This window comes from Pongo pygmaeus, chromosome 1, assembly GCF_028885625.2.
Source record: "Pongo pygmaeus isolate AG05252 chromosome 1, NHGRI_mPonPyg2-v2.0_pri, whole genome shotgun sequence".
Lineage (NCBI taxonomy): Eukaryota > Metazoa > Chordata > Mammalia > Primates > Hominidae > Pongo > Pongo pygmaeus.
In genome coordinates, this window is record NC_072373.2 from 219,473,435 (window position 1) to 219,610,957 (window position 137,523).

Here is a 137,523-nt window from a genome sequence, read left to right on the forward strand (position 1 = left end):
TTGAATAAACCATCTTATCTTTTGCTTTTAAGAAAGCAGGTGCCTGGGTCCCAGCCCAGAATCACCAACTCAGAATCTTGGGGAAGTGTGACTAAGAAATCTGTATTTTGGCCCTGCTTCTCAAGGTCGTGAACCATGATGGTTACGGTTCACATTACTCACAGCTGTTGCCCTGTGCGCTGCACTTCAAAGTTTGCAAAGCGCACAGGTGAGCTCAATGGTTTCCAATCTTGGTTTGGCAAAGAAATGTCTCCAGAAGCTCAACAGATTAAAAGAGATGGTAAAGGTGAACATCAAGCTGCAGTGCTGAGGCCTCACTGTGGGGCAGGCCCTGGGGAGCTCTGATGAGCACTTCCACGTCTCCCTCCCAGCTCCTGCAGGGTGTGCAATCCTTATGCCTATTGTACAGATGGAAATCAAGACCCGGAAAGGCCGAGCTGTCTGGCCCAAAGTGACCTGGCTAAAACATGGCAGAACCAGGACCTGACCCGGCTGACACAGACCATGAGACCGCAGGAGACACACACATACCCACAGAGTCACTTACCAGGTTGTCAGCAGCCAGTGACCTAGGAGAATCACCTGTGGCACAACAAGGGGGAGAGAAGACGTCTGTGAACATGATAACCACGGGGGCAGGAAAGCGTCGGGTGCAGAAAACACAGGAGGCCCCCGCGCCCGGCACCTCTGAGGGCCTCAGTAATGTCTGTTGAAAAGGCACACCAGCAAGTGCAGGTGGCCCAGGAGTGAAGGAGGAGGAAGAAAGCAGGCCAGGCCAGGGAGGGGCCGCTTCATGCCTTCACCCCTCTCCCATGGGGCATCTGACACCCACACCCCTTCCAAGTATCAGAGGCGTATGAACCAGAGCAACTCCATCTTGAATAGCAGCTGGGTAAAATAAGGCTGAAACCTAGTGGGCTGCATTCCCAGATGGTTAAGGCATTCTAAGTTACAGGATGAGATAGGAGGTCAGCACAAGACACAGGTCATAAAGACCCTGCTGACAAAACGGGTTACAGTAAAGAAGCCGGCTAAAACCCACCCAAATCAAGATGGCCATGAGAGTAACCTCTGGTCGTCCTCACTGCTACACTCCCACCAGCACCGTGACAGTTTACAAATGCCATGGCAACGTCAGAAAGTTCCCCTATATTGTCTAAAAAGGGGATGTATTAATCATCCACCCCTTGGTTAGCATATTATCAAGTAATAACTATAAAAATGGGCAATCAGGCTGGGCGCGGTGGCTCACGCCTGTAATCCCAGCACTTTGGGAGGCTGAGGTGGGTGGATCACCTGAGGTCAGGAGTTCAGGACCAGCCTGGCCAACATGGTGAAACCCTGTCTCTACTAAAAAATACAAATATTAGCCGGGCATGGTGGCACATGCCTGTAATCCCAGCTACTCAGGAGGCTGAGACAGGAGAATTGCTTGAACCTGGGAGGTGGAGGTTGCAGTGAGCCGAGATCGTGCCATTGCACTCCAGCCTGGCTGACAAGAGAGAAACTCCATCTCAAAAATAAGTAAATAAATAAATTAATTAATTTTAAAAAAAAGGGCAACCAGCAGCCCTCAGGGATGCTCTGCCTATGGAGTAGCCATTCTTTTATTCCTTTACTTTCTTAATAAACTTGCTTTCACTTTACTCTATGGACTCGCCCTGAATTCTTTCTTGTGCGAGATCCAAGAACCCTCTCTTGGGGTCTGGATCGAGACCCCTTTCCTGTAACACAAGGATGGAAGGCTCCTTTGTGGAATGCAGGGAATCTGCTCTGAAATCAGAAGAGGGCTGGATGGGAAGCGGAGCAGTGGGGGCTCACGTGAGGGTGATTTCTTGGGACACTGGAGCTGGCGCGCTGTGGGGGGCAGAGGGGAAAGCAGCTGTTATGGCTGGAGAGAGCGGGCAAAGGGAGGGTGGCTGGGGACAGGTAGGGGGGCCTGAGGGCCTCAGGAAGGAGCGTGGGCTTCATGCCAAGTGCAATGAAGGACACCACTGAGACTTTTCTACAGGGAGACAGCTTGGTATGCCTTATGGTAAAGAAAAACAACAACAAAATCCCCCTGGCTATTTTTCTGGATTTCTGCAATATTCTACTTTTTTCTTTTTAAATTTTGAGACAGGGTCTTGCTCTGTGGGTCAGGCTGGAGTTCAGTGGCGCCATCACAGCTCACTGCAGCCTCGAACTCCTGGGCTTAAGTGATCCTCCTGCTTCAGCCTCCCCAGTAGCTGGGACTACAGGTGTGTACCACCACGCCCAGCTAATTTTTGTTTTTTTTGTAGAGACAAAGTCTCCCTATGTTAACCAGGCTAGTCTCAAATTCCTGGGCTCAAGCAATCTACCCACCTTGGTCTCCCAAAGTGCTGGGATTACAGGCAGGAGCCACTGCACCTGGCTACAATATTTTACCCTTTTTAATGTCCTCTGTGTCCTTAAAATAACAGCCTCCTCTCCTGGAACTGGTCTCTACTCCGGGACATCAACAAGGCCCTGACTGGAAAGCACATAGAAAAAGGGCAGATGGAGGCTGGGCGCAGTGGCTCACGCCTGTAATCCCAGCACTTTGGGAGGCTGAGGTGGGCAGATCACCTGAGGTCGGGAGTTCGAGATCAGCCTGACCAACACGGAGAAACCCCGTTTCTACTACAAATACAAAATTAGCCGGGCATGGTGGCCCATGCCTGTAATCCCAGCTACTCAGGAGGCTGAGGCAGGAGAATCGCTTGAACCCAGGAGGCAGAGGTTGCAGTGAGCCGAGATCGTGCCATTGTACTCCAGCCTGGGCAACAAGAACAAAACTCCGTCTCAACAAAAAAAAGAAAAAGAAAAAGAAAAAGGGCAGATGGGCTGGGCGCAGTGGCTCACGCCTGTAATCCTAGCACTTTGCGAGGCCAAGGCAGGTGGATCACTTGAGGTCAGGAGTTCGAGACCAGCCTGGCTAACATGGTGAAACCCTGTCTCTACTAAAAAGACAAAAATTAGCTGGGCATGGTGGTGGGCACCTGTAATCCCAGCTACTCCAGAAGTTGAGGCACGAAAATTGCTTGAACCTGGGAGGCAGAGGTTGCAGTGAGCCCAGATTGGGCCACAGCACTCCAGCTTGGGTGACAGAGTGAGACTCCATCTCAAAAAAAAAAAAAAAAAAAAAAAGACAGATGCCTCGGGAGGGCAGGCAGCTGCAGCAAGAGCTTCCAAAGGGAAGGGACCCAGGCTGAGCACAATGTATGAGTGGGGCTCGGCCAAGCAAAGGTGGGGCCAAGCCCCAGGCCCTGCATGGGTGGCAGTGGGCATGGAGATAACTGAGGTCAGGGTGGGGTGGCACAGAGACTTTGGGAGGCCGGGAGCCCCAAATTGGAGCTTCAATGGGCCTGGTGGTCAATGAGGGCCCTAGAAGAAGTTTACTCAAGGGATTGAGGGGTCAGGCTGGAAGGGAGAGATGCCACATGCCTGGGGCAGAGGCAGCGTCCTGGCGCAGACACAGGCAAGGTTTGCAAAGAAGGCCGGGGTTTCTGGCCTGGGTGGAAGGGCAGAAGGAGCCCTCACCACCTGCAAAAAAGAACTCTGGGCCAGATCTGGTGACTCACGCCTGTAATCCCAACACTTTAGGAGGTGGAGGGAGAAGACTGCTTGAGCCCAGGAGTTCGAGAACACCTGGCCAACAAAGTAAGACCCTATCTCTACAAAAAATCAAAAAATTAGCCAGGCATGGTGGAGTACACCTATAGCCCCAGCTACTTGAGGGGCTGAGGTGGGAGAATCACTTGAGCCAGTGAGGTCAAGTGTGCAGTGAGCCACGATCGCGCCACTGCACTACAGCCTGGGGGACAGAGCAAGATCCTGCCAGAAAGAGAAAGGAAGGAAAGAAAAAAGAAAGAGAGAAAGAGAAGGAAGAAAGAGAGAAAGAAGAAAGAGAGAAAGAAAAGGAAGGAAGGAAGGAACGAAGGAAGGAAGGAATGAAGGAAGGGAAAGAAGGGAAAGAAAGGAAAGAAAGAAAAGACAGAAAGACAAACTCACTCTGGCAGAGGAGGAAAAAGCATTTCTAGAAGAGTTACTCTTGACCACACACCAACTATGTGCCAGGCCCTATGCCAACCGTTTCACATGACTTTATCTGGACCTCACAGCAGCTTCTGGAACAGATACTATTATTCCCATTTCACAGATGAGAAAACAAGACTCAGAGATAAATTATGTTGATCAAGACTCCACAGGTAGCAAGTGGCAAAACTGGAATTAAATTTCAAACTCGCCTCCAAAACCAGTGCACCCAACCTCCCCGCTGGGGGTGCAGGCCTTCAGCTGGGAACTGTTTGGGCTTGTGAGAAAGGTCCACACATGGGGGCAGATGGAATCCAGAGCTGGTGGCTGAGATACTTCACCTTCACCTCCAGGGCCCAGGGCCAGAGTGAACCACAAGGGGCCTGGCTCTGTGGCCCAAAAGAAATTCCTTTCCCAGCTCCAAGAGACTAGGAAAATAATTCTGTAAGGACCGATGCACCCAGCTTTAAGATCTCGAGACTCTGACCAGGCTGAGTAGTGTGTTACAGAAGTCTAGCTCTACAAGGAATCTTCGCCATCACCTCACCTACCTTCGTCTACTATTGAGTGCTTCCTACGTGCTAGGTGCCATTCTAAGTGCTTTCTGTATATAAATGCACTAAATCCTTACAATCCTCTGAGGTCTTATTATCCCCATTTTACAGCTGAGAAAACTGAGGCTCAGAAGGAAGTAACTTGCCCAAGGTCACAGAGCAGGCCAGTAGCAGAGCCAGGACTCAGACCCAGGCTGTGCTGTCCAGCCATTAGGCCTCTCCCCGTTACAAAGATGGGGAAACTGAAGCAGGAGAGGTGTAGTCTTCCATGGATTCCAATCCCCAGGGGCTTGAAGTGATAAATGGTGTTAAGTTTCTTTAACATTTAGTGTCACCCAGCATCACTGGCACCTGCTTTTCATCCATCCTGGGGAGTCAGAGGTGTGCAGAGCAGATTCGGAGCTGCGCTCTCAGTACTGACATCGCTAACCAGGTACTCTGCCCTAGGAATGGAGGTGCAGTGAACCCTCATCCTGAAGGAAAGCTATAGCAAGGGAAAGGGCACCTGATTGAACAGCAGGGAGGCTGGGAGGGTGGAGTGGTCAGGGGCTTCTCTGAGGAAGGGATGGGGGAGGCAGAGGGGGAAGAAGAGTATTTTGAGCAGGAGGGGCGGCACTCACAACGGCTCTGTGGCAGAAGGGGGGCATGGAACTTTCTGGAAACTGAACAGAAGCCAGTGTGGCTGGAGTGGAAGGTGAGGGGAGTGGAGGAGGGAGGGACAGGAAGTTGGGGGCAGGTAGGGATGGGCATGAGGATGATTCTGATCTTTATCTTCAGAGCTAACCACTGTCCCCTCCATCTGATAGTAAACCCCAGACCACAGACAGGAATGAACTCGCTCAGGGCCACACCGCACAGTCAGCCACAGTGGTCCCAACATCCAGCTTTTAAAGAAGACACTGAGGAAAGAGACAGAGGGGAGGTAGCTCCCATCACCCCTTTCCTCCCCAAAATCGACACCTAACTCTTCCCACTCTGGGCTTGTTTTGGAAATGATCTTCATTTTTAATGCTCTGGCTCCTATGCCTAGACTGTACACAGAGTAGGTCTTTAATAAATGGGCCCTGCAGAGCCCTGGATTATTCCGGAAAGAATGACAGTTAGCATGAAAGGCTGAGTCCCGGGGGGGGCCTCTGATCCGCAGGGTACCCTAAGAGTCATGCTTACAACCTATGAGATAAACACTTTTCCTAGCACTGGAAGGGCCTGTAATACGGAGTGAACACCCAGCTGGGTCCACACCTCTGCCATCTCTGTTAGGGAAGAAAACAACGTAACCTGGAAATACTGCAGATCCTTAGAACACACACAATCTCCTCTGCGTGACGTCACTTTGGTTTGATAAATATGAAGAAAGCACCATTTGCTCCTTTAAACCCCTGGGAAAAGAAATGTCCGGAAGCCTAAGCCTCCCCTGCCTCAGTTTCTTCATCTGTGTAACAGGAGGACACCCAGAGAGGCCTTAATGTGCAGGAAGGCTCCAGGGAGAAACTGAGCCAAACGGGCCCTGCACTTCCTGGCAGCCCAGGGAAAGAGGGGCCAGTAACTGTCGGGACAAAACCACTGTCTGCTGGCCCTGGGGGAGCTTCCTGGTAGCCAAAGAGACACAGGATTCTCAGGTACTGCCTGAAAGAGGAGCTGGAAGCAGAGGAAGGACCTGAGCTAAATGGGTGGCAGGGCCAGGACCTTTCCCAGCTGGGCAGGAAGAAAGGACCTGAGCCCCTGGACTCTCACTACAGTGCTCAGCCCAGGGGAGGCTGCCCAGCTCTTTCCCAGACAGGGGTCAATGGGCCAAGGCAGCAGAGGGTCCCAGGATGCTATGTTGGAACAGGAGACCTGGGTGCTGGTCCAGGCGCCAAGGCCTCAGGCTCCTTTCTGCAAAACGGACGCAGTACCCATTTGTCCCACGGGGTGCCTCAACTGCCAGAGACAAGCATCTATCTGGACGGTCACTGTAAGTATCCGTTTACTGACTGTTAAATACCTATGTGGGGCAGGGATCCTATATTGTCAACGACAGCAGCAATTCCTGCTACTGACAAGCACCTGCCTGCCCTGCATCCGCACTGCACTGCACCTAACTCATGTCATCCGTGTAACTGTATGGGGTAGAACTGAGGCTCTGAGAGATTAAGTAAATTGGCCCAATTCATAAAGCTTACAAACAACAGAGCCCAGACACAAATGTCAGAATCGATCTATCCAGCCAGAGTTTTTGTTTGTTTTTTGAGACAGAGTCTTGCTCTGTCGCCCAGGCTGGAGTGCAGTGGTGCGATCTCGGCTCACTGCAACCTCTGCCTCCCGTGTTCAAGTGATCCTCGGTGCCTCAACCTCCTGAGTAGCTGGGACTACAGGCGAGCACCACCACACCCGGATAATTTTTGTATTTTTAGTAGAGGTGGGGTTACATCACGTTGGCCAGGCTGGTCTCGAACTCCTGACCCCAAATGATCCACCTGCCTGGGTCTCCCAAAGTGCTAGGATTACAGGTGTGAGCCACCATGCCTGGCCCAGCCTGAATTTGTAACCCTAATTCTAGACTACGTCCTGGACCATGGATCCATCATCCTAGGAGGTAGGGACTGTATTTATCTTCTTTTTACAGTGAAGAAATAGATACTGAGAGAGTTCAGAAACCTACTCAAGGTCACACAGAAACATACTCAAGACCTTGAATGCAGACCTGCCTGCCCCCAAAGCTTGTGCTCTGTCTACTGTGCTACACCGTCAGGATCTCGAAGAGCCGTAGAGGGCGGGTGGAAATGAAGAAGTCTAACCTGGAGAAGGAAAGGCTGAAGAGAAACCAGCAGGGCATGCAGACCAAGACTTAAACCCTTTGTTTGCCACTAGAGGACCCATGGTGGGGTAGGACTTCCCAGAAATGGAATATACTCCTACCAGTCCTGTGCAAACACTTGGTGGCCCGTTACATGTGCTAGTGAGATCTCCAAGGGTGGCCGGGGCCCAGGGACACCAGTCAGGGCTGCCAAGGATGGGAGGCAGAGTTGTGCAGCGGTTAACTTAGTGGGTACTGGAGGCGAACAGGTGGATCTGATCCTGGCTCCATGATTTTAGAACCTAGTGACCTTAGGCAAGTCACCTGACCTCTCAGAACAGCTGTTGGCTCTTCTGCAAAGCAGGGCAATAATGCCTAATTCAGTTTTGTTGTGTGGATCCAGTGGTACAGGGAGGTGGGGAGGTGTGGGAAGCGCTCCACACAGTGCCTGTCAGGAATTCAGCCCTCCATCCCAGCAGTCCTCATTACTGAGTTCTTCACCCTAATGCTACACGACTACCTCCTAGACCACCAGATCCTCCTCCCAAGGGCTTCTTCCCACAAGACCTCTGTACCCATAGTCCAGCCCTTTCTAAGCTCATCACAATGTCATTCTTGCAGCTCAGGACCTGGCTTCAAGAGACATGGACGGGGCTTGGTCAGGAGCTTCCCTTTGTGCAAAGGGCCTGGGGCAGCTGTTTCTTCTCACCTGGCACCACTGCCCACTCTGGCTGAGCTGGGCAGAAGCAGGCACTCAGCCCTTGCCCAAGGAATATACAAAATGAGGGAGTGGGGAGGGAGTGCAGGCCACAGGGAGCAGTTCCCCACCTCCTGAAGGGCTCTGAACTCAGAACATCCCCTAAGTGCCTGCAAGCAAGGAGTCAACAGCTGCCCTCCACAGGGTGGCCAGATTCAGCAAACAGAAATACAGAACACCCAGTTAATTTCCAATATCAGATAATGAATAATTTGTTAATATGTCCCACATATTGCCTGAGACTTAATCATACTAAAAAACTGTTCGTTGTTGATCTGAAATTCAAATTCACCTGGATCTCCTGTACGTGACCTGGCAACCCTGACCCCTCAGGGCCTCCCAGCACTTTGTTGTCTCTGACTGGTAGCAGCTAACACCCTTGGAGACTGGGGTCTTGTTTGCCAAGTCAAGGGGAGGACCAGCCTTTTCATCTTGGGTACCGAGAGCCGGCATAGCTCATACCTGTGGATGCTCTTAGCCTGTCAGGCCCAAAAAGTTGCTCAAAAAAAGCCCCAAAGAGACTAAGCCCTCCCAAAGGACAGAAACAGCCAACGTTAAAGTCAGCCCTAAGCTGGTACCCCAGAAAGGACCTGGCCCTGGAGTCTGATCCCCATGGGTTCAAATCCTGATACTGCCACTTACTCCCTGTGGGACCTTGGCAATTTACCCAGTCTAAGCTTCTGCTTAGATATGTAAAAAGATGACCATATCAGCTTTCTCATAAGCCTGCCTTGATTAAATAACCTGGCACACCACAGAAGCCCATAAATTAGAGCTCTGTCCCTCCCACTGCCCTCACCTGATCCTCTGTCAGCAATTATTTTAAGCAAATCCCTCATCAGAGAAAAGGCAGTTGGTGTTAACCCCACATTGTCTGGAATAGAGTTGGAATATTGATACCAACAAACCTCGGTTGCTGTCACATAAATTTCTTCCCAGCTGAACGTTCCATCCAAGCCCATTCCCTTGCTCCAGCCATGTCTCCCCACCACCTTTGACTGGAAGCTTCAGGAAGGTTTGCTGAAGCAAGTATGATTAAGAAGGGAAACATGCCCATGGCAAATCATAGCACAGATGTTGTGTAATAATAAAGTGTATTAAGCCATTGTTTTGTAACCATCTATTTCTCAGGTTCCTTTAGACCCAGACACCAACAGGGAGCTAAATGCTTTGTCATTCATGAGTAAGAGGACATTCCTGGATATTGCCTCAAAGGAGGCTGCACTAAGACCCAAAATGGCCGGTTTGGTCCAAGGTCCACACCTTCCGGACCAAAGCTAAAGCCCCTAGCCCCTCTAATGCAAATGGAACCCAGACACGTGGGCGGCGGGGCTGGGCGGGGCTGGGCGGGGCTGGGCGGGGCTGCGCGGGGAGAAAAAGAACAGCCGCTGGCACCCAGACCCGGACTGAGCTCACCGCTCGGGAAATGAAGACACCACAGGAAGCCCTGCAGCATTTTCCCCAGTGCACAAAGTTGGGGTTTTCTGCTTTTAAGTAATTTCTGTTGGAGTTCGTGCTTCTTGATTATGAAATAAGGGCGCTGGATGTGTAAACTTTATAAAACCAACTGCTTGGGAACATCTGATTTCCTTAACCCGACTTAGCAAACAAGGAGGCCCCTGGAACGGTGCTGGGACCCGGGGGGCAAGCCCAGTCCCTGACCCCCGCGCGGGGGAGGTGAGCCTCCTACAAGCCCCTCCCGCGCACCTTCCTCCTCCTCCAGGGGAATACTGGGCGTGCAGGCAACAGCAATGCTGGGACCGGCGCTGCCCGCTGGAGGGTCTGAGTCCGGGAGGGGGCGGCCCTTGCCCTCCGCTGCCACCTCCAACGGCCCCTCTGCGTCGCCCTGCTGGCCTGTGCCTGGATCACTCTCCCTGCTGTGGCCTGCCTGCCCACCTCCTTCTCGCGTGGGGTCTGTACCTTCCCTTCCTCGCTACCATCCCTCTTTACCCAAAACTCCCGGTCCTTCCTCCCACCTTCCGGGAAAATGCAAATGTCCCACCTCCTCCCGCAAAGGGGACCCTCCCCCCAGCCCGTCGCCACCTTCAGGTTCACAGCAGGCAGCTCCATCCCGACTCAGGCCGAGGGCACCTACGCGGCAGCCGCGGGGGCTCCTGGGCTCCGAACTCGGGGAACAAACTTGCTCGGCCCCGCCCCGCCCCGCCCCGCCCCGCCCCGCCCGTTGCGGCGACTCCAACCCCAGCGCAGCTCAAGACCACGTGAAGCGGGCTGGAGCGGGCTGGAGCGGGTCACGTGACCGCCGCCCGGTTGCTAGGAGACGGCGTCGACCGCTCGCGCCTTCAGCCATGCTCCAGACTCCCGCCACCGCCCAGGCAGTACCTGGGGGCCGCTGGCAAAAGTTGGAGTTTCTGTCGCCCAGGGCGTATCCTGCCTGGCTAATATTCCAGGAAGCGGGCTGTTTGGGACTGCCTGCAGCCAGGACAACTGGGGGACCGTCCAGGCGCAAAGTGTTGATGTGGCAACAGCTCGTGTCTCATCCTTGGGGGCACCCTCTCTCCTTCCCACTTCCTGTGTAAATGGGCTATTTAGGATACCTACGTTATTGGGACTGTTGTTAAACCAGTACTGTTCAAGACTTGCTGTAGGGTTATTGCCATGGAGTGAGAGTTTGGGCTCAACACCGAATACAACAAGGACCAAGGAGGGATTTATAGCCAGAGCAGAATGAGGGAGCCAGGAATGGAAGATTCCTAGGAGGAGACATCAAGGATGGGGGAGTTCTTGCTAACTTAGCAGGACTTGCTGAAATTGGTTTATGCAGGCTCAGGCCCAGCAAGGACAGGAAGACACAGAGGTCCAAGGTCGAGGCCTAGTCAAGATGAGGACTCAGAGGAGCCTAACTACGGTTTGGTCTAGTAGAGAACAGTGCCTGGCACTTAGTAAATGGGCAGGACACACAAGCTATTGTTATTACCAACACAAGATGAGGCTGGGCGCAGTGGCTCACCCCTGTTATCCCAGCACTTTGGGAGGCCAAGGAGGGTGGATCACCTGAACTCAGGAGTTCGAGACCAGCCTGGCCAACATGGTGAAACCCCATCTCTACTAAAAATACCAAAATTAGCAGGGCATGGTGGTGCGCACCTGTAGTCCCAGCTACTCAGGAGGCTGAGGCACGAGAATTGCTTGAACCAGGGAGGATGCAGTGAGCCGAGATCATGCCACTGCACTCCAGCCTAGACGACAGAGTGAGACCTTGTCTGGGAAAAACAAACAAACAAAAAACAACACCTGAGGAGCCAAATTGGTGGGAGCCCACTTTAATCAGCACACCAAAAGTTTTAGAAAACTCTAGCTGAAAAACCATAAGAAATTCCTCCCCTAATTGTGCATGAGGAAAGAAAGGGCTGTTTCCTGCCTCGCCTGGCACCTCTCTTAAAGATCATTGACCACCACATCCCCCAACCACAACAAGAACATTAATCCGCTCTACCTCCAGGTCCCTTCCTAACATCAACTTTCCTTTAAGAGAACACCAGCTTTTGTTTAGTGTCACCTAGGTATGGAAACCTTCAGGGTACACCTGAGCACTTGGTCTTGTTCCTAGGATGGGGGAAACCAGGTGGGAACCTACAAAACTGCCTGGGTAAGTCCTTAGATAATATCAAGACCCATAGTCTCTCCAGATGCAAAGAAAGGGTTTCTCTGGATGGATAAGGAGAGTTTTGCAGGGCTGCAGGGCCCATAGGCCTAACTTAATGCCCTCTTAGGAGGCACAGATCCCCCCAGTCTAGGGGTAAATTAGAGACCAGCCAAATGGCTACATCCAGTTTGATTTAGGACTGGTTGCTATTATTATTATTAGTTCATTATTGGTAATTGATTATTGTTATTAGTAAAGTACTTAGAAGAGAGTAGTTTCTCAGTAAGCAGTCAATGTTAGAATATTAAGTTATTATTATCTTTTTTTTTTTTGAGATGGAATCTGGCTCTGTCACCCAGGCTGGAGTGCAGTGGCGCGATCTCAGCTCACTACAACCTCCATCTCCCGGGTTCAAGCGATTCTCCTGCCTCAGCCTCCTGAGTAGCTGAGATTACAGGCGGGTGCCAACATGCCTGGCTGATTTTTGTATTTTTAGTAGCGATGGGGTTTTGCCATGTTGGCCAGGCTGGTCTCAAACTCCTGACCTCAGGTGATCTGCCCGCCTCGGCCTCCCGAAGTGCTGGGATTTCAGGCGTGAGCCACAGTGCGCAGCCTGATCAATTTCCTTCTAAAAAATATTTCCCATACACTCCAGATTCTAGAGGGATTTAATCCAAGCCTTTAGGTATGTAATAAAGTTGTGATCACTTTGTAAGGAGAAAATGAAAAACAGGCCGGGCACGGTGGCTCAAGCCTGTAATCCTAACACTTTGGGAGGCTGAGGCCGGTGGATCACTTGAGGTCAGGAGTTCAAGATCATTTTGGCCAACATCATGAAACCCTGTCTCTACTAAAAATACAAAAATTAGCCAGGCATGGGGGTGCGCACCTGTGGTCCCAGCTACTTGGGAGGCTGAGGCAGGAGAATTGTTTGAACCTGGGAGGTGGAGGTTGGAGTGAGCCGAGATCCTGCCACTGCACTCTAGCCTGGGCAACAGAGTGAGATTCCATGTCAAAAAAAAAAAAAAAAGGCAAAACAACTCCTAGGATTAGAGCTGACATTTACTAAGTACTGTAGGGGCGGAAGGGTGTGATACCTTTCCTCACCCATCATAAAGTTCACAGCTGACACTCCTGTAAAAAAAAGACTGCTTAACAAGAGAAAAGCATACCAAGCTGAGTTAAGCAAAGCTTTATGTGACATGGAAGGCTTCAGAGATGAAGATTCAAAGGCCCTGGGAAATCTGTCCATTTTTGTGCTTAGTTTCAAGGAAGAATGAACAGCCCTGTAGCAATGCAATTGGATAAAAAGAAAATGAACAAGTCTTGTCCAGATTCTTCTTGGGCTCTCCATGCAGCATTCCTTCCTCCTGGGTATGGGGTAGAACCCCTCTGTAATGAGGTCTTCATAGAGAGAAGGGAGAGAGCCACCTTTCTAGGTTTTATGGCTACTTTGGAGACACGGGTTCTAGTTTCTGTGACCCACCTTGGAGGAGGATTTTTTTTTTTTCTCTTGAGACAAGGTATTGCTCTGTTACCCAGGCTGGAGTGCAATGGTGTGATCATGGCTCACTGCAGCCTCAACCTCCTGGGCTCAGATGATCCTCCCACTTCAGCCTCCTGAATAGCTGGGATTAGAAGCACCTACCACCATGACTGGCTAATTTTTGTAATTTTTTTTTATAGAGACAGGGCTTGCCGTGTTGCCCAGGCTGATCTCAAACTCCTGGGCTCAAGTGATCCACCTGCCTCAGCCTCCCAAAGTGCTGGGATTACAGACTTGAGTCTCCTCACCCCCTGCCAAAGGAGGAATTCTTGTTCTGTGACTGCCTCAGGGGAGAAGCAGGGGCTGGAGACAGAAGGTCAGGAGGGGGTCACAGAGACCTTGCTTTTGAGGCCTCCAGTCTTCTGGAGTTCATAGTACTTAGCATGCCAAAGCACCAGATATTGGGGTGACATTTTCTGAGCCCCAACAGTAGTTGTCGTGTGGCAGACAGTGTGAAAGGGCTTCATAGTGGGCCGGGCACGGTGGCTCACACCTATAATCCCAGCACTTTGGGAGGCCAAGGCGGGTGGAACACCTGAGGTCAGGAGTTCGAGACCAGCCTGGCCAACATGGTGAAACCCTGTCTCTATTAAAAATACAAAAATTAGCCGGGCATGATGGCACATGCCTATAATCCCAGCTACTCGGGAGGCTGAGGCATGAGAATTGCTTGAACCCAGGAGGAGGAGATTGCAGTGAGCCGAGATCGCGCCACTGCACTCTAGCCTGAGAGACGGAGCGAGACCCTGTCTCAAAAAAAAAAAAAGTTCTTCATAGTAAATGCTCACAACAACACTATAGCACGCGCTCTTCTTATTCCTGTTTACACTGAGGCAACTGAAATCAACAGAAGTTAAGCAGCTTGCCACAGGTACAGCACTAATTGCTGCTGGAACTGGGGTGGGACCCAGGAAGCCTGGCTCCAGCACCCTGACGTGTAACCCACACAGCAGAAAAATCCAGCCAGGGCTGAAATGAGAAGGATAGAGCAAAGCAAGGAGGGGAAGACAAGGATCGGAAGACAGCACAAGGCTGGGCCTGTGGAATGTCCCTGTGGCTCAGACACTGACACTGTATTCATCTCGACCAGCTGGGGCCAAAGGCAGAGGGAGGAGGGCGCGAGAAGACCCAGCTGGCTGGGCGGGCTTGGCAGGCTGGTGGGGTTGGGGGGATGGAGGGAGGTGGGAAGCACGGAGAAACAAAAGAAAGTGAAACTGTCGGTATCCTCAAAGGAACCGGACGGAGTTCCTGCCACGACCTATTCTTGGCTATGGAAGGACATAATAGACCCCCACATGGCATCCCACAAGGCTTGGGGTCATGTATTGAGTGAGTACAGACACTCCCTAACTTACAATGGTCTGACATGATTTTTCTACTTTCCAACCGTGTGAAAGCGATCTGCGTTCAGTAGAAACATATTTCTAGTCCCCAGTATAACCGTTCTGTTTTTCACTTGCGGTATAGTGTTCAATAAATTCCATAGGGTTTTGGGCACTTTATTATGAAATAGTCTTGTTTTTCATGATTTTGCACAACTGTAGGCTAATGTAAGTGTTCTCAGCATGTTTAAAGTAGGCTAGACTAAGCTATGATGTTCAATAGGTTAGGTGTATTAAATGCATTTTATTTTCTTTTTTTGAGACAGGGTCATGCTCTGTCACCCAGACTGGAGTACAGTGGTGCAACCTTCGCTCACTGCAGCCTCCAACTCCTGGGCTCAAGTGATCCTCCCATCTCAGCCTCCCAAGTAGCTGGTATTACAGGCTCACACCACCATGCCCAGCTAATTTTGCTTTTTTTTTTTTTTTCTTGAGATGAACTCTCACACTGTCGCCCGGGCTAGTGTGCAGTGGGGCGATCTCGGCTCGCTGCAGCCTCCACCTCCCGGGTTCAAGCAATTCTCCTGCCTCAACCTCCCAAGTAGCTGGGACTACAGCCGCATGCCACCAAACCTGGCTAATTTTTGTATTTTTAGTAGAGTCGGGGTTTTACTGTGTTGGCCAAGCTGGTCTCGAACTCCTGACCTCGTGATCTGCCCGCCTCGGCCTCCCAAAGTGCTGGATTACAGGCGTAAGCCACTACGCCCGGCCTAATTTTGCTTTTTTAGAAAGTTTTTTTGTGGAGATGAGTTCTCACTCTGTTGCCCAGGCTGGTCTCAAACATCTGGGCTCAAGCTATACCCCCTCCTCCTCGGCCTCCCAAAGTGCTGGGATTACAGGCATGAGCTATCTCACCTGACCTAAGTGCATTTTGGATTTATGATATTTTCAATAGGATGGGTTTGTGAGGATGCAACCCCACTGTAAGTTGGGGAGTACCTCTACACTTTTGGAATTCAAGTTTAAATTTTTCATGTTCCTTTGCCAACCTGTCTGTCTCAGTCAAGGTTGATATTTGTACCTTCAATAAAGAAACTGACATGTAGGATAGATTCATTCATTCATTCATTCATTCATCCATTCAGCAAATAGTTATTGAACACCTACCTGGGCAAATACCTAGAAGCGAAAAAGCCACACACACCTGCTAGAAAGCAGAGCCCTCAGGCCCGGTGTAGTGGCTCACGCCTATAATCCCAGCACTTTGGGCGGCTGAGGTGGGTGGATCACCTGAGGTCAGGATTTCGAGACTAGCTTGGCCAACATAGTGAAACCCTGTCTCTACTAATAATACAAAAAGTAGCCAGCCGTGGTGGCACACGCCTGTAATCCCAGCTACTCGGGAGGCTGAGGCAGGAGAATTGCTTGAACCCGGGAGGCAGAGGTTGCAGTGAACCAAGATCGTGCCATTGCACTCCAGCCTGGGCGACAAGAGTGAAACTCCATCTCAAAAAAAAATAAATAAAAAATAAAAATAAGAGAGCAGAACCCTCCACAAGAAGCACATCAGAGAAAGCCCCTTTAGTGGCATAGGAATTGTCAATGGGATTCTATCTAGAGCCCCTTCCTGTGATGTTTCCATTCAGCTCGTCACAGACACACTGGCTGTGTGTTTCTGGCCTGAGGTCTGGCAGGACTGGGGAAGGCCTGTGTGTTTTGCTGGGCAGTGTTGTTCTTTGTGTCTGTGGACACGTTCTCTCGTGCACTGAGAGCCAGCTACCATGAGCAGCGAGGCAGGAGAAAAACGGAGGCAGGAGAAGGGGAGGGAAGCCAATGGAACCCTGTAGGATTGGAGTCGGGTGGCTTGGTGGCTCTGCTGACCTCCCAGACCTCATCTCCTGCCCTTCTGCCCAATCTCTGGTTGATGCCAAGATTCTCAAAGCATCAAACACCATTGTGACTTGTTAGCACCATCGGCCATGTCCACACCCCATTCGCTGACAGCCAGGAGGGAAGCATCCTGGCAGGAGTGGGCACAGAGGGAGTCAGCATGGTTGGTTCTTCTATTTCCTTCTTCCTGTGTTTTCCGGAGGAGCCTGGACACTGCTGGGAGGTGTGAGACCCCCCACTTCCCGCTTCAGAGGAGACATGTGTTTATTTATTTATTTATTTTTGAGACAGAGTCTCTCTCTGTCGCCCAGGCTGGAGTGCAGTGGCGTGATCTCGGCTCACTGCAAGCTCCGCCTCCTGGGTTCACGCCCTTATTCTGCCTCAGCCTCTCGGCGTAGCTGGGACTACAGGCGCCCGCCACCACGCCCGGCTAATTTTTTTTTTTTTTTGTATTTTTAGTAGAGATGGGGGTTTCACCGTGGTCTCGATCTCCTGACCTCGTGATCCGCCCGCCTTGGCCTCCCAAAGTGCTGGGATTACAAGCGTGAGCCACCGTGCCCGGCCAGAGGAGACATTTGTTTCTGTGACTACTTAAAACTAATGAGGGCTGACTCTGAACGATTTGTCCCAATGGCACAGAATTCAATCTTACGGCGGCATCCCTTGCTGACACTTATGGACCCCAGCCAGCCTCCATAAATACTCCTCCTTGAGCTTTAAAACACAGGAAATCATGCCTAATGTTCCGGCTGCTCTGCCACCTCATCAGGGTCCTATGAAAATTACTGCCGGTTAAGAATGATTCCCAAACATGTGGCAATAGTGCCCTGTCCCTCCAGAGACCCTCGTGCTCAGAGAACCCATCAGAATGCCCTATGGAACCCTTGGTGATTGTGGAAAAGGCAGAAAAGGAAATTGCCTGTGCCCTGTTGGAGTCCAGGAAGCTGTGGGTGTGTTAGAAACCACCCAGAACACAAGCGGAAGTAAGAGGCTATTGCCCAAGAGGAAGGAGAGGGCACTTCAGCTACTCTCGAATTATCTGACCTATGGTATTTCCTTCAACCCCTGCTGCATACAGCAGCAATCCTCTTGTGTGTGTGTGCACATGTGCGTGTGCGTGTGTGTGCGTGTGTGTGCATGCGTGTGTGCATGTATGTGTGCACGCGCATGTGTGCATGTATGTGTGCACGCGCATGTGTGCGTGTATGTGTGTGTGCATGTATGTGTGCGCGCGCACGTGTGCATGTGTGTGTGCGTGTATGTGTGTGTGCATGTATGTGTGTGTGCGCGCGTGTGTGTGCATGTGTGTGTGTGCGTGTGTGTGTGCATGTGTATGTGTGTGTGTGCATGTGTGTGTGTGTGTGTGTGTGCATGCTCACGTGCTTTCCTCAACTCTGAGCATCTTGTTCAGAGCTCAACTCCAGCCCCTGGCCCAGGCCCTGCACGGAGCAAGCCTCAATGTGTGCTGCCCGCCTCAGGCCTCCCATGGCCTGTCCTGGTTGTGTCATAACTTCAGGCTGCTTCCTCCTTCTCTCTTCGTTCTCCCATCTTTCCACGTGGATGCTGCTGGAATTCCAAGGGAGGCATTGGAGGGCTCTGGCTGCATCTGAGTGATGGCTCAGATACACACATGAGGCCTGTTGTGGCTGCTGAGCCCGACTGCCCGAGACGCCTATCTGCTGCGGGTTTATTTTTGGTGTTTGCTTCCACTGCGTTCAGGCTTCACTGGCGGTGGCTTTCACGTCTGACTCTGCTGCAGGCTCTTCGAGGTCTCATCTTCCTTGCAGGGGGCCAGTGGCCACAGGGGGAGAGAAGAGAAGAACGAGGAAGTGGGTGGGGGAGGGGAGGGTGCTTCCACTGGCTCTCTGGAAGGAATCCAGCCCTCTTCCTCTCTGGGGAGCCAGCCCGAAGGTGAATCCAACTTCGGTCGTGGCAGGCCCCTGCCTGACAGCAGCCTCGGTGGGTCCTAAATGAGTGGCACAGTGCCTGTGAGGTGGGAGTAGGGGTGAGATCAGTGATCAGCTCCTAGTAGGTGCTCAGTAAACTTGAGGTAGTTGAGCGGCAACATGGGGTCATGGACATGATCAGGTTTTGGAGTCAGGCAGACCTGGGTGGGGGGCCTCTCCAGCACCACTTTGGGCAAGTGGCCTTAATTCCTTTGTGCTTCCATTTTCATGCTTGGCAAAAGAAGGTCTAACAATTCCCAGTTATGCAAGAGGAGGGGCGCCTCATGCTGTCAATGGAGGCCAGGGCTGTGTCTGGAGGAAGGCGTTCCCTCTGTACGCAGGTATTCTGCTCTGTGCCAGGTGCTGACACAGGTCAAGGTCGGGATGCACAGCGCCAGTTCAGGACCACAGCATGTAGCGCCGTCCAAAGTGCCCTTGCCACAGTGCCTAATTGCCAGCAGGGACAGAGCCCAGGCTCCTGACTGTGGTTCCCCAGTGCAAATGTGTGAGTTTCAGGATATGCCATTGTGTGTTGGGGGAGGTGTGATGAAGGGACAGGGGCAGCTCTGTTTAGTCATTTGCTGACCCAGTCAGGCATCCATTCATATCCCTCCTCACCCAATCCCTCCCCACCCCATCCCACCCCGAATTGCAATTTCATGTCCTGACACTGGGTAGACACTGGTCTGGGCTCACCACAGCATGTGTGTCTATGTTCATGACCACAGTTGGCCACTGCTACACCGAGGCTCAAGCTGCCAAACAGAATGAGGAAGCCCAGAGCTTCATGACCTGCCACGGTCAACTCTGTCGCACGTCCAGTCACCGGGATCTGAGCTGGGGAGCTGAGCTCCAGAAAGCTCCATGATGGTCAATTTCGTGTGTCAGCTTGGGCAAGTTCTAGTACCCAAGGTTTCAGTCAAAAAAGAATGTAGGTGTGTGTGAGGGCATCTGCAGTCAGTTGGCTTGAAGGAAAGGAGGGCACCCCTGAGAATGTGGTGGGCCTCATCCTATCAGTTGAAGGCCTTAAGAACAAAAACCGAGGTCTTGGGAGAAGAAATTCAGCCTCAAGACTGCAGCATTAACTCCTGCCTGAGTTTCTGGCCTGCCTGCCTGTCCTACTAATTACAGACTTGCCAGCCCCTACAATCATGGGAACCAATTCCATAAAATAAATCTCTTTATAAACAGTCACGCATTGCTTAACAGCAGGAATGCATTCTGAGAAATATATCATTAGATAATTTCATTGATGGGCAAACATCATAGCATTACACACTGCAAACATCATAGTGTGTACTCACACAAACCTAGATGGTGAAGCCTCCCACACACCTAGGCTCTCTGAGATAGCCTGTTGCTCCTGGGCCACAAACTTGCACAGTATGTTGCTGTATTGAATACTGCAGACAACTGTGACACAATGATGAGTATTTGTGTATCTAAACATATCTAGACATAGAAAAGGTACAGTAAAAGTATGAAGGCTGGGCATGGTGGCTTATGCCTGTAATCCCAGCACTTTGGGAGACTGAGGCAGAGGATCACTGAGGCCAGGAGTTTGAGACCAGCCTGGGCAACATAGCGAGACCCCGTCTCTACAAAAAATACACTAATTAACCAGGCTAATTACTGTATTTATAATACAATAATTATTATTGTATTAATAATACAAAACTTCAGAGGCTGAGGCAGGAGGATCATTTGAGCCCAGGAGTTTGAGGCTGCAATGAACTATGATTGTGCCACTAGACATAGTATCATGATTGTGCACAACCTAGACATAAAGCCAGATTCTGTCTCAAGAATAAAACAAAACAATCTTATGAGACCACTGTTTTATGTGTGGTCTGTCGTTGACTGAAATGTTTATATGACACGACTCTGTATATATATATACACACACACACACACATATATATGAGATATATAAATACATAGATATTTTAAGATATATAAATGTAAATATCCAATTGTTTCTGTTTCTCTGAAGAACCCTGACTGATCCGCCCCAGTGCAGCCACCTGCCCCCCACCAAGGGCTACACCCAGGCTGCTGGCACTGATAGCTGACATCCTGTGGCCTTGGGCTTGACTGACCCTAGCCCCTTATCTCGGCACTGTTCTGACCTTTATTAGTAGAAATGGGTTCCAGTGGACATCCCAGGACAGAGGGGTTGGCTTTTAGATGGCCAGCATGCCCTTCTGTAACCTTTGACCCAGGGGTCAGTAGTACAGACTGGGGTCAGCAAGCTACAGCTCCTGGACCAAATCTGGCCTGCTGCCCTTTTGTGTAAATAAAGTTTTATTGGAACGCGGCTGTGCTCACTCATTTGCATGCATCTGTTTCTGTGTGGTCCATGGCTGCTTTCATACCACGATGGCAGAGTTGAGTAGTGGGCAGAGAGGGTATGACTTGCAAAGCCTCTTGGAGGGGGACAGGCCTTCTGGGCTCAGCTCCTCAGAACCATCCCCCGTGGGAGCTCCTCCAGCCACCTGGGGCTATGTGGGGAGGACTGTGAGTTCTCAGAAGATTTGGTGCAGCAGCTCTCAGACTTGAGTTTCGGTTGTGCAGATTCCCAAGCCCATGCCTGGAATTCTGAGTCAGAGGCCCAGGTGGGGCTCAGAAACCTGGGCTTGCTGTCCACAGGATTCTGATGCTGGGGGTCCGAGGACCCATGTTTTAGGAAACCCTGGATTTGGGAAGCCTGGTTTTCCCTGTCCTGGCTAGGCAGAGACATCTCTGCAGGTATGGACACCAGGCTCTCAGGGCGCCCCACCTCTGTGGTCACCACGGCCCCCAGGGGTGTCTGGGCCACACCTTGGCTTTAGGATCAAGGTCACAGGGAGACATAACAGCCTGCCCGAGGAAGCCCTAGTCAGCAGAGCTGGGCGGCACTGGCTGGAACTGCCACCATGATAAGAGATGTCCTTCCTAGTGCCAAGCCAGGCCACCCCCTCACCAGTTCACGCCCTTTCCCAAGACGGCAACTGACCCTGCCCCAGCCCTGGCTTCCGTTGAGCTGCCTTGTCCTTTCTTATCTTTCAGGAGTCCCACGTCTGCTCTTCTCTGCACTCGGCCACCTTGGCTCGGACGGAAGCTGCTGGGGACCAGCCTGCTGCAACCAGCCTCAGAATCTCTTTGGGACCTCAGCTGCCCCAACCCTAAAATGGGTAGGGAGATAAAAATCTGGGACTCTGGCCAGGTGCGGTGGCTCACACCTGTAATCCCAGCATTTTGGGAGGCTGAGGTGGGTGGATCACTTGAGGTCAGGAGTTTGAGACCAGCCTAGCCAACATGGTGAAATCCCGTCTCTACTAAAAATACAAAAAGTAGCCTGGCGTGGTGGCGCACGTTTGTAATCCCAGCTACTCGGGAGGCTGAGGCACGAGAATTGCTTGAACCTGAGGGGCAGAGGTTGCAGTGAGCCGAGACCATGCCACTGTACTCCAGCGTAGGTGACAGAGCAAGACTCTGTCTAAAAAAAAAAAGAAAAAAAATCTGAGACTCGCAGTCAAGAGGTCTGGCTGAGGGATTATGATGAGGACCAGGCGAGGGCAGGGGTCCTGTCTGCCTTGTTTGCTGCTTAGCTCGGGGCAAAAGCTCAATCCAGTGTGTTGAGAAGTCATAGGTGGAACACCAGGCTTAGGATCCCTTCCAAATGCCCCTGTAGAGCTCACTACCAGCACAGACAGACCATCTCCTGGAGGAACAAAGAGAGACACCAGGTGGGCTTTTTAACCATCGTCTCTTTATTTACAGCTCAAGAGCACATGCAACATGACATCATGAAACTACAAGGGTGTGGCACTTTCCCCTCCCCCTGCCGCTCCCCAACTTTAAAGAGGAACTACAGCACCCTAGGAAATTGCCTAAGAGTCAGAAAACCCTACACTGAGGGTCCCAGGCCGAGGTGCTCCATTCACTTCCTCCAAAAATAAAGACCAGTTGCAGCCCAGGAGGCTGGGCTTCAGAGCCTGGGAGTTTGTCATTGCTGGTAATTAGCTAGGCAAAATGGGTCTCGGATTTGCCAGCTCACACCTGAATACAAATACCCCGAATTATCCGAATGTCTCTGACCACCCCACATTTCTGTTTTCCCCGTCGTATCCTAGACCTGTGATTCTCAAATTTGATATTTCCCAAGAATGACCTGGAGAACTTGTGAAAAGCCAAATGGCTGGGCCCCACCCCCAGAGATTCTGGCTCAGTAGGCATGGGGTGGTGGGGCCCAAGAATCTGCATTTCTTTTTGTTTTTTGTCTTTTTTTGAGACAGGGTCTTGCTCTATCGCCCAAGCTGGAGTGCAGTGGCACGATCATGGCTCACTGCAGCCTCGACCTCTTGGGCTCAAGCAATCCTCCCACCTCAGCCTGGAGAATAGCTGGGACTACAGGTGTGCACCACCATGCCCGGCTAATTTTGTTATTTTTTTGCAGAGACAAGGTCTCCCTATGTTGCCCAGGCTAAGATTCTGCGTTTCTACCAAGCTCCTAGGTGCTGTTACTGGCCCAGGACCGTAATCTGAGTGTCTGAGGTCTAGAAAGCCTCTTGCACCCAGAAGTGACCCAGCCATGGATCCTGTATCAGACCGCTTGTTCTGACTTAGAATTCAGAAAATACACTCCCTGCAATATAAACCCCTGGTTCTGCAAACCGCCCTTCCCAGGAAAGGCGACCGTCCCTGCTAACCTCCTCCCCAGGAAACACACACAGTCACCATTGCCTGTCAGAGTGAAGACTATCACAGAGATGACAGGGCTCAGTCCAACCCCGTGAAACCCCCAGTGAGGAGCCACAATGGTTTGCTTCTCTGGCCTCTCCACTGTCTGTCCCAGCACCATTTTCCTGGCTGTTCTGTTGTTTTATAAACCTGTTCCTTGCAGGTTTCAAGTATGCTGTCTCTCCAGCTGCAGAGTGAACCCCACCGCAGGGGCCGTGTGCCCACCACCTCAATGTTAGGTTTTGTTGGGTGGGTTGAATGTGGCTTGAAATAAGGACCCACCTCCAGCAGCTCAGTGGTAGAAGGGGTTGTGGCTTTAGGATTTACTTTGTGGCTTGGTCACTCCTCAAGGGGCTGTGAAGCTGTCATTTTCCCACAAGCCTTGGCCCTCATGTCATTGCATGCTCAGCCTATTCCCAGCAGGCATGGAAACCACTCTTGGTGTCTCCAGGCAAATCACGGAAAGGCAGCCCTGTGGGAACGGCAGGTATTCCTGGGAGTCCCGGTGACTCCAGCTGGAGGAGTGCAGGAGAGCTCAGCCCACAGGCCAGGTAGCTACTGGTTGCCACCTGGCCTCCTGCTCAGCTCCCCCACTCCACCCAGGGTATCTTTTTCGACTGCAGCACCCATTTTATTGCAAAGCCACTTACTCCTCCAGCCCTGCCTCGGTGCCTGGAATCTGACATGCTGCCAAGGACTGAGGCCAGCACAGTTTTCCAAACCTCTCTGACCACAGGAACCGTACCCTGACCCTTCCTAATGGAGCATCGCATGGTCCCAGTGTTCTATGTAACACACTTTGGGGAAGGAGCTTGAATAGTGACTTAGAAATGATCTCAGAGTATGTAATGGGTCATTGTCAAAGAACTGACATCTCCTAAAATTCTCCTAGAATAACGAATTAGCTAATACTGGAGGTTTATTAGGTGCTAGGCACTGTTCTAAACACCTTATAAGAATTCTGCATTCACAGTCAGGCATGCTGGCTCACGCCTGTAATCCCAGCACTTTGGGAGGCTGAGACAGGTGGATCACCTGAGGTCAGGAGTTTGAGACCAGCCTGGCCAACATGGTAAAATCCCATCTCTACTAAAAATACAAAAATCAACTGGGCGTGGTGGTGCTTGCCTGTAATCCCAGGTACTTGAGAGGCTGAGGCAGGAGAATCACTTGTACCCAGGAGGCAGAGGTCGCAGTGAGCCGAGTTTGTGCCACTGCACTCCAGCCTGGGCAACAAGAGTGAAACTCTGTCTCAAAAAAAAAAAGAAGTATGCATTCACTCCTCACAACAACCCTATGAAGGAAGAGTTATTATCCCCATTTTACAGATGAAAAAATCAAGGCACAGAGACCTTAAGAAACTTTCCTAAGGTTGCCAAGGCGGTGAGAGGTGGAATAGGTGGATTTATCACCAGCTGCACTGCTACAGATGGAAGGGGAGAGCAGAGACTCTCAGCCCCAGCTGCACCTGAAGTTACCTGGGGGAAAACTATGAAGCCCAGACCAAACAAAACAGAAGCCTTGTGGGTGGGCCCCAGGCCTGTGAATGTTCCCCGATTATTGCAACGTGCAGCCCAGGTTGAGAGTGAGCAGGCTTGAGCAGGGGTTGGCAAACCGTGGCCCTCAGGCCAAATCTGCCCCACTGCCTGTTTTTGCGCAGTTGGCAAGCTAAGAGCAGTTTTTGCACTTTTAAATGGTTTTAGAAAATTAAACTAATAATATTTTGTGGCCAGGTGTGGTGGCTCACACCTGTAATCCCAGCATTTTGGGAGGCTGAGGTGGGCAGATCACCTGAGGTCAGAAGTTTGAGACCAGCCTGGCCAACATGGTAAAACCTTATCTCTACTAAAAATACAAAAATTAACCAGGTGTGGTGGTGCATGCCTGTAATCACAGCTACTTTGGAGGCTGAGGCAGGAGAATTGCTTGAACCTGGGACGCAGAGGTTGCAGTGAGCTGAGACTGAGCCACTGCATTCCAGCCTGGGCAGCAGAGCAAAACTCCATCTCCAAAAAAAAAAAAAAAAAAAAAAAGAGAGAATAATATTTTGTGACATATGAAAAGTATATGGAATTCACATGTGTGTCCATAAATAGTTTTCCTGGAGCATGCCATGAATTCATTTACACACTGTCTGTGGCTGCTTCGAGCTATGGCAGAGCTGAGTAGCTGGTGGAGATCGGATGGCTTGCAAAGCCTAAAATATTTATTTGGCCCCTCACAGTAAAAGTTTGCTAAACCCTGGATTGGAGGAAATTGGCTTCTGTATGAGCAAAATAAATTTAAGATAGACCTAAGGAAGAACTTCCTGGCAGAGAGGTTGGTTAGACACTTGAGTGGGCTTTGGGATTCCCAGCTCTGGAGTTAAGAGGGTTCCATCTACCCAACCCTCTTTGGAAATGTCAAATAGAGATAGCTAGGGCAGAGATGGGCCTTGGATTTCCAACCATGGAACTACCCTGGCAACCAGTGGCAGTTCTATGGGCCTTTTAGCTTTGTCCTGACTCTCTGTGTTCTCCATGGCTGATGTCCTAGGACCATCTAACAGCTGTCCTCCAGCCATAGTAATGCTGGGCTTTCTTCCTGTGGTACTTCTTGGAGTTCTAGCCCCACAGAGCCAGCACAGTCCTGAGTCACCACTTAATGTAAGGCACACACAGCATATGGGTTGTCTGGTCTCAAGTATGAAGCTGCTGGCAGATCTGCCTTTTTAAATTTTTAAGTGTTTTATATTTTTGGAGTCTCACTCTGTCGCCCACGCTGGAGTGCAATGGTGTGATCTTGGCTCACCTCAACCTCTGCCTCCTGGGTTCAAGTGATTCTCCTGCCTCAGCCTCCTGAGTAGCTGGGATTACAGGCACCTGCCATCATGCCTGGCTAATTTTTGTATTTTTAGTAGAGATGGGGTTTCATCACGTTGGTCAGGCTGGTCTCGAACTCCTTACTTCAAGTGATCTGCCCACCTCCGCCTCCCAGAGTGCTGGGATGTCAGGCATGAGCCCTCGTGCCCAACCTTAATTTTTATATTTTTGGTAGAGACAGGGTTTTGCCATGTTGGCCAGGCTGGTCTCGAACTCCTGACCTGAAGTGGTCCGCCCACCTCGGCCTCCCAAAGTGCTGGGATTACAGGCATGAGCCATTGCGTCTAGCCTTCAGCCTCCCAAAGTGCTGGGATTACAGGCATGAGCCATTGCGTCTAGCCTTATCTGCCTTTCAGCTAGCCTGCTTTGATCTACCAGTTCCCCTGCCCTCCCTGCTCCCTCCCCACAAGGTTCCCATGCCCATCAAAGTTGGATAGGGAGAGAACAAGCATATTTAGTTTCTTCTAGATCTGCCTGCTTTCCTTGGTGCCTGACCCCTGACCCCGACTGATTTTTCCAACGCAGTAAACATCTCTGGCATCTTATGGGCGTGATCCAGGCCAGTGAGGAATTTGGCCAGGAAAGTCTTTTGTCATTTGCAACCTGGTTCGCCCTGGAACAGAGGGTTGGCCAGGAGTGAGATGCCAAGTGGGGGGATTTAAATGGTTCTCCTGAAGTGACTCCTGAAGCCCGATCTGCTGGGACAGATGTTCTGGGTGGGCATTGTGAGTCTGGCCTGTTAGGGGCAGTTAGCTTCAGATAGCACCTCAATTTCAGGGGAGCCTCAACTTCCCAGTGGGCTCTGCTGCAAAAATGTGGCGTGGGGTCCAGGGATGGTTTTGTGGTCCTGGAAATCACTAAACAGTATGCAAAGTGGGTAAACATGGGCAATATGTGTGGTTTTTTTTTGGATTCCATGCTTGCATCAGAACCCCTGGGGTGGAAGCTCTCCAGAAAACTGTAAAGTGCCTGTCCAGGACTGGATGAGCAGGACCACAGGGACATAAAGGCCAACATGATTCTTTTCCCCAAACACTTCTTATCCCAGGATATCAGCTACCAGACCACAGGGATCAACCTGCCCAACTTATTGCCGCAAGCAAGTGTGTGCTTAAGTTGTATTTTGTTTTGTTTTTAAATAGGATACACCTTTGTCCAGGGAAGGCGGACAACAGTCAAGTTATTGCAGCCACAGAGGAAGGGAATACCAGGGTGTGAGCCTCTCTTGCCAAAAGCCTTGGAGAATCTGGAAGAAATTCTTGGCTGTGGAGCAGCAAGAATGTGAGCCTTGGAGCTGGACAGCCTTGGCCCAGGTTCATGTCCTTGCTCTGCCATGTACTTCCCAGGACCTCTCAGTGGGTCCCTGGGCCATCAGCCTCGCGTTCCCTGGGAGCTTGTTAGAGCACAGAGCCCACTGAGTCAGATGTGCTTTTTTTTTTTTTTTTTTTTTTTGAGATGGAGTTTCACTCTTGTCCCCCAGGCTGGAGTGCAGTGGCACGATCTCTGCTCACTGCAACCTCTGCCTCCCAAGTTCAAGTGATTCTGGTGCCTCAGCCTCCGAGTAGCTGGGATTACAGGTGTGTACCACCACGCCTGGCCTAATTTTTGTATTTTTAATAGAGACAGGGTTTCCTCATGTTGGCCGGGCTGGTCTTGAACTCCTGACCTCAGGTGAGCCACCCGCCTTGGCCTCCCAAAGTGCTGGGATTGCAAGCGTGAGCCGCCGCGCCCGGCCAGATGTACATTTTTAACCGGACCTCCAGGTGACTCTTAGCATGTTCAGGTTTGAGGAGCACTGACCTGGGACCCTGGGCAAGTCGAGTCAAATAACTCCAGCGTGCCTCACGGTCCTCAACCTGTCGCATGGTGATAATGCCTACTTGAAAAGGTCGTTGTGATAATTCAATGAGATAATGTATTCCAGCACTTAGCACAGTGCCTGGTACATAGGAGATGTTCCATATTCATCTACTGCCGGTGGACCTTCTTTCGGGAAGTTTAAATTTCTTTTCCACTCTCAAAAACGTCTCTTGGTTTTGAACTTGAAGCTGTTGCAGTGCTGGAGTCGGACAGTAGAGGGCACTCTCGGCATTGCCATCGCGGAGAGCAAGACACGCGGGATGGAGGCTGCATGGGTCTGGACTTCGGGTGTGCAGGTGCTGCGGGCCGGCTCCTGGGTACCCACCCAGCTCATTCTCCGAGCGGCTCCCCTCCTGGGGTTGAGTGTCCTGGGCCTGAGTCTGCAGCCTCAGCCATCTGTTCCCCGACTTGATCTCCCACTGCTAGTTACAAACAAATCGCCCGGCTTGTGCAAACCTCCCGGGCTTAGTCCCCAGTCCCGCGGGGCCGCTAGACGTTGATGAAGGATCCCTGGTCGCCGTTGGCCGTCTCGGGCTCCACACAGCGCCCTTTCCTCCGTGTAACCCTGCGGTTCCGGTGGAATTTGGCATAGCAGCGCAGCCCTGGGCGAGTGGAGGCAAGGGGTCAGAGGCGCGAAGGGCCCGTGCCCTCCCCTTCCTTCCCCTGCATGCTCGGGGCCAGCCAGCTGTCTCCTGCCTTCTTTACTCTGCCCTGCAACCCAACTTCCTCACGGCAGCCCCAGTGAGCTTAAAAGACACGAACCCGGGAGAGGGGAGGAGTGAACACGGAAGGAGCACGGAGAAGACTCAGGGCGGTCGGGGCGGTGAAAATATTGTGTGTGACACGTAATGGTTGGGACATGGCATGCATTTGTCAAAACCCACAGAATGTACCGCACAGTGAACTATAACTTACACTATGACTTCAGTTAGTAATAATAATACATCACTATTGGTTTGTCAAGCAACAAATGTACCAAGAGAGGCCGGGCACGGTGGCTCACGCCTATAATCCCAGCGCTTTGTAAGGCCGAGGCGGGTGGATCACTTGAGGTCAGGAGTTTGAGACCAGCCTGGCCAACATGGTGAAACCCCGTCTCTACTTAAAAAAATACAAAAACTACCCGGGCATGGTGGTGGGTGCCTGTAATCCCCACTACCTGGGAGGCTGAGGCAGGAGAATCACGTGAACCCAGGAGGCGGAGCTTGCAGTGAGCCAAGATCATGCCACTGCACTCCAGCTGGGGCGACAGAGCTAGACTTCCTCTCAGAAAACAAACAAATAAACAAACAAATCTACCACATGATTGAAAGATGTTATTAATAGGAGAAACTGCATGCGGGGGCAAAGGAGGTATATGAGAACCACATTCTGTGCAATTTTTCTAGAAAACTGCTCTAAAAATAAAGTCCTCAGGGTACGGTGGCTCACACCCGTTAATCCCAGCATTTTGGGAGGCTGAGGTGGGAGGATCGCTTGAGCCCAGTAGTTCCAGACCAGCCTAAGCAACATAGGGAGACCCTATCTCTACAAAAAAATGTAAAAATTAGCCAGGCATTGTGGCATACACCTGTAGTCCCAACTACAGGAGGGGCTAACATGGGAGGATCCCTTGAGCCCAGGAGTTCCAGGCTGCAGTGAGTCTTGGTTGCGCCACTGTACTTCAGCCTGGGTAACAGAGTGAGACTCTGTCTCAAAAAAATTAAAAAATAAAATACACAGATAAATTCAGTTAAAAAGTCTATAATCTTGAAAATTGGAAAGGAAAAAGGTTATTAAATTTTTCTTTTAAGTGGCTCAAATTCTGCCCTTCCCTGTAAAACATCCTATGGAGAGCCATTGCTTTTTTTTTTTTTTTTTTTTTTGAGATGGAGTTTTGCTCTTGTCACCCAGGCTGGAGTGCAGCGGCACCATCTTGGCTCATGCAACCTCTGCCTCCTGGGTTCAAGTGATTCTCCTGCCTCAGCCTCCTGAGTAGCTGGGATTACAGGCATGCACCACCACACCCAGCTAATTTTGTATTTTTTTTTTTTTTAGCAGAGATGGGGTTTCACCATGTTGGCCAGGCTGGTCTTGAACTCCTGGCCTCAGTGATCTGCCCGCCTTGGCTTCCCAAAGTGACGGGATTACAGGCATGAGCCACCATGCCAAGCCTCCCTTTTTTTTTTTTTTTTTTTTTTTGAGACAGGGTCTTGCTCTGTTGCCTGGACTGGAGTGCAGTGGCGTGGCAAGATCTCGGCTCACTGCAATCTCTGCCTCCTGGGCTCAAGTGATCCTCCCTGCTTCAGCCTCCCAAGTAGCTGGTACTATGAGTGTGCACCACCACACCTGGCTAATTTTTTTTTTTTTTTTTTTGTATTTTTGGTAGAGACAGTGTCTCTCTACCTTGCCAAGGCTGGTCTCCAACTCCTGGGCTCAAGGATCCACCTGCCTTGGCCTCCCAAAATGCTGGGATTACAGGCATGAACCACCCCACCTGGCCTCCAATGCCCACTTCTGTCTACCCTTTCTTTTTTTTTTTGAGATGCAGTCTCTCTCTGTCGCCCAGGCTGGAGTGCAGAGGCACGATCTCAGCTCACTGCAAACTCTGCCTCCCGGTTTCAAGAGATTCTCTTGCCCTAGCCTCCTGAGTAGCTGGGATTACAGGTGCGTGTCACCACACCCGGCTAATTTTTGTATTTTTAGTGGAGATGGGATTTTACCATGTTGGTCAGGCTGGTCTCAAACTCCTGACCTCATGATCTGCCCGCCTCCGGCCTCCCAAAGTGCTGGGATTACAAACATGAACCACCCCCCTGGCCTCCAATGCCCACTTCTGTCTACCCTTTCTAAAACAACTGTAGGACTCATTATCATATTATTATCTTTATAGCCCTTATTCCTTACTTTTATTTTCTTTTTGAAACAGAGTCTCACTCAGTCACCCAGGCTGGAGTGCAATGGCACGATCTTGGCTCACTGCAATCTCCGCCTCCTGGGTTCAAGCAATTCTCATGCCTCAGGCTCCCGAGTAGCTGGAATTACAGGCAAGTGCCACCATGCCCGTCTAATTTTTGTATTTTTAGTAGAAACAGGGTTTCACCATGTTGGCCAGGCTGGTCTCAAACTCCTGACCTCAAGTGATCCTCCTGCCTTGGCCTCCCAAAGTGCTTGGGATTACAGGCGTGAGCCACCATGCTCGGCCATAGCCCTTATTATTTTCTAAAGACATCCTATCTATGTATTTGATTGTTGTCTGCTCATATCAATAGAATGTAATTCATGGGCACAGAACTTGATGGTTCTTTTCACTACTGAACCCCCCAGTGTCCAGAACAATGTCTGATACAGAGTAGGTGCTCCCTAAATATTTAACTGATTAGATGAGTGAATAATCAGAACTACATAGCTTTATTGCCAAGGCGGGAGGATCCCTTGAGCCTGGGAGTTAAAGCTACAGTGAGCTGGGATTGCGCCACTGCACTCCAGCCTGGGTGACAGAGTGAAACCCTGTCTCAAAAAAAATAATTAAATTAAATTTAAAAGTCTACAATTTTAAAAATTGGGAAGAAAACGATTTATTATTATCATTTTTAAGACAGGGTCTCTCTCCATCATCCAGGCTGGAGTGCAGTGGCACGATCACGGTAGATAATCTCTGAGGCTAATATGAGCAAAACGGGGCATGTATCTCAGGTCCACAGAGGGGCTGAGCCCCAATTCCCCCATCCAGGAGATGTGTGAATGCTGATTTGATATTGGATGGAACTGATTAATTATCGTTCATGTTTGGCATTTTGTTTTTAAAAGAGTACTTGTCTTTCAGAGGTACACACTAAAATATTCGCAGATGATATACCCGTAAGCTCCCAGGAGTTGCTTAGAAATCATGTCGGAATAAGGAAAGCATGTGAGAGATGACAGACACAGATTGGCCATGAGTTGGTATTTACTGAAGCAGAGTGATGAGAAATGGGTGTTCATTAGACTATTCTAACTACTTTAGTATATATTTGAAATTTTGCAAAATACAAAATTGAAACTGGCTGGGTGTGGTGGCTCATGCCTGTAATCCCAGAACTTTGGGAGGCCAAGGCAGGTGGATCGCTTGAGGACAGGAGTTTGAGACCAGCCTAGGGAACATGGCAAAACTCTGCCTCTACCAGAAATACAAAAATTAGCTGGGCTGGTGGCATGGGCCTGTAGTCAGAGTTACCTGCGGGGCTGGGATGGGAGGATCACCTAAGCCTGGGAAGCAGAGGTTGCAGTGAGCCAAAATTGCACCGCTGCACTCCAGCCTGGGTGACAGAGTAAAACCCTGTCTCAAAACAAAACAAAAACCTGAAACTATTCCCCCCACTTTCCTGGCTGTGTAAGTTTGGGCATCATTAAGCTTTCTGTGCCCCAGTTTGCTTATTTGTATAGTAGGGATCATCATAGCCCCTTTCTAGGGGTGCTCATGGGGCTTTCAGTAGAAAAGTGCTCAGCACAGAGCCCAGCACACCTAGGCGAGGTGGGGGCACGGAGGAGTTAAAGAGGCAGCTGGCCAAGTGCATCCTTCCCTGGGACATGCTGGGAAACCCACCCCCACCCCATTATCACACTTCAGTGCCTCCGCTGGGATAGAATTCTGGTGTGAAAGCGGCAGCCTTCTGAGGCTGGATCTAATTTAAAGAGATGTACTCCTGTCTCCTCCCTTCTCCCTCCTCCAGATAGTGGGAGATTGCGCCAGCTTGTATTTCAAAAGTTGAGAAAAGCAAATCTCAGAAATGATGCCAAGAATCAGGACTAAATGAGTTCACAGATTGGGAAGGCACTGATAAAGCTGTTCTTGCTCACGTCTTCGGCTCCCGAGGGATTCTCCCACCTACACCCCCGCCGCAGGCCCCTGATCCACCCTCTGCCAGGAAAGCTTGTCCCCCACTCAGTGCAGAAGCAGCTTCGAGAAAGGGAGGCTTTGTGGTTCTCAGAGCATGGGGAGCCCCCCGCAAAGGAGTCTGGACCCACCTTCCACACACATGCAGTCATCGAAGCATTTGTTGTTGAGGCCTCGGTTGTGGGGTGTGCAGAGATGCTCCCGCAGGTCGCAGCAAGTCCCTGCCAACACAGAGAGCACATGCAGTCAGCCAAGCTGAGCTGTCCCTCCCCGCAGCCCTGCACTCGGTCCCACTGGACAAGAGATCCATCATCTCTGTGGCAGGCCGTGCCCTGGCGGGGTGGGCCATCTGGTGTGCAAGGCTCCTGGGTGGAACCACAGAGGGATGTCACGGCCGAGGCCCCCAAGGGTCGGTGGCAGAGACCCCAGCTGCCTCAGATAGGCAACTGATTGATCATGGGAAGAGCGAAGGTTGTGTGAGGTCTCCTCCCAGACACAGCCAGTAGAACAGCTGGGGGCTGCCAGGTGTGGAGTCAGCTCAGAGCTGGGAGGGGCCTCAGGATCCCCAACACCAATGTACTCTTGACAGATGGGGAAACTGAAGCCCTGGGCACCTGCCGTGGAGCCGGCTCCCAGAGCGACCGTCCAGTCGGCCCAAACACGGGTCTTTTCTTTGCGCCCAGGGTGAAAACAATCGTTTGGGAATGAAGCAGCCTGTCAGGGAGCTGGTGGTTTGCCTTATATGATGCTAATTGCTGGTTTGGTTGCTGTTTTGTAGAATATTCTGGTCACTGATCTAACAATCGTGGTGCCGTGGAGGTGTGCCGCTCGGATCTCTCTTGGGGAAAGCGCTTGCTGGCGGCCTCCAGCTGGTACAGCTTCGGGGCCACCTTGGCCCATGGCAGGCTGTTCCCAGCAGCCCCTGCCAATGACGGGCATGGGGGTTCTGGGGCCCAGCCATTTCTGCCCAGCATGGGCCTTGTCTAACAGGCCACCTCTGCACCGGAGCGCCCATCTGGTGCGTGATGTCTGAAGCTTCCTCCATCCAATCCGGCTTCCTCCCCCTTTCATCATTCACTAGTGTTTCCCACCCCTAGCCCATCGCAAAATAAATCTGTTGCACTTTTTGTTTTGTTTTGTTGAGACAGGGTCTTGCTCTGTCACCCAAGCTGGAGTACAGTGGTGCGATCATATCTCGCTGCAGCCTTGACCCCCGAGGCTCAAGTGATCCTCCTGCCTTAGCCTCCTGAATAGCTGGAACCACAGGCGCACACCACCAAGCCTGGTTGGTTAATTTTTAATTTTTTAATTTTTAATTTTTATTTTGAGACAGAGTCTCGCTCTGTCAGAGTGCAGTGGTGCGATCTCGGGTCATTGCAACCTCCGCCTCCCAGGTTCAAGCAATTCTTTGCCTCAGCCTCCTGAGTAGCTGGGATTACAGGCACCTGCCACCATGCCCGGCTAATTTTTGTATTTTTAGTAGAGATGGGGTTTCACCTTCTTGGACAGGCTGGTCTTGAACTCCTGACCTTGTGATCCACCCGCCTCGGCCTCCCAAAGGGCTGGGATTACAGGCGTGAGACACCACACCCAGCCAAGCCTGGTTATTTTTTAAAATTATTACTACTTTTGGAGATGGAGTCTTCCCGTGTTGCCCAGGCTGGTCCTGAACTCCCGGGCTCATGGAATCCTCCCACCTCGGCCTCCCATAGTGCTGGGATTACAGGTGTGAGCCACCGCGCCTGGCCGTGAATAATGTATTAAATGAATGGATGTCTGACAGCAACTCTCAGGAAAGTGGCAGCTGTTGTTATTATTTATCATCCATGAAGGGTCAAGGATTCTCAGGTCCTGCACACGTGGGAACCCCCACTCCCACCCAGGTTCCCTCCCAGCACCCAGCCTGGTGCCTTGAATGTGGGTGCTGGCTGGTACCTGGCAGGCAGTCTTGGTGATGGTCGCATGGTTCCCCTTCGGCTGGTGATGTTTCGTTACCATCACTGGAGAGTTTACTGCGGTGTTTCTCTGGGGACAAGAAGATCTGTGGTCAGAAGCTGGGGCCCAGCAGAGCAGAGGTTAAGCACAGGGACTCAGGTGTTGGAGTGCCCATACCACCACCCTACAGCATGGCTTGGACAAGGCACTGTACCCCTCTGTCTCTGCCTCAGTTTTCTCTTCTCTAAAATGGGATCAACAGTACTATGGACCTAACAGGTATTTTCCCTCAGGGTAACATGAGTGGAAACATGGAAGCGTGTGGCATGTGATAAGCATTTGACAGCATTCTCCATTCCAAGTGGTGTTTCCAGGTTAGGCTCCATGCTCCCCGTCTCCCCGCATCCCACCTTTGGACATCTGAAGATCAGACAGGGCTCACTGGGGCCCCCACCTCAACAGATGGTGCGGGAGGGCAGGGCGCCCAGGCATGGAAGGTGGTGGGGTAGGTGGGCATACCTTTCTTCTTTGCAGAGGGCCAACCATCAGGTTTTAAGTCTTCATAATCGGTCCAGTCGAACAAGGCCATGTCCAGCGTGGGCATCACCTCCCCGTCAGACCTGGGCTGTGCCTGCTGGAGACAGTGGAGAAGGGGGATGTTGGAACCTTCAAATCCATGGAAGCAGGAGTGTGGAGTCCCAAGGCCAGAGGGCAAAAAAGAGGCTTCTCAGAGGCCACCTCATCCTCTGCTGGGCAGCCTGGAGTCTCAGCCCCAGGACATAAAGACGGCTGCCGGAGGCTCCTGTTCCAGTGGCCACTAGGTAATTTCCTTCCTGTGCAGCCATTACTCAAGAAGGACCATGCAGACACACACAGGTGAGTTACCCACCAGGCCCTCTGAGGAGGGGCAGAGACCACCTGCAGGCTGGGAAGGCAACCTTGCTTGCCCAGGGTCTTTAAGCCCACAAGGAGGGAGTTGGAAGTAGCCCAGCCACTCACTGGACTTTCCCATCCCTTCCTCTCTCTGCAGAGGTTACCAGCTCTCCGCTGCACCATTGAGGCCACAACCAGGGCTCAGTTCCACTCACAGCCTGGGCCAGTGGCCCCAGGAATGCAGAGGGCTAGAGGTCCTCAGCAATAGCTGAATCTATACACGGGCATGTGCGCGTACTAGGGCATGGGCAGGAACCGCACCTTCTAGGCTGGGCTGCAGGGGGCCTTGGATGATGAGACGGATAACCATGTATTCCTGGGAAACGGTCCGCAGCTTTCATCACAATCTCAAGGGGGTGCAAGACCCCAAAAAAGGATAAGAAAGATCTGCTGCTAAAAAAGCTTTATTTCTTTTGTATTTTTGTAGAGATGGGGTTTCACCATGTTGGCCAGGCTGGTCTCGAACTCCTGACCTCAGGTGATCCACCTGCATCGGTCTCCCAAAGTGCTGGGATTACAGGCATGAGCCACCCACTGCACCTGGCCTATTTTTTTTTATGTATTATTTTTTATACATATATATTATTGATCCCTTTAAATAATTTTAGTTTGGAAACCTTTTTTTTTTTTTGAGACGGAGTCTCACTCTGTCACCCAGGCTGGAGTGCAGTGGCGTGATCTTGGCATCGGTCTCCCAAAGTGCTGGGATTACAGGCATGAGCCACCCACTGCACCTGGCCTATTTTTTTTTTATGTATTATTTTTTATACGTATATATTATTGATCCCTTTAAATAATTTTAGTTTGGAAACCTTTTTTTTTTTTTGAGACGGAGTCTCACTCTGTCACCCAGGCTGGAGTGCAGTGGCGTGATCTTGGCTCACTGCAAGCTCTGCCTCCCGGGTTCAAGCAATTCTCTGCCTCAGCCTCCCAAGTAGCTGGAACTACAGGTGCCTGCCACTACGCCCGGCTATTTTTTTTTTTTTTTTTTTTGTATTTTTAATAGAGATGGGGTTTCACCGTGTTAGCCAGGATGGTCTTGATCTCCTGACCTTGTGATCTGCCCGCCTTGGCCTCCCTAAGTGCTGGGATTACAGGCGTGAGCCACCGCGCCCAGCCCACATATCTTTTTTAAAGATCTGATGCAGATGCGTCCAAGTGTTAGCTAATGCTTATTAATTCTGGGTCTTGACAACATAGTTTTAAAAATCACCATTATTATGCTTCATGCTCCTCTGTACACAGAAAGCTCCTCCCCAGGCCTTGCTGCTCTCCATGCAGACACCAGCGTGCTGAGCTGCCGCTTGCCTCCTTGGCTGTCCCCAGAGTGGGCCCCTGAGAGCACTTTGCCCTGGACAGTGGCAGCCCCTTGTCAGGATGGAGCACCCACCATGGCTGGAGCTAGACTGGATGGGCAGCAGGAGATCTGGTTTCAATCTAAGCTCTGTGGCCTCCTGTCCCCCTGCCTCAGTCTCCCTACATGTACTAAGAGGGCTTTCCATGAGATGGGCTCAAGGACCCTTCCAGATCCGAGGCTGTTTGGGGACCCCTTACCTGGGGCCGCAGGGAGGTGACGGGCAGGATCAGGGACTCTTCTGTGGCAGGTGCTGCCTCAAAGGTGGTGAGGAAGAACATGGTGGGCGCCAGGCTGGTGGAGGATTCCTCCATGGCCGCATCCAGCACCTGGGCTTCGGAGAACTCTGCCTTCTTCATCAGGGAGCTGGGACCTCGGACCAGGGCTCGGCCTGAGACACAGAGTGCGGAGCACAGGGGCTGTATCTGCTTGCCACCTTGTGGCAGTCTGCAGTAGAACCCACGTTTTATGCTGCAAACTAGGAAGCAGCAGGGACCGTATGACAAGCCCTTGGTTCAGCCCCCATTCCTGCTTCCTATCCTTCTTGGGAGGTGGGGGGAGGGGAACTCAGAGGAAAATGTCTTGGAAGAACTTGCAGTGTCGCTGGGGAGACAGTCCAAGGATTCTCCCTGTAAAGCAACATTCCAGCAAGTCCAAGTCCAGGTTGGCTGGGCACAGCCAGATATGTAAGTGTAACAAATAGGAACTAGTAGGATTAACCATGGAAGGCTTCCTGGAGGAGGTGAAGTTTGAGTAGGGAGAAATGTCATGAGGCTGAGAATCATTGCAGTGGCCTTTGAGGAAGCTGGGAGGTGGGAATCACTGCTTATCACACACAAGTGAGTGCATCCTGTGTGGTGACAATTAGTCATCACCCCATTAACGGAGCACCTGCTGTGTGCTGGGTCCCAGAGGAGCTGTGTCACAAGCGTTATTTCATCTAACTACTGCAAGAGCTCTGGGAAGTGGGCACTCCTTCAGTCTCATCTACAGGGAAGGAAACTGAAGCACAGAGAGGTTAGGTGACTCGCCCAAGGATGCACAGCTCATGAGTAGCAGGGCCTGGATTCAGCTCCAGCAGGGCTGGAGTGCAGGGGCTCAATCTTGGCTCACTGCAACCTCTGCCTCCAGGGTTCAAGTGATTCTCCCACCTCAGCCTCCTGAGTAACTGGGATTACAGGCATGCGCCACCACACCTGGCTAATTTTTGTATTTTTGGTAGAGATGAGGTTTCTCCATGTTGCCCAGGTTAGTCTCCAACTCCTGATCTCAAGTGATCTGCCTGCCCAGCCTCCCAAAGTGCTGGGATTACAGGTGTGAGCCACCACGCCCAGCCTGGCCTGAGGTTTCACAGCCAGTCATTAGCAGAGCAGGGCCTAGCCCGCAAACCTTCTCCGTTCCCCACCTCCTCCTCACCATATCAACTCTCCCAGGAGGCCTGGCTGCAGCCCTGGAGCTGGGGGAGCGGGAGCCCAGCAGGATGGGTCCACACCCCACGTGTGCCCTCTAGCTGACCTCAAAGGTGCCAGCATCCTCCCCTGAAAGCTGACACAGGTGACCCCAGGAGTGGGAGGCTGAAAGTCAAAGCCGGATGACCCTGACTGGCCTCTGCCCTCTTGGGGGGTTCTCAGGCCTCACAGGGAAGCCAGCCTCAGCTGTTTGCACGAGAAGGGGCATTGAGGCTCCATTGCCTTCCTGCCAAAGAACCCCACTGTCACCACTGCGTTTGTGGCACTCGGCATGTCCCTAGAGGCAGTCGGGTCACATGGAGAGCTTAGAAGCCAAGTTCCCTGGCTTAGGGCCAGGCAAGGCTGGGAGGAGCCACCTGACTGGAGCTGCGGGACATGTCTGCTCCGAGACTGAATGGGCACGGGGAGGGGGATGCACAGGCCAGGAGGGGGCTAGCTAGCTCCCAGGGGATGTGGGGGAAACGTTAAGGAAGGGGGAAAGGGCTAGGGGAGCACCGAGACAAACAGGGCAGAGGCAGGAGCAGTAGGCAAGTGATGCCTCTCCTGGAGTCACCTGCGTCCAGGTTGGAGGACACTGATTTGGCCTCAGCAGGGGGCTGAGATTAACCAGAACAATCACTGCTCATGGCCCTGCCAGCTGAGCTCCAAGCGCCCCACTAACAAAGTCTCTGCAACGACACTGAGGGTAGATGGGATGGGACCAGTCTCCTTGCTTTACAGAGGGGAAAACTGAGGCACAGAAAGAGAACTTGCCCAGGGCCACACCTGAGTGGTGGAGGCAGGACCTGATCTCGGGCAGACCTGGCTTCAGAGTCTAGGCTCTTAGCCCCTACCCAATGCATCAGAGTCAAGTAAAAAATGTGCTTGCAGGGCGCTGAACTGTTCCATTTCCACTCAGAACTTAAAGTAGGAGAAATTTAGGTCAGATACAAAGTAGAACTTCCTGATTCAGGAGGATGATCTGTTGATAAGACAGATTATTATTATTTTTTTGAGACGGAGTCTCACTCTGTTACCCAGGCTGGAGTGCAGTGGCGCGATCTCAGCTCACTGCAAGCTCCCCCTCCTGGGTTCACGCCATTCTCCTGCCTCAGCCTCCCAAGTAGCTGGGACTACAGGTGCCCACCACTGCGCCCGGCTAATTTTTTGTGTTTTTAGTAGAGACGGGGTTTCACCGTGGTCTCGATCTCCTGATCTCGTGATCTGCCCGCCTCGGCCTCCCAGAGTGCTGGGATTACAAGCGTGAGCCACTGCATCCGGCCACGATAAGACAGATTCTATTGCAACACATCCCTCTCCTCTTCCCATGCCCCAACCCCAGGCCTCTCCCAGCCTCCTCCCCTTACCAGGTCCCTCTGGCTTCAGTGAGACCCCTCCTCTTCTCTGGACCTCACGCCCCTGACCCTTCCCTGCATCCTCTCCTGCTCCCCTCAGTCCATGGCAGGAATCACCCCTATCCCCACCCCTCGCAGCCCTCCAGCTACCTCGGTGCAGCCTCAACCTGTCCCTGCGTCTCTTGTGCTCCCTGCTGCGTTTCCTGGTCCTCTCCCAACCTGGAGGTCGGTTCTCCTTCTCGGGGTAGGGCAATGCCAGCCCCAGGAGCAGGTCCTTGTCCTGCAGCAGGCCTGCAGGACTCTGCTCAGGCAGCAGCCCCTCAGCCTCTGGCAGCCTGGAGGCCTGCCTGGTGGTGGTGGCCACAGCCCCATCCTGGGCCTGGCTGGGCAGGCCTGGGCCCCACTCCTTCTTGCCCGGGCCCCGCCGGCGGTGATGGCTGGCCTGAGGCGTCCACAGCGCTGGGCCTGGGAGGTCGATGTGATTCTCAGGGAGGTTCCAGGCAGGGGTCCCAAGTGCAAGGGCGTCTGCCAGGCTCAGCTCCAGGGGCAACAGGAGGACAAAGAACAGCATGGGGGCGGTGTGGATGGCAGGCCCAGCCATTGGCTCCTCCCTGCAAGAGAAGCAACACCATGAATGCGCGGCCCCAGGCCTCTCTCTGCTGCCCCTCACTCAAATGATTAAAGCCCAGTTTTTCTCAACAGCCATAGAGGGGGATTTTGCTCCCGGTGACATTTGGCAATGCCTGGAGACATATTTTAGTTGTCAAAACTGGGGAGTGCTACGGGCAGGTAGAGGCTGCAGCCCGGGGATGCTGCCAAACGCCCAACAATGCACAGGACAGCCCCCCAAACCAAGAATCATCCGGCCCAGAAAAACAACAGTGCCGAGGCTGAGAACCCCCGGCTTAAATCATTTCAGCAGCATCCAAGTTCCAGATTAGTCCAGAATTCCTTTCTCTGCACAAACCTCTACCCCTCACCAAGTCCCCTAGAAGGGAACTGAGTCCCTCAGAACTCAGAAATATGCCTCTGGCCCCTGAGACTTGACTCAGAGCCTAATTCCATACAAATGGAATAATAGCGTTTGAGTGCACGCTGTAGGCAGGATCCACGTTAAGTGCTTTGTGTGAATTCATGTCACTTCGCCCTTTCAACAGCTCTCTGAAATGGCTCCTGTTATTTTCCCCATTTTTCTGAAGTGGCAATTAAGGCTCAGAGAGGTTAAGTCACACCTAGTAAGTGGCACTGTGTCATTCCTGTCCCTGAGCCCTGAACTCCGTGTGGCTGTCCCAGGATGGCCCAGCTCTGCCTTTCTCTTCTCTCACGATGAACTCTGAGGCCCCAGAATGTTCTGACACTGTCCCTTCCCCTGATGGAGGGGCTTTGGCAATAGCTTTGCAGACTTGGCTCTGACCCCTGCAGGGTAGACTGAGCCAACCCGACCTAGCCTCAGGACAGCCCCCTCAGGGCACCCAGTGCCCTCCCTCCACACTGGAGGGAGAAGCTGCAGCTCAGGGGATGGTGGGGGCGTCTGTCAGACTCTGGAGACCTCCTGCCCCCGTGCACCACCTGCAGCTGCTCCTCCACGCACCCCCTTCCATTGCACCAGCCTCACTGTATCCTGGAGCTGGGCACTAGGTTAGCCAGGCTAATTAAATTTTTATGGCCTCCCGAGTATTCCACTAGGCTGGCAAGGGTGCTTACGCCACCGTTTCTTTGTGATTTGTGGCCATATAATTGTCCAGGGCTGAGAAAAGGTTGGCGGGCCTGTGATGTTTTCCTGCTTCCCAGCGCCTCTCCCTGCGGCCCCCATGCTGGCTGGCCCACCCCAGTGTCACCTTAGCCGACCCTGAGCGAGGGTGGTAGGGCAGGGAAACTGCTGTGCCCTCGAAGCCCTGACCACCCACTCGGGGAGGGGAGGGGGGAAACACCTTCTCCAGCCTCGCAGGGTCTGTGGTGGCTTCACCCAGTTCTGCCTCCATCCCAGCCTGGCATGTCCTGGTCCCCTGGGATCCTGGGCCCTGGCCTCCACTGCCCACTGCTCGGCTCTTCCTAGAACTGTGGGTGGAGACAAGGAGGTGGCCGTCACTTTCCATCTTGTCTCCTATCCCGGGGATCCGGCTGAAGATTCTAGGTGAGCCTTGGTGACGTGCGTGGGACCCTGGGACAGGCTTGTTGTGACAACTCTGTCTCCCGTCACACCTGCATCCATTCCTAAGGCCACAGACCCTGCACCACAGTCCCTGCTACTGTCCTGGTCACCTCACCAGCAACGGAAGGCTCTGTCCCACTGGCCTTGCCTCCAGCCCTTCCCTAACAAGTGCTCTTGAGGCCAGAGCTCAGCAAGCGGGACCTGTGTCCCTGGTTCCTGAGGCAGCCCAGGGGGAGGAGGGGCCCATTTTAAAGGCCTGTCACTCAAGCATTGTTCGGCGCAGAGGGAACCTCAATCCTGCTTCGGGGCCAGTGGATCGGGGCTGCTCTCTGGGCTGGCATTTAGCCTGACCACTGCCAGACTTCGTCCCCTGCTCTCCTTGTGACTGGAAAGGCCAAGCGCATATGGGATCCCGTCCATGTCCGAGACCCAGCCCTGCCTTTCTGTCCTGCAGGGACATGACAGACTGGGAGAAGCCCAACGAGCATCCTAGGGACAGGGAAACCTCGGGACATTGGCCAATGAAAGGAATCACCACCTCCTCTTTGTCCTGGGGGTTGAGGGGAATGAGGTAGAAAACCCAGACAGTGCGGGCAAGAGAGCAGAGGAGGCTCAGTAGAGAGGTGGGCAGCTTCTCAGCTAGTCTGCTGTCCCCGGTGACACACAAGGCTGTCAGTAAACCTCAGAGCCAGCCTCTGAGCCTGTTGAGCAGCCTAGGTGCTGGTCTTGGAGGACAGCTCCTCCCCTGCAGAGCCAGGAGATGAACTCCCACTCCTGCCCCACTCCAACATCCCCAAGCAGCATGGTCCCACCCAGACTGCCACCTTCCCAAGCTCCGTTGCCAAGACCCTACTTGGCTGTGGGTCCGTTCACAGTACCCATCCTGCTTCAGGGCCAGTGGAACCCCAGTCTGAATGCCATCTTTGTTCTGTCCCACCTTTCAAGCACCACATAGCACCCACGCAGCCAGCCTGGGACAGAGGAAGTGGGATTTCAGTGCACAGTGCCAGAGCACCCATGGGGGTGCATCCAAGGGGGCTCCATCCTCTCCCCAGACCCAGTATATACTGGTGGCATGGCTACTCGGGTTGTGACCCTTATCTGCTCAAAACTGTCTATGGCTCCCTATTGACTTCCCATGTAACCACAGACTCCTTACTTTGGCACTGAAGACCTTGTGTAACGTGGCCCCAACCAAGCTTTGCAGCTCCAACTTCTACTTTCTCCCCTTCACAGGCAACAGAGACTGCTCCCTGGGCCCCAAACACACCCCTGCTTTCTGGCTCTCCGTTCTCACTTTGCCTGTCCCCTCTGCCTGGAACCTCTCCCCTCCTCCCTCATCTCTCTCCGTCCACGTCCTGCTCATCCTTTGGGACTGAACCCAAATGTCTCTTCCTCCAGGAAGCCTTGTTTAGTCCCCTGACTCCATGTGCTCTCCTCTTGGTACTCCCACATGCCTTTGTCCTGCTCTTGAAGACCTCGTGTGTCATTTAATGCTGGGACCGTCAGGTTTTTTAAAGCCCCTGGCTAGACTGGAAGCTCATAACGGACTCTGCCCAGTCTCCCTTCTGCTCTGCGGCACCTCCAGGGCCCTGCACATAATAGGCGCCGGTAGCCATGGATCAGAACAGAAGTGAATTGAGCACAATCCAATTTATGTATCAGGCCGGGCACATTTGCTCATGCCTGTAATCCCAGCCCTTTGGGAGGCCAAGGTGGGCGGATCACCTGAGGTCAGGAGTTCGAGGCCAGCCTGGCCAACATGGTGAAGCCTCGCGTCTACTAAAAATACAAAAATTAGACGCGCATGATGGCATGCGCCTGTAATCCCAGCTATTCAGGAGGCTGAGGCAGGAGAATTGCTTGAAACTTGGAGGCGGAAGTTGCAGTGAGCCAAGATTGTGCCTCTGCGCTCCGACCTGGGCGACAGAGAGAGACTCAAGAGAAAAAAAAATTCATACCTCGGCAGAAGATCATAAATAAATCCCCAGGATGTGTGAGTGTGTGTGTGAGCATCTGGCATGTATGTGTGAGCATGATGTGTGTGTGGAGCATGTGTGAGCATGTGTGTGTGTGTACTATGATCATATGTAAGCGTGAATGTGTATGGGTGTGTAGGTGTGTATGTGTGTTGTGTGTGGGAGTGTTAGCATGTGTGTGTGAACATGTGTGAGCATGCGTGTGTGTGGAGCATGTGTGAGCATATGTGTGTGTATACTATGATCATGTATGAGCATGAATATGTGTGGGTGTGTAGGTGTGTATGTGTGTTGTGAGTGTGTAGGAGTGTTAGCATGTGTGTGAACATGTGTGAGTGTGTGTGTTGTGATCATGTGTAAGCGTGAATGTGTGGGTGTGTGTGTTGTGAGTGTATGTGTGGGAGTGTTAGCATGTGTGTGAGCGTGTGTGTGTGCTGTGAGCATGTGAGTGTGAATATGTATGGGTGTGTATGTGCACGTGTGTGTGTGAGCATGTGTGAGTGCGTGTATGTGTTGTGAGCATATGTATGGGTGTGTGTGAGCATGTGTGTATGTGTGAGCATGTGTGTTGTCAGCATGTGTGAGCGTGAATGTGTGTGGGCGTGTACGTATGTGTGAGCATGTGTGTGTGAACTCGTGTGTGTGAGAGCATGTGTGTTGTGAGCATGTGTGAGCGTATGTGTGTGCACAAGCATGTTTGTGAGCATGGGTGTGGAGTGTGTGCAACAGTGTGTGTCAGCTGGAGGAGGGGCTGGGGGAAGACTACACGGGCCCCTCTCTCCAAGCCCAAAGATTTGTACACAGCTCTTGGCACAGCCCAGCAACTGAGATGCCAGCCTGGCAGGGAGCTCCCGAGGAAACGTGGGCTGCTACAGAAGTCGTGCCAAGGATCCACAGCGACCGAGGGCTCCAATCCATTTCTGTCACTCTGAAAGCCAGTTGGAGGCTGTGTCACAAAGCACCAGGCAACCAGGCGGAAGGAGGAGGCAGCCCCCTCCGCCTCCCCGCAGCCCCAGGCGGTTCTGCCCGGCCCGGGTTGCTCACAAAGCCTGCGCTTCTGGCCCTGGGTCTGCTCCTCCCAGCCGGGCACAGTCAGCAGCCCGGAGTAGCCCTGGACCAGAGTTGCTGAGGGATGGCAGGAACATCCACAACCCAGAGCCGGCCCCTTTCACAACTGAGGTCTGATAGCGAATCATTAAAAACAAAACAAATTAAAACAAAAGCAATCGTAATTGTAGGAGCTGCTGTCCCCGAGCAGCTGTGAAGCCCAGGCCTTTCCGCGTTTCTTTCTTTCATCCACATCTCATTTTTCCTCTCAACTGTGCTGTACATCAGGGAGACTTTTCCATGGTTTTAAAATGACGAAATCGAGGCTCTGGGGGTGAGGGGGTCGTAAGCCACAAATCCAGGATGGCACAACTGGCAAGTGGCAAAGCCCATCTCAAGGCCGGGGTTCTCCTGGCACCTGGCGCACACAGGACATGGTTCTTGTCCCCATTGCCCGTGGGGCCACCTGCCTCCCCCACGCAGCCGCTCATCCTCGCGGTAAGAGGCATCTTCCTCCTTGAGTGCAGTCAGGGCCCAGGAGCCACCAGCAGCTGGGAAACAGACACTAACCAGGGAGGGGAAGGGGCTTATCTCAAGCCCCCATCCTGTCCCCCATCCTGTCCCCCATCCTAGGGGAGAGTTGGAGAGCTGTCAGCATCGTCGTATGCAAACGAAGGCGATGAATCGAGCCTGGAGTCAGCTTTGATTCCTGAGCCCCTCCCCCACAACAGCCTTGCCTTTGGGGGCCAGGAGACTCGCGGGATCCTGCCCCGCCTGCCTGAGGGACAACTGTGGAGCTCGGCCACCAGGCTTCTCGGGACAGCTGTCGGACCAGCATTCCTGCGGCGCTGATCGGCCTTCCTGTTGCATAGTGGGTTGGGGGGAGCAAGTCATGGCTGGCCAAGGCGGGTCCCATGGGAATCCTGGGTCAGGGATATCAGTGATGCTCAGATGGTGCGGAAGGATTATGATGTGAAGCAGACAACCCCTCACTGGGAGAACCGGAGCCCATCAGCCTCCCTCCCTTACCCCGAATCTACTCATGTGCCAAAGCGACAAATTCGTGCGACTGTATTTGGCAGGAATGTTTCAGGGGTTCTGTAAGCATCTGATTCTAGCTTCACTTTAAAAATATATTTTTAAAATTATTTTGAAAACTGTGGTAAAAATAACAGACACTCTCGAATACATTCTCTACCCAATTTGAACATGGGCACGGCCCCATCATAACTTGGGCTTCTGGTTCACTGAAGAGTATTCCAGGGATATAAGGTGAGCAGTTTCAAAGACTCGCTGCCATTTGCAGTTACTTAATTGCATGCTCCAGGATTTTCTGAACATGAACAATCAAAGCCAGTTAGAAGCGCAGCCTCATATCCATGAGGGTAATGGATATCCATTACATTATTTTATATCATGGAGAACAGCTTCTTTTTTCTCATTGGTTTACTTTATTTATATTTATTTATTTATTTTGAAACAGAGTCTCACTCTGTCACCCAGGCTGGAGTGCAGTGGCACAATCTCAGCTCACTGCAACCTCCATCTCCCGTGTTCAAGCAATTCTCCTGTCTCAGTCTCCTGAGGGATTACAGGCGCTGCCACCACGCCCAGCTAATTTTTGTGTTTTTAGTAGAGACAGGATTTTACCATGTTGGCCAGGCTGGTCTTGAACTCCTGACCTCGTGATCCACCTGCCTTGGCCTCCCAGAGTGCTGGGATTACAGGTGTGAGCCACCACACCTAGATTTACTTTATTTATTTATTTACTTATTGAGAGTGAGTCTTGCTGTGTCACCCGGGCTGGAGTGCAGTGGCGCCATCTCGGCTCACTTCAATCTCCACCTTCTAGGTTCAAACGATTCTCCTGCCTCAGCCTCCTGAGTAGCTGGGATTACAGGCACGCACCACCACGCCCAGCTAATTCTTGTATTTTTAGTAAAGACGGGGTTTCACTATGTTGGCCAGGCTGGTCTCGAACTCCTGACCTCAGGTGATCCACCCACCTTGACCTCCCAAAGTGCTGGGATTACAGGTGTGAGCACCATGCCTGGCTTGAGCCACCGCGCCCAGCAGTTGACTTTAAAATAAGTAAATATTAGTCCTGGCTACTTGGGAGGCTGAGGCAGGAGGATCCCTTGAGCCCAGGAGTTTGAATTCAGTCTGGACAACATAGTAAGTCCCTGTCTCTAAAAAAAAAAGTTTTTTTTAACAAAAATTAAAATAAGTAATTATTATAAACTGGGGCAAAGCAGTGGTCGCACAGAATCTAGGTGGGAGAGGCCAAAGAGAGTTAGTCTGATCGTAAGTAGGGCTTAAAGTCGTGTTGTGTCTGCATAAAACAGAGACATTTTTGATCTGGGGAAAGGAATTCTTGGTGGTGGTGGGGTGCTACACTGCTTATAAAACACTGTTTTGTTGATTGTATGTATTGGGATTATCGGTCGAATTTCATTTGGGAAAAGATTTGCACTACTCAAAACATTGCTTTTCGGCAGGGAGTAAGGGAGGAGGACCACTGGGCCATTGGATTAGGTGGTCTCAAAGGCCCTGTCTGCCAAGGGAGCCTGAGAATTTATGATCCATGACGACAAGACTCCTCCATCTGTCTGTCTGTTCAACTGCCAGACCCCTATGGGGAGGGGTGACAGACAATATCCAGTAGGGTGTGGACTGAGCCTCCAGGAGCTAGGGACAAAATATTCTTCCCTTCCAGATACTGCCAACCTAGGAGCTCTGTGGGGAGGAATTGTATCCTCAGATTCAGGAGATTTTGTGGAATGCAGGAATCATCTCAGGTTTTATGTCTCTGTAGTTCCAGGAAGATTTTAAGATTGCTTTTTTGTTTGTTTGTAGACAGAGTCTTGCTCTCCCCTACAGGCTGGAGTACAGTTGTACCATCATAGCTCACTGTAGCCTCAACCTCTCCGGCTCAAGCGATCTTCCTGCCTCAGCCTCCTAAGTAGCTGGGACAACAGCCAGAAACCATCATGCCAGGCTAATTTTTTCTTATTTTTAGTTGAGATGAGGTCTCTCCCTATGTTGCCCAGGTTGGTCTTGAACTTCTGGCCTCAAGTGATCCTCCCACCTTGGCCTCCCAAAGTTGTGGAATTACAGGCGTGAGCCCCGGGCCCAGCAATTGCTTTAACTTGAGATTGATCTGCCCAACTTTTCCCTCTGGCTACTCCTCATCACTCACATGGACACTTCCTGAAATGGCAGGAATTGGAGATGGGCAGTGCAGTCCCCAAGCCCCATCTGCTCTTAGCAGAGTGTGGCCACTCTGCAGTCAGCCCCAGATCTAGTTAGGGCTTCCTGGAGCCCCGGCACCCTAGGAGCAGACTTCTGTCTTGTTTAGGTGGAGCTGACACCCCTAGGGCTAGAAAGTGGGTAATTTTCTTGTTCAGTCAAAACAGTCATATCCTACCTGAGAGTTGGGGAACAACTGTGTGGATTCTAAATTAATTCCTGGGCTGAGCTCTTCCCAAGGTAATTTGGGATGAGAGTGTTCTAACCCCCCTCCTGATCCTTCCCAACATCTCCTCCCTTCATGAGTCTATTCCCTTGTCTGTGAAATGGGATTATTAGGCTGCCATGAGACTTGACTACTTAGGAAGTCAGTGCTTCTATGTGGTTTGTGTGTGGGTGGGTGGTGGTGGTGTTCCGGGTATGGATGGAGCCCGACAGTGCAGGTGGCGTAGAGGATGGGGCGGGTGAGACTCACAGCAGCTGCCCTGCTGGGTGTTCACTGGCATACTGGTGTGTTGATCATCCTGGACTAGTCCCTACCCATCTCCCTGCCTCCCTGTGGCTCTGTATCCCCCAAAGTGCCACTTGGCCAATAGGAAGGGGCCTCTCAGCAACCCCTAGGCCTCAGAGCAGCCGGAACCCCAGCTACCCCTCCACGGGTCTTTCTCAGGCACAGAGCTCTGCCTCTTGCTCTGCTGGGGACTGCTGCCTCCTTGCGATGGAGATCGCAGGGGAGAGTGAAACCCGGTGGTCAGCCACTAGCTGAGCCCCTCTGTGTGCGGAACCAAGATGCCAGACAAGGACACCTGCTCCAGTCTGAAGGGAGAGACCTGGCTTCTGCTCCTGGAAACCACCAGTCTGAGGGGGGACACATAGTCCTGGCTCTTTGGGATAGGAGGGAGCCAGGTCATGCCTTAGAGGACTCTATGACCATTAGGGGACCCAGCCCATGGCTGCAGAGTGCTTTCAATCTAAGCCAGAAGTAGCCCCTGCCCTGGGGAAGCCTCCCATCTAGCAGGGTAGATACAGTTGCTGTCCTCAGGAATTTGCCAATCTGATAGGAGAGGCACAGCTCTGGCCTTGGGAGGGTCCTAGAACATGGAGCTGCTGATCTGCCATCAAAGACACAGTGCTTGCCTCCAAGTGTCCCCACTGATAAGGGAGACACAGTCCGGGTGAGAGGCCACAGGTCTAATGAGAGGTGGAGGCCCAGACATCACTACTACTGACTCCAGCTCACAGATGTCAGCCCAAAACCAATAAGCTGACCCATGGGAGGGCCCTCACTCAGCAAAGCAGAACGAGCTAGACAACCTGGGCAAGTTTCTTAACCTCTCTGGGCCCCAGTTTCCTCTCTTGTAAAATGTTAGCTGTCATGAGGATTGGGGAGTAAAAGTTGTTGTTGTTTTTTTTTAATTATTGAGACGGAATCTCGTTCTGTTGCCCAGGCTGGAGTGCAATGGCACGATCTCGGCTCACTGCAACCTCTGCCTCCCAGGTTCAAGTGATTCTTGTGCCTCAGCCTCCCAAGTAGCTGGGATTACAGGCATGCACCACCATGCCTGGTTATTTTTATTTGTTTTGTTTTTGTTTTTTGAGATGGAGTCTTGCTCTGTCGCCAGGCTGGAATGCAGTGGCGCTATCTCGGCTCACTGAAACCTCCGCCTCCTGGGTTCAAGCGATTCTCCTGCCTCAGCCTCCCGAGTAGCTGGGACTACAGGTGCACACCACCACACCCAGCTAATTTTTGTATTTTTAGTAGAGACGGAGTTTCACCGTGTTGACTAGGATGTTCTCGATCTCTTGACCTCGTGACCCGCTCGCCTTGGCCTCCCAAAGTGTTTTTTGTTTTTGTTTTTTTTGAGACGGAGTTTTGCTCTTGTTGCCCAGGCTGGAGTGTGATGGCGCGATCTCAGCTAACTGCAACCTCCGCCTCCCAGGTTCAAGCGATGCTCCTGCCTCAGCCTTCCAAGAAGTAACTGGGATTACAGGCTCCGGCTACCATGCCTGGCTAATTTTTCTATTTTTAGTAGAGATGGGGTTTCACCATCTTGGCCAGGCTGGTCTCGAACTCCTGACCTCATGATCCGCCCGCCTCTGTCTCCCAAAGCGCTGGGATTACAGGTGTGAGTCACCGCGCCCGGCTGGGGAGTAAAGGTTTATAAAGTAAATGGGACACAGAGAGGGTGAAATAAACAGTAGTTGTTACTATGGGAAGGGGAGACAGAAGGAGCAAGGTGGCGGGAGTGGGTGTGGTGGGGGCAGGGGAGTTTCCTGGAAGCATTTGTGCATCTGTGCCTGGGTGTGCAAAGGGGCAGGCGCAGGTGGCTGCGTCCTCTGTCCTCGGTGGGGTGATCGATGGCAGGGCAGGACCGTCCTAGGCCAGCCTGGAGGGGACTATTGTCCTGGCAAATGAGGTTTGGCTTCCCCGCAGGGGCAACTCCATCTGCTTTTATTGTTTCCGACAGCAGCCTTGGGATTTTTCAACGCACCCCAGGCCTCACACCTTAAAAAACCTGTACAGGGGCTTTGCGGGAGTTCATCGGAGGCCCCACCCATCCAAAGGCCTCCAGCTTTCTGCTTCCCTCACCCAGCATTCCCCGCTCACCCGCTGAACTCGAGTCCTACCTCCTGCTAGATTATAGGTACTTGTGGCCCCTCTTCCTCCTCTCCTAGGCAATTTGTGGGTAGGGGAAGCAACCCTCAGCCTCCATATTCCTCAAACTTCATTATCTTGGTACCTAGACCATTTAGCTCTGTATGTTTGTTTGGGTATCATCTACTGTTCTAGGTTCTAGGCCCAGAGCTTTATAGGCATTATTTAACTTGACTCTTTGAAGTATATATATATATATATATTTTTTTTTTTTTTTTTTTTTGAGACAGAGTCTCACTCTGTTGCCCAGGCTGGAGTGCAGTGGTGCAATCTCGGCTCACTGCAGCCTCTGCCTCCTGGGTTCAAGCGATTCTCCTACCTCAGCCTCCCAAGTAGCTGGGATTATAGGTGTGCACCACACTTCCCAGCTAATTTTTGTATATTTTGTTTTAGTAGAGATGGGGTTGCACCATGTTGGCCAGGCTGGTCTCGAACCCCTGGCCTCAAGTGAGCTAACTGCCTCGGCCTCCCAAAGTGCTGGGATTATAGGCATAAACCACTGCATCTGGCCTGAAATGGATAATATTTTTCAGATGGTAATAGCAACAATGGCTGTGTAGGAACATTAAGACAATGACCAAGGAACTTGCCCAAGGTTGCCTAGTAGAGCAAGTGATAGAGCTGGGATTCGAACCCACAGCCGTCTGACTCCTCAGACTCATCATCCCTGCTCCATCACATTCCTGGCTGAGACTGCTCCTCATGCTGCCATTCAGTAACCAACACCAGTGCAGCTGCTGTGAGTCCCAGGAAAGGTGGCATGAGCTGGGGCCTGACCCAGAGCCTGGTACACCTGAAAACCATTAAGTCCTGCAATAAGCTCCTTCCAGTTGCTCTGGGTTCTAGCAGGAGCCTCATCCCTCATAACCGCCCCTTCAACCCCATCCCATCAAGGGAAGTCTTGGTGCTGGGGCATGAGGGGGTCATGGTGTTGGGGCATGGGGCGTTGTCAAGCTGGAACCTGGGGTGGCAGAGCCTCTACTGGCAAGGATTCAGCCATCCTCCCACAACCTTCTTCTTCTTGGGGACCATTGGCCACAGCGACTCACCCCTGAGAGGGAAGGCTGGAGTAAGGCAAGCAGAGAGGGCCAGCAGAGCAAGAGAGAGGCAGCTTCAACCCACTGGGCCAGAACAGGGGTGCTCCTATGACCTGCCCCCCAGGAACATGCCCATGCCTCTGACGGAAGTTTGGGGAGGCCAGGATGCAAGTCCCTGCTCCATCACATTCCTGGCCGACACACGTGAAGGAACTCCCTCTGGGTTCCATAGCTGCTAAGTGATCAGCTGGGCTTCAAACCCAATCTGCACGGCTGGGGTGAGCCACTTCCTTCTCTGGTCTCAGTTTCTACCCCTATAACAGGCACAGAGACCACCCTCATTTTCCAGAGTGATGCAGGGCCTCAGTATCACAGGGGTTTCCGGGCAGCCTGCTCCCCCTCCAACCTCCCCAGCCAGAGGGCCAGCTCCATCCTGGCCCCGCCAGTGGGACCCAGCAGAACTCAGCAAGACACTGGGGCTTGCAGTTTTCAGTTCATTCCTGTGCCTTTGACCCGGAATCACATTCAATATAACAGGTGTGCCCAGAGCCCCTACTGCGTGCCAGGCACTGGGACCACAAGCAGAAGGAGACCCAGCCCCCACCCAGAGAGGAGCAGACCCCTCCCAGATAGGGATTATGCCATGCAGTTCACAAGAGACAGGGAAGCAAGGGAGTGCCGGGGTGCTTCCCACAGGAGAGGACATCAGACCTCCTTGGTCAGCAAAGACGGAGGGCTGAGATCAAACACAGGGCAGGGCAGAAAGAGCCCTAGCAAAAGCTCAGAGGATGGCAGGCTGTGGAGATGGTCAGCTCTCCATCGTGGCTGCAACCTGGGACGCAGAGGGGACAATGCTGGGAGGCAGGCAGTACAGGGCTATGCTGGGCTGAGGTCTCTGTAGTTAACTGAGTGGCCACAGGGAGCCACTGAGGACTATGGATTGGGGAGGGCGATGAATTGAATAGTGGGGAGGAAAGCAGCGGAGGGAGCAGAGAGGAGCTGAGCAAGGTTCCCGAGCCTCTGAGCTGGCTTTGCTGCAGAAGGCAGGGGGTAGAGATGGTGTGAAGGGCCGGGTTCACCAAAGTAGGGCCTGTCTGCCAGGTAGGATTTCGAGCAGGAGCCTGGATGGGGGATGTCGCGGGGATATCCGGCCGTTCTTTCCTCTAAAGAGAAAGGTTCCAGTTGCCAGCCCTGGCTGTGGCTGAAACAAGAACTCAGCCAGGGGAGCCTGGAACCTGCCAGCTGGGAGGTTTCCCTCTTCTGAAGTTGCCCTCATTAAGACACTCAGGCCACGTCACTGCCAGACTCCTGGAGTGGTGTGTCACCTGTTATGACAACCTAGACAGTGGTCAAGGGGCTTGGGCAAGCACACAGCAGGTCCAGGAGCCAGCAAGACAATCCCCTCAGAGGAAAGGAAGTGGCCGGTGAGCTGGTGCCGCTATAAAAGACATCAAGCCAAGATCGAGGTTCAGAAATGGGGATGAGTCACCGGACGCCTTCTGATGGGCGACCAGCTGTTGGCAACACCAGCACAGCCACATTGATCTCATTTTGAAAAAAAGTGACCCATTGGCCCTGATTGTTTTAGCTGATTTTAGGACAAGCAAAGAGGAGGAGAGAGAGAAAGAGAACAGTGCTTGCAAGGGTGTGGACGCCTGTATGGGCATGAGGAGGTGAAGGTGACAGGAAGTGTGATGGGGGAAGGGGCTGTGGTGGGAGGGTTACTCTGAAGTGTCTCTAAGCCTTGACTTTGAGATCCATTTCTGTGGAGCCCCCTGTCCCCACCCCATCCCAGGTCTGTAGACTCCCCTCCCTTCCCCTCCCTTCCTCCATTGGGTGTGTGAACCAGCACCAAGCAGCACCCCACAATTTCCACACACATCCCTATAGGTAGGGACTAGCACCATCCCTGTTTTGTGACAGGAACACTGAGGCTCAGAGAGGTGCATTCCTTTGTCCAAGATCACTCCCAGAGCCCCAGTGTGCCCGACCCCAGACGCATGGTACTGAAACGGTTCCAGACACCGGTGTGTCACTGGGCTGGGAGGTGGGCAGCGTGGAGGGAGCATATAGAGCAGGGGAGACCACCGGGCGGAGAGGATGGCCCAGGGAGCACCCAGCTGAGGAAAGCAAGAAAGACTTGGCGGGAAACCCCAGCCCTCTCTCATCTCATACCCCGGCCCCGAAGGCGGCTGAGACCCTTGGCGAGCGGACGGAAAAAAGCCAAAAGCCGGCGGTGGGGAGGGAGCAGGAGGGACAGAGCGGGAGACCACAGGCGGGAGACCACAGGCGAAAGACCAGCGCCGTCGGGTGAGCCAGGCTGAGTACCGTCCTGGGCACAGATGGGACGGCGTGGGGCCACCGGCGGTGCTGGTTCTGGGCGCACTCAGCGACCCCGGCCACACACCCCGGCCTCCTGGGCGGCCTCGAAAGGGGCAGGAGGGCACACCCGCCAGCTCTGCTCGGGGCTCAGGGAGTCTTCGAAGGCTTCTTCCAACGGTGGCGGACTGGGGCCCCCCGCCTGAGAGACCACCCAGAGACTCAGAGACAGAGAGACAAAGGGAGACTGGGTCCGGGAGAGAGAAGGCTAGTGCCGAGGAGAGTAGGCGCGAGCCGGGACCCCAGAGGGCGGCGAGGGCGCGCGCGAGGCCGAGTGTCAGAGCGTGGAAAAGTGGGCGTCCAGCGGCAGGTGGACGGATGGGGAGCCCGGGAGCAGAGCCAGGGGCCGTGGGGAGACGCAGCGAGGAGAGGAGGCGGCGGAAGGACTGGCGGATAGACGGGTCCGAGGGCTGGGAAGGAGGCAGCATCCTCACTTCCAGCCTCGGGACCCCGCGCACCCCGCCCCTGGGCGCGCCAGGTAGCCCACCTTTGTCCGGGCTCGCAGCCAGGTGCGGCGGGAGGGGCGGAGCCAGGGGCGGGCCGAGGCCGTGCCTTACCTGTCCGGCCGGCGGGGAGGGGGCGGAGGGGCTCGGGGCCGAGCGCCCGCGGCAGCCGAGCGCAGCCGAGGGCGAGCCGCGGAACGGGGACGGCGTGGAGAGGTGCGCGGGCAGCCGGAGGATGTGCCCAGGCTGAGCGGGACTGGAAGGAAGGGGGAGTGGGCGGGCAGGAGGGAAGGGGGCGGGAGCGCGGGGAGGGGACAGAGGAGGGGCGGCGGGTGGCGGGCTCGACTGCCCCCAGCCGAGGGGCAGCCCCGGGGCCGGGCCCCGCGCGCTCCCGGCCAGCGCGCCCTCGCCAGCTGCGCTCTGAGTTCTGGGCCAGCTCCCCAGAGGCCTAGGCGCCGCCGCCTCCAGGGCGCGGGGCAGACAAAGGAGGCAGACAAAGGCAGGCGCAGCCCAGCAGCCGTGCGGGCACCGGGCGAGGCAGGCCCACTCCTCCCGGTGCGTAGGAGCCGCCTCGGCGCGGCCCAGGGCGCGTGGGACGGGAGGGGCTCCGGCAGCGGTGGCGCATCTGGAGCGGCCCCGCGGAGGGCGGGCGACAAAGGGCCGCGGCGGGGGGTCCTCGGTGGACCCCAACAATGGAGCGAGGCTGCGCGCTCAGCTGCGGCCGCGTCTGGCCGGGCAGGGGCCCGAGGCCGCAAAAGGATTATTCCGCCTAGACTGTCAAAAGGGACGGAAGAAATGCCCAGGGCGGGGGAGGCGAGACGGGGAACGGCGGGGCCTTTGTAGTCTCAGAAAGTGCGCAGAGTGGGCGGGCGGGGTTCTCCGAGAGGTCGCTCCTGGATGTGGGGGTACAAAGGGTCTTCAAAGTGCTACCAGCTCACCTGGGGCGCTGACGGCGCACCTGTGCCCTCTTTCCCGGTAGGGAAGGGAGAAAGACAATCGCCCCAACACACACACACACACACACACACACACGCGGCGCGGCTCTCGCCACGCCCCGTCCAAAGCCGGCCTGAAGCTTCTCAGACCGGCCCAACCTGGACAAAGCCAGCGCTGGGGCCGACTCATCCATCACCGCGCGGGGCGCCGTGTCCTGACGACCCTGGGAGTCTGGGAATGCTGGGTTATGGGTCCCGTGCCTCCCAAAACTCACGACGGGGTCGGTGGGGCCACGGACGCTGCAAAGATCAAAGAGCGATGGGGCCGGACTCCCATATGTGGGAAGCAGTGCTCCCACCTGGCGCCCTGAGCTCGCCAGGTGGCTTCCATTTCGACTGTTTTCTTTCTCTAGCGTGTGGCAAATTATGACTTTGAGGTTTTAGAACACAGTTCTGCCGTCAGGCTAAATGTCTGTGTTCCTCTTCTGATGCTGTCCCCTATGACCTCCCCTATGACCTCGGGCAAGTCGCCTGACCTCTGAGCTCATGATTATACCTAAATTTCAGTGTTCTAGGCTTGAATGCAGTGCCCTGTGTAAGGAGATAACGTTTCTAAGGTCTGGCCCATAGGAAATGCTCCTGAAAAATTAGCTGCCATCGTTACTGTGATATTATTAGCTTGGTGGGCACCAGGATGGATTGATGAGAACACTGGACTGTTTATTCACCGAAAGGTTTGAGTCATCCATCCCATAAATACCTATTGAACACCTACTATGTGCCGGCACCGGAGGTACAGTAGTAAACAACATGGACAAGAATCCCTGCCCCCATGGAGCTCAGATTCTAGGGAAGGAGACAGAAGATAAGTGAACAAATAAATATAAATGATGTCAGGTGGTGATTAGTGCTATGAAGAAAAGTAAAGCACATTACAGACAAAGCATGAAGGGACAAGGTGTTGTTTTACATAAAGTTGTTAGGAAAGGCCTCTTTGCTGGGGCAGTTCTTTTGGCAAAGAAAAGGAGGTAATGAGCCACGTGGCTGTGGGGAGAAGACTTGCAAGCAGAAGAGCCAGTGCAAAGGTCCTGGAGCGGGAGTGTGCTTGGTGTGTTTGGGGAAGAAGAGTCAGGCTGGAACAGAGTGAGGTGACATCAGACAGGGAGCTGGGATAGGACCATGTTGTTACAGGAAAGGGGTCCCGACCCAGACCTCAGGAGAGGGTTCTTGGATCTCGCACAAGAAATAATTCAGGGCGAGTCCATCGAGTAAAAAGTTTATTAAGACAGTAGAGGAATAAAAAGAATGACTACTCCATAGACAGCACAGCACCAAGGGCTGCTGGTTGCCCATTTTTATGGTTATTTCTTGATGATGTGCTAAACAAAGGGTGGATTATTCATGCTTCCCACCCCCCCACCCCGCTTTTGTTTTTCTTTTTGAGAGGGAGTCTTGCTCTCACCCAGGCTAGAGGGCAGTGGCACAATCTCAGCTCACTGCAACCTCCACCTCCCAGGTTCAAGCAATTCTCCTGCCTCAGCCTCCCAAGTAGCTGGGATTACAGGTGTGCACCACCATGCCAGGCTAACTTTGTGTTTTTAGTAGAGATGGGGTTTCACCATGTTGGCCAGGCTGGTCTTGAACTCCTGACCTCAGGTGATCTACCTGTCTCAGCCTCCCAAAGTGCTGGGATTACAGGCTCGAGCTACAGCACCCAGCCTTTTTTTTTTTTTCTTGAGACAGAGTCTCACTTTGTTGCCCAGGCTGGTATAGTGGCGCAATCTCAGCTCACTGCAACCTCTGCCTCCCAGGTTCAAGTGATTCTCATGCCTCAGCCTCCCAATTAGCTGAGGTTACAGGCACACACCGCCACGCCCAGCTAATTTTTTGTATTTTTAGTAGAGACAGGGTTTCGCCATGTTGCCCAGGCCGGTCTCGAACTCCTGACCTCAGGCAATCTGCCTGCCTTGGCCTCCCAAAGTGCTAGGGTTACAGGGGTAAGCCAGTGTACCTGGCCTTTGCTTCCCCTTTTTAGACCATATAGGATCTAAAACATCCTGATGTTGCCATGGCATTTGTAAACTGTCATGGCGCTGGTGGGAGTGGAGCAGTGAAGACGACCAGAGGTTGCTCTCGTGGCCATCTTGGTTTTGGTGGGTTTTGACAGACTTCCTTACTGCAAACTGTTTTATCAGCAAGGTCTTTATGACCTGTATCTTGTGCTGATCTCCTGTCTCATACTGTGACTTAGAATGCCTTAGCCATCTGGGAATATGGCCCAGTAAGTCTCAACCTCATTTTACCCAGCCCCTACTCAAGATGGGGTTGCTCTGGTTCAGACACCTCTAACAATGTGAGCCTGCAAAGGCCACAGGGAAGACTTGGGATGTTTAGAGGGACCATGAGCAGAGCACAGACATGATCCGACTTAGGTTTTTAGCAGGTTTGCTGATTCCTTTTTCTTTTTTTTTTTTTGAGATAGAGTCTTGCTCTGTTGCCCAGGCTGGAGTGCAGTGGCGCGATCTTGGCTCACTGCAACCTCTGCCTCCCGAGTTCAAGCGATTCGCCTGCCTCAGCTTCCTGAGTAGCTGTGACTACAGGCGCGTGCCACCACATCTGGCTAATTTTTTGTATTTTTAGTAGAGACAGGGTTTCCCCACGTTAGCCAGGATGGTCTCGATATCCTGACCTCAGGTGATTCGCCAGCCTCGGCCTCCCAAAGTGCTGGGATTACAGGCGTGAGCCACTGTGCCCGGCCACGTGTGCTGATTCCTAAGGTTGGGAGTAGTTTGCAGTGGGACAAGGGTGAAAGCAAGAGACCAGCTAAGGACCATGGCAGAGAAGAGATGATGGTCACCTGGACCTGGGAGAGGGGGCAGTGTGCAGCAGGCATGATTTGTGTCGCCAAGGATAGAGCTGTGGCCTGGCATTCATGAGCCAGGAGAAAAACCTTGGAGTCTCTGGTTCAAATGCTGCTGCTGTGGCTGTCCCCTGGCTGGGTGATCTTCCGATGTGATTGGAGCTGGGGTGACACAATATGAAAAGGTGTATTTTAGGAGAGGCCTGGACTTGTATCCCATCCAGGTTATGACTTTAGGGCCTCAGTTTCCTTGTCTGTAAAATGAGGTACTTGAGGGGCCAAAGTAGGCGCCAATATTCATCAACTGATGACTGGATAAGCAGATGTGGTCTATCCATACACGGGAGTATTTTGGTTCTACGAAGGAATGAAGTATCAATATATGATTCGACCTGGATGAATCTTGAAAACATTATGCTAAGTGGAACAAGCCAGTCATAAAAGACCATATTTTGTACAATTACATTTATATGAAATGTTCCATATTGGCAAGTCCAGGTCAGGCGCAGTGGCTCATGCCTGTAATCCTAGCACTTTGAGAGGGTGAGGCAGGAGGACCTCTTGAAGCCAGGAGTTGGAGACCAGCCTGGCAACATAGTGAGACCCCTTCTCTACAGAAAATTTTAAAAATTAGTCTGGGTGTGGTGGCTCATGCCTGTCATCCCAACACTTTGGGAGGCCAAGGTGGGTGGGTCACCTGAGGTCAGGAGTTCGAGACCAGCCTGGCCAATATGGCAAAACCTCATCTCTACTAAAAATTTAAAAATTAGCCAAGCATGATAGAGGTCGCCTGTAGTCCCAGCTACTCGGGAGGCTGAGGCAGGAGAATTGCTTGAACTGAGGAGGCGGAGATTTCATTGAGCCGAGATTGCACCACCGCACTCCAACCTGGGTGGCAGAGAGACTCCGTCTCAAAAAATAAATAAATGAAATAAAAATTAGCTGGGTGTGATGGTGCACACCTGTAGCCCCAGCTATTGGGGAGGCTGAGGTGGGAGGATCGCTTGAGCCCAGGAGGTTGAGGCTTCAGTGAGCTGTGATTGCATCACTGCACTCCAGCCTAGATGACAGAGTGAGACCCTGTCTCCAAAAAATAAAATTAAAAAATAAAAAAAATCGACAATCCATAGAACAGAAAGTAGATTAGTGGTTTCAGAAGTGATGTACCTGGCAGCACACTTTGGGCATGAACAACGCTTCTCAAGACATCAGGAGTGATGAAAATGTTCCGAATTAGAGAGTAGCGATGTACAACATTGTGACTATACTAAAAACCACTGAATTGCACCCAGTGAAAAGGTGAACTTTATGGTTTGTGAATTATATCTCCACAGAGAAGTTTTTTTTTTTTTTAAAGTGGCAGTCGAGCTGGATCAAAAGTTCTTACCTTGTGGCCCAGGATGGCTTCAGAATATATCTGGACACTCCTGATGTTGTGTAAGACATTTAGTGTCTCTGGGCCGGGCGCAGTGGCTCAAGCCTATAATCCCAACACTTTGGCAGGCAGAGGCGGGCACATCACTTGGGGTCAGGAGTTCGAGGCCAGCCTGGCCAACGTGGCGAAACCCCATCTGTACTAAAAGTACAAAAAAATTAGCTAGGCGTGGTGGCGCGTGCCTGTAGTCCCAGGTACTCGGGAGGCCGAGGCAGGAGAATCACTTGAACCAAGGAAGTGGAGGTTGCAGTGAGCCAAGATCATGCCAATGCACTCCAGCCTGGGCGACAAGAGTGAGACTCCATCTCAAAAAAAAAAAAAAAAAAAAGAAAAAGACATTTTGTGTCTCTGGATAGAAGCCCAAAGTTTAAGAACATATGACCAGGCTAGGCGCGGTGGCTCATGCCAGTAATCCCAGAGCTTTGGGAGGCTGAGGCAGGAACTCTGGAGGCCAAGTGTTCAAGACCAGCCTGGGTAACACAGCGAGACCCTGTCTCTATGAAAAAAGAGCAGATGATCAATAAGGTCCCCCTGACCACTGAGGGGTCAGCAACACTGGGAATCAGTAGAACCCCACAGAGGGAATGGTGGGTGAGGGCTTTGCTCTGGCTGAAGTGTTGGAAGCCATCTCAGGTCAGCAGTGAACCCCGGGATCTGGGACAGCTGTCCAGGTCAGGCCTCACACTAGAAGGCAGATGAGAGCAGAGAGGAGCTGTCAGCAGGAAGTCCTTGTCTTTAGGCATCTCGTTCCGTGATGATGCATGTCCTCCCTAGGGCACCTTGGGAGTTGCCTGCTGCCTTGGGAAATGGAAATGGAGCTATGGGGATGCCGCTAAGGATGGTTTGAATGGGGTTTTGAAAAGTGTGACAGCTTGTCCAGTGTTTGTTCTGGGGGCTTAAATAGTGTATAAAGACCTTAATATCATTGTCGTAACAGTCATTAATTGAGCATTTATGTGCCAGGCATTGTACACTTTATTTGTTTATTTTGTGAGACAGGGTCTCACTTTATCACCCAGGTTGGAGTGCAGTGGTACAAACATGGCTCACTGTAGCCTTGATTTCCTGGGCTCAAGTGATCCTCCCACCTCAGCCCCCTAAGTAGCTGGGACTACAGGTGCACGCCACCATGCTCAGCTAATTTTTATATTTTTTGTAGAGTTTTTGCCATGTTGCCCAGGCTGGTCTCGAACTCCTAAGCTCAAGTGGTCCATCCACCTTGGCCTCCCAAAAAGCTGGGATTATAGGCGTGAGCCACCATGCCTGGCATTGTGCACTTTATATTTTTTATAAACATGAACATGGACATAAACATTTGCTCTTTGCTCAATCCTATGAAATTGGAACTACCATTATACCATTTTACAGATGAGCACACTGAGGTTCAGAGAAAGAAGGGCCTCACAGCTGGTTAAGGGGCAGTGTTTGGGAGAGAAGCAGCAGGTTGGACACATGAGCAGGCCCAGTGGGTGCTGGGGACACCATAGGGAACATGCCACAGCCCTTGCTTTTGTTTTTGAAAATAGCTTTTCTCTGCATAGCGCCACTCATAGTCCAGGCACTGAAGTCGATGTGTTTTGCTCCTCATCCAGACTCAGTTGGGATTCAAGTCAGGCAAGTGGTAATGAGCCACTGTCCACCATCATTTTATTCCTCTGTCATTCATTCTTTCATTCACTCATTTGACACACATTCGCTGAGAACCTGAATTCAGGCTGGGCATGGTGGCTCAAGCCTGTAATCTCAGCATTTTGGGAGGCTGAGGCAGGAGAATCACTTGAGCCCAGGAGTTCAAGACCAGCCTAGGCAACATGGTGAGACCCTGCCTCTGCAAAAAATTTGAAAAATCAGCCAGGTGTGGTGGTGCACACCTGTAATCCTAGCTACTCAGGAGGCTGAGGTAGGAGGATCCCTTGAGCCCAGGAGTTTCAGGCTGCAGTGAGCTCTGATTGCCCCATTGCACTCTAGCCTGAGTGACAAGGAGAGACCCTGTCTCTGGAAAAAAAAAAAAAAAGAGAGAGGGAATCTGAATTTGGCCAGGCACTGTACTGAAATAATGAATGAGGCTGGGTCCCTGCCCAGGAGCATTGCAATTGGATGGGCCCCTAAGCAACAGGATATCAGGAGATTGTCACCAGGCTATGTGTGGCTCACTCTGTATATCCCCCGTACCCCACGTGATTGGTGTCCTGGGAACCTTAAGCAGGGTGGGAGAGATGATTCATTCTGCCATCAGCCTGGTGGGGATGGAAGGGGTCTTGGAATCATCTTAGGGGTCTGGGAATCTCATTGCCTGGTTCACTCACTGTGTGTTTGTTCCATAAACCCCAGCAGTCCTCCTCTGCCCGTGCAGGTCTTCCTCTTTGCTGGGCTGGTGCTCACACTCACCTTCTCAGTTTCCATTTCAATGTCTCTTGGGAGTGATTTTCCCTCCGTCCCCATCACAGATCCTCAGGGACCTGCTCTAGTTGGCAAATAAGCTCTTGCTCCCCCTAAACACCCATCCTTCCTTCCCAGCCGCCCTCCTACATATTGTCATTATGGTAAAAAATATGCAAATAACTTTGAACAACAGTCTCCCAGCAGACGGATGTTCAAAAATGTAATAAATTAACCCCATAATGTAATCTGGATCCCGCGACCATCCATCATGCTGATGCGATTAAGATATGCAAAACCAGATGCTGAAGAGTGCATGGATGGAGTGTTGGCAGAGCTCCCCGGATGGGCCCATGCTGACTCGGCCCCCTGCTCCTGCCCCTGCCCCCATGGAACCTGAGGCCATCAGAGGTTTAGGGAACATCTGTCTGGCCTGTTCATTTCACTAATGAGATTGAAGCCTTTTGGGGGTTTGGGGTCAGATCGGTTTGAATCCCTCCCCATCTGCTTCCTAACCCACCTTCCTTCTGTTTGTGATTGGATCTGAACCCAAGGCCCCAAACCCAGACTTTTTTTTTTTTTTTTTTTTTTGAGATGGAGTTTTCGCTCTTGTTGCCCAGGCTGGAGTGCAATGGTGCGATCTCGGCTCACCACAACCTCCGCCTCCCAGGTTCAAGCGACTGTCCTGCCTCAGCCTCCTGAGTAGCTGAGATTACAGGCATGTGCCACCACACCTGGCTAATTTTGTATTTTTAGTAGAGATGGGGTTTCTCCATGTTGGTCAGGTTGATCTCGAACTCCTGACCTCAGGTGATCCAGCAGCCTCAGCCTCCCAAAGTGCTGGGATTACAGGCATAAGCCACCCACCGCGCCCAGCTGACATTTTTTTTTTTAATTGCAATAATTTTTGGTTACATGGGTAAGTTATTTAGTGGTGACTGCTGAGATTTTGGTGCATCTGTCACCTGGCAGTGTACACTGTACCCAGTATGTAGTCTTTTGTCCCTCACCTTCCCACCCTTCCCCCAGAGTCCCCAAAGTCCAATATATCATTCCTATGCCTTTGCATCCTCATAGGTTAACTCCCACTTACAAGTGAGAACATACGATATTTGCAAACCCAGATATTTTTATCCACAGGTTTCTAGTTGACAGGGTAGGTACTCCAATGTCAAAAGCTGTTGGGACCTCAGTTTCCCCAAGGAAAAATGAGGGTTGAGTTTATGTCCTCCAAGGTTTCTCTGACGTTCTTAGCTCCGTGTGTCAGGAGTTCTATGGGTGGCTTGTATTGTGTCTTCTCAGGGCAGAGGGCTGGGGCTGGGAGCCCATGGAGGGAGGGCCTGACTTGAGCCCCAATGCCCCTCACACTGTGTCCTGAAGGCCATCCCACAGGAGTCACTTGGCTCTCAAGTTTCCCCACCCCAGGCCCCAGTCTGAAGGGCTCCTTTGCAAGGAGTTGCCCCCTATGACCGCCACTGCCTGTCACCAATGCAAAAGCTGCTTAAGCAGCCTCCAGAGAGGGAAAGGAAAGAACCTTGCTTTTCCCAAGTTCTGCAATGAGTCAGTCTCAAGGAGCCATGGGACTCTGTCTATAAGTCAGTGAGCTGCTTGGCCAGCTCTGTGTGGAAATGGCATGATGTGGGCAGGATCCCCATGTCTTGAGAAGGGTTGCTGTGCCCAGAATGTCCTGCCAAGTGCACCAGTTCCTAAAACAAAATAATCCATCTCTTTGGATGGATGATTTTACATCACAATTTTACAATATGCATCGCAGTTTTACAAAATGCAGATATTCTCTGGGAACAGTCCAAACCTCTGTGGCGATTCCCACACTTTGCTGGGCATCCGGGCCCCTGGGGAGCTTGTTAAAGGGCCAGTGCCCTGCTGTGCACCCCACCTCGATCAGGTTGCTGTGGGCAGCAGGGCAGCTGTGATTAATGGGCTCCTGGGGGATTCTGATGCAGATTTCCTAGGACTGCATTTGAAGAAATGTTTTGCTGACATTCCTAGCTTAATGGGTTACTTACAGGTTACTTTTTCTCTCCCCATTAGAAGTCTGGAAATGCAGGTTTGAAGGCATCAGGGGGCGGGGAGAGGGATCCAGGTCTTCTATAATGAGCTGTAAACGATAAACAAGTCTGGCTAGATCTGTGTCCAAACAGACGGATGGGACTAACAAGCTCTTACGTCCCTGGAGATCACAGACAAAGTCCTCTTGGCTTCTGGTCCTGACTTGTTGCCCACTAACTCCGTAGCTGCTTCTCAGATCTTAGTTTTCTCACTTGTAAAATAAGGGGGCTGTAAATAAGTGGAAGCCCTGGTGTCAGAAGAGGCATCAGAGCCGGTTTGTATTCCCACTGTGTGATTTTGGCGAATTAGAGAACGTTTCTGGCTGGGCCTGTTTAACCATCTGTAAAGTGGGGCTATAAAATGGAGACTTAGCTGCTAGGGTTAATGAGGGAATTAACGGAATCAGTGTTTGACACCTAAGAAGTGCTCTATGTTAGTCATTATTTTTTATTATTTTAATAATATCATCTCTGAGGGCCTTTTTAGGACTTCCAGACCGAGTCCACGCCCCTGGGGGACTTCGGAGCAGTAAAATGTAGTGGCAGGAGGCACCTCGGCCATCGCCCACCCCACCAGCTGGGAGACTCGGGCAGGTTATTCACCCTTCTGCATCTCGCTTGACTCACCTGTATAAAGGGAACAGTCACAGTAACTGCCTCATGGAGTTACACTCCGAGGACTTAGATAATCCACGGACACATTTAGCCCAGTGCCCAGCACTCGGCTGGAGCTCCAGAAAGGTCAGCTATTGTTATGAAGCGTAGGGCGGGGAGGGTTCATCCTCTTGAGCGGTCAGGCCAGCCTGCATTTAGGTACCCGGTGCGGGCGGAGCAGGGGCGGCGCCGGTGCACGCACTCTTTTTTTTATTTTTAAAATTTCACCCGGGTCTTGACAACCGGTACAACCCTGTTCTCCCCTGTTCCGGCCCCCGAGCCAGAGGATTCGCTTTTGGGTGAGCAGCTGCAGGGATGGTGACTCGGGCTAGCTCAGATGTGGCTGCCCTTAGTCCCCAGCTGCGCCCTCCCCCGGCCCTCCCCAGCCCTCTTCCGGCGCCTGCTAAAGCGAGAGAAATGCCCTCGGGGGAAGATATGTAGCAATCCAACGGAACGTGGAGATCAACGTTGTGTTTTCTTCGCGCCCACCCGAAGTTAAAGGGAGGTGGCGCAGCGGGTCTCAGCCCCTCCCGGACGCCAAGGCCCGGCCCCCGCCCCTCGGAGCCCCGCCCCCGCAAGCGGAACCGCGCTGGGCGAGGCCCGGTTTGGGCCGTGCGAGAATGGGCGTGGCCTGGCCTGGGCGGGGCGGGCGCTAAGTCCCGCCGGAGCGCCGTGAACGTCACCGAGCGGCGCCGAGGTCCCGGGTTGAGCGGGAGGCGCGATCGGTCCGGTCGGTGGCTCCCCGCGGCGGGGCCGGGCCCGATCTCGGGCGGGAACCGAGCCCAGAGCCGGTACTGGGGGAGGGGAGAGGGGGCGTGATTCCCGCCGGGAGGGATTCCCGCTGGGAGGGATCCGGCGTAGCAGGGGGCGGAGTCTTATTCCAACCCAGCTTCGCTTTCCGCCTGTCCGGTTTTGCGCTCTCGGCCCTGGGCATCCAGCTGTTTCCCTCTGCGTCCGCGGCCCTGCCCTTTTCGGGGGTACCGCTGTGGTCTTTCCACCCCCCGAGACAGCGGGGCGAGGGGGCGCGGGCGGCCAGTGGATAGAGGCTGATTCCCCCAAGCACGGACGCCAGCGTGGGGGTGGAGGTTCTTCCAGCTGCCCTGAGCCTGTGCGAAGCTGGAAGTCCTGCTCCAGTTCCCAAAGACTGTGGGGAGGGAAGAGACGGTGGAAGCGAGCGGGTTCTGGGCTCCTGGGTCTCTGGAACTACCCTCTGCCCTTGCCCCAACACTCAGGTAGCGGGAAGGATGACCACGCTCACACGACAAGACCTCAACTTTGGCCAAGGTAGGGAGGCTGGACCTGCGGGCCCGGGGGCGGGGGCGTCTGGGCTGGCGGGCTTCCTCGAGCGCACCACCGGCTTGTGCCCCCCTGCAGTGGTGGCCGATGTGCTCTGCGAGTTCCTGGAGGTGGCTGTGCATCTCATCCTCTACGTGCGCGAGGTCTACCCCGTGGGCATCTTCCAGAAACGCAAGAAGTACAACGTGCCAGTCCAGGTGAGGCACGTCCCAGACCACAGAGTAGTTACAGGGTGGACTTTTAAAAACTCTTTGGTCAGGCGCGGTGGCTCACGCCTGTAATCCCAGCACTTTGGGAGGCCGAGGCGGGCGGATCACCTGAAGTCAGGAGTTCGAGACCAGCCTGACAAACATGATGAAACCCTGTTTCTACTAAAAATACAAAAATTAGCCGGGTGTGGTGGCCAACGCCTGTAATCCCAGCTACTCAGGAGGCTGAGGCAGGAGAATCCCTGGAACCCGGGAGGCGGAGGTTGCAGTGAGCCGAAATGGTGCCACTGCATTCCAGCCTGGGTGACAAGAGCGAAACTCCGTCTCAAAAAAAAAAACGTCTTCCACTTCAGGCCACGCCACCTCATTCCGCAGGGCCCTGCCCATGCCTTCCAGTTCCAAAGTGGTGTTGCCTACCCACCCCTCAGAAGGGAGTTCCCCTTGCCAGAAGTTAGGGACCAGGCCTGATAAGAGTTACCCCGGGAGTGGCCGGGCATGGTGGCTCACACCTGTAATCCCAGCACTTTGGGAGGCTGAGGTGGGCAAATCAGGAGGTCAGGAGTTCAAGAAACCAGCCTGACCAACGTGGTGAAATCCTCTCTACTAAAAATTAGCCGGGTGTGGTGGTACGTGCCTGTAATCCCAGTTACTAGGGAGGCTAAGGCAGGAGAATCGCTTGAACCCGGAAGGCAGAGGTTGCAGTGAGCCCAGATCGTGCCACTGCACTCCAGCCTGGGCGACAGAGCGAGACTACGTCTCAGAAAAAAAAAAAGAGTTACCCTGGGGGCATGGTGGCACTTTGAAGGAGCTCCTGAAGCTGGTGAACCTTGGTGTGAGGAGGGTATTTCCAAAAACCTCCACACCTTCTCCCTGCCATTTATCCTAAACTCAATAGGTTAAAGTTAAAAGGTAGACAAAGCAGTGTGCATCGCACTGTAGCTCCAGTCCCTAGAAGTGCCTGTCTCTGGAAGGCACTCAGGAAACATGACAATAAGTGGTGGAAGCTTAAAGGACATCCAGGTGGTCCCCGCTTCAAGTCCCCACACCACCATTGTTTTCTCACTTCCAGTACGGTATTCAAGACATTACATGAGGTGGTCAGCACTTTATTTTATATTTTATATTTTATTTTATTTTATTTTTTGAGACTGAGTCTCTCTCTGTCGCCCTGGCTGGAGTGCAGTGGTGTGATCTTGGCTCACTGCAACCTCCACCTCCCGGGTTCAAGTGATTCTCCTGCTTCAGCCTCCCGAGTAGCTGGGATTACAGGCGTGTGCCACCACACCTGGCTAATTTTTGTATTTTTAGTAGAGACAAGGTTTCGCCGTGTTGGCCAGGTTGGTCTCGAACTCCTGACCTCCGGTGATCCACCTGCCTTGGCCTCCCAAAGTGCTGGGATTACAGGCGTGAGCACTTTATTATGAAACAGGTTTTGTGTTAGATAATGTTGCCAAACTGTGGGCTAATGTAAGTGTTTTGAGTGTGTTTAGGTAGGCTTGGCTAAGCTATGATGTTCTGTATGTTACGTGTATTAATTGTATTTTCCACTGGTGATTTGATGGGTTTATCCAAACATAAACCCATAGTAAGTTGAAGGTCACCTTTAGAGGGAAAAGGAAAAAAATAATTGACATTTACTCAATTCTTTGTGATGAAGTGATTGAAGCTCAGAGAAGTTAAGGAATTTGCCTGAGGCCACACAGTTCCTTAGTTCTTAACTTTTGAAATCTGATTACGTTTTCCTGGATCCTTTTTCTGGAAAAATGCCTAAGTGCACAAATATACAACTTTAGGGACTTTTCAGACTCTGGAGGAGTCCATGGACCCCACATTAAGAACCCCTAATGGTATATTAAATGCTCATATTGGGATTGAGTTCTTATCTTTTTTTTCCTTTGAGATGGAGTCTCGCTTTGTTGCCCAGGCTGGAGTGCAGTGGCTTGATCTCAGCTCACTGCAACCTCTGCCTCCCAGGTTCAAGTGATTCTCCTGCCTCAGCCTCCCAAGTAGCTGGGATTACAGGTGCCACCTCACCTTGCCAATTTTTGTATTTTTAGGAGAGACGGGGCTTTGCCGTTTTGGCCAGGCTGGTCTCAAACTCCTGACCTCAGGTGATCCACCCACCTCATCCTCTCAAAGTGCTGGGATTACAGGAGTGAGCCACTGCGCCCAGCCTGAGTTCTTATCTTCTAACTTCTTTCTCTATGGATAAATTCACAGTTCTTAGCCTCTTCTTTTTTTTTTTTTTTTTTTTTTTGAGATGGAGTCTCGCTCTGTTGCCCATGCTGGAGTGCAGTGGCGTGATCTTGGCTCACTGCAACCTCCGCCTCCTGGGTTCAAGCGATTCTCCTGCCTCAGCCTCCCAAGTAGCTGGGACTAAGGTGCCTGCCACCATTCCCGGCTAATTTTTGTATTTTTAGTAGAGCTGGGGTTTCACCATATTGGCCAGGCTGGTCTCGAACACCTGACCTTGTGAGCCACCCGCCTCAGCCTCCCAAAGTGCTGAGATTACAGGCGTGAGCCACCGTGCCTGGCCAGTTCTTAGCCTCTTGAGGGAAAGTGGGGTCTCCTGGGTAGGGAGCCCTGGAGAGCTGCTGGGCCTCTGACCGAAGGCAGACAGGGCCTTGGGCTCCTGGTCGTGTTGGGTGGTTTCCCCATCTGTGCTTTGGGCCTCATCAGCCACATGGTGTTGTGTGCAGATGTCCTGCCACCCGGAGCTGAATCAGTATATCCAGGACACACTGCACTGCGTCAAGCCTCTCCTGGAGAAGGTGAGGGTGCACTGGGCTCCCCAGCCACCTCACCCCATGCTCATCCCTGTCCCTGTGTGCTCACAGTCCAACTCTGGGATGGGGTGATGCTAGGACTCTGGGGGGTCTTCATGGCTCCGATACCCAGAAGCCTGTTCCCTGCACTCTGGAGACCATCCCAACCCAGGGGTAGGCCCCAAGGCATGTGGGCCATGTTCAGGGTGCTTGGGCCTGGGAGCCTGGGTTGGAGCTGGCTCTGAGTAGGGGCTGCCCCGGAGGGTTCGGGGTTCTTCTCACATCCGTCCCGTTCTCCATGCTAAACATTCTGTCTGAGCCGAGCCCCTCAGGGTTTCTTCCCCATCTAGTCCTAATCTCAGACTTCCTGGGACCTTCCCTATGGGGCTCGGGCATTCTGTCAGCCTACACCACTCATGCTGGAGGGTGCCAGCTTCTCAAACCCGCTGTCTGTGCTTTTGGGGACCCCCAGCCTAGCAGCCGAGCAGGGCTGTGAGTGGGCCATTTCCCCTCCTTCCTTGGGCAAGGGGGTGGAGGCGGGGTGGTGGAGTAGGGGTGGGGTGCCTGGCTCTGCAGTGGGGGTTCCTCTCTTTGCAGAATGATGTGGAGAAAGTGGTGGTGGTGATTTTGGATAAAGAGCACCGCCCAGTGGAGAAATTCGTCTTTGAGATCACCCAGCCTCCACTGCTGTCCATCAGGTGGGCTGCCCCTGTCCCTCGCCCACTAGCTGGCATCAAGTCTGTCTCTGGCAACACACCCACCCCTTTAAGGCGGCCCTTGAATACCTTGGTAAAGGCCTGGGAGGAGAAAGGGCAAGACACGTGAGCCTGACGAGGGGACAGCCTGTGAGCAGCTGAGATGGGTCCAGAGACATGACATGAGCTACCCAGGGTCACCTGGGTGGGGGCAGAGCCCAGGACACAGAACCAGTTTTCTGACTCCCCAGGCAAGTGTCCAGTCAACTCGAAGTTGACCCCTGGCACATGCGTTAGTTGGTCAATTGCATGCTTCCAATGGTGAGGTCAGGGCACTGGAATCTGGCACCAACCTGTCCCCATGGGCTGTGTGGCCTTAGGCAAGCCCTTTCCCCTCCTGGCTTGGTGTCCTGGTTCTTGGGCCTGGCTGCACATTAAAACCACCTAGGGAGGCCTCCTCAGACCGGCCCTACCTCCCCTGCCTGTCGCCCCCCGCCAAATTCTGACTTTGTCTAGGGTGGAGCTGGGCATTTCTTTTAAACTCCCTTGCTGGTTTGAACGTGTGGACCGGATAGGGAGCTGGGTCCTAGGCATGCAGCACTCTCACAGGTACTGGAGGGGGTTCTGTACCCCAGGTCTGCATCCAGGCTTGATGCCTGTGGTGGAGGGGAGGGCGCCAGTGTGATGGGAAGACCTCCTCTCACTCCCAGCTCAGACTCCCTGTTGTCTCATGTGGAGCAGCTGCTCCGGGCCTTCATCCTGAAGATCAGCGTGTGCGATGCCGTCCTGGACCACAACCCCCCAGGTGTGTCCACTCCCCCCCCACCCTCTCTTCCCTTGGCGTTTCCATGGTTATCTCGGGTTGGTCTGTGTTCCCAGGTCCATGTTTAGCTGTTCCGAGACTCATCTCTTCCTAACCCTGAGAGTCCACCTCCTCTGGGAAGCTTCCCTGATTGATTCTACCTGGCTTCTATCTCCCTATTGACCGGGGCTTTTCTTAGCACTTGCTTTGCCATCTGCTCTGGGGGTGCTGCCGAGCCAGCAAGGGAAGTGGGAAGAGGCTGGGCCCAGTGGCTGGCACCAGGGCGGCGGGGGAGCCTCCACCAACCCCTTGTCTCTCCAGGCTGTACCTTCACAGTCCTGGTGCACACGAGAGAAGCCGCCACTCGCAACATGGAGAAGATCCAGGTCATCAAGGTGAGATGAGACGGGTCTGGGTCTGGGCGCAGGCTCTAGAAACGTGATGTCGCAGTTCCAGGCGGGCAGGGGCATTGCCTGTGGCCAGCCACCCATTACATTGGTGCGGCAGCGCCTGGCACCCAGCAGGTCCTCAGGCCTGGCCACTGCTCCATCTGGGCACTTGGGGCAGTGAGGAGCCCAAGTGGAGCCACCTACTGGGGCCCCCAGCTCATCCTGGCTCTTCTGAAGTGGGGGCTCTCCAGGGAGGGGTCCTAGCCCACCAGGTTCAGCGTTGGTGCCTGGGGCCTGTTCGTCACTTGGGTTCTATGGACTTGGCCTCTGTGGGGGATGTGAGGGGTCCTGGGGTCTGCATCACCAACAGCTTCCTAGTGATTCTGAGGTTCAGGTTGGAGGCCCTTGGTCTGGAGTGGGAGGGACAGCAAAGTGAGGGCAGGCTAGGGCCCAGCCCCGTCACCCCCCCTGACCTTTGTCTCCTCCCTAGGATTTCCCCTGGATCCTGGCGGATGAGCAGGATGTCCACATGCATGACCCCCGGCTGATACCACTAAAAACCATGACGTCGGACATTTTAAAGGTGAGCTTCGTGGGGACCCGGGAAGCTTTATTTAGGGGCTGCTTACAAAGTGAGGCCCGGCGCTGAGGCCTTACTAGAGGGCTTTCGAGAGAGAACGAGGGAATGCCTGGTGGAGGGGTCCTCCCATCTCTACTCTTCTCCACCTCGGCTATGGCCACGAGACCCCACCCTTGGCAGAGATCTGCCCATCAGGGGCTTCTGTGTCCTCCAGCAGGGATGCCCTGGGTGTCTTCACTGACTGTGGCTGTTTGCTTGTGTCTGTCAGATGCAGCTTTACGTGGAAGAGCGCGCTCATAAAGGCAGCTGAGGGGGCACCTGCCACCCCACTGATGCCCGAACTGTCAGACTTTGGGGGATCCCCGCCTAGGGCAGTGCTGCATGGCTGCCCTGATTCCAAGTGCTCTTATCGCCTCTGTGTGGATCGCCCACCCCAGCCCGGGGCCGCTCAGGTCTGCTTGGAGGATGCCTCCCCCAGGAGGGCAGTGAAGGATGCCGCAACCTCGACTTCTCAGCCTCCTGGGGTTCCGCCGGCCAACACTGTCTGTCTCAAATACTGTGCTGTGAGTTGTTTCAATAAAGGGGCCCCAAGGGCTGGGCTGAGCTGAGCCGTCATTAATTGGAGGGGGAGGGACAGGTATGGCCAGGGTAACCTGGGGGAGGGGCTGCTTCTCCACCAAAATGCCAGGGACCCCCCTCTCCCCACTCCTAAAACCAACCCCAGGCTGGTTTTACTGAAAACATTTATTATTTATTTATTTATTTATTTATTATTATTATTTTATGAAACAGAGTCTTGCTCTGTTGCCCAGGCTGGAGTGCAGTGGCGTGATCTCGGCTCACTGCAAGCTCCGCCTCCCGGGTTCACACCATTCTCCTGCGTCAGCCTCCCGAGTAGCTGGGACTACAGGCGCCCGCCACCACGCCTGGCTAATTTTTTGTATTTTTAGTAGAGACGGGGTTTCACCATGTTGGCCAGGATGGTCTCGATCTCCTGACCTCGTGATCCGCCCGCCTCGGCCTCCCAAAGTGCTGGGATTACAGGCATGAGCCGCCGTGCCCAGCCTGAAAACATTTATTACAATAAAACGTCAGAGCTACGTGACAGTAAGTTTCCACAAGCTGGTAGGGTTGAACCGGGGCAGGAGTCGCTGGTACAGGGACTTCACTGCCCACCCCATGCTCAGCTCCTGCCTGGAGGAACCTCTGGCTGACCCGGACACAGGATGGACAGCTGTCAGAAAATCTGGAGAACAGCTTGGTAGGGCGATTGGGCAGCCTCTTCCTGTCCATGCTTCTGCCCAGGCTGAGTCTCGGAGGAGGCCTGGTTCCTGGTCATCTTGGGGCTGACGACGATGCTGCTGTTGGTGACTCGGGGCCCATACCAGCCTGCCCAGTACTGGGTGTCCCTGCCCCCGTGCTGGAAGAGGATGTAGCGGACACCCCGGGGGTAGTCTGAGAAGGTGTAGGAGACCTGTCGGGAGGAGGGGAGAGGAAGTGACCACCGGGACGGGGGAGGGGAAGGCAGGAGCCAGGTCCTCTAAGAGAGCTGCCCAGGCTGGAAGGCAACAGCTCCAGGCCAGAGAGCAGGGGCACCCTGGGCCCTGAGGCTGCCCTTTGCTTCCTGCCATCCTGGCCCTGGGAGGAGTGGGTAGAGAGAGCAAGTGGGTGAGGCCTCACCTCTGTCCACGCGGCATTGTTCCACTGTTGGATGGTCACAGGTGGGGGCTCGAAGGAGGCCAACACGAAGTAGTCAGCCGAGGCCAGCTGCACCTTGAGTTGGTAGGTGCAGCCACAGTCGGCTCTGGCAGCAAACCTGGTGGAGGAGTTGAGAGCCCTGTGTCCAAGCCACCGAGGGCTGGCCCCAGGGGTGGGGGCAGGTGGGACCTACACATTGGAGCTTGGAGCTTCATTTCCCATCAGCTGACACTGCTCTGCCTGGCCTGCAAGGCCCAGCTGGCTTCAGCGCTCCCTATGCCCCACTGTGGCCCGGGGGTAAGCTGTCTGTCCATGCTGGCCTCCGTTACCCCATCTGAGAAAAGGGACCCTTTTGGGCATCCTACTAAAGATGTGACCTCAAAAATCAAAAGACCCCTCCAGAGAGGCCTGGTCTGTCTGAGCCATGTCACCTGTACTTACAATGGACCAGGCTGTGGATTCAGTGGGAGAGTCAAGGGGGTGGCCTGTGTAATGGGGCTGGCACAGAGCTCACCCTCTGCTCAGCCCAGCCACCTCTCCCCACTGCAGCTCTGCCTACCTCTCCATCCTCGCCCCTTTATCCTCAGAGTGGCAGCCCTGGGGCCTGCCTAGAACTGGGGTCCTGCTTCTGCCACCGGGCAAGCCAGAGCCTGGCACAGTTCTGTGCATAGAGTAGGAGCTCCAAAAAGACTCATGGGATGAATAGGGAAAGGGGCAGGGGAGGCAGGTAGGTCAGGAGACCTGGGGGTTCCCACCCAGTCCAGAGAGGGCTGAGGTCCTCTGTTGCCCAAGTGCCTGTCAGTGTCGGCTGGGCACAGTGGCTCACACCTGTAATCCCAGCACTTTGGGAGGCCGAGGTGGGTGGATCACTTGAGGTCAGGCGTTTGAAACCAGCCTGACCAGCATGGTGAAACATCGTCTGTATTAAAAATATAAAAAAAAAAAATAGCCAGGTGTGGTGGTGGGCACCTGTAATCCCAGCTACTCAGGACGCTGAGGCAGGAGAATTGCTTGAACGCAGGAGGCAGAGGTTGCAGTGAGCCAAGATCATGCCACTGCACTCCAGCCTGGGTGACAGCAAGACTCCGTCTCGAAAAAAAAAAAAAACAAAAAAACAAAAAACGTGCCTGCCCATGACAGCGCACCTGGGGGCCTCAGCCTCCTCATCTGCACACTGGGGCTACAGTGTCCTGCTGACTACGTCACAGGGTGGTGGGGAGGCCAGGAGGTGCCGCAGGGTCTGGGTGCAGAGCAGGGGCAGAGGCCGGGGCTACCTGGCTCTAGGACACTGCCGTGCAGAGTGGGCACTTGCTATGGGTTGTCTCACTCGGAAGCGCAGTAAGAGGAGCATGTGGAGTGTGGGGACACAGGCCATGGACCCTACTCACCAGTCCTTAACCACGATGTCCGGCCGGAATGTGTCTAGTAGCTCCTCCCAGTAGCCCTCGGCTACAAGGTCCACCAGCTGGGACTTGAGGCACATTCTGGGGAGCAGAGTTGGGGGCTTGCATACCTGGGTGTGCTCTGCGTGGCCCCCCCTCACCCAGGCCTTGGCAGCCCCTGTGAGCCCAGGGAGGTGGTTTGGGGACCTAGCGTATCCCTTGGCCGCTGTGGGACAGGCACTGGCTGGGGCTGACTGGCTCCTCCTCCAGTGCAGGAGGGAGTTTGACCCACTTGTGCCTGGGCGGCATTTGAGCCCAGTCCAAAGGCCCATTGTTCCAGGGCACTCTTGTAAACTCAAGTTCCTAGCTTAGGATGGATGCCTGTAGATAGCCCTGGCTTATCTTAACCGCCCAGTGGACTCCTGGCCTGCTTCAGTGATCCCTACCCCCACTGTCCATGAACACAGCACTGAGTGATTCCAGGAAGCAGTGACTCTGGGCAAGTTTTGGGGCCACCTCCCTCGAGCTTTGCAGAGAGGCCTTCTCTTAGGAAGACTTTGCCTGAGACTTGGCAAAGGTGTCCTGACCCTCTGTCCCCTCCACGCAAGCCTGGTAGGTTCAGTTTGCCTTACTCGTAGGATGTGACAAAATACTTCTTGACTTTGGGGTCAGGAAAATCTGTCCCGTGGGCTCCAGGGAGGCTCTCCACCTTCCAGCGGTCCCCACCATTGAAATCGATTTGCCATGCAAACATATCCTCTAGGAAGAACAGAAGCCGAGGTGAGACCCTCTGTGTAAATTCAAAGTCCAACCCTCCCCACCTAGTCCCGGGAGGGCGGGAGGGAGGGTGGTTGGCATTAGTGACCCTCTTGGGAGGCAGGACTTGCTCATGGTCAGGTCTCTGGGGCTGTGGACACCAAAGGGTTAACCAGCTTGTTCCTTCTCAAGGGCATTGTGTGGCCAAGGTACCCCACCAGCCCAATTGTACCCCAACTGCACCTTGGAGCACCCCTACAAAGCACCCCTTCCAACACATTCCCACCTGTCCTCACCATATCAGCTCTGATCTGACTCTGTCCCTCTCACTCAGTCCCAAACTGGCCTCACTCCTAACACGCAGCTGGAGAAAAGAATGCGTGTTACCAGAAATTCTAAACCAACCCCTTCCTCACTTCCATGTTGCGGTGAACTCTGGGAAATACCCAAGTATCAGTTCTAAAAAAATTACATTACAAGAGGCCTGTGAGAATACTGTCCTCAAAGACTAATGTGAGGCCGGGCACGGTGGCTCGCGCCTATAATCCCAGCACTTCAGGAGGCCGAGGCAGGTGGATTGCTCGAACCCAGGAGTTCAAGACCAGCCTAGGGAACATAGCGACACCCCCTTTTTTTAATAAGTAAAATAATTTTTTAAAAAAGGCTAACAACACAGACTGCTTACTTGACCCAGATGGCACCCCAGATGTCCAGGAGGGAGAGGCCCTTGGTTAACTACATAACCCAGGTTGGAGGCCCTGGAGGATGGGTTTGTGGGTTTGTCGGTGGGTCATGGGAACCAAGATTCCCACAGGGCTCAGATGGCCTCTGCCCAGGGCAAGAGTGCCAAGTGGAGGAACAGGTACCCTTTGGGCTGGGTGCTGTAGTAACATGGGTGGACCTCCATTAGGTGGGCCTGGTGGGTTCAGGGGGGGCGATCATCCTCTTCACACCAAACTTAGAGGACCTTAGAAGACAATGGTGCTTCTCTACCAGCGCTGCCCAGGCAATCACCGGGGCACTTTTTTTTTTTTTTTTTTTTTTTGAGATGGAGTCTTGCTCTGTCGCCCAGGCTGCAGTGCAGTGGTGCAATCTTGGCTCACTGCAAGCACCGCCTCCCAGGTTCACGCCATTCTCCTGCCTCAGCATCCCAAGTAGCTGGGACTACAGGTGCCTGCCACCATGCCCGGCTAATTTTTTTACATTTTTAGTAGAGACGGGGTTTCACCGTGTTGGCCAGGATGGTCTCGATCTCCTGACCTCATCGTCCGCCCGCCTCAGCCTCCCAAAGTGCTGGGATTACAGGTGTGAGCCGCCGCCACCGGCCCACCGGGGCACTTTTCAAATGGCTCGCTTGCTCCCCCTCCAGGAGCCCGCTATTCTCCAGGTGCTCTGGGGTCCCCAGTAGAGAACCAGAGGAGTAATACAGAAATCCAGGAGCTGGGCTGGTGCTGAGCACAGACCTGGGGGTATCCCAGCAAGGCTTGACTGAGCACTGCCGGCCCCGGGCAGGCCAGGCTGCAAGGCCAGCTCTGTCAGGTGGTATTACGCCGAGCGGGCAGCTTAGCCGGGCAGCTGCTAAATGGAATCTGGGGCAGGCAGAGGGACCGAGTGTCAGGCACTGTCTATGGGGGCTCTGGGATTTGGGGCGGGGGAGTTTGAGGCCTTTATCTGTCGGGACCAAACCCTGGAAGCTGGGCAGTTGTGCGTCTTTGGGGAAGTCACTCATCTTGGGCCCAAAGCTCTACATCTACACAATGGAGTCCACCCCAGTTGTCCTGGCATCTTCCAGGTTCCGTGTGTGTGTGTGTGTGTGTGTGTGTGTGTGTGTGTGTGTGTGTGTGTGTGTGTGTGTGTGTGTGTGTGTGTGTGTGTGTGTGTGTGTGTGTGTGTGTGTGTGTGTGTGTGTGTGACAGAGTCTCGCTCTGTCACCCAGGCTGCTGGAGTGCAGTGGCGCGATCTCGGCTTACTGCAACCTCCGCCTCCCAGGTTCAAGCAGTGCTCCTGCCTCAGCTTCCCAGGTAGTTGGGATTACAGGCGCCCACCACCATGCCCGGCTAATTTTTGTATTTTTAGTAGAGATGAGGTTTTGCCAGGCTGGTCTCGAACTCCTGACCTCAGGTGATCTGCCTGCCTCGGCCTCCCAAAGTGCTGGGATTACAGGCGTCAGCCACCGCACCTGGCCTATTTGTTTTATTTTTAAATTATTTTTTCAGAGACAGGGTCTCACTCTGTTCCCCAAGCTGGAGTGAAGTGGCATAATCTTGGCTCACTGCAACCTCCATCTCCTGGGTTCAAGCGATTCTCCTGCTTCAGCCTCCCGAGGAGCTGAGATTACAAGTGCCTGCCACCATGCCTGGCTAATTTTTTTGTATTTTTGTAGAGATGGAGTTTCACCATGTTGTCCAGGCTGGTCTTGAACACCTGACCTCAAGTAATCACCCATCTCAGCCTCCCAAAGTGCTGGGATTACATGTATGAGCCACCACGCCCAGCCAATCTCCGAGGATCCTAATGAGGATGAAGAGAGTACAGAGATAGCAAGGGGATTCTAAGTACACAAACCAGGTCTCAAAATCAGTTGCTGCTGGAGCCCCAACAAGAAGTATGGTGTGTCCGGGGTGGATGGTGGCTCATGCCTATAATCCCAGTACTTTGAAAGGCTGAGGCGGGCGAATCATTTGCACTCAGGAGTTTGAGACCAGTCTGGGCAACATGGTGAGACCCTGTCTCTAATTAAAAAAAAAAAAAAAAAAAAATATATATATATATATATATATATATATATATATACACACACACATATATGTATACACACACACACACACATATATATGTGTGTATATATATGTATATGTGTATATATATAGGAGATGGAGGTTGCAGTGAGCCAAGATTGTGCCATTGCACTCCAGCTTGGGGAATAGAGTGAGACCCTGTCTCTGAAAAAATAATTTAAAAATAAAACAAATAGGCCAGGTGCGGTGGCTGACGCCTGTAATCCCAGCACTTTGGGAGGCCGAGGCAGGCAGATCACCTGAGGTCAGGAGTTCGAGACCAGCCTGGCCAACATGGCAAAACCTCATCCCTACTAAAAATACAAAAATTAGCTGGGTATGGTGGTGGGTGCCTGTAATCCCAACTACTTGTGTGTGTGTGTATGTGTATATATATATATATATAAAGTGTGGTGCCTGGTACATAGCAGGTACCAAATGAAGGAAGGGAAAAGGGAAAAAAACCCTGGGAAATACAAGAGAATGTAGCAGGCTAGGTGGGGACCTTCAGCTATGATCATGGGCCCCTCTGGATCCTCATTTTGTTTGTCTGTATAATAGGGCTAACAGGAGGATGGATAAGTACATTTGTAAAGACCTCCCACAAGCGCCTGGCACAGAGGAGGCCCTTGGTCAACATGAGGCAGCTTGGGCTGAGCTCTGGGGGACAGGCAGGTCTGCAGTGTTCTTGTGCATTCAATGAGCGTATCTTGGGCACCTGCTATGTGAAGGTGTCACTGTGGATGCTATAGTGTGGCAAACAAGGTCCATTTGGTCCCTGGAACTTGAAGTTTGTGGCAGAAAAAAAATAAGGAAATTCTGAAAAAAAAAAAATTTTTTTTTTTTTTTGAGACTAAAAGTTTCACTCTTGTCACCCAGGCTGGAGTGCAGTGGAGCCATCTCGGCTCACTGCAACCTCTGCCTCCCAAGTTCAAGTGATTCTCCTGCCTCAGCCTCCCAAGTAGCTGGAATTGTAGGCGTGGGCCAGCATGCCCAACTTTGTGTGTTTTTAGTAGAGACAGGGCTTTGCCATTTTGACCAGGCTGGTCTCCAACTCCTGACTTCAGGTGATCCGCCCATCTCGGCCTCCCAAAGTGCCGGGATTACAGGCGTGAGCCACCGCGCCTTGTGAAAAGTGTTACAGGGCATGAAATGGGGGTGCTATGCTAGAGGTGGAGAGTGCTGTTTTTAGATTGGGAGCACAAGGCAGGTCTCTGAACTGAGACCTGAAGAATGAGAAGGAACCAAGGGAGTGAGGTGAGAGTTTAGGGTTAGAGAACATTCCAGGTAGTGTGGGAATCTCAAGTGCCAAGGCCCAAGGATGGGAAGGAACGAGCCCGGTGGCAGCCTCCACCCTGCCCCCATGCCACCTTCAGCACACGGGTTGCGCAAGAGGTTCCTATGCAGGCTCCGTAGGAAGTAGAAGATTTTCCAGTCGGCCACGGGCTGGTCCCAGTCCTCGGTGATGAAGCCCTCTCGCAGGCACTTGCGCTTCCAGAGGGTCATGAGGTCGATGAGGTCCCGCCAGAGGCTGCAGACCAGGCGGCAGTTCAGCAGCAGCTGGCGGGCGGGCACATGCGTGAACAGCTCCAGCAGGATGTTCTCGGGCAGCTCGTTAATGCTGTCCAGGGCTGCCTTGGGGTGGGGAGCATCCATGGCCTGTGGGGACAACAGTAGTTATGAGCCTGACCAGGGAGGTGGGCCCTCAGGTCCCCAGGGAACCAGGCCAGGGACTCCTCTCCAACCCTGCATTAGCCAGGTGTGGTGGCACATGCCTGGAGTCCCAGATACTTGGGAGGCTGAGGCAGAGGATCCCTTGAGCCTGGGAGTTCAAGGCTACAGTGACCTATGATCACGCCACTGCACCCCTGCCCGGGCAACCAAGCAAGACTGGCTAAAAAAAAAAAAAAAACCCACAAAAGAGCATTTCTGAGGCTGAGGGTCCTTCCAGTAAACAGTACCCCCTCAGTGGAAAGAGTAGTCATGGGACACACATTCAGAAGAGTGCAATACAAATAGTAAAGTCTTTAGAGACACATTTTTTAAAAGGCCCCTCCCCAATTAAAAAAAAAATTGCTTAATTTTAAAGCCAGTGGGTTGGGTGGACTGTAAGATTTTGTGGAGGCCACGCTTGTCTGCAAAGTTCTGTGAGGGTTTTGGTGATTGTTATTTTAATGCTCTGGATTCACTGTTAGACTATAAAATCTTTTTTTTTTTTTTGAGACAGAGTCTTGCTCTGTCACCCAGGCTGGAGTGCAGTGGTACAATCTCGGCTCACTGCAACCTCCGCCTCCTGGGTTCAAGTGATTCTCCTGCCTCAGCCTCCCGAGTAGCTGGGACTATAGGCGCATGCCACCACGCCCAGCTAATTTTTTGTATTTTTAGTAGAGACGGGGTTTCACCGTGTTAGCCAGGATGGTCTCAATCTCCTGACCCCGTGATGCACCCGCCTCAGCCTCCCAAAGTGCTCGGATTACAGGCGTGAGCCACCGTACCCGGCCAGAATATAAAATCAGTTTTACATCCCAGACTCATTAATGTTCATTTAGTGGTGGGCTAGCGCTGAGAAACCACCTTCCTATCTCCAGAAGCTTACTTTGGCCTGGAAGTCACATGTGATAAAACAACCCCATGGGAAGCCCCCACAACACCCTGCTGAGCTGAGCTGCCTTTGGTGTCAGGCCAGAATCCACTTGGAGATGGCTGGAAAAAAAAATCAGATGGAGGGTGGCTGAGAAGACTGCCTGGGTTTGAATCCTGGTCTGCAGTGACTAGTTGGGAAGCTGTGAAAAGGTGGGGGTAACTGTCCCGTCCCTGGAAGGGCCAGGAGGACCAAGTGAAGCACAGAGCTTCAGTCAGCATTGCTGTCAGCACAAACCTGCTGTCAACACTGTCTTCCCTGTACCTCTGCATTGCACACAGGTTCTGGAAAACTTCAAGCAGTGCCACAGCCCTGGCCTGAATCTGTCCCTGGGGGCACCTGGTTAGTTCTCTAAGGGGATCCCAGGTACTTACCCCAGGTAGGTGGGAGTTGGCCGGCAGCCAGGGCTCTGCACTGTCACTCAGGTGGGCCTCATCTGCTTACACATGAGGAGAGAATGTTCTCCACCTACAAGCAGGGAAACAGAACCTTGCTGGCCTCTTTTTTTTTTTTTCTTCCCCCCCACCCCGAGACAGTTTCGCTTTTGTTGCCTAGGCTGGAGTGCAATGGCGTGATCTCGGCTCACTGCAATCTCCACCTCCCGGGTTCAAGCAATTCTCCAGCCTCAGCCTCCCAAGTAACTGTGATTACAGGCGCCCGCCACCACATCCAGCTAATTTTTGTATTTTTAGTAGAGACGGGGTTTCACCATGTTGGCCAGGCTGGTTTTGAACTCCTGACCTCAGGTGATCCACCCGCCTTGGCCTCCCGAAGTGCTGGGATTACAGGCGTGAGCCACTGTACCCAGCCTTTTGCTGTGGCCTCTTCTGATTTTCCACAGAGGCTTGGCCAAAGCAGCAGTTCATAGTCTTCTGAAAGCTCCCATCTCAAAAAACAGGAGGGTGGGTGCATGTTCGCTCCTGCCCAGGGAGGAACACTTTACATGGCAGAGAAAACAGGTGAGGTACTTGTGCCTCATGAAAAATGCTTTGCAGGCCGGGTATGGTGGCTCAAGCCTGTAACCCCAGCCCTTTGGGAGGCTGAGGCGGGCGGATCACAAGGTCAGAAGTTCAAGACCAGCCTGGCCAACACAGTGAAACCCCGTCTCTACTAAAAATACAAAAAAATTAGCCGGGTGTGGTGGTGTGCGCCTGTAATCCCAGCTACTCAGGAGGCTGAGGCAGGAGAATTGTGTGAACCCGGGAGGCGGAGGTTGTGGTGAGTCGAGATCGTGCCACTGCACTCCAGCCTGGGTGACAGTGCCAAGACACCATCTCAAAAAAGAAAAAAGAAAAAAGGCTTTGCAACCTTGGCAACACAGGGAGACCCTGTCTCTATAAATAGTGAAAAAATTCGCCGGGCATAGTGGCGAGTGCCTGTGGTCCTAGCTACTTGGAAGGCTATGGCGTCAGGATCTTCTGAGCCCAGGAGGTCAAGGCTGCAGTAGCTCACAGGCGTGAGCCACCGAACCCAGCCCCTCAGAGATTCTCTACCTTAGAGTCCATGAGGCCTGCCGAGGTCACACTCTAGGAAAAGAAGGAGCCTGCTGGAGCAGAGTGAGCCATGATTGCTCCATGGCACTCCAGCCTGGGCAACAGAGCAAAACTGTCTCAAAAAAATAAAAGAAAAATGCTTTGATGGAAAACAAACAAACAAACAAAAAACCCAATGTGGCCAAGTCTTCTAAGTTCTGAGAAGCAACTGTAAGCATTTGAAAAAAAATGTAAAACTTGTCAATTAAAAATGCTTGTAGTCTGGGCAACATAGTGAGACTCTGTCTCTAGAAAAAGAGAAATTAGGTCCGGCGCGTGGACTCAGGCCTGTATTCCCAGCACTTTGGTAGGCCGAGGTGGGCGGATCACAAGATCACGAGTTCGAGACCAGCCTGGCCAATATGGCGAAACCCCGTCTCTACTAAAAATACAAAAATTAGCCGGTCGTGGTGGTGGACGCCTGTAGTCCCAGCTACTCGGGAGGGTGAGGCAGGAGAATCGCTTGAACCCGGGAAGCAGAGGATGCAGTGAGCCGAGATCACACCACTGCACTCTAGCCTGGGCGACAGAGCGAGAATCTGTCTTAAAAAAAAAAAAAAAAGGCTGGGCGCGGTGGCTCACGCCCGTAATCCCAGTACTTTGGAAGGCCGAGGTGGGCGGATTACGAAGTTAGGAGATCGAGACCGTCCTGGCTAACACAGTGAAACTCCATCTCTACTAAAAATACAAAAAATTAGCCGGGCGTGGTTGCAGGCCCCTACTCGGGAGGCTGAGGCAGGAGAACGGCCTGAACCCGGGAGACGGAGCTTGCAGTGAGCCGAGATCGCGCCACTGCACTCCAGCCTGGGCGACAGAGCGAGACTCCGTCTCAAAAAAAAAAAAAAAAAAAAAGAAATTAGCTAGGCCTGGTGGCCCGTGCCTGTAGTCCCAGCTACGCAGGAGGCTGAGGCAGGAGGATCGCTTGTGCCCAGGAAGTCGAGGCTGCAGTGAGCCGTGATCATGCCACTGCACTCCAGCCTGGGTGACAGAGCAAGACTCTGCCATAAATAAATAAATATCGAGGCTGCAGTGAGCCGTGATCATGCCACTGCACTCCAGCATGGGTGACAGAGCAAGACTCTGCCATAAATAAATAAATAAATAAATAAATAAATGCTGGCAACTTCTAAAGGCACTGTCTAGACTCTAGACCAAATAAAAGTCACTGGGCTCCAAGCTAGAGACATCTAGGCACCAATAGCTTCCCACCGTGGTGACCGAAGTCTGGTCTCTGGCCCAGTCCGAATTTTCTTGTGCCCCTTCCCCGCCCCCGCCCGGGGCATTTTGTGGTGGGGAAGTCCATGCCAGCCCTAGGAAGCCCTCTCACACCGATCGGGGTCCCCAGCTGCCCGGCCCGGCGTCTCGTGCTCGCCTTCTCCGCACCCACCCTCCCAGCAAGCTCTGGTGGCATTGTTACTTCACCGGTTTTTCGGAAACAGAAACTGTGGCTGGGGAAAGGCAGGCGCCGGATCTCGCAGGCGTGTGGGGGCCTGGAGGTCCCCTGACAGTTCTCCGAACCCGGCGCCGGCCTCGGGATGTGGCCAGGGTGGAGGCGGCCGCAGAGCCTCCGCCTGGGTGGCCCCGGGGCCAGGCCCCCAGTCGAAGTCCGGGCCCAGCCGCCCGCGCCCCCCACCCCTGGCCGCCTGGACCAGCGCCCGCAGGCTCCGTGAACGCCCAGGCGCCGGAGACCCCGGCTCCCCACTCGCCCGCCGCCCGTCCCCCCGGGGACGCGACCTGGGCGCAGCGGCGGAGCTCCGGGTCGGCCCGAGCCTACGGCCTCGGCGTCTTCGTCGCTGGGCCCCGCCGGGCCCCGCCGGGCCCCGCCGCCGCGTCACGCGCTGCGCTGGGTCCCCACCCCCGCCCCGGACACCGCTGCCGTCCCTCTCGGCTCGGCGCCTAACCCTCGCCGCGGGAAGACGAACCTGGGGTCCCCAGGGCCCGGGCCCTCGCTGCGGCCTGCGTGTCCTGAAGCTGTCTCCCCCTCCAGGCGGCGGGCGGCTCAGCACCCACACCTGCACCCGCCTCCTCCGCAGGGCAAAAGCTCCCGAACGGGCGGCTGGTCCCCGGACCTCCGCACTAGTTCCTTCCTTATGTGGCCCAGGGCTCCATCCTTGACCCGCGGTCCCTTCCCTAGAGGCAGGAGCTGACACCCAGCGGGCTCCTTCTTTCCCTAGGGCGTGATCTCCGCAGGCTTCATAGACTCAAAGGTAAAAAACCTGAGGGGCTGGGAGGTGGCTAACGCCTGTGATCCCAGCACTTTGGGAGGCCGAGGTGGGGGAGGATCGCTTGAGGTCAGGAGTTCGAGACCAGCCTGGCCAACATGGCAAAAACCCTGTCTCTACTAAAAATACAAAAATTAGCCGGGCATGGTGGCACACGTCTGTAATCCCAGCTCCTCCGGAGGCTGAGGTGGGAGAATCGCTTGAACCTGGGAGGCTGCAGTGAGCGGAGACTGCACCACTGCCCTGCAGCTGGGCGACAGACCCAGACCTTGTCTCAAAAAATAAAAAACCTCTAAGGTTTTTTTGTCAGGATTAAGTTCATGAATTTCTTCCATCAGTCAACAAATATTTAGCAAGCACCTTGTTCAGGCAACCACCAAGGGTTGTGCAGGCTGTGCACTGCACAAGGGGACTGGCCCAGGACACATTAATTGCAGTCAGGGCTACTGTCAGGCCTCTGAGCCCAGGCCAGGCCATCGCATCCCCTGTGACTTGCACGTATACATCCAGATGGCCTAAAGTAACTGAAGATCCACAAAAGAAGTAAAAACAGCCTTAACTGATGACATTCCACCATTGTGATTTGTTCCTGCCCCACCCTAACTGATCAATGTACTTTGTAGTCTCCCCCACCCTTAAGAAGGTTCTTTGTAATTCTCCCCACCCTTGAGAATGTACTTTGTGAGATCCACCCCTGCCCACCAGAGAACAAGCCCCTTTGACTGTAATTTTCCATTACCTTCCCAAATCCTATAAAACGGCCCCACCCCTATCTCCCTTCGCCGACTCTCTTTTCGGACTCAGCCCACCTGCACCCAGGTGAAATAAACAGCCATGTTGCTCACACAAGGCCTATTTGGTGGTCTCTTCACATGGACGCACATGAAAGCTACATCTTCTCCGTGGAAGGCCGTCCTTTTGCAGTTTGCCATGGGCTGGTGGGTGGTGATCCTGCCCTGGCCAAAGCCCTTATCTAGCTCACCCTTGACTGAGATAGCTAAATGTAAGGAGTACTTATTGAGCACTGGATTAGTCCATGTTCACACTGCTATAAAGAAATACCCAAGACTGGGCAATTTATAAAGGAAAGAGGTTTAACCGACTTATAGTTCCATATGGCTGGGGAAGCCTCAGGAAACAATCGCTGGGCGCAGTGGCTCATGCCTGTAATCTCAGCACTTTGGGAGGTCGAGGCGGGCGGATCACGAGGTCAGGAGATTGAGACCACCCTGGCCAACATGGTGAAACTCCGTCTCTACTAAAAATACAAAACAATTAGCCGGGCGTGGTGGTAGGCGCCTGTAGTCTCAGCTACTCCAGAGGCTGAGGCAGGTGAATGGCGTGAACCTGGGAGGCAGAGCTTGCAGTGAGCCGAGATTGCACCACTGCACTCTAGCCTGGACGACAGAGCAAGACTCCATCTCAAAAAAAAAAAAAAGAAAAAGAAAAAAGAAACTTACAATCATGGTGGTGGAAGGTGAAGGGGAAGCAACGACCTTCTTCACATGGCGGCAGGAGGGAGCCGGGGAAACCGTCACTTGTAAAACCATCAGATCTCGTGAGAACTCACTCACTATCATGAGAACAGCATGGGGGAAAACCGCTCCCATAATCCAATCACCTCCCACCAGGTCTCTCCCTAAACACCCAGGATTACCATTCAAGATGAGATGTGGGTGGGGACACAAAGCTTAACCATATCACGCACCAACTGTGTGCCAGGCACCATTCTAAATGCTTCTGCTTCATCCAATGTCAGTAAAGCTGTTGGCAAAGAGTAACAACAGGAGGCAGAGCCTGGGTGGCACTGCTGATCTGGCACAAGGTGGACTCAAGGGCTGCTCGGAGATGTCCACACACCCCAACCCCAGCCTGTGGCTGGGTCTCCAGAGGAAGCCAGCAGTACTGGACAGCTGCCAGGTGAGATACCTGCACTCACTGCGGGGTCTGCCCATGAACCTGTTTCCGTGATGGCCTGGTTCCTGAAATGCCAACCCCTCTGTACCTTAGACAGAAGCCATGCCGTTGTACCATCTGCAGGTCCAGGCAGGACCACCTAAAATCTGCCTTTCCTTCCAGAAACCACAGGGCACAGGTTAGACTGGGCACACCTTTTATTTGGCTGCATGCAGTAAGGCGAGGTCAGGAGAACACTGTTGTCCTTCCAGCAGGACAAGAGGCAAGTTCCAAGGGTAGCTGGCTGGGAGACAGAGGTCTTGGGAATGGCAGTTCTAGAGGGGGGTGGGGGCTTGGAATGTTCTCCAAGCCAGAGGGGGCCTGGCCTGGATTTCGGAGGTGGACAGGGGATCCTTCAAACCCCCTACCACACTCATCCAGGGCTCACGTGTCCAGCTGTCAGAGCAGGTCCCAACCCTGCTCCCCACCTACCCTGGGACATCCTGTGCAGGATTCCCTCAGTCCTCTGGGAACCTGACCCCACCTGGTACCCATCTAGCTTCTGGGGCTCCACTGATAGTGAGGACAGTCCACACCTGGTACCCATCTAGCTTCTGGGGCTCCACTGATAGTGAGGACAGTCCACACCTGACCTGGACCCCACCCTGCCCTAGGTCTGCCCATCTCAGTCCCGGCCTGAGCCTCTGGGCCAAAGCCACCTCTTCTGAGCAGGCAGGCAGAGCGAGAGACTGGGAGCAGCAGACAGAGGCAGAGCACGGCCCACAAGCCCACCCTCTACTTCCCAGATTGGTCGGAGTTACATGGTCACCTCCCTGCACCTGCACCATCAGGGCAGCTGCAAGCTTGCCAGTTGTCTTGCCTGTCCCTGCTCCGAGGGTCAAAGAATACAGGTAGAACGGTCCCAGGAGGGGAAGGGAGAGACAGATCCAGGCTGGCCTCCAAGCTCGACTTTCTGAGGGGCCCAGGGGAACACGCTGCACCTCCCACACCTCAGGTGCTCCGTCTCTGAAAGGGGTACATGCAGGCTTCCCCGGCCATCATTCAGGTCACGACCTTTCGGGGAGAGCTGACCCGACCCCAGCATGTGAGGGCTGCCCACACTGAGAGGCTCCACAAAGAAGAGGCGGCTAGGGGCAAGGGTTAGAGGTCTGGGGATGCCTGGCCTCCGCCTCCCCTTCCCAAGCCCAGCCCTTTTCTGACAGCAGTTGTTCACCAGTCAGGGTTCAGCAGATGGGGGCTCAGGGGGTGTCAGGGCAGCGGGGGCCCGATGGTGATGCTGCTGTTGGTGACCCTCGGGCCGTACCAGCCGGCCCAGTAATGAGTGTCCACGCCGCCGTGCTGAAACCAGATGTGGCGGACGCCGGGCGGGTAGCTGGAGAATGTGTGGGAGACCTGGCGGGGCAGGTAGAGAGGGGAGAAAGGTCAAGGGAGCTTTCTCAGGCTGGGTGTGGCGGCTCACACTGGGAATCCCAGTACTTTGGGAGGCTGAGGTGGGAGGGTTGTTTGAGCCCAGGAGTTTGCAACCAGTCTGGTCGCAAACCAGAGATAGTGAGATACCATCTCTACAAGAAAAAAAAAAAATTAGCCAGGCATGGTGGTGTGTGCCTGTAGTTCTAGGTAGGCTGAGGCAGGAGTACAGGCTAAGGTAGGAGTTCAAGACTGCAGTGAGCTGTGATCACGTCACTGCACTCCAGCCTGGGCAACAGAGTGAGACCCTGTCTCTAAAAAACAAAAGAAATAAAAGAAAATGAGCCTTACAAATAAAAGAGTGGGAGCAGACTCTGAGTGTGGCACTGCCTGAGGGGGGCAGGGGAACAAGGAAGGGGCTGAGTTCTTGGTGCCAGACTAGAAATCAGTGGAGTTCTAGTTCGAGCTCTGTGATTTGGGACAGACCAATTCCTTTCTCTGTGCTTCAGTTTCCTCATCTATAAAATGGAGCAAAATCCTGCTGGTCTACTCCACAGGATTATCATTCAGCCCAAAGGAATGGAAAGAAACTGCAAGCTGCCAAAGGATGTCCAATACACTCATCACAGGGCACATGTATTATTTAAGTTAAAATTAAGTAAAAGTGCCCAGCATGGTGGCTCATGCCTGTAATCCCAGAACTTTGGGAGGCCGAGGTGGGTGGATCACCTGAGGTCGGGAGTTTGAGACCAGCCTGACCAACATGGAGAAACCCCGTCTCTACTAAAAATACAAAATTAGCTGGGTGTGGTGGCGCGTGCCTGTAATCCCAGCTACTCAGGAGGCTGAGGCAGGAGAATCGTTTGAACCCGGGAGGCAGAGGTTGTGGTGAGCTGAGATCGCGTCACTGCACTCCAACCTGGGTGACAGAGTGAGACGCCGTCTCAAAAAAAAAAAAAAAAAATTAAGTAAAATTAGATGAAATAAAAAATTCAGGTACTCAGTTGTACTAGGAACTGGCTTTTACTAACTGTTCAGTGGTCACATGTAGCTACTGGCTACCTTATGGATAGCATAGACACAGACCATTTCTATCACTACAGAAAGTTCTATTGGACGGGGCTGGGGTTGGTAAACGATGGCCTGTAGGCCCATTGCCTGTTTTTATAAATAAAGTTTTACTGGAACATAGCCATGTCCATTCGTTTACATATTGTCTAGAGCTGTTTTCACACAACAACAGCAGAGTTGGAGAGTTGAGTAATTGTGACAGAGACAATGTGACCTGCAAAGGCTAAAATATTCATATCTGCCATTTTAAGAAAACATTTGCTAGGGCTGGGCACAGTGGCTCATGCCTGTAGTTCCAGCACTTTGGGAGGCTGAGGCAGGAGGATGACTTGAGGCCAGGAGTGCGAGACCAGCCTGGGCAACAAAGCAAAACTCCATCTCTACAAAAAAAATTTTTTTTTTAATTAGTGGTGGTGCACACCTGTACTCCCAGCTACTCAGGATGCTGAGGCAGGAGGACGACTTGAGCCTAAGAGTTTCAGTCTGCAGTGAGCTATGGATTCGCCAGCCTGGGTGACAGAGACCCTGTCCCTAAAAATATGTAAGTAAATTAAAACAAACAAACAAACAAACAAATATTTGCTGACCCCAGTCTAGAAAACAGTAATAATCAATACTAGTAATTAGTAACAGTCAGTCAACCTTTTGGAATTTTTTTTTCTTTTTTTCTTTTTTTTTTTTTTTTTTGAGATGGAGTTTTGCTCTTGTTGCCCAGGCTGGAGTACAATGGCACGATCTTGGCTCACTGCAACCTCCGCCTCCTGGATTCAAGTGATTCTTCTGCCTCAGCCTCCCAAGTAGCTGGCATGCGCCACCACGCCTGGGTAATTTTGTATTTTTAGTAAAGACGGGGTTTCTCCATGTTGGTCAGGCTGGTCTTGAACTCCCAACCTCAGGTGATCTGCCTACCTGGGCCTCCCAAAGTGCTGGGATTAGAGGTGTGAGCCACCGTGCCCTGCCAACCTTTTGGAATATTTTTTGGCCCTGGCTTCGCTAGCATCATTTCACTGATTTCTTTCAGAGCTCTATGAGGGAAACTATACCCATTTTACAGAAGCAGTGAGTGAAGCTCAGAGCACTGGAAGCACAGGTGAGAAGGTGCAGAGCTCGGATCTGAACCTTGGCCCCGTCTGACCACAGCCTCAGCCTTGGACGATCTGCCTCTGCCCCCGCCCCCTAGTCCCACGCACCTCCCTCCACTTGGCATCGCTCTTCTGCTGGATGGTCGCTGGGTCTGGCTGGAAGGTCACCAGAGGCTCGTACGTGGACGACAGGAGCTGAACGCACAGATGGTACTTGGACCCGCAATCTGGCCTGGCTGCGAACCTGCAGGGAGAGGGAGGGCCCATCAGGGCCTCGGAGATTGGGGGCAGGGCGGGGGTGGGGCACCTGATTGGCATGCCCCACCCCAGACCCACGCCCCAGGCACTCACCAGTCCTTGACCTCGATGTCCGGCCGTGTGATATCCATCAGCTTCTCCCAATACCCTTTGGCCCTGAGGTCCACCACCTGGGACTTGAGGCAGGTGCTGGGGGCAGGCAGAGGGGTGGGAGGGGCTGGGCTCACCACTAGGGCAGTGAGGGGCTAGGACTGCCCCTTCCAGAGTGGGAGAGACCCCAGGGTAAATTGATTTGGGCTTTCCCCTACCCCAAGTCCCCGGATCTTACTAATATGAAGTAACGAAGTATTTCTTGACCTGGTCATTGGGGAATTCTTTCCTCTGGTCTCCAGAGAGATCCTCCACCTTCCACTCATCACCTCCATTCATATCCAGGCTCCAGAACTGGAACCCCTCTGATGGAAAAGCAGAGTTCACACTGAAGGGAAGCCCCTCAGTGGCCACCTTCTCCCAAGTGTCCCTTCCTCCCCACTCCTCTGCCCGCATCTTGGCGGCTGCCCTCAAGCCCTGTGCTGTGGGACGCTGCAGATCACAGTGCCCACCACGTATTAGGTGCTTCCTGTGTTGCAGGCACAGGGAGGTGACTTCCCTGGGGGCCCTGAGACACATGGTGATGGGAATGACCAGACCTCTTCTGTGATGGAGAACGCTCTGATGTGGGCCAGACAGACCTGGGTCTAGTCCCAGCTCTACCAGTACTCGGTTGTCTGACCTTGGACCAGTTGCTTTTCCTCTCTGACCCTTGGTTGTCTCTTCTGTAAACTGGAGTAAGAATAGGGGCTAAGAAGCATTTTTGGCAAAGTGCCAAAATGTTTTAGGACTTGTGGCCCACATACTTTCTCTATTGTATAGTTTTTTTGTTGTTGTTTCTTTTCCTATAACCCTTTAAAAACACAAAAACTTTTTTTGTTTTTGTTTTTTGAGATAGGGTTTCGCTTGTCACCCAGGCTGGAGTGCAATGGCTTGATCTCAGCTCACTGTAACCTCTGCCTCCTGGGTTCCAGTGATTCTCCTGCTTCAGCCTCCCGAGTAGCTGGGATTACAGGTGCATGCTACCACACCTGGTTAATTTTTGTATTTTTTTGTAGAGACGGGGTTTCACCATGTTGACCAAGCTGGTCTCGATCTCCTGACCTCAGATAATCCACCCACCTTGGCCTCCCAAAGTGCTGGGATTACAGGTGTGAGCCACTGCACCCAGCCCAGATGCCTTCTGTGATGGAGAACACTCTGATGTGGGCCAGAGAGACCTAGGTCTAGTCCCAGCTCTACCAGTACTCAGCTGTGTGACCTCAGGCCAGTTGCTTTTCCTTTCTGAGCCTCAGTTGTCTCCTCTGTAAACTGGAGTAAGAATAGGGGCTGGGAAGCTTTTTTGGCAAAGTGCAAAAATATTTTAGGACTTGTGGGCCATAAACTATCTCTATTGTATATTTTTTTGTTGTTTCTTCTTCTTTTTATAACCCTTTAAAAATGTAAAAACAATTATTAAAACAATTATTAATGCCTCAGCCAGATTTGGCTCATGGACAGCTTGGAGGAGTGGTTTTATTATCATTTTGCTCCAGAATTTGGTCAAGTTGTGGAAAATGAGGTTCCCATGCCATCCCAGTGTCAACCCAACAACACAGCAAGCAAGGATCAGTAGAAGCCCTGCTTTACCTGTTGTTGTAACATACTGAGAAGAAGACTGGATCTCCCATTCTTCCACAAGCAAAACCCCTTTGGCCCTCTGGGACCATGTCAGTAGGCCCAACCCTGGAGCCTAGAAACTAGGCCAACAAAATATGGCTTTGACTTCCTGGCCTTGTGTCTTGAGCAGAATTAGTCTCAGTTAGCCAACATTCCCTTGCCTAGGAAAGGTCACTGGGGAAATAATCTTAAGAGTAGAATAAGAGGCCGGGCGTGGTGGCTCATACGTGTAATCCCAGCACTTTGGGAGGCAGAGGTGGGCGGATCACTTGAGGCCAGGAGTTTGAGACCAGCCTGGCCAACATGGTGAAACTGTGTCTCTATTAAAAATACAAAAAATTAGCTGGGCATGGTGGTGGGCACCGGTAATCCCAGCTACTTGGGAGGCTGAGGCAGGAGAATCGCTTGAACCCAGGAGGTGGAGGTTGCAGTGAGCCAAGATCGCACCATTGCACTGCAGCTTGGGCAACAGAGTGAGACTCCATCTAAAAAAAAAAAATTAGCCAGGTGTGGTGGCACATGCCTGTAATCCCAGCTACTTGGGAGGCTGAACTTGGGAGGTAGAGGTTACGGTGAGCCAAGATTGTGTCACTGTACTCCAGCCTGGGTGACAGAGTGAAACTCCGTCTCAAAAAAAAAAAAAAAAAAAAAGAGTAGAATAAGAATAAGAAACACCACTCTTGGCCTCAGTTTGCCCATCTGAAAAATGTGTGCACTATCAGTAGCTACCTCTTTGGGTTACTGTGAGAGGAGTAAAGGTGTTAAACCATCCAAAGTACCCGGCTCATACTAAGTGCTCAATACATGTTCCTGGTGTCATGACAGTGTGTGTACTGGAGGCATGCCAGACCCAGCCTGTACCTTACCTTCAGCGCACGGGTTGTGCAGGAGGTTCCTGTGCAGGCTCCGTAAGAAGTAGAAGATCTTCCAGTCGGCCACGGGCTGGTCCCAGTCCTCAGTGATGAAGCCCTCTCGCAGGCACTTGCGTTTCCAGAGGGTCACGAGGTCGATGAGGTCCCGCCAGAGGCTGCAGACCAGGCGGCAGTTCAGCAGCAGCTGGCGGGCGGGCACGTGCGTAAACAGCTCCAGCAGGATGTTCTCGGGCAGCTCGTTGATGTTCCCCACAGCCATGGCTTGTGGCTTCTGGACACCCTCCTGTAGCTGTTGAAAAGCTATGCTGCAGGCCTCATCCCTGCTCTGCCATTTATCTCGGGAGAGCATGGTGCCTCTCCCAGCCTCAGTTTCCTTCTCCGTAAATGGATGCCTTACCTCCAGGGGTCACTGGGGCGGTCCAAGGAGCTTGGGACACATCAGGTACTTTAATAAAAGGTGAGCTCTGATTTTTTTCTCTGGCCTCTCACAACAGAGGTGGAAGGCACTGCCCAAGGTCAAAAATAAGGGCAGAGAAGGAAGGAGCCTGGATCTTCTTTGATTCCAGGGCCAGCCTTTTTCAGTAGGCCAGTCTTTAATGGGGATATAATGCGCAGCCGGGCAGAGCACCCCAGGCCTCCGGTGCCGTCACCATCCTCTCTCCCATCCTCAGAACATGATGAGAGGAGGAAGCTAATTATCACTGCCTCCCGCGGAGGTCCAAAGGGCTCCAGCCACCTTCTCAAGATCTCAGAGGACATGATCTCCTGCCTAGGTGGGAGTGGCAAGAGGGTGGGCGACAGGGAAGGGCCCTTCCTATTTCCCCACCCCCACCCCCAGCCCCGCAGCTGGGCTCCGTCAGCCCCAAGTCCGCCAGCGCGTCTGCAGCTTCCCCTTCCCACGCTGTGCCTTAAAATGCCCCCCAAAGTCTGGGCTCGGACCCCTGCACATCGATGGCGACCCCAGCCCCCGTTCGCAGCCGCGCAGCACAGCCCGGGCAAGCTCGGCGGCCTGGGCCTGGTCGGTGCCAGGCCTCCCTCGGCAACTGCGGCGCGACCCGGAACCCAGGAGCCTTCCCGGCAGCCCCCGCCCAGCCGCGCCCCCTCCCCAGCGCTCCCCGCGCCCCCTCCTGCCGGTCACCTGCGCTCGGCCGCCGCGGCACGATCCACTGGGCCGCCAAAGCTGCACAGCCTGGACCTGCGCTTGCCTGGGAAGTGAGGCCCCGCCCCGGCCCACCAGGCCCCGCCCCCGCGCCCCGCGCCCCGCCCCGCGCAGCGCTGGGCCAGGGACGCACCCCCACCGCGTCGTAGGAAAATTACCTGGTGTGGGGGGTGGGGCGGAAGGCACCTCCTATACCCCGACTCCGCCTGGGCCACCCGCCCCGCACCCTCGGCCTGACCCAGCCTCTCCCTGCCTCCCCTAGCCGCCTCCTCCCAGCAGTCCCCCAGGAGCGAGCTGCGAGATGCCCCAAATCGGACCCCTCCCCAATTAAAAAAAAAACAACTCCTGACCTTTCCCAGCCTCCTCGGTCCGCTGAGGAACCCGCAGCCCCGGGCCTGGAGCAGACTGCTGGGACTGCGCGGCGGCCGGGCGCGGGGCCAGAGGCGGGGCGGGGCGGGTCCGGTCGGGGGCCTTTAAGAGGCGCGGTCGCCGGGACCGACACAGACGCGGACAGCGCCGGGACTCGCCGCCCCGGGACTCGCGCAGCCCGCAGCCCTCCGGCTCCTCCTTCTCTCGCGACCGCCCTCCGCAGCGATGGACGGAGACGGTGACCCAGGTAGCCGCCGCCTGGACCGCTCGCTGCGGCTGGGAGGGGAGATGGGGTCGGCGGGCGAGCGCTGCACAGAGGGGCGTCAGAGAGCGAGGCGACCCGGAGACCTGCCGCGGCAAACTTTCACGCCAGCGAAGTCCTAGAGGCGGTCTCCAAAGAGCACGTCTCTCTGCTGTCTTGGTCTGGCGGGAGGCCTTGAGAGGCGACTGGCAGGGAGAGAGGACTCCTGGGTCCCATTTAGCCAGGAAGTAGCACCAGAGGACCCCCACATTCCCGCCTCCCAGCTTCCTGAGGTTCTGTCTGACGGGGGCCTGGGATGCGTCTGGGAGCGAGGCTGCGAGCCTTTTCTTTCATCAGCTCTTCCAGCTCTGGGCCTTGGGCCGTCTGGATCCCCGTGGGTTCCTTGGGGTCCCTGGCCTCGCCTCACCTATTCCTGCCTTCCTCCTGAGCTCCCTTGTCTGGAGGGGCTGCCCCTCCCCGGGGTGGTGAGATGCCCAGTGGGGACCCGACTGGCGGTGAGGGAGCGTTGGAGGCAGCTTTGGCTGGTGCTCAGGGCCTTCCCAGGCTGCCCAGTCATCCTCTCTGGCACCCAAGACCCCTCACCCCCATCCCTCCAACTCCCTGCGGGGCCTGCAGGGGTTGCTTGCTGAGTCAGGATGGAAACAAGACCTGCCTGCAGACAGCCCTCACTCTTTCCTCATCAGGTCCAGCTGGGGATGGGCATTGCTTGGGGTAGGCGGTGGCAAACAGACTGATGAAAGCTCAGGCCCCCGCCCCCCCATTCCCCCGCCTCCAGCCCTGAAAATTCCAGCTCCTGCAGCCCTTGCTCCCAATCCACGGCCTTCTGGCCACACCCTCTGTAGGGCTCCAGAACTGGCTCCTGCTTTTTCCCAGGGCTCAGCTATTCCCTGGACTCTGGGGCCCACTCCAGGTGAGTGAATCAGCCTCGCAGGCAGGCAGCTTCCAGGGGCCAGATAACTTTCCGCTGGCAACAATGTGGGGAGTTGTGTGTGTAAGAGAGAGGGTGGGGGGAGCTGTAATTGGACCTGGGGCCTCGAGTGCCAGGCCCAGGGGCCAGAAGAGGGGACTGGGTGAGGTGCACCTTTCGGGGAGCATCAGGTGTCCGATGGGGCCAGGGCCGGAGGGAGGGCTGGAGAGGTGAGGACACTGGGTCTAGCTCCCCAGAGAGCTGTGGGCATCCGCCTGGGCAGACGATGTGACTTCAGGGCCTGGCATTTTCCTCTGTCTTTCTGCTGTTCTGCGATGTGGTCTGGGAGAAGCTGTTAAGCCTTTTTTGGCCTCAGTTTCCTCTTTGCCAAAGGGGCCGGTGTAAATCCCCACATCATAAGGATGTGGCCAAAAAAATGCTAATAAGGAGAAGTGCTGTGTTCAATGAGGTTCACTCAGTAAGATTGACTGAGGACTCACTGTGTGCTCTGGGCTCTGTGAAAGCTCTCAAGGGCCTGACTGTGTGTTGGGCAGAGAGGAGAGGCTGCATATGAGGAGGTTAGGGGCTGGTGGGCCTGGAGACTTGGGTCTGGGTCCTGCCACCTGTCCCCTTCCCCAGTGCCTGGCCTGTTCCCACCACCGCCTTGGCTCTCCAGGGCCTAGCCCACGGGAACTCCCCATCCGTAGGTCTGAGAGCTGTAGTCTTCCTGATCACCCAGAGTGGCCCTGTCTCCTTGTCACTGGCTCTCCCTCGTCCAGGCATCTGGGGCACTCGGTGTTCACTTACTCAAGGCTGTGACGGCCCAGCTGAAGCCGACTGGGATGCAAGAGACAGTCCGGCTGCCGCGGTGACATCTGCCTGCCTCCTTACAATTCAGAATGCCCTTGTCCCCCTCCTCAGGGGATTTGGAGATCTGTTCTGTTTGTATGGCCTGGCACAATGATTACCCCCATTTTATAGATGAGAAAACTGAGGGCCAAGGATGGGAAAAGGAGGTGGAGAAAGTTTCCTTCCCCAAGCCCCTGTGTCATCTCCTTGCTTGATACAGTTTCTTTCAATAAGTCCCTCCTCATCCCCAAGTCACACAATAGCTGGGGACAGCTGGGTCTCCAGGCTCTGTTCTCCAGCCCCGGAAGGCCCCAGGTCCCATGTCCCCTTCCCTAAATACTGGCAGTGTGTCATTCAACAAGTCACTTCATCCCTGAGCCTGAGCATTTGCACCTGCAAAGTCAAAATCCTGGCCTGGGTGTAGTGGAGCATGACTGTAATCCCAGAACTTTAGGAGGCCGAGGCAGGAGGATTGCTTGAGTCCAGGAGTTGGAGGCCAGCCTGAGCAACAGAGTGAGACTCTATCTTTAAAAAGAAATGTCAGCCAGGCATGGTGGCTGACGCCTTTAATCCCAGCACTTTGGGAGGCCGAGGCAGGTGGATCACCTGAGGTCAGGAGTTTGAGACCAGCCAGGCCAACATGGTGAAACCCCGTCTCTACTAAAAATACAAAAATTAGCCAGGTGTGGTGGCACATGCCTGTAATCCCAGTACTTGGGAGGCTGAGGCAGAAGAATTGCTTCTGAGCTTCCAGCTACCCGGGAAGCAGAGGTTGCAGTGAGCTGAGATCGAGGAGCGACAGAGCGAGCAAGACTCCATCTCAAAAAAAAAAAAGTCAAAATCCTAACACTGCCTACTAATTCAGTGAATTATTTTGTGGAGGCTGTGATGGTTTAAGATGGCTCTGGAGCCAGGCTGTCTGGGTTCAAATCCAAGCTCCAACCGCTGATTAGCCATGTGATCCTGGACCGTTTCACCTCTCTGTGCCTCAGTTTCCTCATCAATGAAATAAGGACAGCAATAAGAGCAACCTCAAAGAAATGGTATGAGGATTTAAAGAGTAAATGAGGTTGAAATGCTTTGGACGGTGCCTAACACTTGATAAGTGCCCCCAAAACATGAGTTCCTGACAACAGACCAGGAAAGTGCCAGATGCCAGGCACAGGGCATGAAGCTGTGTGTTTTCCAGACCATGTTCTGGCCCTTATGAGGCTCCATATGGTCCAGAGACAGGCATTTATCACAGGATCACACCCCAGGACAAAAGCTAGGAAGGGCTGTGAGAGGGTGTCATACAGGGAAGTCCCAGAAGGCTTCCTGAGGAGGTGAGGGGAGCAGGGATCTCAGAGGGTGGTTGGGAGGGTGAAAGAAGTTCCTGTGTGAAGCTTCCTGTGTACAGTGTACAGAAAGAAGTTCCTGTGTACAGTGCTATAGATGGATGTCATTAATAATAATAATATGATCCTTGCTGCCATCTGCCCAGGCTTGGGGTTTACTGGTCCAGCAGAGGAAACAGGCCTCTGAGGCACCTCTTTGGACTTAGGGGCTGATCCGGGGTTGGTCTGTGGCCTTGTGGCCCTCCTCCTTGGGCACCAGTATGGAGTCACAGAATCTCCGGCCCCGGCTGTAGATTGTCCCACGGTGGGTGGGGGAGGATATGGGCACATTGCAGTCCTGGGGCCTGGAGGAGTACAGGGTGGAGGAATCACAGCCCCCCACCCACCCCTGCCTGCAGAGAGCGTGGGCCAGCCCGAGGAGGCAAGCCCGGAGGAGCAGCCAGAGGAGGTGAGCGCTGAGGAGGAGCGGCCGGAGGACCAGGAGGAGGAGGAGGCGGCGGCCGCCGCGTACCTAGACGAGCTGCCCGAGCCGCTGCTGCTGCGCGTGCTGGCCGCACTGCCGGCCGCCGAGCTGGTGCGGGCCTGCCGCCTGGTGTGCCTGCGCTGGAAGGAGCTGGTGGACGGCGCCCCGCTGTGGCTGCTCAAGTGCCAGCAGGAGGGGCTGGTGCCCGAGGGCGGCGCGGAGGAGGAGCGCGACCACTGGCAGCAGTTCTACTTCCTGAGCAAGCGGCGCCGCAACCTTCTGCGTAACCCGTGTGGGGAAGGTGAGAGGCCCTCGCTGGGCAAGCTCAGCTTCCCCTGCTGCGAAATGGGCCGAAACGGCGCCGGCTGGCTTTGAGGGAGAAATGGGATTAAGCGCCTGGCTCAGTGCCAGCACCGGGTAGCCCCAAGGCTGTCTATTACTGTAGCTCTGTGGCTACCTGCGCCCTAGGGTCTCCCGGGTCCTCCCACCCTCAGCCAGCTGGGGCAGGGCGGGATGGGGGACATACCTCCCGGCAGGCAGATTTAGAAAGTGCCCACTGGTCCACCCTCTCATTCATCATCTGCCCACTCAGACACCAAGTGCCACCTTTGCCCTGCCACCCTCCACATAGTGGCAAGAGCCAGCCTTAGCAGGGACTGAGTGACCAGGGTGGGGCTGTCGTGTCCCTACAGAGGACTTGGAAGGCTGGTGTGACGTGGAGCACGGTGGGGACGGCTGGAGGGTGGAGGAGCTGCCTGGAGACAGTGGGGTGGAATTCACCCACGATGAGAGTGTCAAGAAGTACTTCGCCTCCTCCTTTGAGTAAGGAGAAGAGGGTGGAGGAGGTGGGAAGCGGGGAGCGTTCGCTCTGTCCTAACTCCTGTTCTCCCAGGTGGTGTCGCAAAGCACAGGTCATTGACCTGCAGGCTGAGGGCTACTGGGAGGAGCTGCTGGACACAACTCAGCCGGCCATCGTGGTGAAGGACTGGTGAGAGGGCGCTGGGGTGGCATGGGGCTGGGAGGAGCAGGGTAAGGCAGAGGGGAGAGCCAGCTGGGGAACCCCCCGCCCGGAGGTGCTGCCTCCCCACTGCAGGGGTTGAGGCCACGTGGACCACGGGTCTGCAAAGGTTGACAGCTTCCGAGTTTGCAGGAGAACCTGGAAACCCACCTCCCCTCCTGAGTTTTAAATGTTGGCAAATATATGCACATATATATGTTTTTATATACGTAATGTATATATTTCAAAATCAGTCTGCGGTCCAAACCAAAGGCCACTCTGTGGACTGGCTTTGGCCCCAAGCTGGGGTCTGGCCAACCTGGAATGTAGTCCTTGTGTTTCGCTCTTGGGCTGTCACTTTCTCTTGCTGGCCTCCTTTCCCTTATCTGTAAACTGGGAACACTGGCAGTGCTGGCCGACAGGGATGTTGGGCGCACAGGATGACTTTTGTGGAAATCCCCATCCCCAGGACGTGTTCAGCAGAGCTGAGGCCATGCCCTCACCCCACCACCCGACCCCCACCTCGCTCCCTCCCTCTGAGCAGGTACTCGGGCCGCAGCGACGCTGGTTGCCTCTACGAGCTCACCGTTAAGCTACTGTCCGAGCACGAGGACGTGCTGGCTGAGTTCAGCAGCGGGCAGGTGGCAGTGCCCCAAGACAATGACGGCGGGGGCTGGATGGAGGTGAGCCTGGGGGACCCAGGGCGGAGGTGTGGGGCGCGGATGTGAGGCGCGTGGCTCGAGGAGACGCCACCCACGGCGCTTCTGGGGTGGGCTGGGCTGAGATAGTCACCGGGTGGTGGAGAGACCTCTGAATACCGCGGAGAAACCGAGTGGGGGAGCTGCAGGTCGGTCGGTGTACCGGGGTGGGGAGGCAGGAGAGGCCTCAGGACCTCCGAGGCTGACTCTTGCTACCTCCACCCCCAGATCTCCCACACCTTCACCGACTATGGGCCGGGCGTCCGCTTCGTCCGCTTCGAGCACGGGGGGCAGGACTCCGTCTACTGGAAGGGCTGGTTCGGGGCCCGGGTGACCAACAGCAGCGTGTGGGTAGAACCCTGAGCGGCCCTGCCTCCACTCTCCCCCAGCTGCCTGGAGGGGCAAAGGTCGGGGGTAGATAGGCCTTAACTTAGTCCATAGCATCCTCACCTTCCCCAAGCCACACAGCCTCCTCCCATCCCTTGCTCCGAGCCCAGCCCCTGAGCAGGGAGAGAGAAGTTTTGTTGGCATAGGTTTGCTTAGGTAGCCGGCTTCTAGAATGTAGATCCGTGAGGGCGTGAGCTTGGACTGGACCCACTGCTGAATCCCTTGCACCTAGCACAGTGCCTGCCACAAAGTGGGCTCTCAATAAATATTATTTGTCCAAGGAAGGCATGAATGAACAAATGGATACGCACTGCTCCCTTCCCATCCTTTTCTGTCTCCTGAGGGCCCCCGGCGTAGCCTGGAAAAATACTTGGTAGGGCTCCAGCTGCTCTGGTTTCCAGCGGACCTTGGGCCAGTATGGAGTCAGCTGGGCCCGGCCCTGCCAGGCAGGACAAAGCTGGGATTGTGAGACCAAGGAAGGGTGAGCTGAGCTTGGCGCCTGACTGACACCCAAGCTGCCCAGAGGCCAGAATAGGGCATGTCGGCGGGGGGCGGGGGCTGCCCTCCAGGCCTCTCTTGGTCCAGTGAGTATCCCAGGCCTTGCTACGACCCCCCATCCTTTACTAAAGGCAGAGTGGGGTTGGGGGTGTACCAGTTCTCAGGGCCCGGGTGACCAATAGCAGCATGTGGGTAGAGCCGTGAGCGGCCCTGCTTCCACCCTCCCCCATCTGCTTGGAAGGGTAGAGGCTGGGAGTAGATAGGCCTTAACTTAGTCCATAGCGTCCTCACCTTCCCCAAACCTCCACAGCCCTTCATCAAGCTGGGCCCCTAGGGCAAGGTGTCAGTTCCTTTGTCTGACTGGCAACTGGGGTGGGTGTGGACTGTGCTAGGGTCTAGGGTACCAGTTCTCTTGGGCCCAGGGATGGAGGTGAGGGGCCTGGGGTAGGGGATGGGAGGTGGAGATGGGGAAGCACAAAAAGGATTGGTTTGGGGTTTCTCTTAGTTCATGCCCACCCCCTGGAGTCATTAGCATCCGGTCTCATTGGCCCTTTTCCAAACGTGGCCCAGAGGTTGGCCCAGGCTTTGGCCTGGGGGAGGGGAGGTGGGGAGGGCAGTGTGCCAGACTCTGTGCTCCGGCACGCTCCTTCCGGCCAACCGAGCCCCTTCCAAAGACTGTCAGCTGCTGGTCCTGGGGGTGGGCATTTGAAGGGCCTGGAACCCTCTGCCCTGCTCTCCTGAAATGGAGACCAGTAAAATCACTGAGTGTCTCCAGCTTTGCCTCGGTTCTGAACCCTGATGCTACCTGCTGTTCTGGTGGGATTGCAGGGTTCAAGCTGGGGCCTGCCTGCAATTGTTTATTCATTCACTAGTTCATTTATTTACAATTCCCAGAGCCCCAACCCCAGGCCAGGTCATGTGTGGGGGCCCTGAAGTTACAGTGGGGAATAAGAGACTTCTTCCCAGGAAGAATCAGCAGCCTGGCCACACGAAGGGTGGGACCCCAGGGGAGGGGGAGCCAGTGTCCTGGGCCCTCCAGTGCAGTGGTGGAGATGCGGCCCCTCTTCTGGGGGCATCCTCAGTCTGACAAGGGAGACAAAACATTGACTTCAGAAAACTCTCGGTTTCAAGGCAGAGGCATAGCCTCTTCAACAAGGATGCCCTCTGTCCTGTCTAGGGGATTTTAGTCTGGTGGGGAAGGCACAGTCCATGTTCACCCGAGCTGCCAATCAGACAAAGGAACTGATGCCTTGCCCTCAGGGTCCAGCTTGATGAGGAGCTATGGAGGAATAGTCTCACCCCATGAGCTCCCATGCTTAGGGGTGGGAGACTAAGGGTGGGTGTGTGGGGAGCCAGGTTAAGAGGAGATGGGGTGAGTGGAGAAAGGACCGGAGCCCGCACTGGGCTACGGGAGGAAACTGAAGATGGAGACAGGTTGTGGGCATGAGGGGCCAGGAGGCCAGGTAGGGCCTGGCCCTTCGAGGACTGGAGGTCAGCGTCAAATGTGGGGGATGTGGAAGGTGCTGCAGGTGGAGGGGAGCGCCCCTGAGTTTCAGGTGCCCATGGAACATTCAGGAAAGAGGCCCATAGAGAGTGTGGGGCCCTGGGCTGCCGATGCAGGTATAGGAGTTGCAGTGTCTGTGGCCAGCAACCAAAGCCAAGGGTGAGAACAGGTGCAGAGTGAGGCAGGAGAGGCCTCTGGGCTCACGACGGACCAGACCGACCGGGGACAGGGGAAGCAGGGCAACCAGGAAGGCAGGGGGATGGGTGGGAGAAAGGTGCAAGACCAGAAGGCCACCAGCAGCCAAGAGCCTGAGGAAGGAGCCGGAAGCCCAGAGGCTCTGAGCCTGCTGTGGTCTCTCCCCAGAGCATGGGGCCCTCAGAGGAGACTAGAGGGGCCTCAGGCTCACTCTCGCTGTCACTAGAGGGACATCGGATACACCAGTGGTGTTTAGGTCAGGAAGATAAGACAACTGCTTCTCAGCCTTCAAAGGGCTGTGTGAGGCGGGCCAGAAGGCTCACTGGGCATAGCGCACTTCCTATCACACTGTAGGGTGCTACAGTCCAGTCAGAGGTGGGACGGGGAGAGGGCATGGCCATCCCTTTTACGGTTTCCTGGCAAGTGACACAGAGTAACTGGGGAAGCAGAAGCTCCCATCCAGGCACATCTGGCTCTTAAGTAAGTGCTCGTAACTCCTCTCAGCATTACTGTCCCCTACCCTGGAGGACAGAGCTGGACCCATGTGTAAACGTTATAGGATGGCATATACCAGCGGCCTGTAAGGAAAAACCTGTGTGGCGTCCAGCAGGGGGCACCCTAGGGCTGTCTCTGGGACAGTGGGGACAGTTGAAGCCAGAGACAGCAGATAAGGCTTTCATGTCTCCTATGATCCTATTTTTTATTTAAAAATTAAAAAAAAATTTTAGAGACACGATCTCACTCTGTCACCCAGGCTGGAGTGCAGTGGTGTGATCATGGCTCACTGCAGCCTCAATTTTCTGGGCTCAAGCGATCCTTCCACCTCAGCCTCCTGAGTAGCTGGGATTGCAGGCATGTGCCACCACACCAGGCTAATTTTTATTTTTTGTAGAGATGGGGTCTTGCCATGTTGGTCAGGCAGGTCACAAACTCCTGACCTCAAGCAGTCCTCCTGCCTCGGCCTTCCAAAGTGCTGGGATTATAGACGTGAGCCACCGTGCCTGGCCAGTTCTTCCTAATCATTTGATATTTATTGAGCACCTACTATATGTAAGGTAGGGGCAAAACAAACAGCCTCTGGTCTCTTGGAATATACAGTCTAGATGGAGAAACATAACACAAGCAACTAAATGAGTGAACAAGATAATTACCCACATGAGATAGCCCTTCATCAGTAAGCCAGGCACTACTCTAAAAACTTTATCTATATTAATTTGTCGTAATAACCTCACAAAGTGGAAACTGTGATTACTTCCATTTTTACAGATGAAAAAATTGGGCCAGGTGCAGTGGTTCACGCCTGTAATCCCAGCACTTTGGGAGGTCAAGAGTTTGAGACCAGCCTGACCAACATGGTGAAACCCCGTCTCTACTAAAAATACACAAAAATTAGCCTGGGCAAGAAGAGCCAAACTCAGTCTCAAAAAAAAAAAAAAAAAAAGAAAGAAAGAAAGAAAAGAAAAATAAAATTGAAGCACAGAGAGATTAAGCAACTTGCCTTAGGCCATACTGCTAAGAAGTGATGGAACTGGAATTCTTTTTTTTTTTTGATACAGAGTCTCGCTTTGTCTCCCAGGCTGGAGTGCAGAGGCATGATCTCGGCTCACTGCAACCTCTGCCTCCCGGGTTCAAACGATTCTCCTGCCTCAGCCTCCCGAGTAGCTGGGATTACAGGTGCCCGCCACCACAACTGGCTAACCTTTTTTTTGTATTTTTAGTAGAGATGGGGTTTTACCATGTTGGTCAGACTGGTTTTGAACTCCTGACCTCAAGTGATCCACCTGACTTGGCCTCCCACAGCGCTAGGATTACAAGCATGAGCCATCACGCCAGGCCGGAACTGGAATTGTACTCGGCCACTTAGGCACTTGACCTCTGTAGTGTAGAGAGTGAGGGCAGGAGTGCTACTTTGGTCGGGGTGATCAGGGAGGACCTGTCTGAGGAAGTGACTTTTTTTTTTTTTTTTTGAGATGGAGTCTCACTCTATTGCCCAGGCTGGAGTGCAGTGGTGCTATCTCAGCTTACTGCAACCTCCACTTTCCGGATTCAAGCGATTCTTGTGTCTCAGCCTCCCGAGTAGCTGGGATTACAGGCGTGCACCACCATGCCCAGCTAATTTTTTTTTTCTTTAATAGAGACAAGGTCTCACCATGTTGGCCAGGCTGGTCTTGAACTCTTGGCCTCAAGTGATCCACCTGCCTTGGCCTCCCAAAGTGTTGGGATTGCAGGCGTGAGCCACGGCACCTGGCTGGAAGTGACACTTGAATCACATGATGACGAGAAACCAGCCATACGGCTCTGGGGAAAGAGGACTGCAGAGGCAGCCAAAGGCTCTGAGGTGGGAATGAACTTATTCACAGGTCAGAAAGGCAGCCAGCATGGCTGGAGCAGTGAGCAAGTGAGGAGGTGATCTGACGTGAGCTTGGAGATGTAGGTAGGTGACCCAGAGAGTTTCCTGAGGACCTACTATGTGCTCTTCCCTATAAGATATAAATGCTCTAGGAAGCAGATATGATATCGTTTCTGTTAAGGAAAAACCTTTGCTCTGTTCAGCAGGAGCTAGGGATGGGGGTTTAGACATCAGCTGCTGACAATCTTGTTTGATGAAACCAAATTTCCCAAGAGTAGCAGGATGATCAGGATGATGACGATGGTGATGATGCTGATGGCAGCAATGATGGCGATGACAGGCATTTGCTGAGGGCCTAGAGTGCCAGTTCATGTGCTAAGTGCACAGGCTCATTTAATCTGCGCAGTGGCCCCCTTAGATAAAATAGCTAAGACTCAGAGTTGCAGGGTAGCTTGCCAGGGTCATGCAATGAATAAGGAGTTGAAGCTGGCTTTCCAGCTTAAGACTTTTTTTCTTTAAATTGACATTTTATATGTGTATATAGACTTTTAATTAACATTATTTTCACAGAGCCAAGCAAATATTTTCAGTCAGCAGGAGGGAAAGAGGGGAGTTGTGGGTTGTGTTTTTTTTTGTTGTTTTTTTTTGTTTTGTTTTGTTTTTAGATGGAGTCTCGCTCTGTCGTCCAGGCTGGAGTGCAGTGGCGCAATCTCAGTTCACTGAAACCTCCGCCTCCCAGGTTCAAGCGATTCTCCTGCCTCACCAGCTTAAGTTTTAAAGACTTTGCTGGGGTACAGAGTCAGAAGGGGCCACATGCTGGGGGACAGAGCAAGGACAGAAGCTGGGGGCTCCCAGGTGAGGAAGAGCAGAAAGAGTTGGAGATGACGAGGACACTGGGCTCCGGAGTGTCTGTGCGTACCATTACCCCAGGCAGTAGGCGGGATGCTAGGTGTTTGGGGGCTATTTTGGCTAAGGGGTCAGGGAAGGTAAAATGAATTTCCTCTTAGATTTCTCAGTGGAAACGTATGTTTAACAATTTTGTAATGGAAAAGTCCCTCTTCCCTTTTCTGATTTCTTTTTCTGTTTTTGAGACGGAATCTTGCTGTGTTGCCAGGCTGGAGTGCAGTGGCGTGATCTCCGCTCACTGCATCTCTACCTTCTGGGTTCAAACGATTCTCCTGCCTCAGCCTCCCGAGTAGCTGGGACTACAGGCGTGCGCCACCACGCCCAGCTAATTTTTGTATTTTTAGTGGAGATGGGGTCTCACCGTTGGTCAGGCTGGTCTCGAACTCTTGACCTTGTGGTCCGCCCACCTCGGCCTCCCAGAGTGTTGGGATTACAGACGTGAGCCACTGCGCCTGGTCTCTGATTTCTTTACCTTAAAAATCTGGATTTTTTTGTACGTGGTGTATTCAGTTGTGGACATGGTATATTCAGTTGTGCACAGAGGGAGGGAAGGGCCAGTTCCTCCAAGTACCACTAGGTGTCAGGATTGTCAAGGCTGTCCCCAAGCTGTGTCTGTCCTGCCCATTTCTCTGCGGAGGAAAAGTCGAATTTGAATCCAAATCCTGGTCTCTTCCCATTGCTTGGGGCTGATCCTGGGTCCTCAGGGGCTGGGATTTGGCGCTGCTCTGGCCCCAGAGGCTCTATGAGAAACATTTAGGAGGCTAGGTCTCCAAGGCCTGGAGGCCCCTGGGTCTCACCCCAGGCCACATAGCAAGGGCTTTGGATGGCTGGAATCCCCTCCAGAGCTGGGCCCCTCCCAACTAGGGAGGGCTGGTGGTATCCTGGGATCTAGCTCCAAGTAGGTCTGGGAGTCTAGAACCCCCCCAAGTCTATCCCCACTCGGCAGAGCCCTGGGCCTTGCTTGATGGTGCCAGGCCTGCAGTGAACACGGAACACCCAGACAGATCCAATCCTGAGCTCCTGGTGCGTAATGACTTTGCTATTTCCCCCCACCATAAATTAAACCTAATCTTGTGTTGACTCTGCTGAACAAGGAGAATAACGAAGAAGATTAAGATGAGATGGTATTCATTCTCCTCCAACAAAAGCCAATTAATCGTCAGTAGAATTACCGCCGGAGCCAGGAGCTGCTTGCTAGGAGCTCTGCAGACAGGATGGAACAGGGCTGGGGGCCATTTGCTAGGGCTGCCACTGGGGTCTGCTGGTCGTGCAGCAGGAAATATTGCAGGTAGATGTTAGGGAGGACTGCCTGGATGAAGGAGGGGGCTGGCACCAAGGAGGAGGGTGCAAAGAGCTTGGAATCACCCACAGAGGTGATGTTTCTAAGTCATGGAGGGGAACGCTGTGGAAGTTCCTGACCACCTGACCATGTCCATCCGAGGCCCCCTGGGACCTTCCCCTGCCTTTCTGCGGTCACCTTTGATTAATGAAGCTGCATTCAGGGATCTCTGGCTTCCTCCCCACTCTGCTTTTTTCCCTCCTTCCTCTCCTAGGAATCAGGGAGGCCATTTGTCCAGTGTTAACAGCTTGGGTTTAGAGACAGAAACATGGCCAGGAGCAGTGGCTCATGCCTGTAATCCCAGCACTTTGGGAGGCTGAGGCGGGTGGATGGCTTGAGGCCAGGAGTTGCAGACCAGCCTGGGCAACATGGTGAAACCCCGTCTCTACCAAAAATACAAAACAATTAGCTGGGCCTGGTGGCACATGCCTGTAGTCCCAGCTACTTGGGAGGCTGAGGCATGAGAATCGCTTGAACCTGGGAGATGGAGGTTGCAGTGGGCAGAGATTGCACCACTGCACTCCAGCCTGGGTGACAGTGAGATTTTCTCTAAAATAAAAATAATTAGAGACAGAAACACTTGGGCTTCACCTGGCTTTGCCCCTTGTCCTCAACCACACAAATGGAACCTACGATCCTCACCTGCCAACCTGGTTTGATGCTCCCAGGCACTAATGTGCCTCCAGTTCCTGCACCCACTAGATTCTTGCAACAAGACAGTAAAGCTGAATGGAGCGGCCTGACTGCTGTGGGCCGTTGCTGAAAGGTGAGGGAACCAACATTTGTTGGTCTACTGCTGCATTATCTCATCGACTGCCTACAGCAGCCTCCTTGGGAGGCTTTATTTTGTCATCACAAAATTTATTGAAGAGGAAGCCTAGGCTCAGTGAGGTGGGGCCCTTGGTTGAGGTCACCAAGCTGTAGGCTGCAGAGTTGGCTGGGACGGGGCTTTTGTCGCCGTGGCCCCCAAAGCTTAGCCCTTTCTCCATCTGCACGTTGCTTCATGCACATGGAAGGCATTCAGTGCGTGCTGGCCAGATGAATGAAACGCTCATCAAATGCTATTTCTGGTCCAGTAAGTTCCGTTTCAGACTCTCCCACATCCTGATAACTCCCAGAAGTAAATTGATTTGTGAAATTCTTCTTGGTAATTCTTGGCAACTCACCCACCTTACTACTACTGTGAAGAAAACTCTACCCTCCCATCCAGATCGAAGTTTGCTTCATTTACTCGGATTGATGAGGTTTATTTTTTAATTTATTTTTTATTTTTTTTATTTTCTGAGCATGGCAAAAGTATCCTCAAAGTCCAGTTTTACAATCTATGTTATCTCAACACATGCTGAGCACTCACCATGTGATAGGTGTGTTCAAAACATCACTTGTGTATGGTTTTATTTAATCCTCCAAGCACATCTATGTGCTATTATTCCCATTTCAGAGGCTGAGATGAAACTGAGGCCCAGAGACGTGCGTTCTCGCCCCAGGTCACACAGCAAGGGCTTTGCATGACTAGAATCCTGCAGGCTTTCCTGGGTGAAGTGATTCTTGTGGAGGGATTCTAGTCCTCTGTGGCAGACAGGAATCATGGTGGAGGCCATGGGCTTCCGGGTTCAGTTGGAACTGGTGGAGTTTTCTCTGTCCCACAAATCACACACTTAGACTCAGCCTCAGGAACTGATCTTTGGTTCATATGTGAAAGGATTTAGCACTTAAGCTTCTTTTTTTGAGACAAAATCTCGCTCTGTCACCCAGGCTGGAGTGCAATGGCATGATCTTGGCTCACTGCAACCTCCACCTCCCAGATTCAGGTGATTCACCTGCCTCAGCCTCCGAGTAGCTGGGATTACAGGCGTGCACCACCACATCTGGCTGTTTTTTGTATTTTTAGTAGAGACGGGGTTTCACCATGTTGGTCAGGCTGGTCTCGAACTCCTGACCTCAAGTGATCCGCCCGCCTCGACCTCCCAAAGTGTTGGGATTACAGGCGTGAGCCACTGTACCCAGTCACTTAAGCATTTATTCAGCACCTTCTGTGTGTCAGCACCTTGTTATGCTTTGAGGATACAACAGTGAACCAATGAGGTCCTTGTCCTCTAGGAGCTCACAGACTGGAGGGAGAGAAGGATCTGGGTTCCCAGTTCTGACCCTCCCCAGGTGTGTGACCAGTTAGTGCCTCATTTTCCACATCTGTAAAATGGGGATGATTTTGTTACTTACCTGATAGGATTGTTATGAGAATCAAATGAATTAATATAGGTAAGACACTTAGATCAAGGCCTGCACATAAAAAGGTGCTACATACAAGTTTGTTAAATAAAATGGACAAGTCTGGCAACTACAGTCTAATATATAGTAAAAGGATGGCGAGGGGAAGCCTACTGAATTTTAGAGGAGGGACATCTAACATAGACCTTGATCAGAGAAGGTTTCCTGGAGGAGGCCGTCCATGGACTCTTAACCCAAGTGATGGTAGGAGGGTGAACTACTTTCCTAGACAGCTTGTAGCTTCCTGGGCTGTCACTGGGAGCTGCAGTACTAACTGGCCTTTTCCTGGGGCTTATTGTCATAATTTGTCAGTGTGCTAAGCACTGTAATGGCATCTGGATTCGAATAGAAATCTCTGTGCTCAGGGACCCTATGATTGAGAGGGGTGGGAGGAAAGCATCCTAAATATGTTCTAGGACAGAAGAACAGGCCCCCAGATGCTGTGGGCAGTGTCCAGTGGTCTCCAGTGGGGTAGGGTGTAGAGAGGACCTCAACGTTGCAGAAAGACAAAGATGTCCTTGAAAAAAAGAAAACTAAAAAAAAAAAAAAAAAAAAAAAAAAAAAAAAAAAAGGAAGGGGGAAGCCAGCAGGGAAAATGATTTTCTCGGCTGGCATTTCTTGGGGAATTAAATCTTGTTTTTCGTCACCACCAAGTGGAATAATCCAATATATTAAAGCAGAAGTCCCCACTCCTATTTATTGCCGCGACTTTGACCTAACAGTCTCGGGTCTGCATTTGGATTCAGACCGTCCTGGGGAGGGAGAGCAGGAGGGAGGAGGCATCAACCCCTTGGATCAATTACTTTCCTCTCCGACACAGGAAAAATGAATTATTCCCCGAAAAGCAGGCACCTCATCTGATGAATTCTGCACTGCAGAGCTGGCGGAGTTCTACCAAATTGAATTTGGTCTTTGAGAGACATTCAAAATCAAGTGGAGTGTGTGTGCTGGTGGGGTGTGTCTGATAGCCACTGGGGCTTCTGTTAGTTGGGGTCGAGGAAGCCCCCCACTTACAGTTCTCTGGGTTCGGGGGCAAGAGGTAGCCATGCTTCCTGCCCCAGGGACCCCTAGCACTCTGCAGGGGCAAGATGTTTTTGTTCCCAGCCTGAGGCTCAGAGAAGTGAGGTTGCTTGTCTGAGGCCACACAGTGAGCTGGTAACCATAGCAACCTGTTACCTTTATGTCCCTGTCCTCTGGGTCCTGCTGAAAATGTCCCCCGCCCTCCAAGGGAACCCCAGGTTGAGTAAGTTGGAGTTGGGAGCTTTCCTGTCTGGAGCACTGGTTCTTCATGTCCATAGCTGTATGACCTGGGGCAAGTAGCTTCCTCTCTCTAGGCCTCCGTTTCCTGACCCAGAAAACAGCGTTAACCACAGTCCTTGTAGTGTTTGCTACTCTATCAGATACAAAGGGCAGAAATGCAATTCCAAGTGTTTTAATCCAAAAGCAAAGGTTCTGGCTCACATGGATGAGAAGCTCCGTGTGGATTTCTGGCAGTGTCCTTTCAGGTACAGCTGGATCCAGAGGCCCCAACAGTGTATTCAGAACTCGGCTTTTCTCTCTGTGTCTCCAGTCTGTGTGGCTTCATCCCAGGCAGGCTCACTCCAGAAGGGGTTGGCAGCCCCCTAGGTCTATGTCCTTCCAGTGTCAAGTTCAATGGGTTCACGTGCCCACCTCTGAGCTGGTTGCTGTGGCTAGAGGGCCGGTGCGCTGGTGGGCAAGGCTTGGGGTGGAGTCACCCAGTGAGAACCATGAGGCTGACAGAAGAGTGCAGAGGGTGCTGGGTTAAAAACCTAACACAGAGCCCCGTTCCTCACAGGTCTCGACATGGAAGTCACCATGGTGCTTGCTACAGGGCAAGTGCTCAGCCAGCCACAGCTCTGCTGACAGTGACTCCTTCTGTTTCCACTAAGGGGGCTGCCACGTCCTCCTGGGCAGGGTGTAAGCGGCCCTCCCTGGACTTCCTCTGCCTCCCTTGTGGCCTCTCACAGCCTCTGCTCCCATCTCCAGGCCAGGTACCAGGCATCGGCCCTCTGCCTGGCCAGGAGTCCCCAGGGAAGGGGAGGCATTCCTCACTCCACACATCCTGGGAGCCGCAGAGACTGCAATTTCACTAATGATGTGGGGAAGAGAGGAAAAGACTAGCCCAAGAGGGAGATATTTTAGCTGAAAAACCTCCCCCTGGATTTGGGCAGGTTTTTCAGGGCTAATGAGCTGGGGCCAAGGGAGTTTCCAGGGAGGGAGGTGGCTGTGTCTGGTCCAGGCTCTGGTTCTAGAGGGGCTGGAGGTCTGGCCAGTGAGAGAGGAGCTGGGGGCCGGGGAGGGTGCAATGGGGGGCTCTGTGCCCCAAGCTGAGAAGCGCTCACTGGCTCACCCCACAGATGCACTGCTCACTCTGTGTTACCCCTGTTCTCCTTATGTAGGAAAGATCCCCAGTGGCCAAGATGATCTTGCCAAGCTTTATTATCTCTGTAGCCCTTACTGTGAGAACACTGCGTATCTGTTTTATTTTCCCCTGATATAAAGTCACGTCATGATATTGCAATTGCCTTTTTTTTTTTTCTTTTAGACAGAGTCTTGCTCTATCACCCAGGCTGTAGTGCAGTGGTGCTATCTCTGCTCACTGCAACCTCCGCCTCCCAGGTTCAAGCAATTCTCCTGCCTCAGCCTCCTGAGTAGCTGGGACTATAGGCACGCGCCACTGCAAACTTACAGACTGGGAGATACTGTTTTCACCAGATTCTGGGCTGCAGCCTGACCCCATTCCCCAATTTCTAATGTCTTTGGGAGAACATTTACCCAGTCAGTTAGCTTCGAGGGTAGACTGGAGCTCTAGGCCTGACCTGACCCCTTGGGTGGATTGCTGGTTTTCTCTGGGCCTTGGTGAGCTAGACTATAATGTTGAGGTGATAATCCCTGTCTTCTCCCCCACCAGTGCTAATTCCACCTGAGAAAATGTTGGTCTGGCTGTGAAGGGACAGGCAGTCCATGCAAATACACACTATGCAGCCATATGAGGTTTCTCCAAAGCCAGCATCTCCCTCAAATACTGGAAGTCAGCACACACTGTGGCCAGAGAAGACAGCCCGTCCATACCCTGTCCAGAACCCAAAAGAAGAGCAGGGATCTACCTGGCACAACAGACACCGCAGACAAAACTTGCCAGAGTCCAGCAGCTGCACTTTTGCTTAGCTGAAGCAGGGTGTTTCCTGTGTCCACAGGGCCTGGCGGTTGGGGACCAGTGATGCTATTCCTTTGAGTGACTTTGCGCCCCAGCCCTGAGTTTTAGTCACTTTGGGATGTGGGGAAGCAGACCTTTAGGGAAAGATCTGGTCCTGTGCCATTCAGATCACCTGCAGCGGCTGCCTTAGGGTGGGGAGAATTTTCACAGCCCGCCAACCAGGCTGGAGGGTGGAAGGGAAACCATGTGGAACCCGGACCTAGAGAGAGGCGCTTCAGCACCGCGGACAGCGCCCTGCCAGCCTCTGAGACCCACAGACCTGAGCTGTGAGGAGTGGGGATCCTGAAGGAAAGAACCCCGGCCGGGCGCGGTGGCTCACGCCTGTAATCCCAGCACTTTGGGAGGCCGAGGCGGGCGGATCACGAGGTCAGGATCGAGACCATCCTGGCTAACACGGTGAAACCCTGTCTCTATTAAAAATACAAAAAAATTAGCCAGGCGTGGTGGTAGGTGCCTGTACTCCCAGCTACTCGGGAGGCTGAGGCAGGAGAATGGCGTGAACCTGGGAGGCGGAGCTTGCAGTGAGCCGAGATCGTTCTACTGCACTCCAGCCTGGGCGACAGAGCGAGACTCCGTCTCAAAAAAAAAAAAAAAAAAAAAAAAAAAAAGCCCGAAGTGGACAGGGCGACCCAGTCCCTTCCCTCAGGGAAGGAGAGAGGGGAGGCACAAGGATTATTAGCCCTTCTATCAGCCAGCACTGGTGATGGACACTTTAATACATTAGCTCACCTTGACCTCCTCTTTATTTTGTTGCCCAGGCTGGAGTGCAGCGGTGCGATCTCGGCTCACTGCAAGCTCCGCCTCCCGGGTTCATGCCATTCTCCTGCCTCAGCCTCCCGAGTAGCTGGGACTACAGGCGCCCGCCACCACTCCCGGCTAATTTTTTGTATTTTTAGTAGAGATGGGGTTTCACCGTGGTCTTGATCTCCTGACCTCGTGATCTGCCCGCCTCGGCCTCCCAAAGTGCTGGGATTACAGATGTGAGCCCCAGCGCCCGGCCGGCCTCCTCTTTATGCTTATTTTACGGGGGAGAGAACGGAGGCTCAGCAAGGCTGAATAGGCTTCCCAGGTCACACAGCTAGTTAGCGGTAGAGCATGGACTTCTGTCCAAGTTCATCTGGCTCCAGCATCCCCATCTTACTGTCTCTCTAATCAGATGGGAGAGGCACAGCCTTCAAACACTTGTGGCAGCCATGGCCCCCAGAGCTGCTGGCATTTGTGGCTGGAAGGCTGGATTTGCATTTGTGTGTGGTTTTGTGAGTGCTTCTGGGTGTGCACAAGGGTGAATTCAGTGGAGTGTGACTGTTTACAGGAGGCTGTATGAGACCCCGTGGGAGCTGGAAGATGAGAGGTGGTGTCATATCTCAAAGACTCTCCCTCCTCCCTCCTCCTAGAAGGAGACCTAGAATTCACTGGCCTTTTTTTTAAGCACTTAAAGAACAGACCAGAACTGATAGCTAAATTAAACCTGCTGAGAGTGCCTGTTTAATTGAAAATGCCATCTGTAATTTAAATGTCAGAATCGGGATGGTTATTACAGGCGCCTTGAAGACTGGGGCTCATTTCACAGTTTCAAAACAGACCAGGAAAAGCAGCAAATGGACCATGGCCTGCAGTGTCGTGAAGCGATTAATAACTTCTCTGGTCCTGCTGAGCTCCGGCTTCCACCACTGCCCTAACAGAGGGAGTATGGCCGGGAGCTAGGAGTTAGGGGCTTGGGCTCTGGGACTCCGCCTCCTGCCTCACCCACTCTGCGCCTCTGTGCCATCCTCCACTCAGCTTCAGGGCAACCATTCCAAAGGGTGAAGCTTATCCTGTCTCACTTCAGGGTCTCCCTGGCACTTCTGGAATGAAATCCTAATCTCTTAGTCTGGCATTCAAGTCCTTTGGAAGGCAAGGCCCTGCCTCCCTCTCCAGGTTTCGTGCCTGCCACTGGCTGCTGCAGACATCCTGAATGCCTCCAGGCCTTTGCACGAGCTGAGCCCTCTGCCTGGACAGCCATTGCTTTTCTTATCCACCTGGTGAGCACAGTGAATCGTTCATGATTCAGCCGTCATGTCACCACTTCCAGGAAGCCTTCCTTGAGTACTCTATGCCTCCCCAAAGCACTGATCCAGGCCAAGTTAAGTTTCCTTTTCTCCCATGGCCCCTTGCTCACCTTCATAGCTGACTTAACATGGGGTTGTCTATTCGCCAGTCTCTGTATACTGTGAGCCCCTTAAGGACAGTGATAGTGCCTTGTTCTGAGACCCAGTGCTCTGCCGTGAACAATGACAATAGCTAACATTGAGTACCTGTTATGTAGCAGGCACTATCATTAGTCCCATTAAAATATTTTTTTCATGAACCATACATGGGACTTAATATTAGTCCCCCCCGCCCTTTTTTTTTAAATGGAGTCTCAGCCGGGCATGGTGACTCATGCCTGTAATCTCAGCACTTTGGGAGGCCGAGGTGGGTGGATCACTTGAGGTCAGGAGTTCGAGACCAGCCTGGTCAACATGGTGAAACCCCATCTCTACTAAAAATACAAAAATTAGCTTGGCTTGGTGACATGCGCCTGTAATCTCAGCTACTCGGGAGGCTGAGGCAGGAGGATCACTTGATCTCGGGAGGTGGAGGTTGCAGTGAGCCGGGATAGTGCCACTGCACTCCAGCCTGGGCAACAGAATGAGACTCTGTCTCAAAAAGTAAAATAAACAGAGCAAGACTCTGTCTCAAAAAGCTAAAAAAAAAATGAAGTCTCACTCTGTCGCCTAGGCTGGAGAGCAACGGTGCGATCTTGGCTCACTGCAACCTCCCCCTCCTGGGTTCAAGAGATTCTCCTGCCTCAGCCTCCCGAGTAGCTGGGATTACAGGTGTGCACCACGATGCCTGGTTATAATTTTTGTATTTTTAGTAGAGATAGGGTTTCGCCGTGTTGGCCAGGCTGGTCTCGAACTCCTGACCTCAAGTGATCTGCCCGCCTCAGCCTCCCGAAGTGCTGAGATTACAAGCATGAGCCACCACAACCAGCCTAGTCCCATTTTTGAGATGAAGAAACTGAGGCATGGAGGGTGACTTGTCACAAGCCAAATGGCTACCAGTGGCAGAGCTGGGAGTGGATGGAGGCAGCCTGTCTCCAGATTCCAGCTTCTTAACCACTATACTATAATGCCACATTCAGGGCCCTCTGCTTGGAGAATGTTTGTTCATTGAACACATAAAGCGCTCATCGGGTGTGTTCTGTCCCTATCCAGGGAGGAGATGCCGTAACAAAGTGATCCAAAGGGAGCTAAGCTAAAGCCCACCCAGATGAACTTTGTATTCCTGGACCTCAGGCCCTGGTGCTTCTTTCTTGCACTAGAGGCTTTCAAGAGGGGGGATTCTTTTGCCAAGGCCCCCAGAGCTTAAAGGGGGGGTCTTTATCCCCTCTCCCCCTCTCTACCCTAGATAACTCCCTGCCGGCTCTGTGCTCTGTCTGTAATCCCCCAATTGCACTTAATGGGGCAGTGAGGTGCAGTTGGATACCATGGTTTGTGCCCCAGCTTTGCTACTTACAGCCTACATAAGTAGCAAACATTTCACCTCCTGCTCTCACTGCCTTCGTCTCTGAAATGGGGTCCTAATCATACCTAACTCAGAGTGTTGAGGATTAAATGAGATCGTGGAGGTGCAGTGCTTAGTAGAGGCACACAGCAAAGGCCCAGCATATGATAGCTGTAACTTCCTTTCCTTCCTTCCTGCCTTCCTTCCTTCCTTCCTTCCTTCCTTCCTTCCTCTCTCCCTCCCTCCCTCCTTCCCACCCTCCCTCCCTCCTTTGCTCCCTTCTGTTTTTGTTTTTGTTTGTTTTGTTTTGTTTTTTGTTGTTTTTCTTTTGAGATGGAGTCTCCCTCTGTCACCCAGGCTGGAGTGCAATGAAGTGGTCTTGGCTTACTGCAACCTCTGCCTCCCAGGTTCAAGCGATTCTCCTGCCTCGGCCTCCTGAAGGGCTGGGATTACAGGCTTGAACCACCATGCCTGGCTAATTTTTGACAAGGTTTCGCCATGTTGGCCAGGCTGGTCTTAAACTCCTGACCTAAGGTGATCCTCCCACCTCGGCCTCCCAAAGTGCTGGGATTACAGGTGTGAGCCACCACACTTGGCCTACTTTTTCTTTTTCCTTCCTTCCTTCCTTCCTTCCTTCTTTCCCTCCTTCCCTCCCTCCCCTCCCTCTCCCCTTCCCTTCCCTTCCCCTTCCTCCCTTTCTCTCTCTTTCTTTCTTTCTCTTTCTTTCTTTCTTTCCTTTCTTTCTTTCTTTCTTCCTTCCTTCCTTCCTTCCTTCCTTCCTTCCTTCCTTCCTTCCTTCCTTCCTTCCTTCCTTCCTTCCTTCGTTCATTCCTTCCACTTTCTCTCTCTCTCTGAGCCCATGTCCTCAGTAACAGTCTGTGCCTACTCAGTGTTACTGGGCCCCCAACTTCCAGTGTTGGGGCATTTTTAACTGCTTAGTGGAAAGAGAGCTGCCAAGATCACATTTTTACTCTGCATCTGATGCTGCGCTCATCACACTCTCAGCATGGCCCCAATCTCCCAGCCCCCTGCCCACAGCCCATCTTCGTGTTCTTTCCACTCTCTGTCCTGCTCCATCCTCGACCTGGTCTTCTCTGGGGTTGTCGTGCAGCCATGTATTCCCTCAACCAAAAGAAAAACACAGAAACTCGCTCCTAATTAGATGGTTTCCGTCTCCCCAGGTCTTCACTTCTTGCATGTTCTCAACTTGTTAGAGGAAATCGTATACCGACATTGGTTTTGATTTGCATAATTCAGATATAATTAGGAGAAAGACTTGCCGGAGTGGCAGGCAGCGGGATTGGTGCTGCTGTATCCTGCTGACCTTGGGGAGAACTTAGAACTGGGCCCTTAACTCTTACCAAGTTCATGTTTACTTTCTCTGCAAAGCCCTGTAGGCACCAGTTCCCTGAGCTTCACTCTTTGATGAGGTTTTAAGGCAACAGAGAAGGCTCCCTTCCCCCCAGAGTGTCCCCTTGCCCACCCCAGCATCTGGAATTCTGACCATGAGGGCTGTCGTGTGGGGCCTGCTGGGGATGCAGAAAGACTTTCTGCTGTCCTGGAGGTCAGCAGGCACAGGAGTCATTGTGCATGTGACGCCCACCATCTGGAGCTAGCAAGAGGATTTCAGGGTAGTGTCATCTTGACAGTTGGAGGAAGAAAAAATCCCAAGCCCAAGCAGTACTTGAAGCAAGAGAGTAGAAATTAGTGTGACCCAGTGAATTCTATTGCTGCCGTGATGAAAAGTGCTGGTGCATCCTTGGAAAGATTAGGAACATAACGAGCCAGAGAAACAGATGAAAAATGCACGCCTGTGCCTGTTCTGTTTGTAGCCGTTTCTTCATGCCTTTATTTGTTCATCTATTCATTCAGCAAGTATTTATTGAGGGGCTAATATGTGCCAGGCACATAAAAGAATTAGGAGGCCGAGCATGGTGGCTCATGCCTGTAATCTTAGCACTTTGGAAGGCCAAAGCAGGATGATCGCGTGAGCACAGGAGTTTGAGACTAGCCTGGGGAACACGGTTCAACCCCATCCCTACAAAAAATTAAAAAAAAAAAAGTCGAGCATGGAGGTACACGCCTGTGGTCCTAGCTACTTGGGAGGCTGAGGTGGGAAGACTGCTCGAGCCCAGGAGGTTGAGGTGGCAGTGAGCCGAGTTTGTGCTGCTGCACTCCAGCCTATGACAGAGGGAGACCCTGTCTAAAGACAAACAGGCAAACAAAAGAATTAGGTGTTCACCTTGGGAATGGGGATGTGATCTCAGAATTTGGTTCCCATCCACCCCAGCCTACATGGGTGGATTTGGGTCCAGGATTTAGGGCCTGGGAGGCAGGCTCTGGAGGACTCATGCCCAGAAGACCATACGATGCCCGCTTTGAATTGTGCCTCTATCTGTTTCACCTGCCAGCTGGCACTGTCCCAGGAAGGCCCCTGACAGCACAGGGCTGGGGTGGAAGCAAGGGACATTTCTATTCACAATGACCACCCTGGGGTGGAATGATGGGCACTCCCCATCAGGTGAGCTTCACGGGAAGCAGGACGATGGGCAGGGAGTCTCTCTCTACATGTACCCCTACCCCTACTCCTGCCCCAGTGTGACCCCTCCTCTCCCATACAGCCCCTGCGAAGTGGCCATCACCAGAAGCCACAGCCAATTTCCCCAGGGAACAGTCTCCAGGGCACTGATTTACTCGTTAGCTGTCACCACGGGCTCTGAATAATCAGGTCTCTTCCCTCAGAAAGGATATTAGAGGTTGAGGTGGGAAGGGTTAGGGCAGCGTGATATTTATTTCCCAGGCATTTGCTGCCATGAATCACGGGGCTGTCTCTAACCTGCTCTCACACAGCACCGCAGGCCTGTCCGCAGGCCCGGAGAGACTTTCCAGGGTCCCAGGGGGCAGCTTGCCTGGCAATCCATTCCAGAGCCCAGCTCACGATTCAGGCTGCCTGTCAGGGTGCTGCGCTGGGGAAGCTGAGAGAGGGGAGGAGGCAGTCATCCTCTATTTGGGGAGAACTCCATGATTCATTCATTCCCTCATTCATCTGGGAAACATTTATTGAACATCTGCTGCTTCCTGCTGCGCACTGGGCTGGGGGCTGGGCGTACAGGGGCGAACCAGCCAAGCCGGGTCCTGTCCTTGGGAGCATAAGTGGTGTTTCCTTTTCCATCTTTCTGCTCCCAGCCAGGAGGCAAGACTGTTCTGAGCTCTGGCTGGGGGTGGGAATATATCTCTACATTCCCTGTCCTGCCCCCTCTCCCAGTCCCGTCCCCACCCCATCCCACACTGGCCCAGATGGTTGACAAGATAACTCAGTCCCTTAATGCTGCAGTGATATTTCCCAACGTTGTCCCAGGACTCCTCTGCTTTCCCTGGGCGGGAGAAGGAAACTCTTACTTTTTCAACCCCAACTCTTCTCCGGCCCTTCCCCAAGGCTACTTACGTTATCCCATTTAACCCCCATTGTACAGAGGAGGAGACGTGCCCGGGGTCACACCGCAAGCAGCAGCGTGCTGCAGTGGGCTATAGCAGTATGCCTCTCTTCCCAACTTGGCCTTCGATGACTTCAGGTTGGTGGTGTGAAATTGACTGCAGTGGGAGTATTTACACCATGGGAATGGGCAGGTGTTGTCAATCAGGGCGTTTCCTCTTTGCAGGGCTATCTCAGCATGGACCAGTGCACCACTGCACCCAGATGTTTTGACTGATGCTCTTCTCTGGAGCAGCAGCAGAGGATGGCTGTCACATTGGAGCAGCAAAAGATGTCTCTGCTGCTGGGAAGCGGTTGCTTGTTGTGGAAGAATGGAGGAATAGTAACATGAATTCGCGTTGGAGAGTTAAGAGTTTTCAACCCCTGCATGGCCACTTTTTAACATCACAGGTTGCTTTAACAGTCGAGTGTGGTGCCCTGCCACCCTTCCCTCCCATACCCAGGTTGATGGTGGAGCTAAGGCCTTGCTGCTAATTGAGGTCTCACTCAAGGTTAATGGGTACTTTTATTGGTGTGAGTGATAGCTTTTCGCTGGGCTCTGAGAACATGGCAGGAATCTGGTCAGGGGGCAGTGCACTGAACACCCCCCTGCAAGAGAAAAACACATATGTGTCCTCTAGGATGCATTTTTTCTATGCTGGTGTCTTTTTTTTTCTTCGCTCATCCTTCTGATCTCAGCTTAAACATCATGCCTTCAAGGAGACCCTGACCATCCTATCTTTTATTTATTTATTTATTTTGAGACGGAGTCTTGCTCTGTGGCCCAAGCTGGAGTGCAGTGGCGTGATCTCGGCTCACTGCAAACTCCGCCTCCCGGGTTCATGCCATTCTCCTGCCTCAGCCTCCGGAGTAGCTGGGACTACAGGGGCCCGCCACCACTCCTGGCTAATTTTTTTGTATTTTTAATAGAGACGGGGTTTCACCTGTGTTAGCCAGGATGGTCTCAATCTCCTGACCTCGTGATTCGCCCGCCTCAGCCTCCCAAAGAGCTGGGATTACAGGCGTGAGCCACCGCGCCCGGAGACCCTGACCATCCAATCTATGGTATGTTTCTCTGCCCCACAGTTCTCTTTTAGTTTATTTTCTGTTGACTTCCTCTTTTTCTATTTCTTTCACTAGACTACAATGTACATGAGTGGAAAACTGAGGCAAGAGAGGCTTAGTTCTTTTTTTTTTTTGAGACAGAGTCTCACTGTGTCACCCAGGCTGGCATGCAGTGGCGTGATCTCAGCTCACCACAACTTCCACCTTCTGGGTTCAAGTGATTCTTGTGCTTCAGCCTCCTGAGTAGCTGGGATTACAGGTGTGTGCCACCATGCCTGGCTAATTTTTGTATTTGTAGTAGAGATGTGGTTTTGTCATGTTGCCCAGGCTAGTCTCGAACTCCTGACCTCAGGTGATCTGCCTACTTTGGCCTCCCAAAGAGCTGGGATTACAGGCAATTTGCAACTTCTGATGCTTCTTGTTCATCCTCTCCTCCCTGTGGCTTTCTGGTGCTTGATCTGGGAAGACTTTACCCCTGGCTGATTTCTCCCTAATATACCTGCCTTTCAGATGCCAGATGAGGGGGTTTGAGGCCAGGGTTAGGTCTCCGAACTTGGAGTCAGAGCCCTGACTTGGAGTCTCCGAACTTGGAGTCAGAGCCCTGGTTTTGGTGCCTACTGGCCATGGGGCCACAGGGAGAGGGCAGAAAGGACAGCCTGGAACAGAAGCTGCAGAAGGAAATGGCATCCACTCCCCACTGGGCCCTACCCCAGCCCTCTGTAGCTCCTTTCTCCCAGGGACAATTTCACAGCCACTCTAAAGCTTTCCTGCCTTTAAAAAAACTTACTTTTCATGTTATAAAAATAATGCTTTCCGGCCAGGTAAGGTGGCTCATGTTTGTAATCCCAGCACTTTGGGAGGCCGAGGCGGGTAGATCACCTGAGGTCAGGAGTTCAAGACCAGCCTGACCAACATAGCAAAACCCTGTCTCTCTTAAAAATACAAAAATTAGCCGGGCGTGGTGGTGAATGTCTGTAATCCCAGCTACTCAGGCGGCTGAGGCAGGAGAAATCGCTTGAACCCGGCGGGGGGGTGGAGGTTGCAGTGAGCCGAGATCGCTCCATTTCACTCTAGCCTGGGCATAAAAGCGACACTCCGTCTCAAAAAAAAAAAAAAAATTGCTTTCCATTGCAGAAAATTTAGAAAATACAGAACAATAGTAAGGCAAAATAAAAGACATCTTTTAGACGAGGAAGAACCATGTTGACTTTCCTCCTTTCTTGTCCTGGATTAGCTCCGCCCACCTAAGCCCAAGATTCTGCCTCCTCTGGTAATTATAAGTAGAATTAAAACTGCCTCCCAGACCAAGTTATTACTTCCAAGAATAATAGTCTCTGTTACTACGAGAAACTAATTAACAGCATGCAATGAGGGGGAAAAATTCAATTAATTAGTGGCTTAATAAGTGCTCACAACGACTCTGGGCTTGGCTTGGGCGTTGGGATGGGAGGGATGGAGACCCCCAGAGGGCTAGGCGTGGGGGGCTGCAGAGGTGGGGGAGAGCACAGGGCTTGGGAATGGGTGGGGTCCTGTAGGAACCTGAGAAGCCGAGAGAGCCTAGTCAAAGAGGAAAGAACCCTGTTTGTTTCTGTTTCTGTCTGTTTTTTGCAGACCCCCTCCTGAGCTGAGGCTCTCAGCCTTACTGGTAACACTGGTTGGGGAGGGGTCCTTGGTCTGGTGTTGTCCCAGCATGGTGGTTTGGCAGGTGCAGGGAAGTGAGGAAAGACTTGCTTTTTTCTGTCCTGCAGGCTGGAGGTGGGAAGGGGAGGTGAGCACATGGGTGCCCTCTTCTCTGTCACAGCCCCCGCCCACCCCACCCCTTGGGATTTTCCCAACTCTCAGCCAGAGTCTTGGAGTCAGCTCTGACGTTGCTCCTCCCCAAGCCCACCTCCCACCTGGCAGAAACTCTTGGGGCTGCTCCCTGATAAGCGGTTCCCCTGCTTCCCTTCCTCACCCTCACCCCCACCCCACCATCTCCTCCACCACGTCCTGAAGGGGACTCCTGCAGTGATCTGCCCGGCACCCACCCCTTCTCCTCCAGCCCGTCCACCATCCGACAGCCACTGGGGTCTGATGCCAGCAGCACTGGGGAATAGGACGAGGTCAGGCCCCTGCTTTGAGCCACGAAGCCCCGGCTGAACTGGCACCAGCTCCTCTTCCAGGCTGTCTGTGGCTCCAACACCGCATCTGCTTTGAGTTATTTGAATGAGACTAATGCGGAGTTGCCAAACACCGATGGCTCTCAGGGCTTGGGGCCTTCTATTGCACAGATCCCTTCTGAGGCCCTGAGAGGGGCTTTAGCATCATGTCCACACGCTTATGTGTGTTTGTAAAATTTGCAGATGTAGATGATGTGAACTGCAATCCATGAAGACCGACCATACTATTGTCTCTGTCCACTCAGACTTCCCGCCTCTGCAAAGTGATCAGATGAAACGGGATTGATCGGAATGCCTGCATTTGGAGGTGCGTTTGTTTCTGACAGCCTCTGTAACAAACAATCACCAATGCAGTGGCTTCGGCAACACAAATGGATTAATTCACAGCTCTGCAGGTCAGAAGTCCAAAGTGGGTCTCCCTGGGCCAAAATCAAGGTGTCAGCCTGGCTGCATTCCCTTCTGGAGGCTTTAAAAGGAAATTCACATCCATGCATTTTCCAGCTTCCAGAGGCTGCCCGCATTCCTTGGTGTGTGGCCCCGACCCTCATCTGTGTTGATTTGGGTCCTTCTCACACTGCTCTGTCTCTGATTCTCCCTCTTATCTCTCCCATTTTTTGTTTTGTTTTGTTTTTTTGAGACAGAGTCTCGCTCTATTGCTCAGGCTGGAGTGCTGTGGCACGATCTCGGCTCACTGTATCCTCCACCTCCCAGGTTCAAGCAATTCTTATGCCTCAGCCTCCTGAGTAGCTGAGATTACAGGTGTGAGTCACCATGCCCAGCTAATTTTTGTATTTTTAGTAGAGATGAGGTTTTGCTATGTTGGCCAGGCTCAAACTCCTGGCCTCAAGTGATCCGCCTGCCTTGGCCTCCCAAAGTGCTGGGATTACAGGCGTGAGCCACCGCACCTGGCCACCCTCTTCCACTTTTAAGGACCCTATGATGACTTTGGGCCCACCTGGCTCATCCAGGATAATCTCCCTATTTTAAAGTCAGCTGATGAGCAGCTTCAACTCCCTTTGCCATGTAACCTAATATAGTCACATGTTCTGGGGATTGGGGCATAGACAGTTTTGGGGGGCTATTATTCTGCCAGCCACAGTAAGGCACAAACCTGTCGCAGCTCTACAGACAATAAATGTGTGTGTGTGTGAGTGTGTGTTAAGACACATGTTTTGTACATCCTACATAACAAAATACATTTATTATATATGTATGTATATATACACATATGTGTCTGTGTATATGAATGTGTATATATATATATTTTCTTTTTTTGAGACAGGATCTTGCTTTGTTGCCCAGGCTGGAGTGCAGTGGCACAGTCACGGCTCACTGCAGCCTTGATCTCTCATGCCCAGATGATCTTCCCACCTCAGCCTCCCAAGTATAATATTAATAGCTGGGATCACAGGAGTGTGCCATCACACCTGGCTAATTTGTATGTGTATATTTCACTCAGCTATGCTGGAGGAATTATCTATCTTCTCTCTAGAAAATGATATTACAAAATCTTGACAGTTAAAGGGGGAATCCAAAAAGAATATGCCGCCAAAAATGTAAGAAAAAAAATAAGTGTGTTGAGCAGTTAATGAAAATATATTTTAAAATGTATTTTAAATGTAATTTGTAACACTTTTTCCTTCTAAATAAGCATGAACTTTCATGCCTAATTTTACATTCTTTTAAAAAAGTCCAGTGGGGTGTGGTGGCTCATGCCTATAATCTCAGCACTTTGGGAGCCTGAGGCAAGAGGGTCACTTGAGCTCAGGAGCTCAAGACCAGCCTGGACAATATAGTGAGACCCCAATCTACAAAAAATTTTTAAAAAATTTAGCTGGGTGTGGCAGTGCACGCTTGTAGTCCCAGCTGCTCAGGAGGCTGAGGTGGGAGGATCTCTTGAGACTGGGAGGTCAAGGCTGCAGTGAGCCGTGATGGTGCCACTGCACTTCAGCCTGGGTAGAGTGAGACCTCATCTCAAAAAACCCACAAACCACAACCTGGGATCCTCTGCTGCTCCCACCCCAGGGCCTTTGCACATGCTCTCATCTGTGTTGAGAGCGCTCCATGTCTCCTCCATTCTCTTCTCTTGGCTTAACCCTCAGACTTCAGCTCAAGCTTTAGTGCTCCACAAAAATCTTCTCTCTGGTCGGGCACGGTGGTTCACGCCTATAATCCCAGTACTTTGGGAGGCCAAGGTGGGCAGATCACATGAGGTCAGGAGTTTGGGACCAGCCTGGTCAACATGGTGAAACCCTGTCTCTACCAAAAATACAAAAATTAGCTGGGAGTGGTGCTGGGCGCCTGTAATCCCAGCTACTTGGGAGACTGAGGCAGGAAAATCGCTTGAACCTGGGAGGCGGAGGTTGCAGTGAGTCGAGATTGCGCCACTCACTCCAGCCTGGATGACAAGAGCGAAACTCCGTCTCAAAAAAAAAAAAAAGAAAAAAGAAATCTTCTCCCTTCATGTTCCCTCTTCCCCATGGTTGGTCTCCTGGACTTCTGCTTTGTGGCCCCTCTGCAATGATAACTCATGGTTCATGAACTTGCCTGTTGCTGTGTCCCCTGTTGGAATGCTAGCCCCTTGACCTTGCCTGTCTTGCTGCTGTTTTCCCCACTGATTGGCACAGAGTCCAGCACACAGTAGGTGCTCAATAAATTACAGGCAAAATGATAGGATGAGTACAAGGGTGGGTGAAAGGTGTTCTCAGGGTGGGAGTGGGGGAGTACACCTGAGTGCACGTACCCATCCCAGGTCCCACTGCTCGCATGTACTGGAGTTGGGATTCAAACTCAGAACCTTCCCATGTCAAATGCGTCCCTTCCACCACCCTGTACATTTGAGGCCAATGGCCATTTAATGGATGCCCAAATGATGGGTGGCAGAGATGTGTGTCAGTAAATCCTAAGGCAGGAAGTTGGTGAACAGCTAAGCTGGATTAAATGGTGGGGTGATAGGGAGCCATGGCGGGTTCTGGAGCACCACCAGTGGTCATGGCCTGCCCTTGGGGGAGTCTGCTCTGGAGAAGGGTCCCCGACCTGGCCCCAGTCAGCTGGGACCAGCAGCTGAAACTGCAGCCTGCCTGTCTGCACTGACCTGTCTTCCCATGGCCCCTCTGTTATGCTTACCAAAGCCAGCTCCTGTGGGCTGGCCACTTCCAGAGGGAGGCCGAGAAGGTGTTTATTGAATTTATGATTTTAATTTATTACAATTCTAATCCCATTATGGGTTCCCTTTTGTCTGCAGCCTGCGCAGCAGTGGAGTTTAATTATGGCCAAGCAAGATTTCCCCTACTCAGGGGACCTTTCCTGCCAGTCCTGGTGGCCTCCTGATTGCTTGAGAGGTGGTGGTGGGAGGGTAGGGAGGTGCAGAGTGGAGAAGGAGAGGCTCACTGGTGCCCGGGAGTGGCAGGCTGCTGCAACCCTTCCCGCAGTTGGCAGCTGTACTGTGCAGGACATGTGGAGGTGCCTAGTGAGTGACAATTAGGACTGCAGTGTGTGGCTGTGCTGGGCGAGCAGTGTGCAACCCGCACAGCTGTACAGACAGTCTTGGGTTATCCAGAGATAGGCAGGTCCTGGAAGTAGGAGGGAGGGGACCCTAAGGGACTTGCCAGGGTGCGTGTATCAAAGGTTCTACAAAAATAACTGTCTGGGGTGTGTCTAAGACTCTACTGCCCACTCAGAAAAAGGAATGTCTCCCAGGTGGTCAGGGTCCCCAGAGGGAGGCCCGAGCAGAGAGAATGGGTCACAGAGCGGAGAGAAAAATGTGGTAAGACAGGGGTTGGGGTCAGGTGCTGCCGCCAGCTTTGCCAGGAGTCCCTGTGTGACCTTAGGTCATATTTAGCCTCTCTGGGATGCTCTTTCTTCTGTTGGGAAATGAGCAGAGTCCAGGCCCCACCCACACCTGGAAGGACAGTGTAGCTGGGCCAGATGTGAAATGGAGGAGGTGGAACAAAGGGCCGGAATATCAGACAAGGAGGCTCAGGCACAGCACCAAGCTAGGGCTCCTTGAGGCCCTGTGCCCAGGCAAAGGTGAGGGGCCCAGACCTGGTCCTAGAGCTCAGGGACTGATGGAAGCATCAGGAATACTGGGAGGGCCAAACAGCCTTGGCCTGTGGTCAGGGAGCCCTCGGAAGTGAGAGCAGCCTCAGACATTGCAAAGAGAGACCCAGCATCTTGCCTCAGTTCCTTCATCCATAAAATGGGCACGAGAACAACCCCAGCCCTACCTCCCCAACAGGTAGGAAGGGGCATGCTGACCTTGTTGGCGGACAGGGCTTGATGACCGTTAGGTGTGGGACCAGGCGGACAGCAGCATTCCTAGCTCTCTGGGCCTCAGTATCCTCATCTGTAACTGACGGGTTAGAACCAAATGACCTCAAATAATCCTTTCAGCTTAGACATTTGCAGCGTTGATGATTAAGCAGGGAAGGCTTCTTAGAGGAGTCAGTCTGTAGGAAAGGGAAGGGTCGAGCTTTCTGCAGATTTACAGGCCCCAAATCCTGATTCCTGAAGGAGATGAGAGTGAAGGAAGCATGAGGGAGAAGGCGGCATAGTGTAGAGGTTGACAACTCAGACACCCATAGGTGCAGAGCAAGTGACTTAAATGAGTGAGGCAGACAGGGTGTAATATAACAGGGACTGGTGGGGACTGTGGCAAATTGGAACAGCATGTCCCACCTAAAGGGGCAGCCATTTCTCTGCTCCACTGATCATTGCCATGTAAGGGTGCTGATCGTGGGTTGTCAGATGGACTCAGTCTTTGCAAGTGTCCCCATCTGTAAAATGGGCACAGTATTAATAATTGTCTTATTGACTTGGTGTGAGGACTAAATGAGCTAAGAAATGCAAAGTGTCTATTAATAGAACAATGGCTGGCATATAGTGAGTGGCAATGACTTTGTACTGACAATTACTGTGATTGTTGTTATTCTCCATCTGTACAAAAGACCAGATGTCTTCCTTCCCCGGTCCCCAACACACTCCTGGCAGGAAGATGGGGAGCATCTCATCATTGCAGTGTGGTTGTTTGGGGTCTCCAGGGCTGTGGGCTTCCCTGGCTGCCTGTGGGCTTGGCTTGAATGGCTCCAGCAGATGAGAAATGTTTGTGATCCAGAGAGAAAGCAGATGCCGGAAATGCTGCTGCCAACAGAACGCTTTGAGTCACCTGGACTCACTTCATGGGGGTTTTATTTTCTTTTGGTAGGTTATTCTGAGCCCGAGACATGCACGTTTGCAGGAAGGATTTGTCAGGTTTCACTGGGCTGAGAGAGCAGCCACTGAACAGCTTGGGGAGAGGCGGAGTCACGTGGTGAGGCCTGGAAACAATGCCAGTTGAAGGGGCCCAATTGTGAGCCTTAAAGAGATTCCCAGTTGTGTCCAAGGACGAGGAGGGAGAAATTAGAAGCAGGAGTGACAGGAAAATTGTCTAGCCAGTCCTCTACAGCACATGCATTCTTAACTCAGCCAGGGGCTGGCAGAAAGAGACAGTGTGCATGAGTGTGTGTGCATACATGGTGTGCCTGTGTGTGGCGTGCGCCTGTCTACCTCCTCCAAGACACACTCCTTGGTTAACCCCAGCTGGCCTGGATTATTCCTTCTTCTGTTCTTGACTTCCAGTTATGGATCTTTGGGAAACCATCTGCCTGTCTTAGGGCAAGGCATTTACCTTGCTGTGCCTCAGTTTACCCATCTGAAGAGTAGGATGATAATTCCAGTTCTACCTGCTCCAAAGGCAATCTAATGGTAGTGTTCTAGAAAGACTGTCTTTGGGTTTGAATACACCCTCTCATCTGCAGAGCCCGCTGTAATTTCAAGGCTTTTTACACAATCACGTCTGATTCCAGACATGGTGAGCTCAACAGATTAGGAGACAACTGCCATTGAAAAGACAGCTTGTGGCCGGGCACAGTGGCTCACGCCTGTAATCCCAGCACTTTGGGAGGCTGAGGCGGGCAGATCATATGAGGTCAGGAGTTCGAGACCAGCCTAGCCAACAGGGTGAGACCCCGTCTCTACTAAAAATACAAAAATTAGCTGGGCATGGTGGCGGGCTCCTGTAATCCCAGCTACTCGGAAAGCTGAGGCAGGAGAATTGCTTGAACCTGGGAGACAGAGGCTGCAGTGAGCCGAGATCACGCCATTGCACTCCAGCCTGGGTAACAAGAGCGAAACTCCGCCTCAAAAAAAAAAAAAAAAAAAAGACAGCTTGTTACACTCACAGATCCCAAGAGGAGCGAGGTTGTCCAGCCATGAGGGGGGACATAGGGGTGCTCAGGAGGTACAGGGAGGGGGAAATCGTGGGCAAGAACATTTATTGTGGTTTCCATGAGAAGGAACGAATGAGGCAGAGCAAGCCGGCTTAGGGTTGGCTAGTTTGAATAATTTCAGTGCCTTCCGGGCCACAAGGGCTGCTCCTAGTTGTCTGGTAGATGACCCTGGAGTGATCAGGGCAGGTGGACAGTGGTCCAAAATGTGAGAGCCAGTAAAGGAGGTAGTTGCAGATACAGACTCTGGATTGGTTGGTTTGCATTTTCAAAGCAAATGGGCTCATGGGCAAGTTGGTTACTATCTCTAAGAATTTACCAGCTCTTAACCCTCCTGGGTCACAAGCTCCAGATGTCAAAGTATTAGAACACAGAAAACAAAAGGCATGGTTGTTAAAGAGGGGCTGGTTAACTGGTCGAAGGTCACGCAGCTTGGGAGTGAAAGAGCCCAGGTGTTTTGACTCTCGGTCCAGGACATGCCGCTGTGATTTTCAGGTGGCTTCTCCTGAGATCCCATGCCTTCCTTATGGACAAGGGCCTCCCTAGACAGTCACAGGGGCTGAGGGCAATGAAAAGTTCTGCCTCCCACTTTCTGCCCCCAAACAGGTGTGTCCCAGGACCCTAGTCAGCACTCTTTTCGTTGCAAGTGACAAAAACCCCACCTTAAACAAGCTTAAGTCAAAAAGTGAGTTTATTGGCTCACGTAACTGGGTGCTTAGGTTTTCCAGTTTCAGGAAAGGCTAGATCCAGGAGCCCAAATGCTATTGTCAGGACATCATCTGTTTTGCATATCTGGAGTCTGTGTCCCTTCAGGGGTTCTCACAAAGCCTTTCTCCGTGTGTTAGGGAAGAAGGCCAATGGTAGCCCCAAACCCCTATAACTCATTACCCAAAAGGAAGAGAGATCTTCCTTGCTGGGTTCAGGTGTCAAATCTCTGATTGATCTTCTTGGGTCAGGTGTTTTTTTTTTTGAAACAGAGTCTTGCTCTGTTGCCCAGGGTGGATTGCAGTGGTATGATCTCGGCTCACTGCAACCTCCACCTCCTGGGTTCAAGTGATTCTCCCGCCTCAGCCTCCTGAGCAGCTGGGATTACAGCTGCGTGCTACCATGCCAAGCTAATTTTTGTATTTTTAGTAGAGACGGGGTTTCACCACATTGGCCAGGCTGGTCTCAAACTTCTGACCTCAGATGATCCATCTGTCTTGGCCTCCCAAAGTGCTGGGATTACAGGTGTGAGCCACCACGCCCAACCCATGGTGTTCATTCTTGAGCCAATCAGTGTGATCAGGGGGATTAGAATTCTGGGAAGCCTGGCCTGATCTCACACCCACGAAGTGTGTGTGTGTGTGCGTGCGTGCACACATGAGTGTGTATGTCTGTGTGTTCCTGTATGTGCATGAGTGTGTGTGTGTTCCTGTGACTATGTTTTGTAGAGCATTGTGACTAAGCCCTACCAGGACCTCATGGAATGGGGGAGAGACAGGCAGAAACAGGCAGTATCTGCCCCCAATTCAATGTTCTTCATTCCCATCCACCAATTTTCCACAAAGGTCTTGCTCTGTGCCAAGCACGACTTCCTGCCCTGAGCTGGAAGGACTTTCTTGCCATCTTCCCAAAATGTCTTAACAGAAGGGCAAGCTTCCTGGTCTAGAAGTTGGGACACTGGGGTTTGGGTCATAGCACTGTCACTGAGTCACTCTGTGACCCAAGACAAGCCCCCTAAGCCTCAGTGTTCCTGTCTGGGCAATGGGTGGGTTAGACTAGAAGGTCTTTAAACTGCCTCCAAATTTGACCCTCTGTGAGTGAAGTGCTTGCTCTGAGCAAAGAGAGGTTCCGAAGCCTGCTTGCCAGGATGACATGGGTGGGAACAAGGCTGTTAAAATACAGATTCCTGGGCCCTCCCCAGGACCAGCTGGATCACACTCTCTTGGGAGTGGGACCCAGGAAGCTATTATTTTTGAGGAGTGATTCCATTGTAGCTGGTTCACAACCTGGTGCTCGGGAACCACCGCCCAAGAAATCTGGTCCCTCAAAAGGGACAATGAACGAATTGGCTTTTTGAGGCATCTGGGCTTGTTGGCTCTGCTAGCCCAAAGCTAACAGGGTGTGTCCTGCATACAGTTGGCAAGAGACAGTAGCTGCTGAGCCAGACTGGCCCAAGAGCCTCCTGGTGGTGACTGCCCTGTGTCCTCACGTAGCAGGTGGCCTCTATGGGGACCTTGCCCTGCCAGCTGGTGGAGCATCTCAGAGCTGAGAGCTCTTCCTGGGACATTGGTAGGAGGTCTCACTCCATGCCGTTGTTGGGGATGAGATTTGGGGAAGAGATGTGGATGCTGGCTTGGGATGGGGACCAGAGGCTGTGGGGCAGGCTGCTTAAGTCTAGTGGGGAGGGGAGCAGGGTGTGGCCTTGGGCAAGTCAGGTCATCCTCTTTGGGGCATCTGTCTTCCCATCTGTCCAGTGGGTTTGTAGCTTGGACCTTCTGAGTCTGCTTTAGTCCGTCGAGAGGGCTCCGCGGGAGAGAGGGCCACACAGAGGGGTGCTGTGAGGGCGGGGGAGAAGGCAGCTTTCATGGAGGAGGGGCTCAGCTTGCAGGTGCCAGAGGGCAGGCCCCCAGCTAATCAGGCCGGATAAGTAGCAAACCAAGAGCTCAGGAAGGGAGGGGAGAATGGGGCAGAAACGCTTCTGCTGGACAGCTGGAGGGAACCACAGGATGCCCTGGGGCCCCCCCGTACCACCGTGTGAGCAGAGGCGGCTCAAAGCACGGTCCCAGGGCTGCCCTTTCTGGATTCAAATCCCAGCTCTGCCCTCAATGGTGTGACCCTGGACAAGCCACTCCCCTCTGTGCCCCAGTTTTCTCTCCTATCAAGTGGGAGATGCTAACAGCCCCTCCTTCAGGGGGTCCTCAGTGGGCACTTAGCAATTGTTGTTGCTGTTAGTATTAGTGAGGACTGTACCTGCTTGGGGTTATGGGCAGGCCATGGAGGCTGAGCTGCTGACCAGCCATGTGACCTTGTTGCCTGACCTCCCTGTGCCTCAGTTTCCTCTCTTCTAAAAGGAGGAGAAAAGCATCTACTTCATTCCAGTGAGTCTGCTGGGTTACTCCAGGTGAAGGCTTAGCATGGTGCCCCGCCCACGGGAAGCACTCTACAAAGGACAGCTATTGTTTGTGTTATTATTTATAGAGTTGAACTGGGTTAGGTATGTCACACTTTCCGGGGTGGGTTGGAGGTGGGTTCTGAACCCTCCAGGCGACTGTGGGTGACAGACAGGGGATCCTTGGGGTCTGGCAGGGAACCGCTGGAGCAGGCGACCTGCAAATCCCCAGGCCCAGACGCCTCCTCCTGGGGATCAGCAGAATTTGGTGTGTTTTGGGTGAACCATCAGCTTTCCTGATATTTGTGCCCTAGAGTGAGGCAAGCTCTGGCCTTTGGTCTCAAGGCGTGTGTTCGAGTTCCAGTCCTTGGCCTTGGCCAGGACTTCTCTTTTGCTAGTCTGAGACTCAGCTTCCAAATCTGTGGTGTGTGATTGTGATGTCTACTCCACCAAGATGCTGGGGGAGCAGAAGGCAGTGGGGAGAACGAGCACAGCAGAATCTGCCATGCAAACGAAAGGGGCTGGTGGCCGAGGTGCTCTGCCTGGCATGCAGTCAAAGAAACTTGAGTTTGATTCCCAGCTCTGTCACTCACTGGCTGGGCAACCCCAGGGCAAGTTCATAAATCTTCTCACCTTTACTAAAATATGGATGATGATGATGGTTATTATTATTATTATTTTGAGACAGGGGTCTCACTGTATTGCCCAGGCTGGAGTACAGTGGCACAGTCTCAGCTCACTGTAACCTCCACCTCCCAGGTTCAAGCAGTCCTCCCTCCTCAGCCTCCCAAGTAGCTGGGACTATAAATTAGTCATGCAACATCATGCCTGACTAACTTTTTGTATTTTCAGTAGAGATGGGGTTTCGCCATGTTGCCCAGGCTGGTCTCGAACTCCTGGGCTCAAGTGATTCCCCGGCCTCGGCCTCCCAAAGTTTTGGGATGACAGGCGTGAGCCGCTGTGCCTGGCTGAAATACAGATTATTTTGTGAGGCTTGCAGGTTATTACTGTGAGGCTAAAAATGAGATCCTATATGCCAAGTGTCTGGTGGCTTGAGGAGGGTGGGGCCAGGCTGGGCCACAGGGCTGGGCCGTCAGCGTGGGAGAAAGCACACCGTTCTTTCCTCTTCCTCCTCTCCTGCCTCAAATCCTCTCTCTTCCTCCCTGAGCCTCTAATCTCGCCTCTGCTTCTCCATTCACTATCTCTGCTCTCTCCCTTCCGGCTTCCCTTGTAGTTTAAGATTAGATGTTATCGCTTCTGTCTTGAGGACACGGATATGACACGCTGGCGTCTCTGCATATTCCTCCCCTGCCAGCCTCAGCCCCGACGTGATTGCGAGCGCTGGATTCCATGCACAGCTGCCGGGTCCTGCTCCTCGCGTGGCCGTGTGGACCTGCAGCTACATGGGGGGATGTTTTTCCTTTTGATTTGTGCTTTTTGCCTTCTCATCCCCGGTGCTAGATATGGGCTCCCCTCTTTTCCTGTGATGTTCAAGATTCTAATTAAGTGGAAGAGACTTTTACTCCTTACAATTCTCCAGTTATGAATAATGATACTGGCTCATAAATGAAAATTGCTTTTCTATTTAAATTCTGCGTGGTTTTTTTGTTGTTTAAAAAAAGAAGGTATGAAACCAGGGCTCTTGGGTCATTTGCAAGTTATTAATTTCAAGCGGAGCTCTTAGCTAGCTTATTAACGGTGAGAGTATTATAGTCCAGTTGAATGGAGTTAATTACATTGCAGGCTTTTATGCATGGAGAAATGGCTTGTTTCCATGTTGGTGGGTGGTCTAGGTGGGGGAACACAACCCCCCTTCTGGGAGGCATGGGACGAAGAGGGTCCTGGTGAGATGCTCTGTTGATAGACATTGGGTTGCAAGAACTAGTGCCAGACCCTTTCCTGGGACTACAGGGTTCTGGGGCAAGGTGGCTGGGCACACCATGGTGCCTCAGGTGTCTCAAAGCTAGTAAGGCACTTCTTCCCAACACATAAGACCCCCTCCACTGATGACAGGTCAAGTGGAATTGGGCACTGGGCTGACATGGTAGCAGGAGACATTTCCATCAGTCCAGCATTCCTAAAACCTTCAGTCATTTCATCTCTGTTTTGGCCATATCAACATACTGCCGGTTCTATTATTTACTTACTATTTTTATTTTCATTGACTCACTTTTAAAAAACTGAAATTTCATTTAAAGGGAAACTTTATATCACCACCATAAATAGGAAACCAGCATCCCCAGCCATAAATTCAGAGCAACATAAAAATGAATACATGACTATTAAAATAAAAAATGTCCACACGTGCACCGCCTGAAAGCGACACCCACGTGGGCAGTGGTGCATCAACACTGTGGAGAACCCAGATCAGGTCGAAGAAAGGGCTTCCTGCCCTGGTGGCCCTTGCAGTCTCAGGGCCAGCGTCAGGAGAGGGCAGAGGGCAGGTGATCCACCCAGAGAACCAGTACCCTCTGGGGTCCTTCCAAACAGATGCAGCTGAAACCAGGAGGCCATAAGAAAAGAAGCAGAACTAGGGAATTTCTGTGTATTTTGAACTTTAGGGAACAACATGGAAATAATATGCAAATTGCATGCCAACCTGAATTTGTTCTCTCAGGCCAATGACTCAGGCCTGTTGCCTGTGGCTCCTGTTCTTGTCTGTCTCCTCTGGTCCCTGGGTTTCCACAAGCCATAAAGGAGAAAGGGGACTGTCCAGAGACCCCTGGCCTGGGAGTCAGGATGGAGGCAGTGGGGCTCTGCTGCTACATTGCCCTGTGACCTTGGACAGACCGCTGGGCCTCTCTGGACCTCTGATTCTTTATCTCTGCATGAGGAGGTCGAACAAGATGCGTCTGGGGACCCAGTGATGGTTAATTTGATGTGTCAGCCTGACTGGGCCATGGTGCCCAGATATGTGGCCAACCTTATTCTGGATATTTTTCTGAGGTGTTCTTGGATGAGCTTAACATTCAAATCAGTGGACTTTGAGGAAAGCAGGTGGCCCTCCATAATGTGGGTGGGCCTCATCCAATCAGGTGAAGGCCTGAATAAGACCAAAACCTGACCTCCCCTGAGGAAGGAGTAATTCTGCAGCAGAAACCTTGGGACTCGAGCTGCAGCATTGGCTCCTCTCTGGGTCTCCAACCTGCTGGCCCACTGTATTCGTCTGTTCTCACACTACTAATAAAAACATACACTAGACTGGGTCATTTATAAAGAAAAAGAGGTTTAATGGACTGACAGTTCCACGAGGCTGGGGAGGCCTCACAATCACAGTGGAAGGCAAAGGAGCAAAGGCATGTCTTCCATGGCAGCAGGCAAGAGGGAGCTTGTGCAGGGAAGTCCCTTTTATAAAACCATCAGATCTCCTGAGACTTATTCACTATCATGAGAACAACATGGGAAAGACTCAGCCCCATGATTCAATTACCTCCCATGGGGTCCTTCCCATGACACATGGGAATTATGGGAGCTACAATTCAAGATGAGATTTGGGTGGGGACACAGCCAAACCGTATCACCCACCCTGCAAATTTTGGCCTTGCCAGCCTCTGTAATCACATGAGCCAATTTCTCGAATCTCTCTCTCCCCACTCTCTGTCTCCCTACCTACCTATACATGCATACACAACCTATGGGTTCTGTTTCTCTGCAGGGCCTGACCAATACAGGCCCCCTTTAGCCATTGGCTCCCTTTGGAATGAGGCAGAACAGATGCGAGCAGGGAGAGGATGGCAGCTGTTCTCCAGCTCCCTCAGCTTTTCCGCTGGCCCTGCAGAAATGTAATAGAAAAACTCAGCTTGAAGTGGCTTAAACCACACCAGGGCTTTATCAGCAGGTGTCACTGGGAGTGCAGGGCTAAGGCAGCCTCCAGGGTTATTTGACTTAGCAGCTGGTATCAACAAGGCCCAATTATTTTCCCATTTCTCCAGTCTTTTCTATTTCTGATGTTAGTTTTGATTAGAAGAGGGCTTCCCTCATGGTGGCAAAAGGGCTGCATAGTTCCAGCCATACCTCCCAGTCCAAAAGGAGAGAGATGTCTGTGTCCCAGAATCCCAGCAAAAGTCTTCAGCCTGAAGGAGGGCTGACTGGCCCCCCTACTTCAGAGCCAATACCTATGGCCAGAGGAATAGCACAAACTGATCAGCTCAGACCTGGTTTATCTAAACCAATTGCTGTGGCAAGGGGCATAGGTTACCTCTTGGCAGGAGGGTTTGGGGTTATCGTGGGGTTGGCCTCACACAAACAGGGTGGTTGTTACACAGTGGATGTGTGTGTTTTGGGAGCCCATATAGATGCTGAGCTCAGGTTTAGCCCTGGTGGTCCAGGCCCTACCCCTTTCCCTTATTCCCACTTTACTTCCTTCCCCTCTCTTCTTCTCTCTCCTCTGTGCTCACGGGCTGTGGCCCCGCCCTGGCTAGCTGCCCAGGCCCTCTGCTGGGAACCCCTGACATAGCCATACCGTTTGTACCTGCCCAGGCTCATTTCTTCCTCTTCTGGTAATAGAACCCTGTCCTCTGGAGAGACATCCCTGTGTCCACTCCATTTGGCTGTGGGGACCGTTGCATCCCTGCAGCCCTCCCTACTTACACAGCCATGAGATCCAGGCCGGGCCAATCAGACTTCTCTGGGATTTTGCTTCCCTCTTTCCTGTGAAGCCATTAGCTGGGTTGATGTGAGCTGGAGCTGTCTGTGGCCTCACCCTGCCCCTGTCACGTGGAAGAAGTTGTGTGCAGAAGAGACAGAGACAGAGAGAGCGCACTAAGAGGTCAAAGGATATGCTTTAGTCCCTGGATTCAGCTGTGTCTGAAGCCAGTGCTATCACGCCTGGCCTTTTCCATTACCAGAGCTGCTAGATGCCCTTCCCCTTGAACTAGCTTGGTTGGGCTTTTGTGGCTTGTGACCAAAAGCCCCTGACTGGCATACCAGCATTCATTTCTTTATTCATTTAATCAACAGTCAACACTTCCTTTGAGCCAGGTAATTCTGGAAGATAGGTACCGTTACTATGCTGATTTCATAAGTGGGGAACTGAGGCATGGAGAATTTAAGCAACTTCCCCAAGGTCATTCGAGGTCATTTAATT

At 52.9% G+C, this 137,523-nt stretch overlaps 6 protein-coding genes across 25 annotated transcripts in view; 2 read left to right on the forward strand and 4 right to left on the reverse strand.

Moving 5' to 3' along the window:
* Positions 1–10,319, reverse strand: part of AGTRAP (angiotensin II receptor associated protein) — a 14,699-nt gene extending 4,380 nt beyond the window's left edge. For 2 of the 4 annotated variants that reach the window (XM_054439083.2, XM_054439074.2), the window contains exons 1-2: positions 10,169–10,319; positions 548–582 (exon numbers count right to left, since the gene is read on the reverse strand). In XM_054439083.2, the coding sequence (XP_054295058.1) occupies positions 548–582; positions 10,169–10,195 (62 nt within the window). In that variant the 5' untranslated portion in view covers positions 10,196–10,319. Of the gene's footprint in view, positions 1–547; positions 583–9,033; positions 9,158–10,168 lie in introns of those variants that run through there. The other 2 variants (XM_063659628.1, XM_063659630.1) reach the window with 2 other exon arrangements.
* Positions 10,320–26,313: 15,994 nt separating this feature from the next.
* On the reverse strand, positions 26,314–55,063 carry DRAXIN (dorsal inhibitory axon guidance protein). 3 transcript variants are annotated; one of them, XM_063659640.1, is made up of 7 exons: positions 54,813–55,063; positions 39,907–40,367; positions 37,154–37,344; positions 35,186–35,297; positions 34,667–34,756; positions 32,863–32,952; positions 26,314–28,478 (listed from the first exon to the last, which is right to left on the reverse strand). In XM_063659640.1, the coding sequence occupies exons 2-7, from the start codon at positions 40,355–40,357 to the stop codon at positions 28,366–28,368; spliced, it is 1,047 nt and encodes a 348-aa protein (XP_063515710.1). In that variant the 5' UTR covers positions 40,358–40,367; positions 54,813–55,063; the 3' UTR covers positions 26,314–28,365. The 3 variants fall into 3 exon arrangements, with proteins under 3 accessions (XP_063515710.1, XP_054295079.1, XP_063515706.1); XM_054439104.2 differs by having other exon boundaries at positions 35,186–35,300; XM_063659636.1 differs by lacking the exon at positions 54,813–55,063 and adding an exon at positions 41,688–41,806 and having other exon boundaries at positions 35,186–35,300.
* Positions 55,064–55,090: 27 nt separating this feature from the next.
* MAD2L2 (mitotic arrest deficient 2 like 2) lies at positions 55,091–72,369 on the forward strand. Of its 2 annotated transcripts, none has more exons than XM_063659685.1 (9): positions 55,091–55,253; positions 66,263–66,314; positions 66,405–66,523; positions 69,235–69,306; positions 69,898–69,998; positions 70,706–70,800; positions 71,119–71,192; positions 71,677–71,769; positions 72,035–72,369. In XM_063659685.1, the coding sequence occupies exons 2-9, from the start codon at positions 66,275–66,277 to the stop codon at positions 72,074–72,076; spliced, it is 636 nt and encodes a 211-aa protein (XP_063515755.1). In that variant the 5' UTR covers positions 55,091–55,253; positions 66,263–66,274; the 3' UTR covers positions 72,077–72,369. The 2 variants fall into 2 exon arrangements, with proteins under 2 accessions (XP_063515755.1, XP_054295197.1); XM_054439222.2 differs by lacking the exon at positions 55,091–55,253 and adding an exon at positions 65,668–65,821.
* Positions 72,370–72,509: 140 nt separating this feature from the next.
* FBXO6 (F-box protein 6) lies at positions 72,510–84,609 on the reverse strand. 4 transcript variants are annotated; one of them, XM_054439141.2, is made up of 7 exons: positions 84,475–84,609; positions 81,395–81,488; positions 79,750–80,038; positions 75,479–75,605; positions 74,853–74,948; positions 73,447–73,582; positions 72,510–73,240 (listed from the first exon to the last, which is right to left on the reverse strand). In XM_054439141.2, the coding sequence occupies exons 3-7, from the start codon at positions 80,033–80,035 to the stop codon at positions 73,004–73,006; spliced, it is 882 nt and encodes a 293-aa protein (XP_054295116.1). In that variant the 5' UTR covers positions 80,036–80,038; positions 81,395–81,488; positions 84,475–84,609; the 3' UTR covers positions 72,510–73,003. The 4 variants fall into 4 exon arrangements, with proteins under 4 accessions (XP_054295116.1, XP_054295109.1, XP_063515727.1 ...); XM_054439134.2 differs by lacking the exon at positions 84,475–84,609 and adding an exon at positions 84,287–84,419; XM_063659657.1 differs by lacking the exon at positions 84,475–84,609 and adding an exon at positions 83,975–83,995.
* A 2,261-nt stretch (positions 84,610–86,870) lies between these two features.
* FBXO44 (F-box protein 44) lies at positions 86,871–94,729 on the reverse strand. Of its 10 annotated transcripts, XR_008492406.2 has the most exons (8): positions 94,269–94,415; positions 93,528–93,899; positions 93,125–93,419; positions 90,838–90,964; positions 90,603–90,698; positions 90,360–90,495; positions 87,267–88,083; positions 86,871–87,214 (listed from the first exon to the last, which is right to left on the reverse strand). XR_008492406.2 is itself a non-coding variant. In XM_063659670.1 (7 exons), the coding sequence occupies exons 3-7, from the start codon at positions 93,387–93,389 to the stop codon at positions 87,940–87,942; spliced, it is 768 nt and encodes a 255-aa protein (XP_063515740.1). In that variant the 5' UTR covers positions 93,390–93,419; positions 93,528–93,557; positions 94,640–94,729; the 3' UTR covers positions 86,871–87,939. The 10 variants fall into 10 exon arrangements, 8 of the variants coding, with proteins under 8 accessions (XP_063515740.1, XP_054295166.1, XP_054295143.1 ...); XM_063659670.1 differs by lacking the exon at positions 94,269–94,415 and adding an exon at positions 94,640–94,729 and having other exon boundaries at positions 86,871–88,083; positions 93,528–93,557; XM_054439191.2 differs by lacking the exon at positions 94,269–94,415 and adding an exon at positions 94,640–94,715 and having other exon boundaries at positions 86,871–88,083.
* Positions 94,730–94,751: 22 nt separating this feature from the next.
* On the forward strand, positions 94,752–100,858 carry FBXO2 (F-box protein 2). Of its 2 annotated transcripts, XM_054439118.2 has the most exons (7): positions 94,954–95,293; positions 95,794–95,830; positions 98,412–98,777; positions 99,169–99,298; positions 99,369–99,464; positions 100,018–100,156; positions 100,400–100,858. In XM_054439118.2, the coding sequence occupies exons 1-7, from the start codon at positions 95,216–95,218 to the stop codon at positions 100,532–100,534; spliced, it is 981 nt and encodes a 326-aa protein (XP_054295093.1). In that variant the 5' UTR covers positions 94,954–95,215; the 3' UTR covers positions 100,535–100,858. The 2 variants fall into 2 exon arrangements, with proteins under 2 accessions (XP_054295102.1, XP_054295093.1); XM_054439127.2 differs by lacking the exons at positions 94,954–95,293; positions 95,794–95,830 and adding an exon at positions 94,752–94,905.
* Positions 100,859–137,523: the final 36,665 nt, after the last annotated feature.

What these genes read in the sequence shown, in the direction of transcription:
- FBXO6 (XM_054439141.2), bottom strand. Translation starts at nt 80,035, where the DNA reads ATGGATGCTCCCCACCCCAAGGCAGCCCTGGACAGCATTAACGAGCTG. An exon ending in GACATCGTGGTTAAGGACTG is followed by an intron (nt 73,583 to 74,852) that starts GTGAGTAGGGTC and finishes CTCCTCCACCAG; the next exon opens with GTTTGCTGCCAGAGCCGACT. An exon ending in ACAATGCCGCGTGGACAGAG is followed by an intron (nt 73,241 to 73,446) that starts GTGAGGCCTCAC and finishes TCCTCCCGACAG; the next exon opens with GTCTCCTACACCTTCTCAGA.
- DRAXIN (XM_054439104.2), bottom strand. Translation starts at nt 40,357, where the DNA reads ATGGCTGGGCCTGCCATCCACACCGCCCCCATGCTGTTCTTTGTCCTC. An exon ending in TCACCAAGACTGCCTGCCAG is followed by an intron (nt 32,953 to 34,666) that starts GTACCAGCCAGC and finishes CTGTGTTGGCAG; the next exon opens with GGACTTGCTGCGACCTGCGG. An exon ending in TGACTGCATGTGTGTGGAAG is followed by an intron (nt 28,479 to 32,862) that starts GTGGGTCCAGAC and finishes CCACTCGCCCAG; the next exon opens with GGCTGCGCTGCTATGCCAAA.
- FBXO44 (XM_063659670.1), bottom strand. Translation starts at nt 93,389, where the DNA reads ATGGCTGTGGGGAACATCAACGAGCTGCCCGAGAACATCCTGCTGGAG. An exon ending in GCACAACCCGTGCGCTGAAG is followed by an intron (nt 90,965 to 93,124) that starts GTAAGGTACAGG and finishes CTTTTCCATCAG; the next exon opens with AGGGGTTCCAGTTCTGGAGC. An exon ending in GACATCGAGGTCAAGGACTG is followed by an intron (nt 90,496 to 90,602) that starts GTGAGTGCCTGG and finishes CTCTCCCTGCAG; the next exon opens with GTTCGCAGCCAGGCCAGATT.
- FBXO2 (XM_054439118.2), top strand. Translation starts at nt 95,216, where the DNA reads ATGCGTCTGGGAGCGAGGCTGCGAGCCTTTTCTTTCATCAGCTCTTCC. An exon ending in CTTGGGCCGTCTGGATCCCC is followed by an intron (nt 95,294 to 95,793) that starts GTGGGTTCCTTG and finishes GCTTTTTCCCAG; the next exon opens with GGCTCAGCTATTCCCTGGAC. An exon ending in GCGTAACCCGTGTGGGGAAG is followed by an intron (nt 98,778 to 99,168) that starts GTGAGAGGCCCT and finishes GTGTCCCTACAG; the next exon opens with AGGACTTGGAAGGCTGGTGT.
- MAD2L2 (XM_063659685.1), top strand. Translation starts at nt 66,275, where the DNA reads ATGACCACGCTCACACGACAAGACCTCAACTTTGGCCAAG. An exon ending in AGTACAACGTGCCAGTCCAG is followed by an intron (nt 66,524 to 69,234) that starts GTGAGGCACGTC and finishes TGTTGTGTGCAG; the next exon opens with ATGTCCTGCCACCCGGAGCT. An exon ending in AGAAGATCCAGGTCATCAAG is followed by an intron (nt 71,193 to 71,676) that starts GTGAGATGAGAC and finishes TCTCCTCCCTAG; the next exon opens with GATTTCCCCTGGATCCTGGC.